The sequence below is a fragment of the Pipra filicauda genome, unplaced genomic scaffold (genome assembly GCF_003945595.2).
Source record: "Pipra filicauda isolate LSUMZ 115617 unplaced genomic scaffold, ASM394559v2 scaffold35_size7292922_pilon, whole genome shotgun sequence".
Lineage (NCBI taxonomy): Eukaryota > Metazoa > Chordata > Aves > Passeriformes > Pipridae > Pipra > Pipra filicauda.
In genome coordinates, this window is record NW_024104487.1 from 4,642,535 (window position 1) to 4,786,713 (window position 144,179).

The 144,179-nt window shown below is 40.2% G+C and overlaps 4 protein-coding genes across 14 annotated transcripts; 2 read left to right on the top strand and 2 right to left on the bottom strand.

The window, feature by feature from the left end:
• Window positions 1-30,368: 30,368 nt before the first annotated feature.
• Window positions 30,369-47,847, top strand: HEXB (hexosaminidase subunit beta). Of its 2 annotated transcripts, XM_027709934.2 has the most exons (14): window positions 30,369-30,718; window positions 30,808-30,965; window positions 34,235-34,300; window positions 34,982-35,028; window positions 35,242-35,352; window positions 37,756-37,857; window positions 39,458-39,587; window positions 41,322-41,502; window positions 42,508-42,594; window positions 43,151-43,223; window positions 43,880-44,054; window positions 44,867-44,957; window positions 45,136-45,240; window positions 47,529-47,847. In XM_027709934.2, exons 1-14 carry the CDS (start codon window positions 30,420-30,422, stop codon window positions 47,590-47,592), a joined length of 1,689 nt encoding a protein of 562 aa, XP_027565735.2. In that variant the 5' UTR covers window positions 30,369-30,419; the 3' UTR covers window positions 47,593-47,847. The 2 variants fall into 2 exon arrangements, with proteins under 2 accessions (XP_027565735.2, XP_039240510.1); XM_039384576.1 differs by lacking the exons at window positions 30,369-30,718; window positions 30,808-30,965; window positions 34,235-34,300; window positions 34,982-35,028; window positions 35,242-35,352 and adding exons at window positions 35,496-36,283; window positions 36,910-37,070.
• On the bottom strand, window positions 47,838-67,173 carry GFM2 (GTP dependent ribosome recycling factor mitochondrial 2). Of its 8 annotated transcripts, none has more exons than XM_027709932.2 (22): window positions 66,876-67,172; window positions 65,733-65,824; window positions 65,374-65,463; window positions 64,750-64,834; window positions 64,359-64,404; window positions 63,338-63,435; window positions 62,181-62,306; window positions 61,706-61,794; window positions 58,794-58,882; window positions 58,488-58,548; window positions 58,230-58,415; window positions 55,837-55,917; window positions 54,941-55,089; window positions 54,285-54,425; window positions 54,103-54,202; window positions 53,340-53,526; window positions 52,076-52,152; window positions 51,456-51,594; window positions 51,121-51,306; window positions 49,641-49,756; window positions 49,195-49,377; window positions 47,838-48,775 (listed from the first exon to the last, which is right to left on the bottom strand). In XM_027709932.2, exons 3-22 carry the CDS (start codon window positions 65,434-65,436, stop codon window positions 48,647-48,649), a joined length of 2,331 nt encoding a protein of 776 aa, XP_027565733.1. In that variant the 5' UTR covers window positions 65,437-65,463; window positions 65,733-65,824; window positions 66,876-67,172; the 3' UTR covers window positions 47,838-48,646. The 8 variants fall into 8 exon arrangements, with proteins under 8 accessions (XP_027565733.1, XP_027565727.1, XP_027565726.1 ...); XM_027709926.2 differs by having other exon boundaries at window positions 65,727-65,824; XM_027709925.2 differs by lacking the exon at window positions 66,876-67,172 and adding an exon at window positions 66,225-66,307 and having other exon boundaries at window positions 65,727-65,824.
• Window positions 66,472-71,628, top strand: NSA2 (NSA2 ribosome biogenesis factor). The gene is made up of 6 exons (XM_027709937.2): window positions 66,472-66,651; window positions 66,898-67,085; window positions 68,120-68,270; window positions 68,600-68,779; window positions 69,809-70,001; window positions 71,353-71,628. Exons 1-6 carry the CDS (start codon window positions 66,649-66,651, stop codon window positions 71,418-71,420), a joined length of 783 nt encoding a protein of 260 aa, XP_027565738.1. The 5' UTR covers window positions 66,472-66,648; the 3' UTR covers window positions 71,421-71,628.
• Window positions 71,629-73,023: 1,395 nt separating this feature from the next.
• Window positions 73,024-112,729, bottom strand: FAM169A (family with sequence similarity 169 member A). 3 transcript variants are annotated; one of them, XM_027709976.2, is made up of 13 exons: window positions 112,489-112,729; window positions 98,266-98,403; window positions 96,791-96,890; window positions 95,664-95,749; window positions 94,076-94,247; window positions 91,917-92,096; window positions 90,414-90,542; window positions 86,836-86,951; window positions 84,719-84,773; window positions 84,212-84,350; window positions 80,928-81,093; window positions 79,883-80,089; window positions 73,024-79,119 (listed from the first exon to the last, which is right to left on the bottom strand). In XM_027709976.2, exons 2-13 carry the CDS (start codon window positions 98,398-98,400, stop codon window positions 78,586-78,588), a joined length of 2,019 nt encoding a protein of 672 aa, XP_027565777.2. In that variant the 5' UTR covers window positions 98,401-98,403; window positions 112,489-112,729; the 3' UTR covers window positions 73,024-78,585. The 3 variants fall into 3 exon arrangements, with proteins under 3 accessions (XP_027565777.2, XP_027565776.2, XP_039240449.1); XM_027709975.2 differs by having other exon boundaries at window positions 86,836-86,954; XM_039384515.1 differs by lacking the exons at window positions 96,791-96,890; window positions 112,489-112,729 and having other exon boundaries at window positions 86,836-86,954; window positions 98,266-98,353.
• Window positions 112,730-144,179: the final 31,450 nt, after the last annotated feature.

The window sequence follows — 144,179 nt, forward strand, 5'->3', positions numbered from 1 at the left end:
GGCTTTTTGGACACTTAAGTGTTTTGCAGGCATACCTATTCAGCTAAAACATCTTCCAGATTACCCCAACAGCACCAGCAACAGTTCTAGGCTGGCAGAGCTGTACCAGTAAAATAATCCATTTACCAGTGCAGGTTATTTCATTTGGGAGATGGAAATACATATTTTGTTTTGTTTTGTTTTGTTAGTATCAGCTGAATCTACACTAGGAGGGTTTGCCAGTACAGCTATCTTGGCAAGCCTTTTAAGTGCAAACAAGCGGTATGTGCCCGCAGCACAGTCTGAGATCTCATTTTTAATGCTATTAAACAGCTGTGTCTTGGGCTTTTCCCTTGTTAGACTCTTTTTAACCACATTATTTTGTTCAACTGCTAAATAAACAGCATGGGGTTAAATGTATTGGTGTAATTTATCTTCTTTCCTTCCTAATTTACACTTTGAATTAATTAATTAGAATGATCTAATTAACAATGTACAATAGCAGTACCAGTGCCAGAGCTCTCCCAGGGGGATGGGGCTGGGAACACCCCTCAGTGACCCACACCTGCGTTTCTTATCATTTGCCTTTGATGGGTTTCTCCAGGCTGGTCTGCAAACAGAGATTTGGATGGATACAGCACAATGTGTTATAATGCTTGTTTAGTACCAGAAATGTACTAAAACTGTTTGGTGGGAGGTCAATATTCAGTATTTCTTAGCAACAACTACACCAGTTTGTCCACTAGTTCTAGGGTGAGAAATCCCTCTTTGCCCTGTTCTCCTTTTCTCACCTCTGTGTGTGTTCATTTTTCAAAAGGGCCAGTCAGGCTGGCCCTTAGATGTCATTCCTTCGTGGCCTGACAGCTCAGACTGAAATACATGCTGCTGTCTAAACCACAGCACTAAGGGGCAAATATTGGTGTATGTGACATGTAACTGCTCCTCTCCAAAATATCAGTGTGATAAATGGTTGTGAGGTGTGAGTCCCTTGTCACTTTTAAAGTATTTGAACACTAGCCCATTTAGAGTCATCATCTTACATAAAAGAGATAGGAAAAGTCAGGCCTCAGTTTCCATTTAAGGGTGAATATGTTTTGCACGAAAGATTTTCAGAAGGGTCAATTTGTCTCTAAATAATGCTATAAATACTCCAGACATTTATATATGTCTGGAGTCAGAAAGATTTTCACTTGAGGCTTCTTGATCCTTAGGAGAAACTCTTGTAAAGCCTGACTATTGCATCTAGTCCAGATTCCACTGTTCCAGCAGTATGTACTTACAAAGAAAAGTAGTATTGAGAAAAAAAGTATGTTTCAGATTGTAAGGAGAAGCCATCTGCTTCTCTTTTGTATGTAATTCCTCTGTCCATCTTACCATTTTCCATTTTGTCTTACCCTCTAATTACTGCCCAAAAAGTCTCTGCTACCTGACATTATTTTTTACCTATTCCATATTGCCTATTCTCCCTCTTAGCAAGAAAAGTGATTCCTGGTCGTGGAAGAGAACGATGATGAACCACTTTTGAGCAGGTTTGATTAGCAAGGGGTCCCAGTTATTACTGATAGGCAAGCCACTTTCCAAAGATTTGTGGATCAGCACACGACTGGGAGTACCACTGCAAAGAGTGAGTGACTGGTGCCATTTCTGCCATCATTTATGGTGACCTTCAGCAAAAGTCTTAGCACGTCATTCATATGTTCGTTGTCAGGAGATTTCAGTTTCCTGTGTATATCTTTGCTGGCTATTTCCGTCCCATAGCAGTGACTCCACACAGGGTCAGTGTTTTGCCTCTATCTCCAGACGGTGCAAGGTCTGAGCCTTGCAGCAGCTTCTCTTCTCTCTTGCTAAGTAGCAGTGGCCCCCAGTGGTGACAGCTAAGCTGGCTTCTTATTTCAGGTTTTACCACTCAGCACTGAAAAGCCTCCATGCTGTAACAGAAAGTTGGCATAAGGACTTCTGTGAGTTTCCCACATCTTCCACTTCTGCGGGGACCATGGGTCAGTTTCTCCTGACCCCCACCCTGAACTGACCAATGCCAATGAGGCTTTGAGACTAGAGCTATGCCTTATATCTTTCATTAAAATGTTTAGTCTTTAAGAAGGAACTAGGTAATTTTAATGAAACAGCATGTCATCTAGGAAGACCCCTAAATGATGGAGACATTTTGCTTGTCTTCATCTTTTATGTTAGTATTAAAAGCAGAAATACAAAAATGTATTCATGCAAACAATTGCATTGTAAGGACAGTTGTGCACATCTAAATAGCTATTCTTACATTCATGGCTAGCATTACACAGTTAAACACAAGGTATTTGAGGACTTTCAATACCTAAGGACTTTTTAAGGACTTTATTGAATGTATTTAAGAGCAAAGATTTCTGACATTAGATGGGAGTATGTAGCCTTTTTGGACGTGCAACACTGAATCACTGAAGTCTGCAAACACAGACATGTATGTCTCAAAAAAAAAATACCCTGGGGACTTGTTTCACTGTTCCACTCACTTAGATGCTATTTTGCCCACAAGTCAGAATGAAACGAGCTTTTCACTTTTTCAGGCCTGCTGAAGAAGTCAAGCCATACACAGACAGATGCCAGAAAAAAAGAAGGCAATGCATAGGGGCTGAAATGCCCTTACTTACTCTGACACATACTTAGCAGAGAGTTTATCAGATTTCTTCAGGTGGATAAGAGCAAACATGAGAGAAAAACTTTCTGCTCCTTCTGTTTTTCAGCACCCAGGAGACCTTGAGTTAATTTGTCCTTACGGATATATATAGAATGATCAGGACCTTAGGTATAAGTCCGGGTTGCTCACCTGTCAAAAGTCTATGTCTCAATGCTACTGTCATTCACTGTACCAAATTAAAAGGAGAGCCAAGAAAGCTCTTCTGGTCATGCTTTCCATTATCATATAGGTAGTGGATTAGTTTTCAAATTACAGGCCTTGAGTGGGAAGTGGTCCACAGAACCAAAAGAACTCTAAACTGTAGATTGTTTCCAATTTAAAAAGGTTGATGATAAGAATACATTAGAAATTTGGAACCTTAACATGGTTTGTTGGAGATCACTGCTTTAAGGAAAAAGAGAGTACAGAATTGTCTGATTTTTATGGGTTTAGGACAGATCCAGACAAGTATTTTAAAGCAAGCTTGTTTGTGTAAGTATGACTTTATTAATTTTCCTGCTCAGCAATTCACCACAAACATCTGGAACAGCATTATTAGTAGTTTTGAGGCCATATAAATTCTGGATGTTCTTAAATAGCATTTTTACAGATACTTCAGATCACTTAAGAAAGGAACACTTTTGAAGGCTCTTGGCAGAAGATGAGAAGGTTAAAACAGACTCAGTTACCTAGTCTTAATCTGTGAAGTTTGATAGTTATGAAGACTAAGTAATCTGATTCCAAACTTATTAACAAAATTAAATGTGTCCTATGGAGTTGGTATTTCTGTGGTTTAGATCAAACTCTTGAACATGTTGCCTACAGCAGGGGTTGTTTCCCAGGCATTATGTGCACAAGTAGCCTCAGTATCCTTATCAGCCTGTGTCTGTTTAATGAGAAGGACTTAAAAGGACACATTTGCTTGTTTTAAAAGACTTGTTTATGTGCTCTCTCAAAGCCTTTATTTGAGACTTTATTCTTCTTGTATACAAAGGAAACCAGTGAATTGGATCCTGCCACAGAGCCCATGTATTATACAAAGGTTTAAAATCCTTCATGGTGTTGGTTTGAATTTTATCTTTTTTTTATGAGCAAGCCTTTGTAGAAGACTAATTCACCGTTGGTGCAGTGTGATGCACTTAGGTCTGCAGGAAAACCTGGTTTTTTAAATGAAAACGAGCTTTTGAGTGAAGAAATGTCACATTTTAATAAAGAAAGCCTTGCAAGTTACACATTCAGCAGTGTGAGGAAACCAGATTTCTTAGGTGAACTGTATTCCAAAAGGGCCTATTACTTCTCTGCCTTAAATGTTAATTTGGATGGTCTAGTTAAGCCCAAGTTAAGTCAAAGGGCTTAAACTTGGAAGAATGTGTAGAGTGGGCAAAGCTTCAGAAGTTTCTTAATACAGTCAATGTGGCATTTACTCTGGTTATTGATTTGTGTCTTCAAAGCTCTGCTTTATTTTAGGCTAATGGAGTTTAATTAGATATTTGATTGCTGCTGAAGGGAGTAGAAAGGAAACTGTTGATCCTTTATTTGAGCTAAACATTTTCTGGCAGCTTTCCCAACCTCCAGGGCATGTCTGAACATGTTTCTACTTTCCTACCTGAAGAAGGAGCTGCTTGGCATGTCAATATATGTATATTTTGGCTTAAAGAAAAGACAGTAGTTTGGAAATACAAAAGACAACTTCTGTCCTTTGTAACAAGTTGGGCGTGTTAAGATGTAAAAGAGGTAATACATTAAATTAGAATTTGAAGTGCATAGTTAGAAGATGGCTGACTGATCATTTGGGCTTTCCTAAAGAAAGCTAAGTTTTTAGTTAACAGGCAATTTCCTTTTTAGAATCTACTTTCATCTGTATTTGAACTTACAATTTTGTTCAAATAGAATAACAAAGCCTGATGACTCATCACATCCAAATAATTGATTGGAAGAATCATCAGATTTTCCTTAAAGGCATAATGCAAATTCAGCTGTGGAAGCAATCCTATCCTGTGATGGCTAAAATAATAGAAGATTCCCACTAGTACATTCTCTAGACATGTTTGAAATTCATTCCTTATTTTGAGAAATTGCACATATCATAAGTATTCTGGATAGAAAAATATTTGGAAAGCTTTGTCATATCACAGTAAACAGATGGGAGGAGAGGCTGGCAGCCTTATGACAGTGGCCCACACACAGCAGTTGTCAAGCAGAGATAGATGGATTTTGTAGTCCAAAAGTAATAGTTCACCAAAATATCTAGGCAGGTATCTCTAAGTGTTCAGTAACTTGTGTGACCTGCCCATACACTCACGGCACAAAGGTACATACATATGCAGAGCCTATGGTATGCACAAGCCCAGCCAGAACTTGTGTCTATACACCTGTACTCACATTTTCTCATCTAGAAACATGAAAATTAAATTTATGGATGACCAACAATGTGAAAATTCATCAGATTTGGAAATTTGACAACAAATATATGTCAAGCAAATTTTACATGTTCGTTGTTCATCTGAAGATTAGAAATATGTGAAAATCTCAATAAACATTAATACAACTGCCAGAATTTCATGCAAATGAAAGCTTCATTCATATGCAAACAGAATGCTAAGATTTGTCTAGAGTATTACCTGAGCTCCTATGACTAGGATACTTTAGAAAAACCCTTCAGCTTCTTTTCTGCCCAAGAACATTTCAAGAAGCTTTTCATCTATTAGGGGTCTTTGAGATGCCATTATATTAAATGGGGAAAAAATCTTAGAGGTATAAAATGTCTTCACAAAAATCTTAAATGATTTCATCAGATGCCATTGATTTTCCCAGATCACTGTCAGATCAAAAGAAAAAAACAGAAATATTTCAAACATGTGAAAAAAATGAAAAAAACCAAACCTAACCAACTTAGAATTCTCCTTTATGATTGACACAGCAGATTTCATTCAGGTTTTATAAAATAAAATTAATTTATGCTGCCTCTCTGAGCAGTGTAGTGAAGATGTGTTCCTTGTGTTATCTGAGAGCAAAACAGTTTTAAGTTTTTAAATAGTATTGACATGTGAACTTCTAAAACATGCATTAGGTAATGTGATGTGGTTTAGCTTTTTCATGCTAATGCATCTCAGTAAACAGACTGTAGAAATGAAAACACATTAAAAACACAGGACTCCCAGCTCATCCAAATGCAAAGCACAAAATTTTATCCATGATCTTTAGATAAATTTAAACAAGGACCAATCTTTAGACTCCTAAATTTTCCCTTTTAGTATAATCTTGTCATGGTTTGAGATAGTCCCAAAATCCAATTCCCTAGCTCCATTCCCCCTCCCACATCTCAACCTAATGTGAGATGGGTTTTTCCAGACAAAACACACCAGACTCAAAGTGGGGAAAAGGGAATATATTACAATGACTGTACAAATAAATACCATATCACATTATACACATGATCACAAACTATCTCTACCATGACATATAGTATTTACAATGGATCAGATCTCTTCTCCCCTCCAAATAAAAGTCCAGGAGGGAAAGAAGGACAGATCCCTTCCAGTCTCTGAACAGCAGCATCTTCTAAGGCAGCAGGTTTCTTCTCATGCATGCAGCAGCTGTGGCTGGCTTTTCTGCCAGCATCCACGAGGGAGGTATCCAAGCCTCTCTCTCGGCCCCATCGCCTCACAACCGAGGGGTCTTCCGTGGGCTTCGTAACCCCAGACAAGGTCGTTTCACCACGTCATATCACGAAGACACAGGGGGGTCTTCGTGACGGTCTGGTATCTCTTGCAGGGCCTCTGTGCCCTGTTTCTCAGGCTGCCACCGTGGCAGCAGTGCAAGGGGGGGGAGCCAAGGTCAACTCCCCCCGCATTCCATCTGGCCGTCCCAGTCCAGCTCTGGGACGCTCTGAGCTTCTTAGCTCCTCTCTCTCTCGTGCTGCATGTCCAAAACTGCTCTCCAAAATAGGAGTCCATGTCCCTCTTCTCCAAGAGGGGTCTCAAGGGAGTTTTGGGGGAGTGTGGTACAGTCTTACCCCCAAGAACTCTGTAACTCTCAGCTGCTGGCTCTCCTTTCCTTGGCTCTCCTTCCAGGAGTCCTTTCTCTGGTGCTGCATGTTGCTTCTGCTGCTCCTTCAGTTCAGGTTCTTATCTCTGGCTCTCTGCCACCGTTTCTCTGGTCAGTGTCGGCTGCTGCTCTGCGCCCATGGAGAAAACATCTCCTGGCATAACTACAGGCACCTAGCCCAGCTTTATGCTGTTCCAGGTGCCTGCAGCCCCCCAGCCAGGGGCTGGGAGGCCCCAGAGGGCCCAAGGGGCTCAGAGCCCCTTCCTCGTGGTTCTACAACATGGCCACCTCTTCTACAACCAAAACTACAACTCTTCTTTTCCGGTCTGGTTGTGGTATGTTTACATTTCTGCAGGAGCGCCCATTGGGCAGAACTTCAAAACTTCCAGGGGTTTCCACCCCTTGGGGTCTACCACTTCTCTTAGCCTCTGGGAAAACAAGGTCCAAACCACTACAACACTAAATGTTTTTATATTTCAACATACCCCAGTATACTCTTGTACGAGAAATAAACTAAAAAAAAAAATCCAGTCCATTGTTTTAAGAAACCAAAAGAAAAAGATACTTTCTTAATTTATTACTTCAACAAGGCTTCTAAGAAGAGGAAATCTCTTCAAACCTTCATTCTTCTCCCACTGTTATAGTTACAGCACCTACTACTGTGGAACAACCATCACTTTCAACTATGTACTTGCTAGGTATAATGATTTAGACACCTCTTTTTAAACTGTGACAGTTGTAAATTGCGGGCTGATGTCTGCAGCCATCTCTCCCCATTTGCCCTGCAATGAGGTGGCAGATACCTGATCCAAGTCAGCACCTGTGCAGGCAGGGCAGGAGAGGCACATCCTCCCTGCCTGAGTAGGACACAAGCACATGGCACCAGGCACGGCAAGAAATTGCCCAAATCTCATGAGAAATTATGTTAAACTCACAGTTTAGGGAGTCCCTTATCACAAACAAACATGAGACATCTGAAAAAGGAACGAGTACATCTTGGCTTCATTGAAGACAATAGACAGATGATTGGAGATGTGGTTTTGTCTCCATAATTATTACGGAGTTAGGCAATTATGTTTAGTGAAACAGACATGCATTTATATTACCGATGCTCACAAATATAAAACAGTCTCCACCCTTCCCTCTTTAAATACATCCCTTCCCCCTCTTTTATTATTACTTATGGTACAATTACTTATTCTTTATAGATAAACACATTCTTAAGGAACTCATGACAGTAATATTTTTTCCTTTCTTGTTTTCTGCATATATTTATTTCTCTTTGCACTTTCTTGTCTTGTTCCATCTTTGCATAGTGCATTCAGGCTGTGTCTTAACAGCATACAGACATCAGCCCATATGTTAACAACATACATTTCTCTTAGCTGCCCTCCTGTCTTAGCAAGCATTGTCCATAAAGGTAAAAGGAGCTGCAGAGAGAGAAGCCTGCCAATTGCACAACCAAAATATACTCAGTCACAGCCTGGTAATGGACTGATTCTGAAAGGATTGCACAGATTTCACCTTGATAAGGTTTTGGTATCACATGCCCTATCTGATCCACTTACTTCAGAAAATCCCATAGCCATGAAAAGATAGGTTGGATCTGTTAATGCCTGCAGTCATAGTTATCCACTCTACCCTGATCTGAACCAACAGATTAACTCTAAGTTTCTGAAGCACATTTTTTCAACATTTTTCATTTAAGACTAAAACCCAGCTCCTGGAAAGTCAATGGGAGTTTACCAGTGAACATCAATGTCTCTGCTATTTTATTCTTTTTCTTCCTAACCAGGAACTGCCAATCATACTGTATTACAGAGTCATTTTATTAGGCATCTAATCATGCTTTGAGTGATGTAGAGACAAGTTACCGTTTGCCTTTGTCAGCAAGAGAATTGGGTGCCTTCAGCAAACCACCAAATTCTCCATATGCTTCTTTTCTTGGAAGACACAACTCTAAACAACTTCAAATCATTTTGACTTCTGAACTGAAAAAACCCCAAAACATTATGCCACCTCGTGTATGTAGTATCTGAAATCCTACTTCCTGACTTTTTTTCCCCTCTTTCAGGACCTAAGTGTTTTCCCATTTCCTTCTAAATAGTAAAGCCCTTAAAATAGATATTGTTAGATTCAAAGTTAGATAATTCTGCACGACTAGAACGAAGCATCAAGGAAACTTAAGATAATATAAAAATTCAAATCTCATTTTTCATCAGAAAATCAACTTGAGCTTTATAAAAATGTGTAGTTATAACTTCAGACACTTTGCCTGGAAGTATGTATTTTTGACTTAGATGTCTTTTTTGAGATTATTCTTCAAAAATAATAAATCTACATATGACAAAACATATGCCTAATGATATTAGCCAATCTTCTTAAAATATTGGCACCTTGGCACAACAGCTCTTGGCAGAACTGAAAGGAGTAGACAGATGGCTTCAACTGTCTTCCTCCCCTTGTTTTTCTTTCTCCAGTTGCAGCTACAGCCAAGGCAGAAAGTCACCTCCTTGCTTCTTTTCATAGTGTTTACATTCAGTAGGGGCCCCCTGGTGGTCTAGTGGTTAGGATGCAGCACTCTCACCGCCACGGCCCAGGGTTCAATTCCCGGTCAGGGAACTCCCCCGGGCAGACGGAGCTCGTCAGCCCTGTAAGGCCATCCATCTAAGAGAAGGTCACTCTAAACAAACCTACGTCCTGAGGACCTCGCTGCCACTGTCCAAGCTCGCTCGGCCCCGGCAGATGAACCTCAGGATTAAAGGGTGGGCTCAGTTCAGCGCACACTGTGTCTCACCTAAAAAATCCACTGCGCAGGCTCGAAGACCTTTCCAAATCTTCGTCCGTGAAGACTGGCCATGAAAACATTCAATAACCCTCAGGGAGGGAAAGCAGAAAAATGGCAGTACATGTGTCCTACTTCAGGAACACAAAATGTGAGTTACACAAAACGTGAGTAACACAAGTCTCCTCCATCCAGGGGTTTGCGTTAAAGTCGTGTCGTGGTTTGGACCTTGTTTTCCCCCAGAGGCTAAGAAAAGTGGTAGACCCCAAGGGGTGGATACCCCTGGAAGTTTTGAAATTCTGCCCAATGGGCGCTCCTGCAAAAATGTCAACATCCCAGAAGCTCACCGGAAGAGATGAGTTGTAGTTTGGTTGTTGAGGAGAGGTGGCCATGTTGTAGAGCCACGAGGAAGGGGCTCTGAGCCCCTCGGGGCCTCTCAGCCCCTGGCTGGGGGGGACTGCAGAGATTTGGAACAGTGTTAGACTGGACTAAGTGTCTGTAGTTAAGCCGGGAGATGTTTTCTCCATGGGCACAGAGCAGCAGCCGGCACTGACCAGAGAAACGGTGGCAGAGAGCCAGGATAGATAAAGACCTGAACCGGAGGAGCAGCAGAAACAACATGCAGCACTGCAGAGAAGACTTCTGGAAAGGGAGAGAGAGAGAGAGAGAGAGAGCCAGCAGCTGAGAGACAGAGTTCTGGGGGTAAGACTGATATCAGATTCCCCCAAAACTCCCTTGAGACCCCTCTTGGAGAAGAGGGACATGGACTCCTATTTTGGAGAGCAGTTTTGGACATGCAGCACCGGAGAGAGAGAGGAGCTGAGAAGCTCAAAAGACGTCCCAGAGCTGGACCGGGACGGCCAAAGGAATGTGGAGGAGGGCTTTGCCCCCCCGCTGCCTGGAGACAGAGCACGGAGCTCTGCAAAAGGGAATTTGAATCCCCTGAGGAAGGGACTTCCACGAAGATGCCCCTGCATTTCATGATATACCTGTGGTGATGCGAGTCTTGTCCCTGCTACGCAGTCCACAGGTGAAGCCTTCGCTTGGACCGAAGGAGAGTCGAGGGGCTTGGAGACCCCGTTGCGTGTATTGAAAAGAGATCCAGCTACAACAACCCAGTTACTGCATGCATGTGGAGAAGACAGACAGATCACTGCCTTAGAAGATGCTGCTGCTTGAGACTGGAAGGGATCTGTCCTTCTTTCCCTCCTGGACTTTTATTTGGAGGAGAGAAGAGATCTGATCCATTGTAAATACTATATGTCATGGTAGAGATAGTTGTGATCGTGTCTATAATGTGATATGGTGTTTATTTGTACAGTCATTGTAATATATTCCCTTTCCCCCACTTTGAGTCTGGTGTGTTTTGTCTGGAAAAACCCATCTCACATTAGGTTGAGATGGGGGAGGGGGCTTAGACTAGGGAATTGGATTTTTGGGGCTATCTCAAACCATGACAGTCGTTTTGCACTGTCAGCATCAGTAGAGGCAGCTCTAAGCACCATGTGCTATTTGACTGCACATTCCCCCTATCTACACAGTTGATTTGAACAAAGATGGCTTTCTAAGCACTCTTCAGCTGATCAAACAAAGCGTTGGAAATGATAATGGTAAAAGGCATTATAGATTAGTATAGTCTATTTTTGATACCATTTATTCACAGCAATACTGTGAAGAGCATTTACACAAAGCATCCAGGTCATATGAATACTAAGGACCAAAAGAAACAGGATCTAAATAACATGATCCAACCACTTCTGACAAATTAAACTGCCAATACACAAGCCTTAGAGCTCACTGAACAAAAGAGATTACTTACAAACTGCCAAAAAAAGAAAGCAACATCTGTTACCAGGGTCTATACAAAGAAAATATTGCTGTTTAACTGCAACTACAACCATTCTGTTCAATTTAAAAGTATTGTCTGGGGTGGGTTTTTTTGTGGGTTTTTTTGTTGGGGTTTTTTGTTGTTTTGGGGTTTTTTTTGTTTTTTTTTGTTTTTTTTTTAATTTGATATTTTGTAAGGTTTTCTTTATCATTTAAAATAAAAGAAAAAAAAAACTTTTCTCCAAAATATTTCATGATACGTTTTGAAATTCTTTTCGACAGGTCTTAGTGTACTGACTGTCTCGTACTGGCCTCATAAGCCACCAGCGTGCCTGTAACAAATGTGGATAGAGCCTTCCCAAATCTTCATTCGCGAAGCCGAGCCATGAACTGAACAGTGTACTGAGCAATACTGACTAGAAAAACCCATTAGTTATATTGTAGTAGTTCTTTGGATCGTAAATCACTGTTTAGACATATTTTTGTTTCAGACTTTCCACAGTCATATCTTTCAGAGCACAACTCTCAGGCTCCATACTATACTTCTAAATGAAGTTGTCATAATTAATTAAATATTCACAGTAAAGATAAGGGACTTGGGGAGGTGTGTGTATCAATACTTACATTGATTATGTATTAAATGATTGATCATTTTATGAATACACAGAAAGTTAAAAATATTTCAAATCCAAAGTCTTTCTTATATACAAAACACTTTTAAATATAAACTCCATAAATTCCACAGAATTTACTTTGCACTTACCCATTAAGTGATTAAATTAATTTTGAGAACTGAGATTCCTCAGCTGAATGAAGTGTATCAGATCATCATCTCTGTTATGGCAAAATCATAGACTATTGGTTGGAAAGGGTCTTTTGAGGTCTGTAGTCCAACCTCTTGCTCAAAGGAGGGTTACTTTTGCAGTTAGGTTGTTTATGGCCCTCTTGAAAATCTGCAGGCAAATTTTGAAAAATCTTCAAGAATGGAGTTATTAACTTCCCTCAACCCATTGATGATCTTGCTTATACCACCCAGGATGCTCTTCACCATCAGTGAGGTCACATTGCTGATAAGGTTCAACCTGCTGTTCACCAAGAGGCCCAGACCTTTTCTGCAAAGCTAGTCTCGTACCAGCCGGTGCCCAGCTTGTACCAACACATAGGGTTTTTCTGCCTCAAGTGCAAGACTTCACACTTGTTGAATTTATTCCTGCTTGTTCCATGCTTGCAAGGTTCCATGGGTTTGTATATGTCCAGCTTATTTAAGTATTCTCTAATTTGATCCTCTTCTGAGCTTTATTAGAATAGAACAGAACAGAATAGAATACACTAGTTCAGTTGGAAGAGACTTACAATGATCATCTACTCCAACTGCCTGACCACTCTGGGGCCAACCAGAAGTCAAAGCATGTTATTAAGAGCATTGTTCAAACACCTCTTAAATGCACCTTTGACAGTCTAGGTGCATTGACGACCTCTCCAGAAAGCCCATTCCAGTATTTGATCACCCTCTCAGCAAAAAAATGCTTCCTAATGTCCAGTTGGACCCTCCCCTGGCACAGCTTTGAATTATTCCCACACATCCTATCACTGGATCCCTGGGAGAAGAGATGGGCATCTTTCTCCCCACTTTCCCTGCTCAGGATGCTGTAGAGAGCAATGAGGACACCCATAAGCTTCCTTTTCTCCAAACCAGACAAGTCCACAGTCCTTACTGGCTCCTTGCAGGACTTGCCTTCCAGCCCTCTAACCAGCCTTGTTGCCCTCCTCCAGGAACATTCAAGGACCTTCACATTCTTCTCTTCTGATTCTACGGTTCCTAAATCATGGGGCCCAGAACTGTACATGGCACTTCAGGAGAGGCTGCACCAATGCAGAATATGGAGGGATAATCAGCTCTTTTGACCAGCTGGCAGAGTTGTGTTTGATGCACCCTAGGTTGCCGTTTGCCCTCCAGGCTGCCAGGGAGCACTGCTGACTCACACTGAGCTGCTGCTGACCAGCACCCCAGATCCCTCTCCACAGGGCTGCTCTCCAGCCACTCCTCTTCCAATTTATACCTGTGTCCAGCCTTACCCTGTCCCAGGTATAGAATCCAGCATTTGTTCTTAAATTTCATGCCATTGATGATTTCCTAATGCTCTAATTAGATCCCTCTGCAAGGCCTCTTGTTCCTCAAGAGAATCAACATCACCTCCCAGTTTAGTATCATCGACAAACTTACTAATGGTGCATTCATCTCCTGCATCCAGGTCACTGACAAAAAGATGGAACAAAACTGGCAGAACCTGGAAAGCTCAGCAGATGATGCTGCTAGTAAAGACTGAAATATATAAAGCATTGGGTACCTCAGCATCCTTCACATCCTTCATTAGTAGATAACTTCCCTGATTCACCACCAGGTTCATGTTTTCCCTGGTCTCCCTTTTGGTGCCAACATACCTGCAGAAGCCCTTCTTGTTGCACTTCACATGCCTGATATATTTCAATAACAGCCAAGCTCTGGTCTTGCTAATTTCATCCCTGCATCCCCAAGTGGTCTTTCTATTCTTGATAGTATATCCCATCTTCCACTTCCCACACACTTCTTTCTTGTGTTTGAGCTCAGTCAGAGGGTCTCTGTTTGACCACACTGGTTTCCTGTGGTGTCTGCTATATGTCTTGCATATTGGGATGATGGCCAATAAAGATGTCAGGCATAAGCAGGTTGAGTCTACTTGAAAACAGGAATGGACAAATTTAAAAAAAAAAAACTGTTCTAGTTTGGACTTTGAAAGCATTCTAATATTTCAGCTTCAAATTATTATTTTTTTCCTAATGAAAGCACTTCATGTTGTCCCTCATATCTGAATTATACATTAAGGCTGAGACACACCAGTGCCTCAGTCTCTCTCTGTCAGGGCTATAGATTATGAGTAAATCAAAATGTGACAGTTTATATGTTACTCTAATGGAAGGGTTGTCAGAAACACTGGATCTTGGACTTGAATGTCAGGCTTCTTTCTCTACACCATGGTTTTCTTTTATCTTCATCAATCTTGTTACAGAATGAAGCATGTATACCCACTCTGCTCATTACAGACTCAAAATTAGAAAAAGAGTTACAATTCCAGTGGGAGTTCTGAAAAGGAGAAGCTTGATGTTGAACCTGAATTCAAAGATACCTGACTGGAGGGATGGATGAAGCATATACATGAAAAAGTAATCTAAGCACAGTATCCGGTGTCTCCTGAAACTTAAGAGTATAGGGATTTAGAAGAACTATAAAAGAAAGAGCTGAAAAAGTTGAGACAGGAAACGATACAAGAATGAATAGAATTTCAACAGAGCTAGACCTGAATTAAGGAAGAAGCCTGGCAATGCTGTAGGGATTGTGAAAGGTCAGTAACACACAAGCAAACTGTAAGAAGGGTAGCAGGTTTAGAAATCAGTTCAGGCTCAAGAATGACTTCAAGATTTCTGTCTTTCACTACTGCAGTAGATAATTAAGCAAATTGCTGCATTAGTTGGGGTCCTCTTACGAAGTTGTTTTTTTTAAATATTTCTCAGATGCCAAAACAGCATCCCTTCAGGCTTTTCCTCCCTTTCAATAGAAGTCAAGAGAAGAAGGGATGCACTAGAAGAATTACAGTGATGTTCTGCTACTGACACCTGTCAAGGCTGGCCTCAGTGCACTTGCTTTAAAACAACCCATACATATTTGGAAATAGACATGGAGAGGATTTGCTTTTTTAGGAGATATTGGAGAGTAAAAAGAAAAAAAACCAACAACTAAAGAAACTGTAAGAGATTGACTATGACAGCTCTTGTACTAATAATAATCATGTAGAAGGACATGGAACAAAATATAGCAAATGCAAAATGTCATGTAAACAAAGCTCAAGGTGCTCAACAGAAATGGGAATGCTAAATGAAAGAAGGGTCCAAGTGCCATTCTTGAAAAAGCAATCATGATTCAGGCTGAAAATAATAAAAACCTTAGACAAATAAAAGGCATGGAGGAGAGAACAGCACAGTTACCTGCTTTTCAGGGTTGTTTGGAAATTAACAATGGCAAAAGCAAGGTGGATGTGATTCAGTGAAATCCCTTTTCCACTCAATAGAAGTTCAGCTCACCTTATTTAAAAATGTCATGGAAGACTGTAAAAATGGAGACTTTGCAGCTGGCTTTTATGCAAAGCTGTTGTCTTAATGAGAAAATGTGAAAGACTGAAGAATAGTCATAAAAGAATAATTATTTCATAGACCTGCAATTCTAACAGAACACAGTTCTAGAAAAGAAATAAACAACTCTTAGATTAAAGGCTTCATAGATGACCTTCACTGGAGGAATAAGTAGAAATTTATCAATTGCCTTTTTCTTTTCCTTCTTTCTCTTTTTTTTTGGAGCCAGCTCACAATAAGTATACAGCTTAATGTCAGCTTAAATTTCATCTACAGTTTTCTGACAGATTCATTTGCTTTTTCAGGTTTATGTCTAACACACTGACAGTTTCTAATCAATAGGAGACAATTCCCTCTGAGAGTTATTAAAATATACCTTGCATTTAAATGCAATAAAAAGCATGACTGAACATGCCTCTGTTCCTCATAATACATAAATACCACATCTGGTCCATAAAAACATGCATTATACGAAGGTTGTATGAATGCCAGATACATATTATTACATGGAACTGTTTTATCCATCTAGCCTAATTTCCAGATGTTTTATTACTTGAAGACAAAAGTATTGTCAAAACTCTTGCTGGAAGTCCATTTATTTCAAGAGGGCAAGGGACAGGAATAGCAAGTTAAGCTACAGCAATTGTTTGAGATACAGTTAATGGCAAATCATGTGACTGAATCATCAGTGCTATCATGTTTAAAGAGATGTACTTAAAATCTAAATTTCAGACTAAAATTTCACATGACTGCATTTTAAATATGCACTTACTTCTTCTTCCAGCAGTAAATGGCACATAATTGTCAATAATATTTACAAAAAACAGAGCAAGCAACTAATGGAAATAAATGGAAACCATTAGTACAAAAGTTGCTGGTAACTGTAACCATACCCAAAAACATATCAAGCAGTTAGTTAAAAATTCTGAAGACATTGAAAACTAATATCCTTTAATTCCTCCAATTTGGAATTGGACTGTGGCATTTTTCTTGTTTGTTTGTTTGTTTGTTTTTCCTCTCTGTAAGGACCAGAAATGTGTTTTAAAATATTATTTGAAATGAAAGTCCCAGTTCTCGAAGGACCACATGACATCTGAAAAACTTGTTTAGGTCCCTCACAAAAGCCAGGTTTCTAGTGCAATAGTAAAAGTATGAGATAAAGGAGGGAATGAAAAGGCATGTAGGTGAGCACATAAAGGAAAGGGAAAGCAGCAGACACTATGTCATAAAAATGGTGTTTCACCAAGATGTCAGAAGAGACAGGATACAGAAGACTTTGAGCAAGATAGAAACGAAGAATTGTAAGAATGGCACTAAAAAATAGGCAGTAACCTCGGAGTTGGACAGTCACCACTAGTTTTCCTTGTGATTAAAGTACATTTCATTAAATGCGGGATTTGGTTTAAGGAAATACAAAATATACAGAGATGTGAGGATTACCAAGTGAAAACACACATTTTTAGGATAATTGGTGTATCAGTGTGACTTTTCTGATTTCATCCCTGAAAAGAAAAAAAAATAAGAAAAAAGCAACAATAGCCTTTTTACTTTACAATCCATTTCAAAATGGCATCATAATGTGATCTCACAACTTTTGTTTCTAAAAAGTAACATTAACCTCAATTCATTCCTCAATCATTTTGAGTCCTGTTTCAAATTACATACTACTTCTCATACCATACCTTCTTTTTCAGTAAATCCAAGCAGGAGCCCAGCCATTTGAAAAAAGCCCAGACATCTCAATGATCAGGTAAAGGGAGGCAGTCCTAATAGTGTCTCAGAAAGACCTGGGGGCTACAATCTAAGGTCTATTGCATGGTTACATGCTTAGTTTGTCTTGCTCTCTTCAAACTTACTAAACACCAACATTTAAAACAGATTTACAATATATCCACTAAAAACCTAGAAAATATTTCCAAATATTTTGAGATACATAATGGCTGGGAGAGTAAAATTAAATGCAGTACTATGAACAGCAAGACCCTGTAACTTGTATTTATCCTGAAACCCAGCATAGACTATAAACATGACCCAAGGCTTAGACAGGATTCAAAACATGGGAAAACATTCATCATTCTGTCCATGAAAAATATGATGGTTGATCCACCATCACTGATAGTTCCTCAGAAGTCAAGTTAAAGTAATCATCAATAACTCAATTATTGAGTCCATCATCAGCAAATTTGCTGATGACACCAAATTGGGAGGGAGTGTCGACCTGCTGGAAGGCAGGAGGGCTCTGCAGAGGGATCTGGATAGACTTGAGAGATGGGCTGATTCCAATGGGATGAAGTTCAATAAAGCCAAGTGCCGGGTCCTGCACTTTGGCCACAACAACCCCCTGCAGCGCTACAGGCTGGGCACAGAGTGGCTGGAAAGCAGCCAGGCAGAAAGGGACCTGGGGGTACTAATTGACAGGAAGCTCAACATGAGCCAACAGTGTGCCCAGGTGGCCAAGAAGGCCAATGGGATCTTGTCCTGTATCAAAAATAGCGTGGCCAGCAGGAGCAGGGAAGTGATCCTTCCCCTGTACTCTGCGTTGGTGAGGCCACACCTTGAGTATTGTGTTCAGTTCTGGGCCCCTCAGTTCAGAAAGGATATTGAGGTGCTGGAGCGGGTCCAGAGAAGAGCAACAAGGCTGGTGAAGGGACTGGAGCATAAGTCCTATGGGGAGAGGCTGAGGGAGCTGGGGTTGTTTAGCCTGGAGAAGAGGAGGCTCAGAGGTGACCTCATCACAGTCTATAACTACCTGAAGGGAAGTTCTAGCCAGGTGGGGGTTGGTCTCTTCTCTCAGGCACTCAGCAATAGGACAAGGGGGCACGGGCTTAAGCTCCGCCAGGGGAAATTTAAGTTGGATATCAGGAGAAAATTCTTTACAGAGAGAGTAATCAGGCATTGGAATGGGCTGCCCAGAGAGGTGGTGGATTCACCATCCCTGGAGATTTTTAAACGCAGATTGGACGTGGCACTGAGTGCCATGATCTAGTAAATGGACTGGATTTGGACCAAGGGTTGGACTCGATGATCTCGGAGGTCTTTTCCAACCCAATCGATTCTATGATTCTATGATTCTATGATTCTATACCCTACTTTGCAGGTTAAGACCTATCCTACTAGAGTCATTAGTTCTCTTCTCTAAAGACAGCTCCAGGGACTGCCTGATTCACTAGGATTTCAGCAGGGCCCTTAGACCAGTCAGAAAACTTGTGTACATGTATAGCCAGCTACAAGGCCAAGACATTTAGAGTTACAGATCTAGTAGCACAGCACAGGAGATTATCCCTGGTAAACATAAACCTGGCTATTCACTTCCCTTGGTGGAAATGAATAGCCAGCTGAATTGTTCCATAATGTGGTTTGTGCCCAAAGCCAGAAGAGTTCCCACATCCCATGTCTAAAGGCTTGTGTATAATGATTGAGAGAGCTGTGACAAGATTAAGGAGGTAATTAATATCTCTCACAGTATGTATCAGCCTAATTGCCAATATATTCTCTCCCCTTTCTCTTAGAAACTCTTTGTTCTCTTATAGCAAACAGAAAGCAATCTGGACCAAAAGATTTTTCTTATACAATGGATTGCTCAAGGAGGACAGAGTACACAGAAATATTCTGTGTACAAACACCACCAAGAAGAGAGAGACAATGCACTTGTGCAGTACTAGAAGAGAAATATCCCATACATTCCCTGCAATGTTTCTGTGTTGGAAACATAAGTGATTTTTTCCCTTTTTGGATCGCACAAAGAAGGCCTGGTTAAATCAGACTCAAGACTCTGCATGACTCCTGCTATTGCAAGTAAAAACAACTCAGCTTCTCTGCACTGCTAAATATCCTGACACCTCTAGGGATCAAATCTGTCACTTAGAATATGTCTATAGTGTATCTAACAGAATGAAATTAAACTTGACTGACTACAGCATTATAAACATATAACAAAGGCAAATTCAAAACAAGAAGCTTGTTACACACATCACAAGACTAACACATTTTTGCTCAAAATTATTTTTTTCCAAAGCTAAGAACATAAAGACTATAAATATTAATATGTTAGGAGGTTATGTTATGTTACGTTAGGAGGTCTCCAAATACTTTACAAAGGAGACACAGCTCTCCAAATGTAACATGCCAGCCAAAACCATGCTAACCAAGTCAGAAACAGAACAATCCCAAACTAAATCAGAACAGCTGCAAATTATATGGAAGGTAGAACTGGCCTCATCCTCAGTCTTTAGAGTAATTCATTCACCTGTGTCCCACTATCAATTTTAATTGAAAGCATCTGCAAGCTCTCACTGCAACATTCTATTCTCCAAGAGAAAGACAAGTGTTGTTAAAAACAAAACAATATCATCAAAGTTTTCCTCTCTCTCAATTTTTTAATATACTGTTACCTATATTATTGTCTAAAATATAAGGTATTCTTCTCACTGTTCTCATAAAGTCCAAGGGAAAAAGGATATACATTTATCTTTGATTTTCTGGTCTAGAAAATGCATCTGCCTTGTATGTGCTCTGGGTCCTGTTTACATACATGCTGTAATCCTAACACATGTTCCTGTTTCATTTTATAAGGAGCAGTGGAAGAGTTTGTATGCACCGACTTCTTTACTGCTTCCTAAAGCATACCTCTTCTGTAATCAAAGTTGGTGTTAAAAATGAAATGAGCCTAAGGAGGCTAATTCATATCTTCTTCCTCCATATTCCCCCATCCTGGATCAAGAAGTCTGTATTTGACACTGCAGAAAAAAAAGGGTTTAGATTATTTTCTCCTTAACAGACTACTCTCTATGCACCTTGTTGCTTTTTGGGATCATAGTCCTGTTTTCAAAAAATGAAAAATCAGTAACAATTTGCCAGCAGTGAACAATACACGAGATCTAATTTGGCAATAAACTAGAACACATTAGTAGCTAGCAACACTATCTGACCTTTTGGACCTACAGATACCAAATAGATCACTGAATCATGGAATGGTTTGGTCTGGAAGGGATCTCAAAGATCATGTAGTTCTAGCCACCCCACCATGGGCAGGGACACCTTCCATCAGACCAGGTTGCTCAAAGCCCCGTCTGACCTGGCCTTGAACACTTCCAGGGATGGAGCATCCACAACATCTCTGGGCAGCCTGTTCCAGTGCCTCACTATCCTCTTCGTGATGGATTTATTTCTAATATCTAATATTATCCTACCCTCTTCCAGCTCACAGCCTTTCCCTCTGGTCCTGTCACTACATACCTTTATAAAATGTCCCTCTCCAGCTCTCTTGCAGGCGCCCTTTAGGTAATGGAAGGTGCTATAAGTTCTCCCAAGAGCCTTCTCTTCTCCAGGCTGAATAACCCCAACTCTCTCAGACTGCCTTCATAGGAGAGGTGTTCCAGCCTTGTGATCATTTCCATGGCCTTCCTCTGGACTAATTCCAACAGGCCCAAGTCTTTTTATATTGGACACCCCAGAGCTGGATGCAGTGCTACAAGTGAGGTCTCACAAGACCAGAGGGACAAAATCACCTCCCTTGACCTGCTGGACATGTTTCTTTTGATGCAGCCCAGGATACAGTTGGCTTTCTGGGCTGCAAGTGCACATTGTTGAGTCACACTGAGCTTCTTATCCATCAACACCTCCAAGTCTTTTGACTCAAAGCTACTCTCAATCCATTCTCTGCCCAGTTTGTTCTTGGGACTGCCCTGACCCAGATGTAGGACCTTCCACTTGACTTCAATGAACTTCATGAGGGTCACATGGGCCCAGCTCTCAAGGCTATCAAGGTTCCTCTGGATGACATCCTTTCCCTCCAGTACGATTGCACAACACAGCTTGGTGTTGTCAGCAACTTGATGAGTGCACTCGATCCTACTGTCCATGTCATCAACAAAGATGTTAAAATAGGGACAGTCACAATACTAACTGAGGAACTCCACACATCACTGCTCTCCACTTGGACATTGAGCCACTGACTACAACTCTTTGAGTTGCAGTGACCATCCAACCAATTCTTTATCCACCGAGTGGTCCACCCATCAAATCCATGTCTCTCCAATTTAGAGACAAGGATGTCATGCAGGATGGTATCATTTATGACAGAAAGCATAACACAGGCATCCTGAACCCTTTAGGAGCATCTTTGCCTTTCACCTTTTGCTAACCCCTTTCTTGCTAGGTGATCTGACTGCCCTTGAGCCAGAACTTGACATATGGGACTTTACCTCAGTGGAAAAACTGGAGCACATGCACCTTTTTATCTTCTTCTCCTCTGCTCTCCCTACAAGACTTACTTCCCTTACAGGACCATATAAATGCAGTGATAGATTCGCTCCATGTCCGAGTCAACTTTACTATACCCTACCTACACCAGCACACCCAGGCACAATGACAGTGAAGCTGTGGGGTCTCTCTGTTCAGCTGCAGCAGAGAGAGGCGCAGCATGGCCAGGTGGCATAGAGCAGCTGAACTTGTTTTAGGGTATCCAAGGTGAACAAACAACAATATCATTAGGGTACTGGACCTAATAACTTCTGTGGTACATACATTTAGGTCATTAATCAGTGCATATCCTTAATTTGAGTGTAGTGTACAATATAGATCTACTGCAGGTGGCAATAAGCTACAGCAACACTGATAAAAGAGTATTGGCAGGAAAGGACTTCTGCACAGAGTAGATTAACACCAACACCAGACGAGGTCACCTTCACCTTTACCTGGCCAAGCTCAAAGGCCCTATGGATGAAACACTCTGGCCCCTCCAGACAGCTTGTTCCAGTGCTGCACTGAAGAAGTTACCAGCTCTTCTAATGCACAGAGCATTGAAGTTCATGAACTTTCTGACAGTCCAATCCTTAAGTTTCTCAAAGTGTCTCTGAAGGTCTACCTGTAGGCCTGTCATCCTCTCTGACTAAATTATACTGTCCACAAATCAGACATCTCATCACAACAGACATAGCATAACCCTCCATAGAGAACTGAAACTTGAAACCACTGTTTGTTTAGTGAAGACTCAGTGCGGTAAAATTAGGAGAAAGAGATGAAAAGTTTTCCAAGGCCCCATCAATGGAATACATCCTAAGTTTAGCATTTTCAGTGACAGCAAGGAAGGAGGCAGAAACAAAACAAGATCTACTCAGGTCATGAGAAATAATAATTTTATTTCCTGCCTCTCTAAACATAGCTGGTTTAACTTTTTTTGCCACTGGAAAATTCTTTTAGTGTCCTTAAAGATGACACAGGATTACCCCTGTGCACTGAAAGCTGTAACAATCGCACAATTTACTATTATCCTGCAATCTGTAGTCAGTAAATTTGAATGTTAACTACACAGAATACAAGTAATCATTAAGTAGGCATCTGATTTGCATGGATTTATTCAGGGATGAAATGCAATAACATTTATTTTGCCATATATGCACAGCATGGCGGAGCTCAGCAAAAACCTAAGTGCATGGAATCCCAGGATGGTTTGTGATCAGCTAACAAAAGACGCAAACGAGACAAGTTGTTCCCATTGCGTTCTGTTACGCCTGTAGTTCCACTTTCAGGGTGAAGCCCCGAGGAACGGGAGACAAACGGTGATTCAGTAAGAACATAGCACCACCTGCTGCCAAAGACGTGGCTTCAGAAGGGGAGAAAAAATTTTGCCATCTTTCCCTGTAATACAGTTAGGTTTAATTAAATTTAAGGAAAAAAAAAAAAAAAGAATGAAAAAAGTACCTCTATATAGACTTCGTCCTCTTTGATTATTAAAGAAGTCTCCAACATATAAAATATACAAGGGTTCTGCACCTCAGATGTTGTGTGCAGACTCCTACTAGATGTTTCTTGGCCATTTCAATTATTCTGTCACATTCATATTCAGTGCTGACAAGGCACTTCTCTAGAAAACACCCTGTTTAGAGCTTTCACACATGGGCAGTTAGTCTAGTGTAAACAAAGGGATAGAGAAGGATCCGTGGGTTTGATGTGTAATTTATTACAATGATGCAACAGATAATGACTAAGATGCTGTGACAGCAATTTAACCTCAAACACAACCTCCATTTGTGTCCATGTGGATCTGCCTTTGGTTCATAATACATTAAAAGGTGCCTTTCTGTACTACTCCTCTTCCTGATTCACTGGCCTGCTAATCTGGATGTTCTCTGCTCTCTTGAGATCTTAGAATTCTGATGTCACCTCAAAAAAAATGCTGCTGTACAGTCAGGCACATTGAGGTTTTGTAGTCAGCTTTTGGTAGCAGAGGGGCTACAGGGGTAGCCCCTGCTAGAAGCTCCTCCCGTATCTAACAGAGTCAATGCCAGCCAGCTCCATGACGGACCCATCGCTGGCCAAGGCTGATTCCATCATTGACAGTGGTAGCACCTCTCGGATAATGTTCTTAAGATGGGGGAAAAAAGTCCCTTGTGCAACTGCAGCCTGAGAAAGAAGTGAGACTATGTGAAAGAAACAGCTCTGCAGACACCAAGGTCAGTAAAGAAAAGTTCCGTGAAGAAGGAGAGGGAGGAGGTGCTCCTGGCACTGGAGTAGAGATTCCCCTGCACCCCATGGTGCAGACAATAAGGCTTTGTAGCCCTTTGTAGTTCCTTTGTAGCCCATGCTGGTCCATGGTGGATCAGATATTCACCTGCACTCTGTGAAGGACTCCATGCTGGAGCAGGTGGATGCCAGAAGGAGGCTGTGACTGTGTGGGAAGCCCATGCTCCTTGCAGGCTCTGTGGACATATGGAGAGGAGCCCACTCTGAAACAAGTGTGCTGTCAGGACTTGTGACCCATGGGGCACCCATGCTGAAGCAGTCCATGAAGGACTGCGCCCCATGGGAGGGACCCACAGTGGAGCAATTTGTGAAGAACTGCAGCCTGTGGAAAGGGCTCACACGGGAGAAGTTAATGGAGGACTGTCTCCTGTAGGAGGGAACTACATTGTAGCAGTGAAAGAGTGTGAGGAGCACTCTTCCTGAGGAAGAAGGAGCGGCACAGACAGATGTTGAACTGACCACAGCCCCTATTCTCTGAGTCCCTGCACTGCTTGGGGGGAACAGGTAGAGAAAATTATGAGTGAAGTTGAGTCCAGAGAGAAGGGAGGGGTGGAGGAAGATGTTTCTAAGATCTGGTTTTATTTCTCATTATCCTACTCTGAGTAGATTGGCAAGAAATAAATTTTTCCCAAAGTCAAGTTTGTTTTCCCCATGACAGTGATTGATGAGTGATCTCTCTCTGTCCCTATCTTGATCCACAAGCCTCTCATCATATATTCATCATAGTCTCTCATCCATCTTCTAGGTATCCCTGCCTGTGGCAGGAACTGGATGATCTTTAAGGTCCCTTCCAACACAAACCATTCTATGATTCTTCAATATTCTTTGTGTTCTGTCCAGCTGAGGAGGGAGTGACAGAGCAGCTTTGGTGGGCCCCTGGCATCAAGTCAGGGTCAACCCACTACACTGAGCTTAGTCCACTTCAGAAGACAGAGCATCTAACAAGCAGGCTCAGTACCTGGTCTATTTGCTATGCTGCCTTATCATATTATCAGTTGGAGCTATGCTGTGATTCTGGATTTTAATTTCCCCAGGAAGTAGCAAAGAGGCAGGATGCCCTGAATAGTTAACATCAGAAAACCTTCAAGGAAATTACTGTTTTGCACTGCTATCATAGCTATCTTGCACAGACAAACCAGTGGTCCAGTCTAGGTCCCCTCTCGCCATATGAGTTGTACTCTCTCTCTATATATACTATGAAGCACTAACATGATTAGAAGTTTTGCACTTAGTAGCACATGCTTCCAGGACTGAGGGAATGCAGTTGAAAGAAGTCAGACAGATAAGGCTGATTATAGTCCATAATTGTGAAGAAGCCTCCCCAGAAGAAAGTCAAGAACAACTGGAGCTATTTTTAAGGACAACTGTATTTGGCTAGAACTACTTGAATGTTTTGGCTGTTGTGGTAAAAGATTTAGTGATCTTCATGGAAGTAGTCCAGAAGTGTAAGAAATTCTCCTTCTGCTTGAATAGTCCTTATTCCTCTGTGCTCAAAATAGTTACTGTTTTGCTAACTACCTTGCTTCTAATCCAGGACAGCTCTACCATGTCATACCTGACAAACTGTGTGGGCAGTGATGGATAGTGGTTTGAGAAAACAGCAGGTAACTAATCAGGCACAAAGGAAATTAGCAGGCACAAATCATTACTCAAAACAGACTGTACAAGAGGCCTCAGCCTTTTTCTCCCTCTGATATCTCCTTGCAATTGCTACAGACCAAAGAACCAGGGTTGATGAAACCAAAGACCCAACAGCAACCTATTTGGGAGTAGCATTTTTCTCTAAGAGTAGGAGACTCCATGAATCTGAAGTCCCCAAACCCAGAGGCAGCACTGCTCCAGACCTTACTTTCATAGAGTTCCCAGACAGCTGTGAAACAAAAAGACAAATTAACAAAAGACCATGAGGGGTTTTATAGCCAGTCAGTAGACTAGAACATTTCTGCATCTGGCATATGCTAGCACTTTCTCCGAACATGTTTTTCACACCTTCTAGGGGTTTAAACACTGAATCCACTACCTGACTCAGTATCAGAATCACTCTGATTTCCTTGTATCCAAACAACATAACAAATACTAAAGCACTAGTCAGCTTCACACAGTGTGAAGCTGGCAGCCACAATTCCCTTTACAAAACAATATGAATGTATTATATATGCTGTGTCCACAGATTAGCTTACACTAATCATGCACCTGGCATGTGTATCCATTCATAAACTGTCCTTTCTATTGTTTGAAACATTTCTAGCCTGTGAGTTTCCTTGAAGTTACATCAGTTAAACATCCTGTTTTGGTTAGTTCTTATCCCTAATTATGTATGTCAACATCAGTACCAACATTCTCAGCGTGTAACTCACACACAGCTCCTGTATAATCTTCCATTTTGAAATTCTCTTCTGCCAACAAACACACTTGAAGTCAGTCCTAAACCCATAATTCAAGCACCCTTTGGTCATATACAGGATTTCTAGGCTGTCTGGGTTTCCAGCCTACTAGATCTAATGGGTACCTGGATACTCCTCATAATTAAAGGATGTCCTTAAAAGTAGATCTGTACAAAGTGACCAGGATGAAAAAGAACATATATCTGGAAAAATCTGGACATACAATCACCATACAGAAGACCATGTATAAGGTAGGTTAAGAATATACACTGCAGCAACTCCGTGCTCAATTTTATTACATATCCAAACTTCAGTGCCTATTAGAAGTTTATTCCATTTCCAAAGTGCAGAATCTTCACAGTCTTTCCCTATAGGAAATTAACGTAAGCAGCTACTTGTAGGATGAAATTATCATCCTACCTTATTAAGTCACAGCACCCCCTTGTGGGCAAGACCTTCAGCTGAGGTACCCTATGCCACTTACTTAGAGAGTAAGCAACTGCATGTAAAGATTCGGTCCCATCTGCAAAAGATATGTACTACTTAAACTTACAAGATATGTTCCACTCAGAACAGGAGACCTTCTTACAACCACGGTGAAAACATTTACTTATAATTTGTCAGTTTCAGTTAACTTAGTAATTTAGCTTAGCTTGGAAATGCAGCAAGTAAAATATCACCTGGTTTCCACATAATGGGAAACTCATACTTCTTGGTAACTGTGATAAACTTCTTTCAAAAATTAATGGATGACTCTTTAAAGTACTCAAAAAATGTTTTCAAGAGACACTGATATGCAATTCCCAGTCTGATCTCAATTCACACTCTAATTTACCAGGTAGTAACATTCCCATTTACCAGACTGCAGTGGCCATAAAATATTAATCAGTTACAGTAAGTCACTGTTTCCTCTCTGCCGCTTTGTTATTTTTCAAATAAGAAGTGGAGTCAACCAGAGAAACTATATCGTATATTTCTTTGCACACCTGGAAACACTGCTGAGAGGTCTCCTGTCACTTTGAAGTGACTGCTGTAGCCATAGAACAATTGGAAGAACTGAGAGCTACAGAACTGGAAGAACTTCCTCCTGTAAAAGTTAGTGCTGTGCAGCCCTGTTCCACCATTTTGGTTAGGGAGGTGAACTTTTGAGATTCCTTAATGTCCAAAACTGCTTTTGTTTTTGTTCTTATTCAACACAGTGTGTGTGTGAAGGAATCTGTACAATTCTGTTGTAGAAGTCAAGCTCAGCTACATTTATAATGTTTTTTTCACTGTAGCATTTTTCTTCCCCCTTTCAGACCTACGAGAAGAAAGGGTTAGTCTGTAACTAAATGAAATTTAACTTTTACCTTAGAGAATGGAAAAGTCATCTCTAACAGAATCAGAGGCGGCACGTTCCTTATCTGAATGACTCATGATTGCACTTCTGTTTTAAAAATTTTCTCTTTACAAGCATAGATAAGAGTACATTCCCATTCCAACACAGTTTACAATCTAGGTAAAAAGTCTACAATAAGGGAGGATCAAAATCCATTCCTCTCAGGAGCACAACATCAAAATTATAGAATAGGCTAGGGATAAAAAGTATGGTAGATTTCCACATCCAAGACTTTGAATTGTTATTGGACCTGTTTTTTTAAAAGATTACGAAGCACAGTGATGTCTTCTTTCATTGTGCTCATGCTGGAAACAATTACAGTCCCAGCTCTGCAGTTTCAACATTCTGCTGTGTTCACTGGAAAACCCACCGAAATCAGCTAGCCTCTGAAGACAACAACTAGAACACTGCAGCCTGCACTCAAATACCCTTTAATGCTATGGTTCCTTGCTTATCCTCTACTTCTTCCCTGTGAGCTTAGAACCAGTCTCTGTATGCAATATAAAACTGGGTTAAATCACAGCACTAAATAGCATCTAAAAATGCCAATGCAAGCTCAGATTGTTTTTGGTTATTAAAGACACTACAGTCAGGTTTCTTTAGAAAATGAGCTGGGCAACACGAACAGTTGAGTCAGTACAGTTGAGGAGACAATCACGCCAGGCAAAGGGAAGGTAAGGTATATGTAACAGGCAATTTGAAGCCTCTGACACCACTTGAATAGCAAAGGGTAAAAATTGCCTCTGAAAGAGCCAGAAAAGAAAGCACTGACATTTGCACATATGTCATAGATGCAGGGGGCAGGAGGGTAGATGTACAGGCATTATGTCCTGTGTGTCTCTTCAATATCATATAATAAGAATTGCTTTTTACTTATAGCATGAGAAGGTTAAATAACGTTCTGGTATGGATCAAACACTTTCCATCAAGCATTGGTCCTCCAATTGCATAAATGGATACAGCAAATGACAAAACCAGGATGTTTTGTGATTCATTCCCTTCAGGAGCAGCTCATAGTCCAAACAGGCCTGGCAAAGCCTCAATCTTCCCCTTATCCTGCTGTTTTTTCCCTCTCTTACCAGTGTGCCATCCCCTCTTTTTTTTTTTTTTTTTTTTTTTTTTTTTTTTTTTTTTTTTTTTTTTTTTTAGACAGGGATGAGATTAGATCAGCTCCCTGGACCCGCTGAGTGTGTCAGATCACAGAAATCTGACTTTGTGACCAGGGAGCAGTTGTGGGGTCATCTGGCAACCATGACTCACCTCCTCATTAACTGCTGTGCAGCCCAGCCCTGCAATAGTTCTCCAGGTGGGTGAGGCACCTGCACCTTCCGGGGAGCCTTCCAGACAGTGGAAAGAGCTGCTCCTCTAAACTTGCAAAGACACAGCCTTAAAGAGGAGGACAAACCCTACTGGAGAAGATAGTGTTTGCTTCTTAGTAATTCCATTGCAAGATGTCTGTGTTCTTTGCAAACAGACATTCGTTATGGAAACTTTTTTTTTAAACTTACTTTATTAAAATTAAGGAGTCTACACCACTAGTGGGAGCATGTGACTACAGAGCTAACATTCCACACAAGGAGGATCTCCAAAGGACAATGGCTGACTCCTCAGTTACTCTGCAGCAGCAGCGTGCAGGTGTCATTGCTGTGGGCTTAACTGGTGCATCAGCTCAGCAATGACACTTCAGTGTTCATATTAACCACTCAATTAGAGGTGGCTTGAAGCCCGAATTCCTCCCCACTGTGACTTCCAGCCTTGAAATGCTTTATTTGCCTTATGAACACTTTACAACAACTTTCTAAAATTTGCATAATTTCCAAGACTGGTGAAAACCCTGTTCTGTTTAGTTAAAGCTTGATACACTTCACCACAACTTGGACTCCTCCTTATTCACAATATTGCTTGTAACGCAATCTGCAGAAAACCTGTGAAAAAGTAATTTCTTCTGAGACTGAAATTGTTTCGTAGCAGTACAAGAGATGCAGTGCTTATTATTATGCTTTTAAACCTGTAATCTGCATCACATCTTTTCCATACAGAAATTAAGCTGGCCTAGCCATGCTCCCTCATTATTCTGCGAAGTGGTTCATATGCAGGACCACGCAGTGCTGCATGACAGAGAATCATGGAATCACAGAATACGAAGAGTTGGAAGGGACCCACTAGGATCATTGAGTCCAAGTCCTGGCCCTGCACAGGACACCCCAAGAGTCACACCATGTGCCTCAGAGCGTTGTCCAAACACTTCTTGAACTCAGACAGGCTTCGTGCTCCATTTCCCCTCGTGAGGATATTGAAGACTCCAACGAGGTCTCCCCTCAGCGTCCTCTTCTCCAGGTTGAACAGACCAAGTGACCTCAGCTGCTCCTCATAAGGCTTCCTCCTCCAGACTCTTCACCCTCCTCATGGCCTCCATGGACGCTCTCCAACAGCTTACTGTCTTTTTTATATGAGAAAACCCGTCAGAGGAGCACTGAGAATCACCTCCCTCCGACGACGTGCCATCACCCCGCCGCGTTCCCCGACGAGGGGGGACCGGACAGGCGGTGCGGCGGGCGGGCTCTAAGGCGCCCGAGCCCGCCCTGACCGACCCCGTCATGGCGGAGGCGGGGCCGGGTTGCCCTGGGAGTGGGACCCGGCGGGCTGAAGGGGCTGCTCCGCGGTATGGGCAGAGCCATGGGGCTCGTAGGGCTGCTGCTGGGGCTCGTCCTGGTGCCCGCCGTGCTGGTGAGCACCAGCCTCCGCCACGGCGCCCCGCGGACCGAGGCCGGGCCGGGGCCGGCGCCGGCCGACTGGGAGCTGGCGGCGGACGCCGTCTCTGAGGACTCGCTGTGGCCGCTGCCGCAGTGGCTCCGCACGTCCCCCCGCCAGCTGCAGCTGGCGCCCGGCCGCTTCCAGCTGGTGCACGGCGCCGGCTCCTCGGCGCGGCCGGGCTGCGGGCTGCTGCAGGACGCCTTCCGCAGGTGAGCGGCGGCGGGGCCGCGGGCCGGGGGGCTGCAGCGGCGGGAGCAGCCGCCTCAGGGCCCCGGCGGCGCCTGTGCTTCCCCGGCAGGTACTACGAGTACATGTTCGGGCATTCCCGGCGGCGGAGGTGGGGCCGAAGGCCGCTGGCTGCCCGAGCGGAGCCCGAGCTGTCTGAGCTGCAGGTGGTGATCGAGGCGCCGGACCCCGGCTGTGACAGCTTCCCGCACCTCGGCTCCAGCGAGGCCTGTGAGTACCCGCACGGCCGCCCACCGCGCTGCTCCTTCCACGGCCCAGGCGGCACCGTTAAGCGCTGGGTTTCCCATCACGTGTCCGGTGTAAAAGTCAGCAGGGTTTTGGTTTTGGGGAACTGGAAAGCACGGGCTCACTGAGGTGGCCAAGAACGTTTTAGAACAGTGGCGACCGGAAGATAATTCCTGCCCTTGATGCTGTGGGAAATCTCAGCTCACAGGGAATCATGAAGCTCATTAGACATGTCGCCTGTGATTTCTGCAGTTTAGCTACCGTACAGGTAGCTGCTACTGTCCTTTCTAGCAAATAGCATTAGGAATCAGAGCTACTAAGCTATGCAATATCCAGTTATGTTTGGTGAGATCTGCGTGTAGTCAAAGAGATCATCCCTTTCAGTACAGGGTGTTGAGTGAAGGCTGTCTTTGTTTACCATATGTACTCCTTAGAAATTACTACATTTGAATTGAAGCTACTTACACTGAGATATGCACATGGTATTTCCTGTTTTTCCAGGAAAAGCAGAAAGTGTGTGTTGAACTTGTTATTTATCTTGCAGTGTTATAAATCTACTTTCTATCAGTAGGTACCAGAAAGGATTTAAAAACATGGTGTTTATATTGGATTTTTCTGTGCTTCTTTAGTTCTGTGGTTAAAGTCCAGACTGGAGAAGTACTTTAAATAAAGAACTAACTACCAGAGAATTTTCTTAACAGAAATAAGGATGAGTGATAGGATTGCTTTTTGTCTGGGCAGGCTAGCACAGGAATCAACATATTCAATTCATCTAGTTCTGTTTTGAGGTAATCTTCTGTACTAGGGAAGGCAGTTGTTTGGTATCCAGGATACAGATCCTTAGAAAAAGATCCTTCTAATCTTAAGTCATACATCAGCAGCAGGATTAATTCCACTTGACTTGTAATAGAATGTACTGATATTAAATGTACTCTATGCTTTTGGCACATATAGCTAAATAGTTTTGTGTGCAAGCTTATAATATATTTCAATGCAAATAAAATATAGCAGCAAAAATACTAATACTTTAGCATTTTTCTGCCACAGTCAGGTTATTGTGCTGCCATATTACTAATTTGAACTTTGAACTGGTTTGTGAACTACAGATTTTTACCAAAGCTGGTTCTTCTGTTCTGTCACACAATCTGTCAGATCATATGATCTTTAGGTTGCATTCTTTAGAACAGGCACAGTTTTTTCCCTCTGCTCTAAGAAATGACTTTCCTGTTAAAAATAGCATGTTTTCCTCATGTGGTAAGCTGAGCTTTCCAGACTTCAGTGAGTTTTTAATTTTCTGGGTTTTTGAAGCTTTTTGAAGGAACAATTCTGAAAAATGGTGGTCACTTGATGGTTTGGATGGTGTGTCTCCTTAGTAGAGATAGTATTTATCAGTCAGTGACTATCCTATAAAAAGAGTATTGAATATGTAATAAAAATGCCTGCCCTTCTCCCTGCTGAGTTCTTACCTGCTTGTATAAAAGGTTCCAAATAGCTTGTTCTGTATTCAGTTAAGGTATGATATCTGTTCAGAAAAAAAAGCCTGCTCTCTTGGAAATAAATCCGTGACAATTGATCACAATTTACCACAGAAAGACTTGCAGTAGTCTTCTAAGTTCTCTTTCTTACCCAAACTTTGCAGTAAGTGCAATCTGTGCTTAGTTTAACATGGAAGACTGAGGTACTTTCTTTGTGTCGCTGAATGGCTTTTTCCTGCCAGTTTAGGTAAATGTTTGAACTGTGTATTATATGACAAAAGATTCTTTGATACATACACAGATCAAATAAATCTTTGTACAGCAGTTCACCCCTTTTTTTTCTCTGCTCTGTCAGATGTGCAATCCTGGTCAGCTTATTATTGCTTTGCTGTTTAAATAATAATATAAATCTATAGATTTATAGAAATAGTGTATTTTTATACATATATATGTACATGGTTAAAAAAAATATTTAAAATATATTTGTTTCTTTACTAAAATTTACTGAATCATCTTAAATGCAAAACCAAAATTATTTTACCTTTTTTTTTCACCAGTACTTTGTTACACAAAGTTAAGGGACGATTGTTATGAAGTCCTTCAGATACCATTCTCCATTTTACTTACCTTACTTCATCTCCCTGCCCCCATACACATGTCCATTAGATGTGGGGTCAGTAGAGTGACCTGGCATCCTATTTGTGCATCAGGCACAGCATCACCAGCCAGTCACTCTGTGTGGTGCAGCCTCACCTTGAATATTGTGCGCAGTTTGGAGTGCCATAATATAAGAAAGATATAAAGCTATTAGAGAGTGTCCAAAGGAGGGCTACAAAGATGGGGAAGAGCCTTGAGGGGAAGCTGTATGAGAAGCAGCTGAGGTCACTTGGTCTGTTCAACCTGGAGAAGAGACTGTGGGAAGGCCTCATCATTGTCTACAGCTTCCTCATGAGGCAGAGGAGGAGCAGGCACTGGTCTTTTCTCTGTGGTGACCAGTGACAGGATCCAATGGAATGGCACAAAGCTGTGTTAGGGCAGGTTCAGGTTGGATATTAGGAAAAGGTTTTTCGTCCAGGTGGTGGTTGGTCACTGGAACAGGCTCCCCAGGGAAGTGGTCACAGCATCTAGCCTGACAGAGTTCAAGAAGCGTTTGGACAATGCTTTCAGGCACGTGGTGTGATTATTGGGGTGTCCTGTGCAGGGCCAGGAGTTGAACGTAATGATCCTAGTGGGTCCCTTCCAATTCAGAATATTCTATGATTCTATGGTCTGATTATTAGCTTTTTTCCTTTGTCATTATACCGTTATGGTTAGTACCTGGCAATATTATATGAAAAGTTATATCTCTAATAAAAATATGTAAGCATAATCTATATGAAAGGAAGGTGAAAGGAGAAGTGAAATTTTTGTGGTTAAGTCTGGCATAGTTACTCAACCCTTATCACCATGCCTTAAAAGCGGAAATGTAATCTGTTATGTTTTAAATCAATTGAGTTAAACTTGGCTGGAATTTTGGCCCATGTACAATATTTTAGCATTGCCATTATTAAGCACCTCACTCGTTTTGTCTTCTTGTTTATTAACTGTTGACTCTCTGAACAGTAGCTCGCATTATATCAGAAAAACAAATGAAAAATAATTGCGCGCTATGACCGTTAAAAACAGTCATTTAAAAAACAAAGGGAGACGTGGCACTTGAAGAATCTCTAACGCCTATTAGCATTGGCCTGTCAACTCATGGTTTCTTGAGGAATAACCTTTTTCTTTTCTTTTCTTTAGATCATTTAACTGTAACTGAGCCTGTGGCTATACTGAAAGCTTATGAGGTATGGGGTGCTTTAAGAGGTAAGTTGCTACTTTTCATATAGAGCTATTTGCTTAGGTCTTACACAAACTTCGTGGCAGACTAAGAACCAGCTGATCACTGAGCTGTGCCCTCATTCAGTATGTCATTGGAAGTAAGCTTGGTCAGGCCAGGAGGATACTCAGATGTTGTTGGTTCGATGCTCCGCATCTCAGATCCAGTGGCGCACCGTAAGTGCACTCTCGCTTGCCTGAAATCAGCCAGGCCAAGCAAACCCTAGGTGCTAAAAAGCTCTCTGATCTATAATGTAAACAGATTATTCTCTGACTGCACCTAATAACTTGACATGCTGAACACATTACCACGAAGATCATAATGCTGAAGTTTCAGTCTGCTGTTCTTACTGCAATGTTACACCAGCAGATGTTACTCTCAGTAACTTTCTTACTATTCAAGGATTAATTTGCTACCGCTGAGCTGTAGTGATAGTATTCAGTATCTGTGTGTAATGGAGAATTTGAATGGTTCTGTCTTCGGAATTTTTAAAACAGTGGTGCTTGAGCAATTAAGGAAACTGTGCTGAAAAGAAGGAAACTCAGCTACAAAGCATTCTTTCTTACTGTGTGAATGCCTGTAAATAGTTGTGGTCCTGTTTTTAACTAAAACTTTTAAGGGCAAGTACTGGGTTGTATTCCACATCCCTTTCTTGGATATTTTTCCAGGTTTGGAAACCTTCAGCCAGTTGGTTCATGAAGATGACTATGGAAGTGTAAGTATTAAGTAAAACCACTGTCCTGATTATAGACAAACAGATTCCTTACTGGATGCTTTTCTAGAAACAGCAGATTTACCCGTTTCATTCAGTAACTTTTCAGTTTGTTAACAGATTTCCTAGAAACATTTTCTGAAAAAAAAATGTATTTCCTGTTTGAAATTATGAATATTAAATGAGAGTTCTGATTTTTAAATTTTGTTCTCATAGTTTCTTGTCAATGAATCTGAAATCAATGACTTCCCAAGATTTGCTCATAGAGGAATCTTACTAGACACTTCAAGGCATTATTTACCATTGAAATCTATTCTTACAAACCTGGTAAGTGGGCAGTTTTGTATCATTATAATGAAGGCTCTTTGTTGTTGTGTTTTGTCCTCTGAAGTAGGTAGCAACTGGAGCTGGTATGAAAGAAAAACCCACCTCCTCTGGCTGACTTCTAAAAGGACAGAGTGAACTTTGTTAAGCAAAGGTCAGAACAGACTGGAGAGGAATCAAGTAGGCAGACACAATGATTAGTGAATCTGTAAAGGGGGCTGGGATTTGTGGTACCTTGGATTCTCCGTATTTTTTGTTGCCCAAGCCAGCTAATGTGTTACTTCTTGGAAGCATATTCTGAGACATCTGACTGTCACCAAGCAATACATAGGAGACCTTGCAAGTTCTAGCTTCAGTGCCAGTGATTTCAGGAAAATTCCCATCTTTTCAGTAGCCGGGCTTTGGTAGTCCTTTTCTTAGGCTACTTAGAGCAAACCAGTGATTAAGTATTGCAGAGCAAGAGAGAAATTTGGAAATGTTCACTGGAAGCTCCTGAAAAGAAAACCTCAGACAAACAAAACAAACAAACAACAACAAAACACAAAACAAATAAAACTTTCTCCAAAAAGCTTATGTAAGCACACTAAGAGTTTTATACTCCCACCTTGATGGAAAGGTAGTGAATTTTTATAAGCATAGCAGCCAAAGCTGTGGGGTTTTCTGTCTTGCACTCCTTTTTTTTTTGTTGTTGAAATCCTTGTAGAAGGGATTATTTAGTGAATTGAAGTGGAGGAACAGGCATTTTCCTGTTTTGTCTGTCTTGCTTCTCCAAAATGAAATAATACTTGAAATTTCCCCTCCGTGTTGCAGAACTTTGCAAAACAGGTTTAAGATGGGCAGGAAGAGTGCAGGTAAAACCAGTCTTCATTTCTGAGGTCATCCTTGAACTATGCTCAGAACTTGTCCAATTTTTACTACTTGTTTTACCTTCAAGGTCAGTGCCTGTTCAACAAGTAGTGCTTGTGTGTAGTGTTTCATTTGCAATGGAGGGTGCTTCTCAAGTAGATACTTGTGCTGTTGTTTGTCGTCTTGTCTAAAAAAGATATCGAAAGAGACTTGCATTTCTACCAGTTTTGTGTTTCTGTAACTGTTGCTGTTCTGTTTTCTTTCCTTAAATTGCATCTGTGTCTCTCCAACACATTACTAGAGCTATCTTTTATGCAATTTGGCTGGTTTAAGAACAAGTGTACTTTTCCTCCCACCTCTGTGCCTGCTTGAATCCAGGGTAATAAAAAGCATCAATAATCTCTTCACTGACATGTGGTAATAAGATGCTTAGGGCAGCAGTTCACATACCTTTCTTATTTGTGTTCAGCTGCTGTACTGTATTTGCAGGAAGGGCATTGTTCTTGAGAGAAGAGTGGCTGAGGTGAAAGTCAGGAGATGTAATTTTCTATGTGGAAGGATGGTATTTGATAGAAATGAACGAAGACGTGGCAATTAAAACTTCTGCAGTGTAATGAAACAGATGAGATAATTTTGGGGAATGGACAAGGTATAAATATCCTTTTGGATTTGGTGGGAGTTCCTGAAGAGATTTTATCACTTCTTTAAACACAGATTGGTGAAAAAAAGAATGGGAGAAATGTGAGAATAATTGTATTGTGGCAAGGGATTAGAAAACAGCTGTGTTGCAATCAGTCATGAACAATGTAGAGAACGCTTATTTGGCCTGCTCACAGCACATGTTTCTACGGACTATCAAGCTAGCATAACTCAGGGTACGTATGTAACCGTCCAACTGGAGTCATAATTCTAAAATAAGTGTGTTAACGTTGATCTTATCTTCAGTTTCAAAAAAAAAGGGAAGTAACGACTGTAATAATTGAACACATAAAGGAAGCACTGTCTTTTGTGGGGAAAAAGCATGGTTTATTTTGTGTGCACTTGAACACAAATTTGAACACAAATTTGAACACTGATTTCTGTCTTCAGAAATCAGTAGCAAGAATGGATGTACTAAATAGGAATTACAGGAAACTCCCTTATGCTGTTAAGTTTTCGAGTCCAAAGTAGTTATAAAAGTATAAACTTTTCTGTAAGCTGAAATATATGATGGTGTATACAGAATTACCCAGAAATGTTCTGAAGTGGAAGAAATGAATGAGTGTTTATAGCAGTTCTTACTACACAGGCGGGTAGAAGAGGGTTAGATCAAGAGCTTGTTGCCAGCAGAGGTGCAAATAGATGGAGAGGAATGAACCAGTAGAGGTGTGTGCTTCTAGGATTCAGTGAAACACACTATGCTTTTTTTGCTTGGTTTGGGGTTTTTTGGTTTGTTTGGTTTTTTTCTTTTTTAGCTGTTGCTTTAGGTATGCAGGATATGCTCAGGCGTGGACTTTTTTTCCATAGGTTTTCTATGAAAGTGAAGTGTTTGACTAAAGTCTTTTGCATAATTTCTTACAGGATGCCATGGCTTTTAACAAGTTCAATGTTTTCCACTGGCATATAGTAGATGACCAGTCATTCCCTTACCAGAGCATTTATTTCCCTGAATTAAGTGATAAGGTGAGTGAACATCATTGGAGTGGGGTGGAAGGGCTGAAATCCAGTACATATTTCATGAATATAAAATGCAGAGTTTACCAATGATTGAGTACATCTGCTTTGGCTTATTGTGAAACAGTACTACATGACCAGTAATCAGCAAGTCCACATTTAGGATTCTACCTGAGTGTCTGTGTGGACTATTTTCAAATCTTCCTTGGTGGATACATGGTATATGGCCTTCCTAACTCTTCTGTGCAGATTTACTTAATGATCCTCAGTGTTTGCAGGACTTCAAACAGTAATGGTATGCAAATAAGTAGTGAACACTGCTTGAATTTCTTATGGTGGGTTTTTTTAACTGTTAGGCTTCCTGCCACTTAGATGTAAGAGAGTTTCTTGCCAGATTTAGGTTTGAAACCACTGCAATAATACTTTTGCCTTGTCTGAGATCTAGTTAACTTTACAAAACACAACATCCCTATAAAGAGGTACGAAAGTGAGAAGTTGTTTTCTAAAACAAATACAATGCAATGTGTCTCTTTATTTCTAGATTCATAGCAGGCTTTGTTAAATTAGTTGAAAGTCATGAGGTTCTTGCTCAGTCATGGTACGGTAGAAACCAAATCAAACATGAATACTTAAGTAGACTAAGTCTAAGTACAAGATTACTGATTCTGTTTTAAAACGCTTGCTGGAATCTGACCCTCATGAAAATTGTGTAGGCAGTGCTTGAGCAGATGCCATGAAGAATTTTATAATTCAAAAATTGTAGATGTTGCACAGTGCAGTCAGATTATTTTTCCTAGTAATGGCTATGGAGTTCTGTCCTATGCTCCACTGACAGCTGGAGAGAGGAAGATGGCTTTTGTCTCAATAGCCTCCTCTTTGAAAATCTTGTTTGCTATTACGTTTTTTGAGTAACTCAGCTGCGGAAACCATTTCTAGAGAAATGAAAGCTTAAGGTGCTACTAGTCACAAAGAGTCATGATGTATTCTTACGTAGTTTGGGTCTTTAGCAAGCATCTGTTTCACCAAACTGTAGCTGTCTGGGTCATTTGTCACATTTTTTGGGTGTGAGAGAGTAGAATAACACTCAAATTCAGTGTCACAAAACAAACACTCCCCGATACTAAATTGGTCTCTATATCAAAACTGAAAAGCAGAGGTGTTGGAAAAAGACACCATTCTTTCTGACTTAGCAGAATTTTTCCATTAGTCTTGCGTGTTATGTAGCAAGAGCCCTGCGTTTCAGAGCTAATGGGAAAAAATAACTTGCCTCTGTACAGAAGAGTTGAAAACTGTATCTTTCAGAAATCTGACAATAGAAACTAGCTTTTCTGTTTTCTTCAGTAACTGTGAACTAAGGAAGAAAGAGTGGTCTTCTCAAGGAGGTCTGTCTCAGTGTTGTGAACTTGTTGGTTTGTTTTTTTGATTGTTTTTTTCTTCTCTCCACTAGTCAGCCAAAAAGTTCCATCAGTGCAGTTGCACATGTGATAAACAAGAAAAGGCTAACTTATAATGTAGACTGTAGAGGAGTTTTACAACACTTTAGTCCAAATTTTGTGAGCTGCTGGTATAGTGTTTTGTAAACTGTCTCTAAATGTGAGTTATTTTACAGGGAGCATACTCCTGTAATCTCATCTATACTCCTGCTGATGTCCGTCTGGTGATTGAGTATGCCCGATTAAGAGGCATTAGAGTTATCCCAGAGTTTGATACCCCAGGACACACGCAGTCTTGGGGAAAAGGTATGTCCAAGAAAGTATTGTTAAGAAAGAAATTGTTAAGAGATTGTGGATTTTTTAAAAAGTAGTCAATAAAGTGCTTTGGAAGGCCCCTGGTAAGAGGTAAGGAAGGGGCAGACTCTGTGATGTCATGACCTTTACCTGTTACAGCATCTAAAATGAATGAAGAAAGTTGACACGTCCTGTGCTGGATGTGTGTGCAAAGGTACAGATCTATTCTGCCTTAGACTTTATGTTGTTGACATCTCCTCACTCAGTACTCAAGTTTAGAATAATAAGGCAGTAGCTAGAAAAAATGAGTTGCTGTCTGGTGTAGAGTAGATATTTCTGCTTTGGGAAGGTTCTTTCAAAGTGATTGATGTTTATCTCTTAGTAAAGTGGTAATCTGCCAGTGTACAAAACACAGCTAAGTTGGATACTTCTTCACTCTCTTACCTTCTTGGTCTCACAGTAATACTTCTCTTGATACAGAATGCTGGTGTTTACATGTACTGAAGGACCAGGAAACCTTGTGCCTTAATTCAATGTGCACTGAATGCAATTTCACTGCAATTAACTTAAGATGGTCTTGGCCAAAAGTAAAGATTTTTTTTAGTGCCTCATAACTTCAGCTTTAGCAACAGAGCAAGTCTTGTATTCGTCCTGTAGGGCTGTGGCTATAATGTTGAAAGATGTCTTAGGCTCTTTCTCAGTAATTCAAAATGAGAAGGAAAGGAACAAGGCAAACCCCAAATTTGCTAAACACACTCTTTCTGAATCCTTTATCTCAAGTGGTCTTTGCGCTTACAGCAAACTATTAAATCACTGGCTTACCTGGCTATATGTGGGGGTTCTACATTCATTTGAAGAGCAAGTTGATCTCCCTTGCCTAAAATCAAGTGTTCTTGATAGTTTCCTGTACAGTTTTTTTTTTTATGCGATACACAGGAGCTAGTCCTGGCTTTGCTTATGAACTTGGGTGGCTATGCTTTGCTTGCATTCAAATTCAGGATATTGGAGAGAAGTCTTAATGCTTGTGAGTAGGGTAGTAGAAGCAATTTAGCACTAGGGCCTCATTTGGGGGAAATGTGCTCAGAGTAGGTAAACACACAGGCAGGAAGGTGCTGCTGCTGCAACTATGGTGTACTAAATAAGCTGGATTTAGGTATCTCCAACCCACATACAATAACTCGTTCCTATTTAGTTATCGTGGCTCATGTTGCTTCAGATATCTTGACTTGAGAACCATTGCGTAGTTTTGATCTCTGTTTAGCCTTCCTTTCTTGTGTAAAGGTAAATTCCTAGGAGAGTGAGGTAGGACATCTACCTTGAGCTATATACCTCACACCTACTTAGATGTTAGCAAAGCAGAGTAATAAAAATAGGAAAGAGGCCTCTGAAGTATACTCATTATGCTTGGCTTTCTTCTAATTGGCTTCCTTCCTAAATCCATTAAAGTTTTTTTTATTCAAATAGTCATCCAAATGCTGTTTTTCAGATATAGTGTTACATGTTACATAAATTAGTGTGTGTTAAATCACAAATCTGAAAGTCCGAGTCCTAATTGCCAGTTAGAGGGTTCTTCAACCTTGTCCAAGTTGTTTTATTTCATTCTACCTCTATTTGATTATACTTGGAATAGGTGAGCACTTAAGTCATGAATATTAACCTTTTTAATATGGGTAACTGCTTCTTCCTGCTAGTAAAGCTAGCATAGCAACATGGAACTGCATGTCCTCTATTAATTGTTTTTACTAGGTCAAAAAGATCTTCTCACTCCTTGTTACGATGGAGGACAGCCAACTGGGTCCTTTGGACCTGTAAATCCTATTTTGAATACAACTTATGACTTCATGACTAAATTCTTCAAAGAGATCAGCAGTGTGTTTCCAGATGCATACATTCATTTGGGAGGAGATGAAGTGGACTTCAGTTGCTGGTATGGTGACAATTCAAAGAACAAATGTCTAGTGCTTCTTAAACCTATCCACATCCATTAATTATGGAACTCAGTTGCATGAGGCAGTTTTCACTGCATGACCAAAAGATCTCCACTCCTATCTCTATAATTATCTACAAGCAGAGCATTTGTGATTCTCAACAAGCAAGAGATGTGCAGAATTTTGCTTTGTCTAGTAGTTTCACAAATGCTCAAGTACTCTGAAGGATTTCTTTATGAAAATTAACCTGGCAGGAAAGAGAACTAATATGATAGAAAAGTACTAGATAAGATAATTAACATTTAAATACTGTATGTTATAGTAGATCTTTCCATTGAGTTCTGCCCTCCAGAAAACACGCTAACACTAAGTAGTACCAAGCTGATTCTTTTGTGTTTGTATTTAAAGTGTGACATGTATTAATAGAGCTCTTAATTTGTTTGTGGATTTTGAATATTTTGGAGTCTCTTTGCTGGAGTAACTGATAGTACAGAATTTGAACATTTTGATGATTCTCTTTAAACATCAAAGATTCTCTTTAAACATCAAATCTGAACACTCAGGACTTGATTTAATTTTTATAGAGAAAGAAAACTTCTGACAAATGCTTTACCACAGAAGTACTGGTTTGCTTCTGTGGTAAAAGCACAAAATTGATGAGTTCCCAGACCTGCTGACAGCCTTCCCACTAAGTCACAGAGATGCCAGGAACCCCAGAGCTCTTAAGAGTTTGAGGCAATCTGCCAGAGACCGCTTCAGAACAGGGACTCCACTAGTTTTACCAGAGAATTAGGACTATTGGCTTTACTTCAAATCAGGATGAAACTGTTCCAAAATATCGAAGTTGTGTTAGCTTGCTGCTTCTGCTCTGTTTTGCATTCCAGGCTATGGCATGCCAAAGGCACCATCTAGTGCTCTGCATAGGTGGAAATGTTTGGGAAATCTGGTTTAAAACATAACAAAAATAATCTTTTCTTTAACTTGTTTCCTTGTTATTATTTAAGGAAATCTAACCCTGAAGTGAAAGAGTTCATGAAGAAGCAAGGTTTTGGCAGTGACTATGCTAAACTGGAATCTTACTATATTCAGAAGTATGTTAGTTTTTTTATTCCTGCTCGGTTTTTCACAGTCACTATCTGAGGGTGGCACTGAGGTGCAGATACTAAAGCTGATGTAATATCTATATTGTTTTCAAAAATCAACACATGGGGGACTACCCACTTTAATACATCAAATGTAAAGTTCATAGGTTTAAAATGTGGGATACATCAAGGATATCTAGGCTAGTTCTACACACACTGTGAATGTATTGGATATCTTAAACTAGATATCTGCAGTAGTGGCAGCACACAGGCTGTGGAGGAAAAGGTTTTGCAGCCATTTATTTGGCTCCTTCTTAAATAACATGGATTTAGTCACTGTGTACAAGTTGCTGATAGTTCTGAACATCAGTTTGTGATGCACACACACACTGTTATACGCATGGACTTCAAGAGCATTGAAGGCCAAAACCAGAACAACATGCTTTTCGTGGTACCCTATGCAGTGATGGGAAATGTCAGATGTGCCTTAGGGTAGAAAATATTGCTACTTCAAGTGCCTGTACTTACTGAAGTTCACAAACCCGATCTTATTTCTAAATTCCAGCATTTTGGACATTGTTTCCTCCTATAACAAAGGACAAATCATCTGGCAAGAAGTGTTTGATCACAAAGCACAGGTAAGATGAGAAAATTAATAAGATACTTTTGTATAACAGCACGATATTGTGGGAGGCTTCCAAAGTAGGCTACTAAGTAGGTCTGTTTATGTTTCTTAAAAGTCAAAGCAAGTCTTCTGACATTAGCAAGTCTCCCCAGGTGTGAGGCCTCCCTTGAAATTACCATTTGTTGACCATGTAAAATAGGTGGGACAGGAACACCAGCATTGAAGTTCTTTCTGAAGGTGAACACAGTTAATATAATATGTTTTAAAGCGTCAGAGTAAAGGGTAGGGAAGTTTCTAGGAGTTTCCTTTTTTTTTTTCCCCCCTCACACAACTGTGTGTCTGATCTAGTAACACCAGATGCTTGGCTTTTAAGAGCTGGTCAGATATGGGGTGCATGAAGGAATCCTCTTAGAGCATTAACTGTCTGTAGTATAACCTAGGCTTCACTCAGAAGTGCTGTGTTTAAAACCAACAAAGAGATAATTAGCTTTAGACTTTGGGGGAGATGACCACAGGTAGCTTCCAAAATGTTCCTCTTCAAAACGAAATAGCCAGTTTTGAAATTCATGATCCTTTTTTCCTGATAACAGCAATTAGGATTGTCATTAATGGCTTTTTTTTGGGGGGGGGGGTGATCGGGGTTGTTTGTTCTGTCTTACCCCCTTTTAGCTGAAACCAGACACTGTAGTTCAAGTGTGGATGGCAAACAGCTATGCTCATGAACTGAGCAGCGTCACTGGAGCTGGGTTCCCCGCTGTCCTGGCTGCACCCTGGTATTTGGACTACATCAGTTATGGGCAAGACTGGAAGAAATACTACCGTGTTGAACCACTTGACTTCCCTGGTTTGTTACTTTTTTTATATGCATGTTCTGTGCATGAAATTTTTTGGTTTATAGTAAGGTGTAAATGGAAAGAATAAGGCTGTTTAGAGGGGTCATTCCATCACTGTGATTATAGTGTAATCAAAGGAATTTAATGTCAACTAGAACTCTGGAAAATTCTTAAATTTAAAAAAAAAAGGGAACTTTGCACTTCTCACAGGGAAAGGTGTTACCTTCCTCAGGATCTGATACTGGTGCTTGTGTGAGACAGAACGATGGACAAGGTGGGCAGGTGCCTCATACTTCAGGTGCGGAGTTGTGCAGAATGGCTGCTGGTAGACATATGTTAGCAAGCTTCTAGAGTGTGAAACTGTTTTATAGAAGACATGTTCTCTCCTTCTGTCTAAAGCTGATACACACATGTTATGCTTTCCATGGGGCTTTTATTTTGTGCAAGGTAGGTCTCAGAGCTGATTAGGAGAAACACCTGACTAAGTGGTTTTTTCAAGGAATGTTCTGCATGTGATAGAATGAACAGTTTCCATCAGGACTGATATCCCTGAGGAATGTCAGGAGGCTGAGGAATGTCTTCAGGGGATAAAAGGTAAAATACTTTCTGAAAGAGAGGAGAAGAGGCTTCTCTGGGCAAACAGCCTGGTGGTTCTCCATTCAGTAACAAGACTACTAAAATGTTAAGTTAGTGCTCAGAATAGTTTTATATGACCAAACAAACAACTGAACATCAATCCTTTCTAAGTATTAGAAAATTAAATTTTTGATATATTCTCATCTTCTGGAAAAATAAAAATTCTGACCTTCTGCTTTGAATTCAGGATCTGAAGAACAGAAGAAACTTTTAATAGGTGGAGAAGCCTGCCTGTGGGGGGAATTTGTGGACGCAACTAACCTGACACCAAGATTATGGTATGAACTGCTTTATCATTAGGTTTTCAAAAGCCAGCTGCAAGGATCTTAATTAATCCAAGAAGACTGTATGATAGTGGTGACAGTGCTCTGTGCTGAACCTGAGCAGCTATAAAAAAATTTTATCTATTCTTGGTTATAGACCACACCTACTCTAAAACTTAGTATACCTTTACAGGCCTCGAGCAAGTGCTGTAGGAGAAAGACTCTGGAGCAGCAGGAATGTGACCGACTTGCAAGATGCCTATAGAAGGCTGAGGAATCATCGCTGCCGCATGCTCCGGTAAGATTTAGTGGCTACAGTGTATCTTGGTTCTCATGTCTTATAACCAGTGGAACAGAAGTACAGACCTAAAGTGCTGACCTGGAAATGAAGGGAAGAGAGAGGGAGTGTGGTTTGTATCCACAGAAGAGGAAGAAAGATGCATTAAGATAGGAGTTCTAGACAGTTTCACAACTAACATTTAGGTTTTCCCAAATGCTGGTGCATAGTTGGACTGCAGCAAGAATGAAACATGCCATTTTATTTCTCTACAAAAGTTTATGACAATTATTGAAAATCTCAACACTATGTGGAAGTATTTCAAGGTAGAAAGAAATCAGCCTTTTAGAGAACAGGATACAAAAGCAGTTATAGTCAGCACTTAAAACTGAAGCACTCTGCTTGTATTCCTGTAGGTGTCTTAAAATGATTATCTCTTTGAATCACTGGCATTTAGCTTACAGTACACACTAGCTCCTTAAGAGCTAGCGAGTGACTGAAGGACTTGTAAGTTTTGATTTGTTGGTTTTATTTCAAGCTGGCTTAAAATAATGCTTAGGAAACTAGCTATGTGTAAATTGTGCTATCTTCCTCCGTCATGAGAAAAATAGATACATTGAGGGAGTTAGCAAATACATGTTAAAAACAAGATTAAAGGGCTTTAAAAACTTATGCCCTATTACTTAACAGGATGGTGCATCTCTTGATGGGGCTTAAGAAAACAAATACAACTGAACAGTGAAGTGAACAGTGGCTGTACCACTAGGATTAGGGTTTTACAGTGAACTAAGCCATGTTAGTCCTGGACCTGGTTAACTCTAGTGCTGCATCTCCATCTTCTTCCTTAACACTGGTACTTGTATTGCTGTATAGGGAGCTGGCTGGCTGATGACAGCTGCTCTCATGGTGCTGGCATGAGAGATGCAGGGGCAGACTAAACACTACTCCCTGTACTTACTGCACATTTTAGCACCAGAAACTAGTTTAAAGAAAAACTGCTTTGCTGCCTTAGGGTGAACTATTCCTGTTAGAAACTGACTACCTTAATAAAAGGACATGTCCTCCTGAAAATTATTCTTTTGATACAGGTTTTGAACAAGAAATACACTAGAGAAACCATCCCCTTTCCAGTGATGAAATGAGCATTCCTTAGAGCTGCAGTTCTGTTGCCTTTCATGTATACACAACCTCCTTAGAATTGTGCAAGCTCAAAGAGATGATTTAATATCAGGCTATTATAGTCTTAGTGTGTGGGAAAAGGATTGTGTTCCTACTTATGTTTTTATATATGGTGTATACATAGACCATGGCAATTGTAGAAGGCCAAGGAGACTTTCCAAGCAGAATGAACAGCTCTGGCTTGCTCTGCAGCTGGTTATGAGGGAGTGAGGGAATGGATGGGTAGCACTTTGTAACAGCTCGGTTGTGGTCACTGGAAGAATAACTCTGCCTATTGAAGGTTGAGGCCACTGCTCTTGAAATAATACAGTGAAAGCAGTAGCTACTATTCAGATCTAAATTCAACTTCCCCTAGGACACAGCAGCCCAAACTGAAATGATAATGGGAGAAAGGAAACAAAAAGGTGGGCATCTATTCTAGAGGCCTAGACACCAGCCCTGTCTTTACTAAGTAGAGTAGGACTTGCTTAGGTGCAGCAATAGTTCAGCTGAGGTAATCCATTATTCAGTTTCTTCCACTGCAGCACTTTTAAACACTAGTAGCAGTAGTATCTAGTCCTTAAATATTCAAGAAGCAGAATTTTGACTACAACTTCTTTAACTCTGAAAATTTTTTTTATACTATCTTACTGTACCATCATAAACTACAAGGGCTTGGTTAGTTTGTTTTTAAAGCCACATGAGAACAGACTAATTTATGATAGTGTAAGCTGGAAGAAATCTTGGCTCCCCCCAAATATGAATGAAAATTACATAATTAGAGCTGCATATGCAGGAAACATGAGGGTTGGGAGCAGGGAGAGTGTGCAAATGTGAATTGATTTATATTTGCATGTTCTTATAACTTCTTTTCAATAAAAGCTGTAAATTTTGCATAACATCAAGACAACTGGGTCCTGAATTTAAGCTTTTCAACATGTTTGCTAATAGCTCGGTAGCTCTGATTGAAACAGAGAACTGAAGTACAATTAGAAGTAGAATAGGGCCCCTTTTCGCTCCCTAGAGACGACATCTGTTATTTCTTGGACATAGTTTTGTTTATAGAATGGAGTGCCAGTATCTCTCTTCCTGCCTATACAAACAGCCAGTTGTTTGATTATAGTCATACACATTCCACTTTATTTTAACAGCCGTGGCATAGCAGCCGAACCGGTGTTTGTTGGATACTGCGCCCATGAAGGGAGACGGCCGTAACTGCTGCAAAGACTTCTCCTCAACAACCTGAAGTGCCTCTGGGGTATGAATATGTATTTGAATCAAGATTTAAAATTTTCACTTTTAAAATAAAATTGTTTGATAACCTTGTTGGAGTAAAAATGGTTGTTTTTAGGGTTTTAGAAACTGGGATTCTTCACTGTGAAATCCTGAAACTTGATACCATAGTTATTAATTTTAATTTCTTTACATTCTAAAGTTGAGAAAATAAAGCTAAGACACCATTTAAATAAAGAGCAAACTATCTTTTTTATTTCAAAGTATTTTATCATTTGCCAGTTTTCTGGGTAACCAGATAATTGCAACTCATAGCAAATCAGGACTATTATAGCTTAATTCACTCATTCCTAAAGGTAAAAAAAAAATCCTCCGTCATCATATTGCAGGGTGGTAGGTAGGGATTACCATCGTGGAAGAACTCTCTCTTTCTTGTATTTTTTTTGCACAGATCTTACTCAATTTGCAGAAGTATCCATTTCACCTACTTGCTAAAGCAAACTCAGGTAGAAGTTACACCCAGTCCTGAACTCTCTTTCATAACTAGTTGCTACCAGTACAAGAAGTAATACTTTAGTTGTACTGTTTAAAGTGCATATTAACCATATACTTTCATTCAGCTGAAAACAAATGATGACACAGACTGCCGAAACTGTAAAGTTATTTCACTGATAGACATAAACTTCACAAACTTTATTTACTAAATTAAGAATCAGTTCTCGTGGCACACTAACATGCACTTAGTCCTCATTTCTGTGAAAAGGATGTGCATCAATTCTCCTTACGGATCTTATCTGTAAGATAAAAATTTGCAAAGCAACACCTTGTGGTTCCATACCTGCTTTGCAATTACAAGGCTGTGCCATTAAAACAGGCTCTTGAACTTTCCCCCGCAGACAATTAAGAGCCCAGTCTGTTCATATGGCTGCTGACTCGTCATTTACCACCACCAGTTGGTCCCAGGTGAACGTACTGGTGTACATATGGAAATATTTAACATGGAGAATAGAAAACACCGTTCTACAGAGTAAAGTGATCACACCAACCCCATCCTCCTCTGAAGAAGTGCACTTTGCTCTTGACTGTTCAGGGCTTGATAACTGGCAAGCTCCAATGTGAAGGTTGCTGAGCCTGATGTTAAAGAACGCAGAACTGTTGAGTAGCCCTGGACAAAATGGAGATGATGTGTCACTCAGTTTAGGATAAAGGGAAGATGAGTTAACACAGAGAGAGAGAGAGTGTCAGAAGTATACTGCAACATACTAGTAAGTTAATTTTTTAACATTATTAAAAGTGCAAAACATGCATGAGTCAATAATAATATTTTTTAAAAACTATTCCCTGTAAAACCTGTTCTAGCAGTACTTACTACTTCTTTGACTTACACTTCAGTATGTGCTGGTTTAACAATCTGAATTGGGCAAAAGAACACTACTAGATTTGTGGGCACTTCCTTTGGACCTTCAATAATTAAAATACAGTAAAAACCCCCATCCATTCTAAACTTATATGTAACAAAAAGTGAAGCCATTTTTTGAAGCATATAAAAAAATTAGTTTTACCATTAGTAAGGTAATCACATACCATCATTTCTGCTAGTGGAACAGCAGCAACCACAACTCTGTTATCTTGACGACTCTGGATTTCCTGAATACTACCTCTCCGCTGTGCAAGATCAGAAAGTGCTGCACTGAGGTGATCTTCACTTACTGTGATTTCTAGGTTCATCACGGGCTCCAGTATTTGTATACCAGCTTTTTTCAAGGCCTGCACAGAAAGGAAGGAAGGGACATTACGTCAATGTATTTTTGGGGGTTTGTTTGTTTGTTTAAAATAAAATTGACGTTATAGGTACTTCTATCGTGAAGCTAACACCGTCTCTCAAATTCTCTACCTTCAAAAGCTGTAGAATTCTCAGCAAGGGCATTACACTGACAGAGCAGATCAAGTACCAGATACGGATACACACAGATTTTCCCAGCAGTATATCATGCTGCTGTATTCTTCAGCAGCTTACAGTTTCAGTGTACCTTTTGCATGCAACGGGAGACACAGGCTGATACCATTGTGTGGGAGGTGTCCGGATGCACTGTCAGTGATTGCACTGTCACATCTATATCCTGAACTGGGAATCCAAGCAGAGGTCCTGGGTGGGCCAGTGTAGAAGAGCAGAAAGAAAAAAGCAGATTTGTTTTTCAGAATATTAAGAGATATGCAAAAAATTTTTCAGGATTGATTTAAAGCTTCTCACTTTCCTCTTTGCTCTCTCCGTCCCTGTCCACCCCTGAAAGAATGTGACTACTGGTTGTCTTCCTCGTTTTGTGATTTTGTCATTATCTAGCTTTGCCAAAAGAGACAAAGGAATACTTTCTTACTCTATCAAAAACATAGATAGTTCTGAGAACAGTAAGTTCCTGAGTGTGCTCATCCATACAACTGTTCCCGAAAATGAAGCTTTTAAAAAATACACTGTAGTATCTAAAACTTGTCTATTGAAACAAGATCTCACTTGAAAAAGTAGTGAAACCTTTTCTTAAACCAGAAGCCAGAGTATTTTCTACATCTTCCTTTTCAACACAGTATGATCACAGCAAAGCCTGATACTAACCCACCACCACAACTCCAGGGTTAACTCAATTCCATAAAGGATTAATGACATCTAGCATCTCAGACAGATTACCTCCCTCCAACCCAGGACTCTCAACCAAACCAAACTGTATTAGACTAGATGTGAGGCCATCTGAGAAAAAACACCTTGCTTTTTTCTTACAGAGAACATGGCCAGATCTTTTTGGGGTTTTAATGGCATCAATTTTAGGCCAGAGACAGCACAATTCTGAAGTGTCTTCAAGGAGCATGAAGAAAAGCACACAGCTAAGAGTCATTCCACAGCCAGAGACGGGAGATGCTTTCCAATTCCACATAGCAACATGGAAAAAACACTTCGTACAGAGTAATTCTCATTTGTCAAGCCACTACCTGTTAATTTTATTGTAAGACAGAGCTCTTTGGCCACACGTAATTAAATACTTCCTATTTTTAGTCAAAAGTCAAGGACACTTTTAGTCCTTGAGAAAGCCCTCACTTTGCAGTTAGGTAAGGCTTTACTGAAAACTCATGGATTTTATCTATTTGCCAAAAATGCATCAGTAACACCAATAGAGTGCGGTGTGTACATGTTGGCCTCTGAAACCATTTCTGTCATGAAGTAAACACCTTCTCTCTTAACAGCAGATTAAACCAGAACTCCAAGCTCACTTTAGAGTGACTGAAATGAAATCAACCTGAAAACCAAACCAAAGGATGCTGACTTCCATTCTTGAAATAGGGAAGAGTGTTCGGCAATTTTTGTAGTTAAGGAAATTTCATAATTTTGCTTTCCATCTTACATGTTAGTATGTACTACTTTTTAGTTTTCAAGCTACCAAGGAGTGTTTCCGTCTAGAAACTTGTTAAATTGCTTCTTATAAAAATATTAGACTAGTATAGCTGTCATAGCACTTCCTTTACCTTGAATGCATGAATTCATGATTCCATTTTCTATAGCTCCTTGGAGTTCTTTGGGTAGTTCTCCAATAACACTCTCAGTATAGTCAATGATGGGTTTTGTCATTGCTCTGTCCCCTGACCTGGGTCTCACCTCTAACTCTGCAGTAACAAAGTGTCGTTTATCTCCTACTGTTTTGTCCAGTATATCTGCAAGGAGGAGGGAAAAAAAGTGAAACAGCCATTTGGAAAAAAAATGCTAATACGTAACATTAATCTGAAAGTTAGTCATATATCATTTAAAGTACATCAAGTTACAAATCCAGAAACAAGATGTTCCTTCCATTTACTCATTTTACCTGTAACTTGGGCAGCACTTAAGATGGTTTCTCGGTATGCTATTTGAAGAGGTCCCAAATAAGTCTCAATTCCATATTCACGTTTGATTCGGTCATGAATGATCTCTATGTGTAGTTCTCCCATGCCACAGAGGATAGTCTGGTGAGAAGACAGTTGAGAGAAAGTGGAAAAACATCCAAAACTCAGAGGTTTTATTACAAATGCTTTAAGCAAAGATTTGCATGCTTTGAACTGTCAAAAACCTTCAATACTTCAAATTCTAAGGACCCTAGAGAGAAAACACTGCTATATAAGTCATCTGACAGTAACACACGTGAAAGTGTAGTCACCACTACTGTGACCGCTAAAAACAGGTAATCTTACATTATCTTAAAGACTATCTAATTCAAACTTTTTTAAATACAGAACTGTCAAAAACATGCAGAGCACAGGGTGACTTCCTCTATTCTGTAAAGCAGAACTGCACAAGGCTCCATTTTAGTTTCACACACTGAACTTTGTATATACAACATTTAGAGAGTCCTTTTTATTCAAGAAAATCTCAATATGCAGATGAACTAACTTGAGAGTTCTAAAACAAAACTTGGTTATAAGGGGAGTAGTAAAAGATTCATCTTACTTGTCCTGTGTCAGGATCTATCTTCACTTTTAAACTTGGATCTTCACGCTGAAGGCAGCTCAATGCATTATCCAAGTCTGTACATAAATATCAAACATTATATGTTTGATATAAAGTGATTCAGTAGTCTGAGAATTACAGAAAGTGCCTAAGTATCACCTTCCTCATAAGGTCAAATCTTAGAGCAAGCAAAAGGACCCTAGAGAAGCACAGATTTTGGCAAACAAAGTCAGGTCAAATTACAAGTAACCTGAAACTTCTGATTTTTTCATACAAATTACCTGCACTACAGAGTGCTTTAATTTAATTATTTAATGTACTATTTTGAGAGTGATATTTTGTGTTTGTATGGAGACAGACTGGAACCTATAAATGATTCGTAAAAGTCAATAAAAAGTATTGATCCTTTTGTACAGATAAGAGAAATTGTCAACTGTTAAATGATTTACTTAAATATGAGTTCAACATGAGAAGTTCAAATGCAAATACAGATACTATTTTTTTTCTGATTCCCCATTATCTTAACTGCTGATGAAAGCAGCTACAGAATGATAAACTAAGAGCTGAGACTGCATTTATCTGCCTTTTTATCTTTGGGGAAAAAAACAAACAAAAGCAAACTAAAACATCCAACCTCCCAAAATCAGTAATATTTTACAACCCAGTTGCTCAGCCTACAGACATGTTGCTCCCATTCTGTGTTATACCTTGCTCCATTCCACTATTTATCCCTCCTCCTCTTCGCTCCCAACCAAGCTCAGCTTTGTTAGAATAAAGATCCAGAGTTTAAAGGGTTATTTCCAAAAAGAGTCAAATAATCAAGTCCTCTGGTACAGACAGTTGGGAAGACAGTAAGATTACAGCTCAGACTGCATGGATGAACCCTAACTAGACACAGAGAAGTCTTGCTAAGTGAAGACATTACACACAGAGTAATAAAACTGCAAATGCCAACTGAAAAAAACCCCCACATTTCAAGGCTATTCGTAGTCATGACATATGTACAGCACATCAGTGTGACTGCAGCAAAACTCAGCATGAGTGCCTCTATCTCCTACTTCTAAATGAAGAACCACTATTCTTCTAGACACAAAAACAAGAAAAGTACTAATACTAGTACTGCTTGATGTAGTAATAGCAAAGGATATCAACAAACATGATCTAAAATACAACATCAGTGCAAAACACCAAAAAGAGCCTTATTAGATCACTGACTGATAAATTTGTGCAAATCATTCATGTCAGCCAGGTGGCTGCATTGTACCTTGTTGTTTGGCCATTGAAGGAGGTTCAATTGTACAGAAGAAGACAGGGTCAGGGACCTCAACACCTGCCAGCAGAAGGCTGTCTACATCACTCACAGACCTCTTCTCCCTGGCATCCTTTCCAGCTCGGCGTGCTGCAGCGACTGCTGAAGCCTTTGATGACACTATGGTATCTCCAGTGGCACTCTATAGATCAGCACCAGTGAGCCACAAGACACAGGAGGGGGAGAGAAGGTGATGTAAAAAAAAACCAACAAAAACCTAAAAAAAATCCCAAAACCCAAATGCATCCCAAAGCTGGTTACATTTTAGAAAACAAATGAGATTCATGCAGCCTGTTTAGGCAATAAAACACTGAATTATTAAACTAATAGAAGCAAGCATGAAACAAATTTATTTCAACTTGAACTGTTACTTTTGGGTAACTTATTTGGAACATCCTTCTCCATCCCCACAGGAGGTCTCTTTGTGGCATTAACATTGTATTTTAAGACTTACAGTATAAATGTATGCTTGAACCCTAATAAAATATACCTTCAGCTTGCAGTCCTTTACAATCAGCACTGCAGCTTCCAGTTCAATTATTGACATTTGTACATTGTGATATTTCATTTTAGGAAGAAGTACATGTAAATGTACTTCAAATAAAGCAAGTTTACATATTGACAATATTATCAAGAACACATCTGAGATACAATACCATAGAAGTAGAAAGCACATTAGTCAAACAGGCTCCCTTACAGAGTCAGTATTTTTTATTACCTGTTTTAACCCAACAGTAAGAGCAATGTTGCCAGGCATCAGTGATGGTATTTCAATGTGCTGATCAGCAAAAGGCAGGAGCAGCCGGCTCATTCTCTCTCTAAAAATTAAATTCTTGTATTACTTGGGACTTCAACAGACATTCCATTTCTACATTAAAACCAGGCCTCTATCTTACTTACGTGCAACTTTTGTTAATATTATATACAGCTGACTGAGGTTTCAGTGAACCTGAGTAAACGCGAACAAAAACCAGTGGTCCACGACATTTATCATGGAGAACTTTAAATGCTAGGGCACACAGGTCATCCTTGTACCACTGTCTGCAAAATAAAAAGAACAAAATGCATACTTGTAGAATTAAGCCACTCAATCTCACAGTTACCTAAACTTCCACTCATTTAAGGAATGATGTGTTTCTTATTGTAATACTAATAGAGGCAGATTTTAAAAATCATAATTTATACCAAAAAAAAATAATCTAAGCAGTTCCAGCTCCAGTAGGACATGTAAGATGTCATGTGATTCAGTCAACACTAAATAGGATCCCTAGACCACATTTTTGTAAAACAAGATTATTCTCAGATAATACAAAGACTCTGAAGTGCTAGTTTGACAATTGAAGATAAATGCATACAATTCCTGTAGTGCTGACCAAAGTAGGTTCAGTACTCAAGTGTATTTTTCTGTCCACACATCCCTAAAGTTATTTAATACCTAAAAAGGGTAAACATTTTTAAAGAATATGAATGCTTTGTTAACATCTTTTATTTTCTCCTTTTATGCTTTCCTATTTATTTTTCCTTTTTCCTGAACCTCCTTTTCTACCTGTACTTACAGAAACTCATATGAACGTTCATTAGGTGCAGGCAAGTACATAGTAATGGCATCCAGTAGTGGCTGCACTCCTTTGTTCTTCAGTGCACTGCCACAGAGTACAGGGACAGCTTTGTGAGCAAGAGTGACTCTCCGGATAGCAGACTGTAACTGCAAAAAAGAAACTATTTTCTGTTAACAAATGAACTACAATTTAGCCTTACATTGCACTCCAGCTATCAGATATTGCTAATTAATCCCCAATAAGTTTAAAAAATATATGTTTGTAAATACATCAGTCATCCAAACTCATTTCGCTGCTTTTAATGAGCTCCAAACCATAAACCCAAATGTTTAGATGCTAAAACAGGAGACACTGGTTTTAAGATTTCTAAACATTTCATACACATCTGCAGCTGTTCTTTTACTAACAGTACCTTTAATTCAGAATTTTGTACCTCAACACTTTCAACATGCAGTGCGTGAATATCCAACCAATTCAAAATGGTTGAAATGCTACTTTTGTTAATAAGAAACAGCAGCTCAGTCACAAAGTGCACTGAGTCTACCTGGAAGTTCCACTCACCTTCCCCTAAGCTCTTTTGCAGCAGTCTAACTTTCAAAACAAAAAACAAACCCACTTTCCTGAACAAACGTACCCCTCTTTTAAAATTGTGCCTAGCATGCCCAAGAATCATAGGGCATTTGTATAAAATTCATACTAAACACAAACACATTCTGCTCTAAATTCACAATACTGTTAATTCACTGCAAAAGCTGGTATGATTTCTTTCTGTTGATAAATCTGCAAAATCATTATCTGCACATGCCAAAGGAATAATCTCCATGTGCCAACCCAGCCCCTTGGAATAACAGCTAGCAAACACCTGTTTATGAAAAATGAAATGTAAAAATTACCTTCTCAGCTGATATTAAGTCAAAATTTTCACTGTGTTCTCCTAGAACCAGTTCAGCAAATTCATCATCCAGATCTGCAACCTTAAAGAGAATAGTTCTTTATTATTTGGCATACAGCAGTTTTACAGACAAGACGCAAATCTTACGTAGGATAGATAGCTAAGGAGAGCAAAAACAAAGCCTTTAAAGACATCAGAGATCAAAAACTCAAACCACAGAAAAATATGTAAATTAAGGCTTCAAGAAAGGATGTGGGAAAAAACATTAAAATACACTTATAAAGCTGCTGTCAGACAAAACATCAGTGGGAGAGAGAAAGCTTGTATTCCTCCTTGAAATGGAAAAAACATCCAGCCATACAGTGACAGCCATGGGGGGTATAAATGACTGTACTTCAAACCTGCAAATATGGCAAGGTCTGAAGTAAGCAGAAGTAACCTTTGCAAGCCAACAGACACTCAGCTGGAAAAAACAGAGAAGCATCAGGACATTTTGACCTTCTTCATGTCAAAGGCTTGTATGTCCAAGAGTATATCTGTGTTTTCAAACTGTACCGCTTTGCTTGACCTGTAACTCAACTACTCTGTAAACCTTGTCTCACATACATCCTTGCACTGTCACAGGCTCCTGCTCCATTTGCAGGAAGGCACTTGCCCCCTCTAACGGCTATGAACCAATTGACCAAATTCTGAAATAAACCCTTGATAAGAAACCCTTGATAAGCAATTAGAAGTCTAATTGGGCTAATAGTTAAAACATTACAGGAACCAGTTTATTTAATTAAGTGAAAGTAAAGTGTGCAAAATGGCTGGTATTCAAAATACTAAATTTGACAGTGTTTCTGATAACGAGTGTTAACAGGATAGAAAGCATTTCAAAAAAGATTTTATGAACACAAGGTTATCTCAATTATCCCACTACTGGTCCACCCCTTCCTCCTTCAGGAAAGGCCCAGAAAACAAAGGGAGGAAAAAACCATCAGTGTTCGTATAAAGCTTTTTATCTGACAATACATTTCTTAAGATAAAAGGCTGAGTAATAATACCCCCATTTAAATCCTGGTAAGTTTGAAAACCAGATTGTGTATGAATTCTACTGAACTCAGAGCAATATAAAACAGATCTCCCTGATTCTGATGTTTCAAAGGAAACTGAAAGCCTACCATCACCTGTTTATGCACTTGCACAATGTTATTCAAAGCTTTATGAAAGGCAGCATTTCCAACAAAACAGATCAATTTATGATTGGATTGAGCTGCCTCTAACACAGTATTTACTGCCATTTTGACCAGCCTGCAAAAACCTATCCACCTTCTAGCTGCCACTCCAGAAGAGTATGGACACCCTTCAGGTATGTAGGTCAGGCCTTGCGTGAATGTACCAAATATCCTTTAGCATCTAAGACTACAAGATACCATATTAGCCAACTGCATGACAAATTTAGTGTCTGCTTTCTTCAGTTCCCTATCTATAAAGCAGGGAGTCTTCCATTTTGTACAGCCAGGGACTCCAACTCTCTATACTCAGCATGTTTTGCCATCACATATTAACATTTCCAATGTGCGTTAAGCAACTTTGACAGATGGAAGTGAAAAAAATCTGCAGTTCAGCAAAGACAAATGCAGAATCTTGCCCCTAAAACAGAACAAATCCAAGCACTGATACAAAGTGGGGATCAACCAGTTAGGACACAGCTCTGCAGAAGTCACCCAGAGGGTCCTGCTGGACCCTATGAGTCAGTAGTGTCACCTTCCAGCATCAAAGGCTAACTGCATACTGGGCTACATCCACAAGAGCATAGCCAGTGGATCAGGGCAAGCAGTTAGTACCGTCTACCCTGCACTTGTGAAGCTGCATCTATAGTTCTGTTTTTAGCTTCCCCAGCACAAAAAGAAACCGACAAAACTGTAGGAAGTTCAGTGGCAAACCACTAACAGGGCTGAAGCAGAGAGATGTATTTGGTCTAACTTGGAGAGGCAAATGCTGTCTCTTAACACTTCAAATGGTGGTGGTGGGCCCACTTCAGGGAAAACAGAGCTAGATTCTTCTCAGAGGTACACAACAGAAGACCAGCATGGCTGCCACAGGTCATACATGGTAAATTCCCACTGGATAAAAAGAAATAGTGATGGTCAAGCACTGGGGCAGGCTGCCTAGAGAGACTGTAATCACCATCCTTATACTTGAAAACTCAACTGCCTAGAGAGACTGTAATCACCATCCTTATACTTGAAAACTCAACTGAACAAGGCCTGAACAATCCCATCTAATGCTGAAGTCAGCCCTGCTTTGAGCAGTTCTCTTAGCCAGAGTCACTTAAGCTACAGAGCCTATTTTTCCTACTGTTCTAAGTAACAGTTTTAAATACATTATGCATTTACTTTAGAACTTTACTTGTTCTATTAAGGTATTTCTGGCATCCTGGACTTCTTGGAACAGGTTTGGATCATCAGCCTCCAGCAGCAGCTTTCGTTCAAAATTTTTTCCATCATCCAAATCAGAAGTAGGTTTCCAAATTATTTTTTCCTTAGTCACGATATCAACCAGTCCTCTGAAGGTCTTGGCTTCCCCAATGGGCAACTGCAAAAACAGCAGAAACTTTAGATAGCTGCAAAAAATTATGAAAGGAGTTCCATTTGAAAGAAAGCTTACCTGTAATAGCAAAGGTTTTGTCTTCAACTTTTGTTTGATGCTCTCAACGGCATACGTAAAACTATATAAAAAACCCAGATACTAAGTTACACAAACTTAATTACATTAGTAAAATACATCTACCACTCCTTATTTACTGCATAAATTACTCCAACAATTACATAAAAAGATGTATTTGCATATGCATTTGCATAGCATATAGTAAGTACTAACATAATTGGGTTGCTCTATGCTTAACAGGAAAACTTTATTAGAGACATTCTCTTACAAGGTTTTTAGCAATGATTAAAATATCTGTCTAAATACCTTGCCCTGCTTTTGTCCATCTTATTTAAAAAGCAAATTCGTGGTATCTGATGTTTGTCTGCTTGTCTCCAGACTGTCAGAGTTTGTGCCTAAAGCAAAAGACAAAATGGAAACATTAGTGCCAGTAGCTGAACTGTGTACTCCCCAATACCACTGAGGTTCTGAGTTCAGAGTACAGAAGGGAACTGTGCCGAGTGTGTTCCAACGATTCCATATGTAGCAGCACAGATGAATTTCACAAGCAGTTTTGTCTCTCAGCTCTTGTCACTTCCCTTCCTTCACTAAGAACATGCAGGAACACGAGCAAGAGAAGACATGGAGAGAAACTAAGTATTATAGAGGACATACATGAATGTGATGGTTTCACTCTAGGCCTTCCTGGAGACCAGCTCGTAACCAGGAAGGAACTAGGAAGGTGATCACGGAAGTATTCCATGCTATTCCTTTACATAACTTGAGGTATAAATAAAGCCAGCAGAAGGGACCTCGCTCTTCCTTTCCGCGAGGTTCGAGAACGGTGGGTCCCTGTCTCGGTCTGACTTATCTGGAGCTGAGGCCTACAGCAACTGCTGTTATCTGCCACGCGTGAGGGGAGAGTGCTGGGCTGTGTCTGGCCATCCTGCTTGTCCAAAGGGAAGTGGTGAGATTTTGCTAGTTCTTTAGTTGGCTGGTTACTGGGTTTTTGGATTGTGTAGACTTGTTTGGTCTTTGCCCTTTTTTTTGTCCTGTTTTGTCCTTTTCCCTTCTCCCTCCCCCTCTTCCCTTTTGGGGAGCTATTTAGGATTTCTGGAGTTGTGGTGTATAATATTTTCATTGTATATATCTATCTCATATGTAAAATATATATATATTTTGCTATAGCTTTGGCTGCTTAAATCGTTTTTTTCTTCCCTCTCTGGGAAGCAGGTCCTTGTTGTCAAGTTTCGGGGACTTGGCGGGAAGCCAGCTCGAAACTTGTACAATGAATAAACCTTTAGAATTTATTGCCAAAGTACTTCAAGCACACACAGGCAAGCATTTCTGTGGCTACACATACAACACTAAAACTACTGTAGTTTTGCTAGTAATTTGTGCACTGCTGAGCCATTTATCATACATATATTTATTTGAAAGTTAAAACAAGTATATATAACAATCACTTAAGATTCCGAAATAGTCCATTCCAATACATAGAATAATGCAAGAATTTGCTACAAAGTTGTCAAAAAAAACACAAGCAAATCTAATTGTTTTGCTCTTGGGGTTGGGGCTGTGTCTCAGTTCAGGTTCACATTTGATGGCGCCTAAATGTTTTCCAACAGCAAGTTAAATAATGTGACTTACAGTGATCAAGAGTTCTCTCATCCCTTATCTGGGAAAAAGGTATGTTCCATGAAAGACAATGATTTTGCATATAACTTTTCTACAGAATTGGACTACTGAAACACTTCATGCCATATAAAGTCTAATTCTACTCTGCCACCACTTTTTCTGCACTACAACCCAAAGGCCATGTTAAAAAGGCCATTGGGCAAGGAGAAATTCTGGCTGAAAATTCCAATTTTCTACGTGAAATCTGAAAATGAGAAATTGACAGACATTCATTTCTTTCCACTTGTGTAGCTAGCCAGAAGCATTCACATCAATCAATGTTTGTAAAAGACAGCCACGAACCAACAAAACCACTCCAATATTTAATGGTAATCCCACTTATTTGCTGCTTGTTACCATAGAAATGTGCACTACAGAACTTAAAATTAAGTGCTCAGCTTCTTGAAGCTGACAAAGCATCAAGAGATATAATAGAGTGCAACATCTCTGTACAGTACTTCAGTCTGATTTAAGTTAACAGACGCTGCAGGAAAATGAATGGGAGTGGCTGGGGGTAAAATTAGAGAAAACTGGGAAGTTATATTCACACTCTTAACAGAAGTTGTAACAGTGTGGAAATCATAGGGGGACATGCAGTTGCCACTCCCTGGATGGGATGTGGTCAGCACACCTGACTTCCCACACACAGTACATGCTAAGGGGAACCAAACAGAGGGTGGAACTGAGCAGAGACACTGAGGCCAGGCTCTGTTGAAATCCTCGCACGAGGAGAACTTAGTGGTGGGGGAAGAAAGATTTCTTACTGTTGAACAAGCAAACGTGACAAGATCACACATATATGCCTCCATCCTAAAAGGTACCTCAGATGTAATATTGACCTCCCCAAGTACAACCACCCCCCACTGTACATGAGGTATGACTAGAATCACTCAACCTCTACTTAAACATAAAAATAGTAATAAACTGAATTAAAAATGGGGAGAAGTTAGGGAAGACTCCATTGTAACTTCTAGGATCAGTCCATGGGCTGAACCTGTCTTCCCCCCATAGAGATGCCTATTGGGTAAGAACCATACTCTAACGTGCACTGAATGGAGCCAGCTTTTGTTAGGGACTAAGCTTGTTAGTACGTAGCTTTGAATACATTTTTGCAGCCAGATACTATCACTGGCAATCTTCGAACCTTAACCCATCACAGTTTTCTGTTATATTAATAAAGAGTGTTATTCCATAAACTGTTAAGTTTGAGTCTTTCAAGGGTGCTAACAGCTGCTGCCAGCAGGTAACATACTGGCCTGTGGAGGCCCAGGATGCTGCTGGTTTGTATCCCTGAATCTTTTCTGAGGCATTGACAGACCAATTAAGGACCCCCCCCCAAGGAGGGGGTCTTTCCACTCGCATGTGACCCTGAACCAGTTAGCTGATCCACCCTCTGATCGAGTGGACTGTTCAGTAATGGGACACTGAAACTGGTCAGGGACAAGGGTCTTTACTTTCCTGGGGCACTGAGACACTAACCAAACAAAGAGGGTTTGAGAAAATCTCTCCCCTTTCATGTGACAGATGCACATACAAAAGAAAAATCTACCCGTTGTTTTTACCTCAACACCAGCTGAAGCATCAAACACTGCTACTGCTCCATCCAGGACTCTTAAGCAACGCTCAACTTCCACTGTGAAGTCCACATGACCTAAAAAAAATCTTCATTTTATACCATCATAATTCAAACAGGCAACATCAACAGGTTATTACAAATTTAAACTATTTTTTTTTAAGTCATGTCAAAACAACTCTTTCTTTACTCGCAGGGAACTACACCCATCAGTCTTTGAAATACACAAGATTGTTACAATGCGATCCTAGAACTGAGTAAAATTTAGTGTGGAAATATCTGAGCTCACCTTACACAAGCTAGATTAGGCATCAGCAAACAATAATTATCCAAAGCTGAACAGAGTTCGGTATAGGCTTTTTTACTGATGCAATTAAACTAACTAAATTTTGCACCGTATTTAAAACTAAGACATTCTACAACACTCCACTTCACCCACTCTCCCTTAGTAATAACAGCAGTACCTGGGGTGTCAATCAGATTGATTCTGTAGTCCTTCCAGTCAAACGTAACTGCAGCAGACTGAATGGTAATACCACGTTCTCGCTCTTGTACCATAAAATCTGTCACCGTGTCTCCATCATCAACGTCTGTAAACAGGAACCAGAATTGGGTAGGTAAACAATTCAAAGTCTGAAACTGTCCTTGAATACAGTTGTCAAGAGAGAGTTGGAAATACTGTCCCTTTTATATATATGTATAAGCTATGAAAATTAGCCTTTTTCAAAACAGTATAAGGTCAGGTAATTTACCCAAGCTCCCCTTCCAAGGAACAAATGGTCTGCAAGTCAAAGACTAGCAATTCCAACAACCTTTTTATTGTTCTTAATCCTAGTAACACCATGAGAATCTTAAAAACTAAAGCAAAGTCAAAAATCATGAACAAACTACAGCTTTAAAAAACCTGGCTGCACTGACTGTGCAGAACACGACTGACATTTAAAAATTTGGTAATCAGAAGATAATTAAGTTAAAGTCAAAGTAAAAACAAACAAACAGAAAACACCAACTAAGAGGTTGGGTTTTGCTTATGGATTTTGTTTTTAATTTTTAATAAAAAGAGAAGTAGTTCCACATTTTTAAACAAGCAAGACACCAAGTTCAAACGTTCCACAAGCTTAACATTTTCTATCACTGTCATACATAGTCAAGAACGGGGAATGAAATTTAAAAGGTCAAAAATCACAGAGGCTGCTGTGACCCTTTCAATCTTGAAAAATTCTGCAAAAGTTCTTGTAGCAAGAAATTTTTTCAGAGCTATGGCTTTCAAAAGAAATGGATACTTTTTCTCAATCTAGTTTCTTTAAAGGTCAAAAGAAAACTGAAGAAACAGCTTTACCAGAAGGGCCAATGAACAACAACTAAACTAAGGAGATCCTCTAATTAAATGTTAAACAAAACATAATGCACTAAAAGAAAAATATGAACCTATGATCTCTCAAAGTGCAACTGCCTTAGAACATAATGGAATGTGCATTTAAAATTCCATTAAACCACAGCACAACTTCGGAACAACTGGCTTCTACATCAGGTATTCCACCAGCAACCTCTAACTGCATTGCATGTTACTGTACATTATTAAATCTCTCAAAGCTACTGAAATACAAAAAGCATTTCTAACCTCCAAGTGTTCTTATGTATCCAGAATAATACAGCATTCTCTCTGTTGTCGTAGTTTTGCCTGCATCAATGTGGGCCATAATGCCAATGTTTCGGATTCTGCATAAAGTGAAAACATCAGGTTTAGTGCAATAATTTTTTTATTCTGTGATATTCTTATTTGCATAAACAATTAATACTTACTGAGAATAACATCTCGGATTAATAACATCTTTCCTCTACTGCATATGGGACACAGTGTACATTCCGATACTGAAAGACGCTAGTATTGAAACAGTGTATTGAACAGTTTTGCAACAGGTTTCCATGCTCCACTTTAGGGAATGCCTCTTCTTGGGCTCATCCTCACCCATCTGCCCTCTCCACAGACAGAAGCACCCTCTCATCCATCCCAGTCCCTGACACCTGATGCCCCAAACAATCCATTGCATATATTTCCTTTATGCTCCAAATACAGCATCCATTGTTCCCGTGATGCTGTCTTTGATTCTGTTCAACTCTTCCTTTCTAAAGTACCTCATCAGCAGCTTCCAGAACTGCTTCACTTTTTCTGTGCAGCACCATTAACATTCACCATTAATGCCAGCTGACCTCACCCTCAGGACAAAAGTAGCCTTCTAAGGGAACTTCACCCCTAGGATATTTCTTTGGCAGCTCAGTCCCCAGTTACCTTGTCCTCGTCTAATGTGGCTGAGTGCTCCCATTAACACAAAGCACACAACAGCAGAGGTCTAGTTGCCAACACACCCCTTCTCCCTTTTTCAACTCCCAACAACACCATGGATTTGGAGCTTCCCTACAAGCCCAGTTTTGGCTATGATGATGTAAACAAGAGACAATTCCAGACCTTTCTGACACCAACAAGTGTTCTATATTGAAATGTCACAAGGGTAAAATTAAACAAGTACTAAATTTAAATTAAACATGCACATGTGACAGGTACAGCAACAACTTATAACTCTTCATCACATCAATTGCCCTGACTACCAGTTACATCCAAACAATAAGCCAGCATGACGTACCTGGATATATCAGGATTAATGACAGAACGCAGAGACTTAACATCTCCTGGAGACAAACAAAATTAAACAATTTTTAAGACTGAACCCAACGTAGAAAATATATTTAAGAAAACTTATAAAAACCTTACTAAAAAAAAAGATTCAGAGGCACAACTCGTGACAATCTGTAATCACTACCATCTCAAATTTCTAAAGATACGTACTTAGTTTTCAATAAATCTCTCTCTCAAAAACAAAAAAAAGAGAGAATCTTTAGAAACAAGAGGAAAAAGCCAACACAGAAAAGTATCATCAGCACAGTAACATCTTACTCTGCAGACGCATGTCTCAGTTCAAGACAACTGTAATGCTGAGGTTCATCTGGACTGATGATTAGATAATTAACTTATACCTGGTGGAGCACTGTAGTTTCTCAGACTGCAGTTTTGCTGTGTCACACTTACAACTCTCATTTTTGTCTTCCTGAAATACACCTGCTTGAAAGAAAAAAGAATTATATAGAATATTTATCATTATAACTAATTATTTAGTTACATTTTTGCCAGTTATACAAAAATAAACTAAAAAAATATATCTATATGAACAGATACCGTTGTTATATATTCATATAAGCTGAAAATACAAGCTATTTGGAAGTAGATGCTTGAAGATGATGCCCACACTGAGGTTTACACCAAGTTCGATCCCAGTAATATTTGGGATGTCTAGTAAAAATCTATTGATATCTATCAAAGTATGTTGCCAATAGCCACATTGTTTTAAATATGTCTAATTATTTTTGTAAATAATACAAATTTAACAATTATAAATGTTAAGTAGTCAAAAAAATTACATAAAAATTATAAATTCATCTTCCCATTCCAATATGAAAGTACCTGTTCTGTTTGGAAGCCAACTTTTAAAGGAAAAGAAAAAAGAAAAAACCACCACCACCACAATCAAAAAAGTTTACTCAGAATAACCCAAGTATTTCCTTTGCTCACAGAGAAAGTACCAAAATTTGGGGAAACTTTACCTTATTGCATAAACTTGATGACTCCAATAAATCCACTGAAACTCTCCTCATAACTTTCCACATTCTGGCTCCACTCTTTGATGCTGTTCCCTGACAAGGTAAGTAAACCACACAAAACATTTATGACGAGAAACAGGTTGGTTGTATCGCTTTGACATAACTCAATCACAAGATTTTACTCTTGTTCCAGTCAAATCAGGTTAACGCTTTGCAAGTTAAATCAGTATCATATCTGTAAAAATAATGTTATTAAGCCTTAACAATGCAGCACAAATACATGCCCATAAACACTAAGTATATTCCTCAGAGAAATTTTTAAACAGTAAAGCAAAATAATGAACATCAGAGCTTACACTAACTCTCAGAGAAGCTCTAGAGCACCGATTACAGATCAGCGAAGTGCAAATAGATTTTCTGGTCTTGAAAGAGAACAGGTTGCAGGGCAAAATATCTATTTAGGGCAGAAACAACAGAAAATATTAAGTATTACGACCTTTTAAGCATCGCCAAAAACCCTGCAACAGAAAGCACAAGTGCAGCAGCTTCCAAAGCAGCCCAAGCTGGCTGCTACTTATTTAAGGAGATGCCAGTGTTCAGCTCCAGTGATTTGATGCTCCGTGGTAGTTTCACAACGAGGGGTAAGAAGCTCTGCGCAGAGGTTCATCTGCACACCCTCATGTTACGAGCCGCACCCTCGTCTCCCGAAGGTGCCGCCGCGCTTCGCTGTCCGGGAGTGCGGGACGGGCGCTGTGTCCTCACACTGCCCGTGACGAGCCCGCGAGAGGAACCCCGCGGCCGAGCCCCGCTGACGCTCCACAAAACGACACCGCCCTGCCCGCCGCCCTACGAACCTCTGGGGCGGTTCTGCGCCGTCCCCGATCACCTCCTGCCCCCGCCGCAGCCTCAGCACGGCCCAGCCCAGGGGTGCGCGACGCACTCGACCCCCGTCTTGGCCTCTGCCCCCACCTGCCCCGCCGCCATGCCGTCGGAAGGCGCCCTCCCTCTACCTTCCCCCGCTACCTCACCGCCTCCAGCGTTCCCCCCTCTCGCCACGACCTGACAGACCAGGCGGCAAAAAGCGCTCCTTCGGCCTCTCCTGCTCCTTTTTTCTCCCTCTCTCGGCCCCGCCGAGCCCGGCGCAAAGCCCTCGGGGAGGGCGAACAGCCTGTCTCTCCGCCTGGAGGAACCAAAGCGCTCTGGGGAGAGTTTCCAGTCGGGGCCTGTTCGCGAGCGGCCCTCCCTTTTCGCCGTTGAGGAGTCCGCGGGGCTGCCGACATGGTAGGGGCCGGGAGCCGGGAACTGGGAACTGGGAGCCGGGGCATGGGATGCGGGACCCAGGATGCTGGACGGGATGCTGGACGGGGACGGCGGGATGCGGGCGGGCCGGGGAGGGTGCGGGTGGCTGGCTGGGCCCCGCAGTGAGAGAACCGCCGTCGGGCCGCGGCCTCCCGGCGCGTGGCAGAGGTGCCCTCCCCGCCCCGCCGGCCCCGGTCCCCTCTTACCGCGCTGCCTCTGTGCCCACAGCCGCAGAACGAGCACATCGAGCTGCACCGCAAGCGCTATGGGTACCGGCTGGACTACCACGAGAGGCGCAGGAAGAAGGAGGGCCGGGAGGCGCACGAGCGGTCCCGCAAGGCCAAGAAGATGATCGGGCTGAAGGCCAAGCTCTACCACAAGCAGCGGCACGCCGAGAAGATACAGATGAAGAAGACGTGAGTGTCCGCCTCCTCTCTGGAGCCGTCCTTTAGTCCTGACGCTTCAGGGATGAGACAGGACGTTATAAAGAGCTAATCGTTACTTGAGTCTCGCGTTGTACACTTAAATAGCACTCAGGCTGCAGGAGGAAAGGGGCTTTGCCACGACGAATACGTTTCGTATTTTGTCTCTTCTCAATGAATGTTAACAATTCCGCCGCTAGAGGCTTTCCTCAAGAGAAGTGTTGCTTAGCAATGACAGCGACTAATGTAATTACGACAAAAAAGTGAATCCATTTACTTAAGACTTTCACATCAACCACTGAGTTAATATGGCAAGAGGCAACAGGGTTTTTTTAATGGTTAGGAGAAAAAAATACAGTAACGTACACAGTTTGAGTAGAGCATGAGGCCTGTCTTCAAGGATAAATTACAGCATCAAGCGTAGACAAACACAAGCATTTTTCTGGAAATTTTATCTGTTGTCCAGAAATTGAAATCAAAATTGTAAATAGTATGCTTCATTGCTAATGAACTTTAATACCTGTCCACCAGGTTGGTTTTGTTGTTTTCAAAGTGTAGACAGTTGTTTTTCTTTGCTACTTGTAAAGATAATGGGTCTATTAGTTTGTGGTCTTTTTTCCCCCCACTTTTACAAACACACATTCCTGACATTTGTAAGCATTGCCATCAAATCTCAGAAGAGGAGTGGCATGTTATTTTTTGTCAGAGAGGAAGTACATCTCTCAATGTATTTGGTTCTTTGCTTTAAGTCATTCAGACATTCCTTAAAAGAGATGCATGTTTTGTATTCCCATCTTGGCAGGAGGTGGCAAGGTTTTATGCACTATGCAGTCTGTCAGTTGTTGGATTAAGTGAAATACTTGTTTACCTTGAAAATTATTTAGGATTATTTCTTATATATAAATATGCAATTTTTTACAAATATCTCTTAAAAGAAAAGTTTGAGCAGGCACAAGCTAAGTTGAAAGGGTATATTTAAAAATAAACCTTTTTTTCCTGCTTCTAATACTGGTTTTCTTTCTTTGCAGCATTAAAATGCATGAGAAGAGAAATACAAAGCAAAAGAGTGATGAAAAAACACCCAAGGGAGCTGTACCAGCATACCTGCTGGACAGAGAGGGCCAGTCCCGGGCTAAGGTTCTCTCTAACATGATCAAACAGAAAAGAAAAGAAAAAGCTGTAAGTAACTGTATCAGAGTTCAGATACCTACAGTTACTTGTGACAACAACCACTTTGTGTTGCTGATTCTCAGTTTTCTTAACAGCCTACAAGCAAAGACTAATTAAAGCCTGAAACCTTTAGTAATTGAGCAGTTTAGGACAATGTGAGCATATGCAATATCTTGATTTTCAAAACTTTAAATGCTAATTAAGTAGCTATGAGTTGTATGACAAGTATGGTCTACCACTATGATTTAGGGAAATTTTATTTTATGCTTTGGCTATCCTCTTTCACTCAGCAATGTGACATGTAAGAGTACTGACCTTTTTGTTTCCCCCTCTTCCAGGGGAAATGGGAGGTTCCTGTGCCAAAGGTCCGTGCACAAGGGGAAACAGAAGTTTTGAAAGTGATTCGTACAGGAAAGAGAAAGAAGAAGGCCTGGAAGAGAATGGTTACAAAAGTTTGTTTTGTTGGAGATGGCTTTACTCGGAAGCCTCCTAAATATGAGCGATTCATTCGACCTATGGTAATATTTTTGAGCCTTAAAGATCATTTAAATAATAATTCTTGAGACTTACTACTTTGTGAGTTTCTGTGGTGAGGGAACTTTCTTGTACGATAATGCATTGAATTACTGCTTACGTAGAACATTCCTATTGCTTTGCTTGCATAAATCTAAAGTTCTGATTGCATGAGGGTGGGGAGGTGCCCCTGCAGTCACAGTCTGTGTCAAAATATCTGCTTTTATTCAGATGATGTCAGGAAGTTAAAACTATGGGATTTCAAATCTTTATCAGAGATACTTTGAATAGCTTTTAATGTTGGAGGCTTCTTTTTCAAGCTGCTACGATCTCTCGGCTGTAGCAGCCAACTGTCTTAGAAGAGTCCAGGACTCCCTCCTGGCTAAAGTAAGCTTGAAGCGCAGTCATGACTGTATGCGAGGGAAGTGCTGTACCTCCAGCCTGACCTTTACTTACACAGCTGCAGGAACAGTGCCTGGGCTCTATCAGCCTGGCAGCACGCAGGAGGAAAAGCTGGACTCAGTGATATAGTGAAGTTTTCAGATGAATACCTGCTCTTGTTCCCTCACAGGAGTCAATAATCACTGTGCAGGCTGCCTGTTGAATTGTATTTCATTACTAGTCTGATGGTATTACACAGAAGCCTTGGGTAGATTTTTATTGACACGGAATGATTTATGGTACTTAATGGTAAAGTACCCTTTACAAAGAGCAAGTCACTAGATAAAAACTGCTATAGAGATGAGTATTTAATATTTTACAATACTTTCTTTATGGAACAGTAGCCATCCAAGGTAACAAGTATTGTTCTTGTGCTATTATTAAAAATTATATCTTGAAAATATGCTTTATCTCGTCATTAATCAGGTTTTTAAATAAGTCTGACATTCTGTAGTAGGTAGATAGCATTCTGTATTCTCATCCAGTCTCTCAGAACATATAAAGCTGAGGACATAATGCTGAAAGTGTTTACTAGATCAAACATGAGAGCTTAAAGCAAGTATTAACTCATTCTAACACTTCTTATGCAACAGGGCTTACGTTTCAAGAAGGCACATGTGACACATCCCGAACTTAAAGCCACTTTTTGCCTACCTATCCTTGGTGTAAAAAAGAATCCATCTTCTCCTTTGTATACGACACTTGGTGTAATTACCAAGGGTACCGTCATTGAGGTTAATGTGAGTGAGCTTGGCCTCGTGACACAAGGGGGCAAAGTTATCTGGGGTAAGTAAGTTTACCTAGTTATACTGCAGAATTACTTTTAAAAGATTTGTCTTCATTGCATCATGTATTGTTAAGACCTTGTCCTATAGTCATTGTTAAATATTAGGTTTGTGCTGTAGCAGAAGCAACTACTACCAGCTATAAAAATACAAACTTCAAGTGTTAATCTTAGGCTTTCCATTCACTTAGATGAAGTTCAGAACAAAGATTCAGCTTGCATGCCTATGTGTCACATTAAGCAATATCACAAGCCTGTAAAGACTAACTGTGTGAACAATCATATTATGTTTTCAGTGGAAGTTGTATAGGAGTATCATAGCCAGATTCTGCACCTGGGATGGGGCAACCCTGGTTTTGAGTACAGACTGGGGAATGAGAGGCTGGAGAGCAGCATTGTGGAAAACAATCTGGAGGTCCTGACTGATGTCAAGTTGAATATGAGTCAGCAGTGCCCTGGCAGCCAGGAGGGCAAACCGTGTCCTGGGTGGCATCAGGGAAAGCATCACCAGCCAGTCGAGGGAGGGGATTGTCCTGCTCTGCTCTGCACTGGGGCGGCCTCACCTTGAATATTGTGTGCAGTTCTGGGCACCACAATATAAGAAAGATACTGAACTCTTAGAGAGTGTCCAAAGGAGGGCAGAGAAGATGGTGAAGGGCCTTGAGGGGAAGCTGTATGAGGAGCAGCTGAGGTTACTTTGTTCGGCCTGGAGGAGACTGAGGGGAGACTCATCACAGTCTACAACTTCCTCATGAGGGCAAGAGGAGGGGCAGGCACTGATCTCTTCTCTGTGGTGACCACTGACAGGACCCGAGGGAACGACATGAAGCTGAGTCAGGAGAGGTTAAGTTGGATATCAGGAAAAGGTTTTTCACCCAGAGGGTCACTGGGCATTGGAACAGGCTACCTGAGGAAGTGATCACAGCACCAAGCTTGTCTGAGTTCAAGAAGTGTTTGGACAATGCTCTCAGACACATGGTGTGATTCTTGAGTCTGTCCTGTGCAGGGCCAGGAGTTGGACTCGATTCTGATGGGTCTGTTCCAAGTCAGCATATTCTGTGATCTTCATAAGATTGATTTCTTTTAATAGAGGGTTTCACTTGGACAGTAGCAAACCTAAGTATTTTTTTTATTCTACTCAGAACTCTTAAATAATCTGTTTATAAAAAACAACCTGAATATAATACTTTGAGAACATAAGTTTATAGCCCAGTAAAAGGTAGATCTAGATTTCAAAATGCATTTGAGTCCCTACTTTTTAGAGACTTGTAGATTGAACTTGCAAACAGAAAAATCTAACCTATGTGATCTACTTCGAGCTTTTGTAGACATTTAATTCTCTTTTCTCCTTAGGGAAATATGCACAAGTAACAAACAATCCGGAAAACGATGGCTGTATTAATGCAGTTCTACTTGTTTAAGTTGGGTTCGATACCAAGCATTGGACGTGGGCTCCTACAAAAGTGTGGAGTTTCAACAAGTTTCCAAGATCTGTAGAACCTTCAACCATTCCAGAACAAGCTGGTGAGGAACTTAAGCCAGAAACAATTGGTCACGTTTTTATATTTATGATGTTTGTTCAGCTGAACATTGTCCAAATAAAGAGATTTAATTTTCATGTTTTGCTCATATGGTTTATGCTCATTCAGTTTATGAGGGCACTCTTACCCTTCAACACTATAAGAAGGAAACTTTCAAATGAAACTGTCAAGATATTTCAGAAGGCAGAATGTGAATAGGTTTGCTTTGGACTTTTTGCATTAACAAAAGTTTAAAGCTACAGGTGGTCACACATGCAATAAGCAGGTTAAATAGCAGATAGAATCAGAGTAGTTAAGGTTGGATGGGACCTCTTGAGACCGTGTAGTGCGAGCCCCTTTTTAAAACAGTCACCTACAGCAGGTGTCAGAGGACAACATACAGTGAGGTTTTGAGTATATCCGAGGATGGAGACTTCACCACCTTCCTGAGCAACCTGAACCAGGATTTGACCACGCTTAGTTTAAACGGTTTTACATTTAAATAGAATTTCCTGCTCAACTGGGCACCACTGAGTCTTGATCCACTTTTATACCATGTGGTGCCTTTCTGCTGCCTCCTCAGGCTGCTCTATGATCTCATTAGGTCTTGGCCTCCATTAGTGGCTCCTGCACAGTTAAGCTCCCCTTGAGCTTACCAGAAACAGTCCATAAACAGGAACTTCTGATGCCTAACCACACAGAGGGATAAGAGATGATCAGCCATACCCAACAGTCTAACCATAACTTACCTGAATCATAGCCAGTGTGGAACAATATTATTACTACCGGACTTCTGAAAAATTCCAGTAATTACTTATGGCCAGGATGAAGAGTGACAGATGACTGAAGCCAGTCATCTTGCAATCCTATAAACAGTGGTCCTAAGTGAGGCCTTCTGAGCTCTCCTGGGCCACAGTGGGCTGACCGTTATCTCCCTGTGGGTGGAAAACCTGTTAGAGCTCACCAGTGTGAGAGTTCGCAATACTCAAGAGGACCACTGCTGTTGCCAAAAGCTGATGAAGGCTGATAGCCTTCCACACTCCTCAAGGCTCAACCCTCACCCCTTGAGAAATGTAAAGACATTCAGTATGAGCATTTCATTGAACTCAAGGGAAATCTTAGCAGGTAAATTTGTATATATATATACGTGCATGTGTATGCATACATATATATATATATATATATATAAGCACACACGTGTGAATGTGAATTGATTTAAACACCCTATATAGCAAGTACAGTGTAACTGTTGCAATGTCAAATCTGTAACTAAGTCACTGTTGAGTAAATCCTATTGAATCACTTTGTAAATGGTTAAATAGTCAACGATTAAGTGCTGCCAAATTCTTAATACATAAACCATTGACCAAGTCTGGAACTAAGACTGGACTCAGTCACACTCCATAAGGAGTTTAGAAAGCTGTGGCATCCCACCCTTAAGGGGAGGGGAGCACCCAAGATTCATAGGTGCTTGTGGTTGAAAGGAACGACAAAAGTCAGAGGGTCCACAAAAGCTTATGAAGTTTTATTGGTAAATTACAGTTAGCACGTTAGTCCCAGATCTAGTATAAGCACACACCAGTGGTTTTGGATAAAGGAAAAGTTGAAAATGGGAAGAGAGAGACACAGAGAGAGAGGTGAATTAGGAAGGGAGGGAGGGATTGCGAGCATTGCTGCAGCTGACTGGGTGTCCACGTCCTGTGGCACATGTGCACCCAGGCTTTGTGGAGCCACGGGGGTAGGTCAGCCATATTCCTGCACCTGCTCTGTACTGTGTTGTGCTTATTCCCAGGAGCCAGAACAAGGACGTTTTTCCTGGAAAAGTGCTGCCCTACCTCGATATGCCATCTCCAGCCACATCCTGTTCTTTCTCACAGTGTGCTATTACCAACAGTCCTTACCTTCTGTGCATATATAGAAGCAACGGAGAGCTCTCTGAACCTCATAACTCAACAGGAGCATCTCCCTTACTCTTTGGCATCTTCAATCTCTGTAAATAATTTCAGATTGATTCTAATTCTATTTTCCTTTGTACGCTTCATCTATCTAGTAAGTAATAGAGCAAATCTCACCAACAAACTTTGTTAAATCATGCTTTTGCAAATTTCTATTAAATCTGCTTTTGTTAATACCTTTGACAGTGATTCTTCAGGCAACCTAAAGAATCATTCATGACATACACCCCCCTCCCCCCCAGGTATCTGTACACAATGTAAGACCTTCCTGAGCTTTCTCTTCTTTAGGCAGAACAATTGCAGCTCTCAGCCTCTTCTATCACAGATGCTCCTCAGTCATGTTTCAGATTTGGAACTCTGGTCAGGAAGTCAAGCTAGCTGCCTGTATACTGTCATCATAACTTCTCTTATATGATCTGATAGAGGCAGTAGTTTGACTATACCACAGAGCCTTCTGTTACAAACTGTTTAATTAATTTAACACATTGCCCTCATCTAGACTTAGTAACTTACTATGATTTTTACTTTGTGTAAATGACAAGTGATTTGAAAATAAGAGAGAGTCACAAGCCAGTAAGTTATTTGCTTGAAGAGAGGGCATTTTGTCAGAACAGATAACCCTCCATTTAAGTTCTTGTTGCTTTACCCTTTACTGGACATTAACAACATGAACAGAATAATTTTCTACAGCTGTCTTGAAAAACTTTACTACATTTTATGTTATAAATATATTTATATACTAAAAAAGTAACACATCTTTCATAAGATTTATAAACACAGTATCACTAGTTTAGAAAACATCTAACACCACATTTGTGAAAATAGATTTAGAAGTATATCCCCTTGGAAATAGTATTTTAGAATAGTCACTTAAAGCAGGGAAGCTTTGACCAATTTGTTGCTATGTGTAAGTCATGTCAATGACACTGTAAATGACCAGTTTGATTACTGACACCTACACATGACTTGTTGGCTCAACAATTACTGCTATTAAGGCATTTTAATGTACTACACTATAGGAGTGCACTACAGCATTTCTAGTTGGTTGTCTATAGCAAACTCCATTAATAACTGCTAAGTTTACATCATCTTGCATAACTGATATAAACAGCAGAATCCACACTGTAACATACAGAAGAGCCTATTCTGCTACTTTAAAAAAAGGTCTGTTGCATAAGCTAATTACAGAAAACCGGTTTAATTGATGAAAGATTTTTCAATTAATAACCTTTGATGTTTTAGAACTCCTTTGTAGTAGACAGATTGTAAAGTAATAGTTCTAGTGAACTGAACCACTTTAAAATGTGCTTCCTGTATAGCAGAAAGGACTCAAATACTAAAAACCAAGCAGAAGTAAAAAAAAAATCACAAAATAATAGTTTAATTACTACTTCAAACATTTCAAAAGCAGCCAAGGCAGTACTAAAAAAAGGAAATATTAACACTAACAAGACTAAAGTACAATACTATGCAATAGTAAGATATCTTTCATAAGATTTATAAACACAGTATCACTAGTTTAGAAAACATCTAACACCACATTTGTGAAAATAAATTAAGAAGTATATCCCCTTGGAAATAGTGTTTTAGAACAGTCACTTAGAGCAGGGAAGCTGAAACTTAGACCTATTTGTTGCGTAAGTCGTGTCAATGACATTGTAAATGATCAATTTGATTACTGAAATCTACACATGAAATGGTACAAAAAAGCAGCAAACCGAGGTCAAACATAATCTAAAATAAGTTAAAGCTCTTTTGAAGTAAGATGTATACATTTTCATGTAAAAGGCTATGGAACAGGAGAACAGCAAACAACAATTCTGCATGAAATTAAAACTGACCAAGAGAGAATGTGCAAGAAGCAGTACAAGACAGACATCTGAACAAATGTTGGATTCAAGTACAAAACCATTTAGCATCTAAGTGCAAGGCTGAAGTCACAAAATGTTCTTTAAGCTCCATTCCTAGCCTAAATAAAGCTCTAAAATAATACTGCTTGCTTTCACTATACCCACTTAGTTCCACAGCATGTTGTAATAACATTTGTTACAAATGTGTATAAAGTTGATGTTTTAATCATTTGTTGCTGGTGCAATAGGATCTTAAAAATTATTTAAGAGTTTGATGGTAATAAGATAGTTAATAGACAAAAAAAAATTTCCAAGCTTAGAAACCACTGCTTTTCCCAAGATAAAGCACCCCAATCAATACAGTAGTCAGACACGTTCCCTTTTATAAATTTAACAGAATGCATAGGTTATTGAACTACTGTTCCAGTGGGACAATCAGTACAGCCATAAAAACAATAAAGTCAGTATTTGATTTTCCTACTCCGTATTTACTGCAGAATGATTGATGCCAAAGAAGTTGTTATAAAATGTGGCCTTTGGTTCAAAGTACTGCTGTGATCACAATTAGAACAGTGTCCATTTTTCAAGACTGTGCTGGTTATCTGAATTTCCAATTGCACCCCAACTACCTACTCTGTATGTAAAAGTCTGGCCATCAGCTATTATCCCAGGTACACCAGATTTACAGAAGTATCCACTCAAGAGTATACTTTAAACATGTGAATTTAAGTTCAGTATTTAAAACTGACTCACTGAAATGAGATCAGAAATTTGACTGTTCTCATTAGAAACCAAGACTGTCTTAATATCATAATGTTGTAATACTTATGGTTTTGGTTTGGGGGGGGTTTTTTTGGTTGTGTTTTTTTTTTTTTCTGTACTCACTATGCAAATATCTAACTGAAATCATTCCAACTTAGCCATGTAAAGTAAAAGCCAGGTGAGTGAAATTACCTTCTCCTGAACAGTTTTCCAACCTCACTGGGAATATAAACAATAAACACAGATATCAAAAATTCACCTAGGAGTAACTGAAATAACTGGAGCTCACTTTTCATAAGGAAAAGAATCCTTAACTTTTTGAAAGTGGATATATTCATATCAATTGAAGGATTCAGCAGATTCATCTTCAGTAAAGCTTGCCCTAAAAATGGAAGATGAATTGCAATATACTGTATACCACTGTTTTTTTAGGCCACCAGTCCTCACAAATCCCAAATTCTTAGCAATGCAAGAGATGTGTTTTCTAGCCACTTCTTTCTTAAAATATAATTAATCTCAGCAGTAAAAGAGAAACCATACAGACGATAACAAAAGTTTTGTCTTATATGCTTTATATAAAAAGTTTCATAAGTTTTAGAAATGCTTAACGTTCACCTGAATATGTTTGCACACAATCAGGAAATATCTTGAATATTTTTCAGTGACGGGGTTCGTAAGGAGTACCTGTGTGTACTTGGCTAAGATATTATAGCTACATGCAATAGTTCAAGAAACTCAAACTTAACTCAGTAATCTCATGCACTCCAAATTTAAAGTTTAGGTTTAAAGTTTAGTTTTAAAACATATTTTTAAATTTTTTTTCTATAAGCTGCTCTTAACAGATTCAAAAGGAGCATGGCATTTCATCAGCTAAAGGAAATAGCATGAATGTATCTTATATTTAAAATATCTTATAAATAGAGTTAAACTCTGTAAGCATAAAAGTCCAAAACCAGATTCTTATATGAGCTTCATAAAAGGATAAAAGTTAAGACAGCACTGCAACTATTCAGGTGAACCTTGAATAGCTGTACCTCTATTTTTGAGACACTGTGAAAGACTAGTTCACTCAGCTTGGAAAAGGCATATAAGCAGGACAAAAAGTGGTGTGTGATTTCCCATTCTTAGAATCATTGTTCTTTTATTTTTGAGGTTTTAACCCATTATTAGAGGAGCTGCATTTACTGGAAAGGAACACATAGCAAACTAAGGAGTAACTTAGGTAAGTGTAACAAGTTAAACATGGTTTGTCAGGAGAACCTCAGAAGGGAAATATGCATGGAAAGTCTGGTTTTATTTCTGTCTGCAAACAGCAGAGTTTGGTTGCTGCTTTTAAGAAAAGTTGTGAACTGGGAAGCTATCATCCTAGGAATTACACTCAGGTTAGAAAAAGAAAGTGGGAATCAGAAATATTTGCAAGCTATCACCTGATCATTCCTAAAGGCATGGAAGTTTGGCAAACAAGCATTTGCTGAAACACCCACTAATAGTCACGCTAATGAATGTCATAACCATCTGAAATGTCAGTGTTCTCAAGAGTCACACATCTGGCAGACACAACATTTTAATAGTTACCCCACAGCACTAGCAAAGTATTTGGAAAAAACAAAGAACCACTTCCATTCAGACCAAAACAAGATCAAAAGTTGTCATATCCTTTTCCTGTAATGCGACAAATAATCAACTATCCACTCAACACATGCAAGTAGTTAGGAAGGCAGTTGAAATGATTCCATATGTAGTCTACACTCCATACACTCTGGAAAAACTTAGGCTTATCAAAATGCTTGCTTTGGAAGCCACAAATTGTTTACGGCATAGGCATCTCAATCTTCACACAAGAAATCCATTACCAGAATCAGCTGTGGCAGATACCGCACTGTGTTTCTACTGACTCAGCTGTTTCAAGTGATTCACATGACAGATAAATGCTTATGTTGTGTTGATCTACTGAGCTACACCTTGTATATTTTGAGACCTAGAATGATGGAATTTCACATTCTTTTAATCTCATATGAGAAAACCTTTGGGAAGGGAACAAGAAGCAAGGAAGGATTTTTCTTGCTCTGCTTCTCTCCACAGTAGAGAACACAAAGTTATTTAAAAAAAAAACAGTATCTGGAGTGATGTCTGGTATCATGGCCATCTATGAGAATTTAAGGGACCTTGACAGGGCCAGGATTTCACACTGCATTTTTCTTCCAAGACCGCCACCTTAAATACACAAACTGTTCCCTTTGATAACATAACTGTATTTCTTCAGCATGTATCCTTTATGAAGGGAGGAGACTGGCTATTTACTTTCTTACTATGAAGGAAGATTGCAATGTCTAGTGGTTAAAAATTAAATCTTGAGAAAAGGTGATGAACCCAAAAGGAAGTCCAACGCAGAATTTTAAACACACATGTCCTGTGCCTGATATGGTTTAGTTACACCCTAATGTTTTACACAAAATAGCTTTCTTATAAATAGATGAATTAACAATCAATATTTCATTTTTAAGCTGGCTTTCCTTTTTTCTTGGGTGGACCTTTATAGCCTTTGGCCTTTCTTCGCAAGTTTCTCCGATCTACAACAGGTACCTCAATTTCTGCTTCCTCAGAGCTGCTGTCAGCAGCCCTCTCTGCCACTGTCTGCGTGTAGTGATCTGTCTGCTCTGTAGACTCTTCTGAGGGCTCTTCCAACTGGTTCTTCTGTCCTTCCTGTCCAGCAGGCTGCTGAAAAGAAACACCCTCAAGTTCAACCACTATCAAAGAGCTCTGACTCAAGGCAACAGGGGCCTCCTGTGAGTTGTGCCCTGTTTCCTCATTTTGAACTTCCAGTGAGGCAGGTAAGTTTTCAGAAAGAGATTCTTCAGCTGCTTCAGTTACCACAGAGTTAGGCAGGCTATTGTCAGAGAGATCCTCCTTTGATGCTGAAGCAGATGCATTTTCAGTGGTGGTCTTTTCAGATTCTTGCTGTTCTCCAATGCCCTCCTTCTCTACTGATGTAACTTCTTCAGTCATCACTTCTGAATCATTTTCATTTAAAACCTGCAGGTTGAGGGAAAGGGTGCCAAAACAACCAAAGGGACAATTAATTGAAGATACAAGAGGCTGAACAACAATTGCCCTTAGCTAGCGACCTCAGAGGACACTTTGGCATTCAGCATTTTTTAATACTACACACACATTCGATAAGTCAGTCCTTTCCTCCTTTTTGAAACAGACTATTTTGTGACTTGCATTTGGTAACCAGAGTTACTCTCCAATTTTCAAATTATTCAAAGGAGTATTCGGGCACAGTAAAAGCATTCTGAAATTAATCCCAGGGGAAAAAAATATTTTAGATAAATACAGTTATTTTTGCTAGCATATAACAATCTGCATTTGCACTATAAACAAAACCCAGTAAAACTTGTGTTCTAGAAAGGTATTTTAGCAGTAATTAATTACTTGTACACCTAATCAGGCAAGAATTGCTAGACAAAATAAGGATGTGGCTTTTCACTCATACCCAACTAATATTTTAGTGAGAAACAGCAGTTTCATTACTGCCAAGGCAAACTGTAGCAAACATATCTTTCTTTTTGGTTATCACATGTATATATGTCCCCATTCTGCATACTGAAACAGAAATAATAGTATATTGTCGTTATGGATTTACATTATCTGGCCTAATAATTGCTTCTCCCGATAATTTCACATCATATTAGGGGCTACTTTCTATCTGTTAACAAAAGAAAAAACCTTAAACCTGCAAGATACATACACTCTAAAGGAAAAATTACTTCACATTTTGTTTCATTTATCTCACCTTTTCTGATACAGTGTCTTCTGAAGATTTTGCTGGAGACTCAAGGATTAATGGAACAAACAGCGTTAAGGGTTCTTTTCCTTGACTCTCAGACTGCAATTTTGACTCGCCACTCGGAACTTCATTTGCTGTTTCCTCTTCAGCCATAAGTGAGGTCTTACCAGTTTCTTCTGCTACCTCACCATTAAGAGGTTCTGATGGAGTTTCCTAAAAAAATAAATGACATTTTTAAGTCAAGATTATGTCCAGCTATTGTTCCCCAGCACTAGTGGGTGTATCCTGTGACCTAAATTTGCAGCTTAATGTGAGAAGCAGATAGCTCAGGTACCTAGAAATGTGTACTAAGAAGGTAGAACTTAATGCATTGTAGCTATCTTAACCAGACTAGTAGCTTGGTGTTGTAACCTGCACTAAATTTCTACATAGCTTACACTGTTAGGAGCCAAGCCAATCAGTTTTTATGCATCTCGCATGCATGCTGAAGTCACCTCTTGAACCCAACATAACATAAGATTGACTTTCTCACCCATGAGTAAGAACATAAAACCTTGGAGGCATTGCTAGGCACAAAGGGTACTCAGAGATTTAAATTCAAGCTATTAACAAGTTGAAGATAAAAGAACAGGCAAGTGTTAAGGGGACGAGTAGAAAGAGCCAAGAGAAGTCATCGAAGCAGACTAGCTATTGGCTTCTTCACATAGACTTTTTTTTTTTTAATTAGTGATACTGGATCAGATCTTGACCTTACTCCATTTCTCTGGAATTTCTGATTAGGAGAAATCAATGAAGAAAATTAGGTTGCTAGATAAGCTAGAAATTCACCTTATTGAAGATTCTATGAACTCTATTGTTCAAAATAGATACAGTGGAATATTCCCTGAAACTAATTCTATATTAGTGTAAGCTTCTCAGATACATTTCTTAATGAAGCATTGGTGCAAAAAATCAAAGAGTTGATAGTCACATGGATCAAGGCAGCAAGGACCATATTTAAAAGAAATTGTAGTTGTATTCCAAACTGTTATTGCTATTACATCCAGCTCACCTCCTTCTCATTCTGTTTCTCAGGGGGTGATATATGTAGCTCCGCTTCTAACACAGACTGGCCTTCGTTTTCAACAATTATTTCCTCATCCTTCTCAACAGTATCCACCTTAGGTACTTCTACCAAGTCTTCAGAGCTTTCAGATGTGTGGGCAAGAAGTTCTGGCCTGCAGCAGGTATTAAAATAAATCTTTTAATCTTTTAGATTAATACATAATTTTAGCGATCTCAGCAGGGAAATTCTTTCATGACCAGTGTATTGGGTTTCTCTGGCCAGGTTTTGGTAGCGGGGGATCTACAGAGGTGGCTTCTGTGATAAGCTGCCAGAAGCTTCCCCCATGTCCAGTAGAGCCAATGCCAAGTGGCTCCAGGACAGATCCACCACTGGCCAAGGCCGAGCCAACCAGGAATGACAGTAACACCTCTGTGATAAGATATTTCAGAAGGGGAAAAGAAGTTATTGTATAGATGAAAATTGCAGCCAGATAAGAGCAGAGTGAGAACATGTGAACAACAAAGCAGACAACAAGGTCAGTGGAGAAGGAGGGGGAGAAGGTGCTATAGGAGCCAGAGTCAAACTTCCCCTGCAGCCCGTGGTGAAACAGCTGTGCTCCTGCAGTCCATGAAGGACAATGGGAATGCAGAAAGCCACCTGGAGCCTGTGGAGGAGCCCATGCTGGAGCAGGTGGATGCCCGAGGGATGCTGTGACCCAGGTTGGAACAGGGTCCTGGCAGGGACCTGCTGACCCATGGAAAAAGGAACCCACACTGGAGCAGGATTTCCTGGTAGAACTTGTGGCCCTGTGAGTGACCCACACTGGAGCAGTCTGTGCCTGAAGGACTGCACCCTATGGAGAAGAGACCTGCGTTGCAGCAGTTTGTGAAGAACTGCTGCCCGTGGGATGGACTCATACTGGAGAAGTTCGTGAAGGACTGTGTCCTGTGGGAAGGACCTCATGTGAGCAGGGGAAGGACTCTTCTCCTTGAGCAGTGGTAGAAACAACCTGTGATGAGCCAACTGTAACACCCATTCCCCATCTCCTATGCCTCTGAGGGAAGGAGGTAGAACTTGGAATGAAGGAGGGGTGAGGGGAGGGTGTTTTTAAGATTATTTTACTTCTCACTCTCCTGCTCTGATCCTGTTAGTAACAAATTTAATTCATGTCCCCACTTTGAATCTATTTTGCCCATGATGGTGATCAGTAAGTGATCTCTCCTGGTCCTTATCTCAGCTCATGAACCCTTTGTTGTATTTTCTCTCCTCTATCCAGTTGCAGAGGGGAGTGAGAGAGTGGCTTTAGTGAGTACCTGGCATTCAGCCAAGGTCAACCCACCACAACCATTTATAAAGTGCAGTATCACATGCTTGCCATAGGAAATGAGAATCAAGATAATCAAGAGAACTAAAGGCATCTAAAAACGGCTAACTCCTCATTAGGAAAAAAAAAACCACATCAATAGGAAAATTGCTTTGGCAATTATAAAATGATAATATCTATCTCACTTCCATTTTATGGGAAAGAAGTCAGAAATTTCTTTAAGTTTATTATTTTAAATTTAGAAAGTAGCAATACATTACATATTTGAAAGCCACAAAGGGGTAAGAAAAGCAGCAGCTGCTTCCACCCCTCTTAGACACACTGTAGAAACGGTTTAAAATCATGGAATTATAAAAGCTAAAGATGAAATGCTGATGCACCTGATGGGCAGTAACACTAACTCAAATATTCAGTTCTCACTTTTGAGATGATAAAGTTTAGATGAACTGAAACTACCACATACAAACAAAGAAAAAAGCGCATGCAATAGATTTGCAGGAGTCTGCTTTGTGATCTCATAGTAAAGGCAGTATTGGGGGGTTTTATGCCCACATGCTAGTCTTGAGATGAGGACACTCCATAGGAAGGTCCCCAGTAGAAGACCCTGTTTCACTTGCTGATGTGCGTGAAAAGAAAGAACCAAGCTGAAATCCCATTCTGTTGTCTTTACGATATCCCTTAGCTCTGCTCAAAACCACCATATTACACATCTTGTTCAAAGGAGCAGCAGCACCTCACTGGCTTAATTTTGCAAGGCCCAAAAATTTTAACAATACTGAATATAAGGCTAATCCTCTCACATAACCAAATATTAGTGGTAACAGGGCAAAGCATTACTCAAGCTGTGGCAGCATTGAACAGTGCCATTTAGCCTCTTTGAACCAACTTAGGGCAGCCCACTGACAATGCAGCACAGCAATACAGCAGAGTAGTTTAAAACCACAGAGTAGTTTAAACACAAAAATAAGGCTGTGTCTAGCTGAAGACTTTGACTTCACGTAAAAAACCCACAACTAATTTTGTTTGAAGAAACCTAATGGAACAAGTTTAAGTGATTTCCTAGAAAATAATCAGGTTGTCTTGAGGTTCTTCAAAAGAGGTTTCCAGGGTTGCAGTGGGTTTCTTTGGAAAAGAATGACAGGGAGAGACACATGGAGCAGGCTGGGGTGGGCAGTGTGCCTGTAAGGGAAGAGGAGGCTATTTATTTACTCAAATAGACACAGTTTTGCTTTCCAGATGGAAGCCAGTGCAAATTAGTACTCCAAGCCCTGTCCTGTAAGAACTGTTAAGGCACACAAGCCACACTACTCTTCAGATCCACATCTGACAATTATTCCACAGGATAACAACTTTAAAACTGGAGATGTTTTTTTTTTCAGGATATAAGATTAGATATAATGGTTTAAAATTTTATATAAACAAAGAGCTTTATCTGAAGAAATACTGTTTCTTATAATCCTTGTTATTAAGTGACAAGCAATAATCAACTCCTAAAATAAACAGTCAGATTTCATTTTACTGCAACATGCCACCATAACAAGAAGTCAGGAAGGGACACCTCTTCAAAGACCGCACACAGCATTGTGGATACAAGTCCAGTTACATTATCACAAGAAACTGTGCTGTATGAATACAGAGATTTTTACCATTGCGCAGACTCAGTTGTAACAGAACAGCCGCAGCCCTCACTGTTTTCTTACTTCTATTTCTAGTTCTATTTCTATACTTCTTATTTCTAGTATCTGCTGAGCTTTCAGAGATATTACACTTTGCTGCAGTCACTCTTTCAGATGATGCCTCACTTTTCTTTTTTACATCAGACTTTACTTTCAGTAATTTTAAAATCAAGTAAGTTAAATAGGAAGTAAGCAGCAGAAATACCAGTAGCACACTCTGAGACACTGATGCAGTTTGTGACTGCCCAAGCAACAAAATAAGAAATCAGTACAATCCAGGCTTCTGGTACCTGCTTTTGGACGCAGGAAGAGCATTTTCATCATCTCCTTTGGAAGTTTCAGATCCAGGTTGCTGTCTATGTTTATTTATACTCTGACGTTTTAATTGACCACTTCGCGTCCAGACAGGAACAGGACTTGTGTAAGGCTCTTAGAAGAAAAACACCAAAAAAAACCCAAAATAAATTAAATTGAACAAATTCAGTTTAAGATCTGCATATAATTTCTCCACCCCCAATAGTTCATTAAAGAAATTGAGTCCAACTAAAACAGCATTTCATTGTGGTACTTTTTTTCTGAATAATACCTTTATCAAGATGCATAACAGTTTTATCTGATTTCCTCTAGAAGGTTTATGAGTTGAGCCTCAGCACCTTAGAGGAAAGCATTTTTATACACTTAGAGGAACGTGTTTTTATACACTTTACAGATCATTATAGGATGATGGAAAGCTGTAAGAGCCTGTAAAACTACTGATCTACATTAACTGCAATACTGATAATGAAGGTTATTTGTACCTTCAGATGTGCTTGCATGGACAGCTGTTGATTCTTTACCTTTTTGCGAGTTAGCCTGTAAAGCAAAAGCAAAGCTAATGTTATTCTAAAATTTTCTGAATTGACTAAAATACCTTCATCTTCCTACCTATGGTTACATCTTTCTAGATCACTATTTCATTGTAATGATCCCATGGAACAGCAGCTACAATAATTCTTAATTTATATCTAAGTGTCTTATCTCTCAACAAATCTTAATTTTTTTAGAATTATCTCTGTGTCATGTATGACTAATTTTTCTGTGTTTTACTTCCGTTCTCCAGCATAGAAGATAAGACTTGAAAATGACCTGTCATTATAAACAATGCTGCCAAGTTTTTTTCTTTAACAATTCTGTTAATCACAAATGTACACATAATTAAATGCTAGAAGTCTTTTAATGTTTGTTCCCCCTTTCTTCATGAACCCAAGGGACTACAATACAGTAGGTGGCAAAATTTAACAGCAAAGTTTTATTTTTATACTAGTATTATATTCTAAAGTTTTATTTTTGTCATGACATGAAACAGAATATAGCAGCCTATGTTAAAAAAAAAAAAAGAGATGTGACAAGAAAAAGAGAAATTAGTGATCAGCAGTAACGCAGGTTACATGCGTAGTCAGCTCAAGAGTCAGAGTTCCCTCTCCCTAGAGCTCTTTTGTCTCTCATTCTTCCACATCATCCCAACACTTGGATTTTTTTTCTGCAAGTTAGCTGAGGATTCAGCACTTAGTGAAGTGGGTACAAGCTGTCCACATTAAAATGTAGTTATGCACATTGCTCTTTCTTAGCTGCTGGAAATAATCTGGAACTGGCAATAATAGCATGCTGGTTCACTTTTCCAGCCTCACTTCCAGTACCACGCAAGAAGGCCAGCAAAAAGTGGACAAGTCTATATTCTGCTATTTGAAATAGTTTCAAGTGAGTTTTAAATACATAAGAATTTGTAAGCTAATAACAAATTATTCTAGCATCAAAACACACAAAATAGGGAGCACTAAGTGAAAGGTGAAAGTGAAAGTTGAGGTATGTTTTTTCATGGTTTGGGGGAAGGTGGGAAGTTTTATTTTCTTTGGTGGTCCATCAGTTTTCAAATCGTTGCAGAACTGCTTATAAATACTGCAGATGTCAACTATAGAGATGCCAGCAATTCTACCAAACTATGAGGATTTGGAGCCAAGAGACAAGGGCTAGTTCTTATGTCACAGCGATAAAAATCATAGGAACTACTATCACTCTGTTATTTTCTCCAAGTATATCCATATAACTCTACAACCAAATCATGCATTTTATTAGATCATTTTGCTGATAGGATTATTATTGGAATCTGACTCTAGAACTCAGAGGTGATGCTTCAGAAACTGTTACGAATGAAATACAGCTTCTGATTATTGAGAGATTGAAAACATCAACACTTTTCTGTCAGTTTTGCTTTGGAAAATATTAATTTTCTCAACTAGGAAAAGGGATATTTGACTTACATTCCAAATCTAACTTTAGATCTTAGTAGCTGAGAGTATTAATTTAGCCATCATTTCCCATTTTTAATTAAAGCATTGACTTCTATGAAAGCATGGTCATGTCACTACTACAGACAGTCCTGAAGCACATCCATGCCCATGGTATTTGGAGCTACAGATTCTTGTCATTCACATTCTGTGTGGTCTCAGAACACATGCAAACCTAACACTTTCCATTGTATTGAACTACGACGTGAATGTGCACCTCTACACATAGCCTTTCTAGACAGTTTAATCTCAGAGACAGTTGAAATAATCTCCTTTACGTAATCTGCTATTAAACAGCTCAAATTACAGACCCTGACAGCTGCAGGCACAGACTTTCTACATTCATGGGGAAACCCCACCTGCCCACACACACATAAAAAAGGTATTTTTAATCCCAGCTTAGTCACTGATGTTACATCAATGGGAAACACTACACCCACACACAAAGTAATAAAAGCATTTGTCTGTTCTATATGTAGTATGGACTTGAGCCAATTCGGTTATAATGAGATGGACAAAAACAATTTCTCACAATTTGTTTTTCAGTAACAACGCAATCAAAAAAAAGAGGTAACAGATTGTGTACCTACATTTAGCTGTGTTTCTAGCTCAGTCCTCTCAGTCCTCTGTCCACTTGCTTCAGATACTGCAGACTGACTAAGCTTATCCTCTGTTTGCAAACTGTTATTTTCCTTCTTTGAGGCCTCTGCTGTAAAGATTTAAAAGAGGAAATGGGGAAACAGAAAAATATAGTACTTTTACATAAAAATTAACCATCTGCCCTGCATTTAGCTGGGGTTTTTCTTCATAGCAGCTGGCACAGTGCTGTGGTTTGAATTTTGCATGAGAATAATGTTGATAATACACCAATGCTTCGGTTGCTGCTAAACGTGGTTACCCTAATTCAAGAACTTTTCAGAACTTTTTCTCATGTTCTCCCAGTGAGCAGGTGCACAAGAAGCTGGAGAGGGGACAAAGCCAGGACACCTGACCTGAACTGGCCAAAAGGATATTTCATACCACAGAATGTCATGCCCAGTATATAAATTGGGAGGGTCTAATTACTGCAACTGGACTGTGCACCAATTCTCTTTCTTGGGTTTTAATTCTCTGGTTTTGTTGTTCATTACAATTATTATTATATCACGCTTATATTTAATTTTATTTCAATTACTGAACTGTTCTTGTCTCAACTCAGATGTTTTATATTTTTTGCAGATGCTCCTTCCCACCCTACTGGTGGGACAAGTAGGCATGGCACTTAGTTGCCTGACAAGCATGAAGAAAGGGTTATCTCTTCATGGAAGACATTTCATGTCACCACGGCAACTGGACCACTACAGAGAGAGAAAGATGGTTTTGCCATAAAACAAAGTAAGGTCAAGGAACCTGCACAGGTGATCCAGTTTTTGGGAACAAAACAGCAAGATGGATGCCATTAGATCGCAACAGATCTGATTAACAAAATAATAGAAATGTATCCACCAACAAGTAAAAAGGAAATGTAAGCTTTCTTAGGCATTGTGCATTTTTGGAGAACACACGTTCTAAATGACAGTCTGATTGTCAGCCCTCTCTATCAAGTGATCCAGAAGAAGAACTATTTTAAATGGGGCCCTGGGCAATGACAAGCCCTTGAACCAACCAAACGGAAAACAGTTCATGCTGTAGCCCTTGGGCCAGCTATGCCAGGGCAAGATATAAAAACTGTGCTCTACTCTACAGCCAGGGAGAATGGTCCTGCCTGGGGCTTCTGAGAGAAAGCATAAGGAGAGACTTGAGGTTGACCCCTAAGTTTTTGGAGTTAGGGACACAGAAGACAGAAAGCCCACCATATTCCAACTGAAGAAGAGACAGTGGCAACATACAAATGGGTTCAAGCTGCTTCAGAAGGGACTGGTACTTAGGCACAGCTCCTCCTGGCACCCTGGTTGCCTATGCTGGGTGGAATGTTTAAAGGAAGGGTCTCCTCTACACACATCATGCAACTGATGCTGCATGGAGTGGGTCAATCAATGATCAAACAATAAGCCCAAATAGGAAACTGCAGTTATCCAAGAATCTTGAAAGTGTTCATGGATTGTCCAGAAAAGATTTCAGAATGTCACCAGAGGAGAAGGTGACACGTACTGAAGAGGCCCCACTGTATATTAAATTGCCAGGAAATAAGAAGCAATATGCCTTGATTATTGATAGATTCTGCCACATTTGTAGGAAAGGATTAGTGATGGAGTCCACTACAACAAGTCACAGAAACTGCTGAAGGAGAAGGTAAATACAGACAGTTTGCAGAGGCGAAGGCAATCCAGCTGATTTGAGTCATTTCTGAATGAGAAAAATGGCCAATACCTTAGCTCTATACTGCCTCATGGGTAGTGCCAAATGCCCTGTGGAGGTGGTTGCAGCAACTAGCAGCAACCGGCAGCACATCTGAGCTGCCACACTGCAGCAAGATAATGCTGTCTAGGTGAACAGCATTGTGGTTGTGAAAGTAGAGGCTCATATACCCAAGAGTCAGGCCACTGAAGAACATCAGAACAATCAGCAGATGCATCAGGCTGCTAAGATTGAAGTGGCTCACATGGATCAGGACTGGCAACATAATTATTTCCAGCTTGGTGGGTCCATGACACCTCAGGTAATCAAGGAAAAGATGCAAATTACAAATGGGCACATGATCCAGGGGCAGACTTGACCATGGACACTACTGCACAGGTTACCCATAAATGTGAAACATGCACTGCAGTTAAACACACTAAGTGATTAAAACCTCTGTAGCACAGAGAATGATGGCTGAAATATAAATATGGAGGGGCTGGGCAAATTGACTATATCACACTTTCCCAAACCAGTCAGGGTAAGTGCTTATAATGGTGGAACCACTAGAAGGGTGAGAACATATCCTCTGCCTCATGCCACCACCTGGAACACTGGGCCTTAAGAAAAAGTCTTATAGTGACAGAGTGCCCCAGAAAGAACAGAATCAGACAGGAGGATTCATTTCCTAAACAACCCCATAGACAACTGGGCCAAAGTCCCATGAGTGGGAATATCACACTCCCTACCATGCACCCACCTTCAGAAAAATGAAATGATACAATGAATTGTTATCAATTTATCCAGGAGAAATGAGTAACAGGACCTTCAAACATCAGGACATACATGTAGCAAAAGACACCTGGTAAGGGGATCTGCCAGTCAGTCTGGCCCTGCTTGATCAAAATTTTACACACTGTAGAAAGGGATAAAGTTCCTGTAGTGCACATAAATAATCTGGGCTATTCCTGTCTCAGGCAAAGGCAAACATATTTGTGGAATTACACAAGGACATGGGTGTACTTGGATGGGTAAGTCCACTGCATACCTCAAGGGAATTTGATTTTGTGTGAGAGTAGCCAATAAATTCTACGATGTTGATTGCTACATAACACTGTATATTGTCTCTTCTATGGTGGTTATATGCCCATCACTGCACTGGGCACCTCACAGCGCCTGTCTTCACCGCTCTGAATTTGGGGATCTGAAACTGATTGCCTTTCAACTGTCATATCAAGGGTATTACAGTAAAAATCAGTCAGATCAATGAAGAATGAACTACAGAAAAACCAGACAAGTGTAGTGGTGATGGAACTGGCTTCAGCATGCAACAATCCAACATGACACACACCATCTTTTCTGCCCTGAAAGACTGTTATGACAGGTGGACCCCAAAATCATGGACTAAATTAACTCAATGGACATTTTATAGGGATGGCCCATAGACTTAAAGGAATGATAGAGGTGTGTGATGTGTATTTATATACCAAAAGATAGGAAAGGTGACGGTGTATTGGAAAGCGTGGAACCTGGGCATGATGTAAATGATACAAAAAATAAGGACTGCATGCTATCCTGCTTTCAGGTCGGATAGAGTTAATTTTCTTCTTAGTAGCTGGTACAGTGCTGTGTTTTAAATTTACTATGAGAATAATGTTGATAAAACACTGTTTTAGTTGTTGCTAAGTAATGTTCACCCTGTGTCAAGGACATAATCTCACAGGTCTCAGGACAAATAAAAATCTTTCTGTTAGTTTCCACAGACAGTGTTCACAGAAGTCACTCTTGTACTTGTAGAGTGTTTGTCCAACTTTTAAAAGTGTCAGAGAATGAAAAAACAAAGTATCCATACCTGCAATTTTGAGATTTTCCTTTTGCACTATAGACATAATAGACTTTCTTTGGAACCAACCTCCTGCTCCCTCCACTTGCCACAAAAGGTTTTTATCTGCAGGGTACTTCTCAAGATACTGCTTACAAGCTGAGCAAACATAAGAAAAACCACTATATTATAGACACTACATACTCAGTTGTGGCTCAGTTTTTAAATTTTATCTGAAATCAAATTATTTTGCAATCTACTGTCATACACATAAACAAATACAGAAAGAACTGCTTAACAAAACAGTTAAGTCTGAAATAAACATAATATTGCTTTACCCTACTGATCCTTCTCAATTTATCCTTTCTTCATGTTTAAATATTTCCATTATTATCTGCAAACAAAGATGGATGGGTTTTTCTTCTTCTCTAGGTACCCACTCGAGAGTTTTGCAACTTCACTGTCACTGTTCCTGCCAATCACAAGACTCAACTCAGGATGGAAGAGTTCTTAAGCACATGATGTAGTCAAGTTATTTTTGTTGCCCCACTTTATTATAGGCACTGGTGAAAAGCACTCTGGGAATGTTAACATGTTACCATTGCATAGTTAACCATCCACTCATTGTTCACTTCTAGAATATTTTCCACTCTGCTCTCCTTCCCCCTCTTTTCTCACTATATGTGTATTAAACATAGAGGTGAAGTTGCATACTTTGTCATTATTCTGTAGCAGTTGCCAGGAAAATTACCACTTTTCACCTATTTCCCTACTGATGCATACTCTCAGCACACAAGATCCTCACTGTATAATTTCTTGACTATGGAAAAGAATTAGTCATCGAATTCTGCTCAAATCATTTTCCTGTTTGAAGCCTAACAAACCAGGTCTTATCAGATCCAGCAACAGACAGTGGTAGTTGGAAAATCAGAAAATTTCCAGTAGTTAAGAAAGCCAGATAAAAATAGGGCAAAAGAAATGTACTTCTTGCCTGAACACAGTCCCAAGACCATAGTTTCCACAATCCATGTCATTTCCTACATGACATAGCTCTCTTAGGTTGCTAATGGAAGAACCATAAGTGTTTTCTTTGTATTTTAGATCTGTGCCTTCTGATACATAAGTTAAAAAATAGCCTAGTATGTCCTTTTGACCAGAAGTTCAGAGAAGGCATGAATTAAATGACCTCATGAGGCTTAGGTGTGTGCAAGAAAAAGACGCTACAAAGAAGATATACATTAGATCACACACAGAAACGCCTCAGCCCATTCTTCAGGCTTGGTGGGGGGAAGATGACAGTGGTAAACTTCACAGTAGCAGAAAGCCAACAGAGTTTGAATAACTTAGTCTCATGCAGAGGATTAAAAATCTAATCAGGAACTACTTCATCTTAAGTAAATCAGGATTTTTAGCCCTCTCTAAAGCACAGAACCTTTAATATAGAACCTGAGGATGAGACCACAAATACTTGAATGACATGACTCACCTGGACATGTGAAGAAACCACAAAGAAGAATAAATTAAAGAGCTCACCTGTATACACAAAGGATGACAGTGGGTATCGTAGGCCAAGAGGCCCTTCAGTAAAGGAATCCACAAAGTCTTCCAACATGATTAGCCCAGAGTCTTTCCCACGATGTTTCTTTCTCACAAACATTGTGTCTAGCACTGTCAGTTTATACTTCTGATGAAAAAATGAGTTACAAACACTTCCTGAAATAATCAAGAGGAAAAAAATATCCATCAGTATGGGTTACATACTGTATGTTGACTGACATGCTGCAGTATGGATTTTAGCATATTCAAATAAAAAGTTTTATAGGTTATAAAAATACAGAATTATTTAATAGTAAGTAGTATAAAGTTATAAAAATAACTTATAACTTTATTAAAAATAAATAATTTTATCATTATTAAATAATTTTTATCATTATTAAAAATAAATAATTTATTGTCTCTTTTGGGCAAGCTTCATAGTGTTGCCAAGATATATCAATAGATTAATACAATAGAAAAAGTCTGTAGTACCAGAGAAGAATAGACAAGACAGAAAGGAAAGGTTCACTTTGAAATCTCACTATACAACTCCATAGGAAAATTGTTCTAAAAAGTGAAGCTGAAAGATGGAGGAGGGAATAGGAGAAAACAAAATTTTTAATTGCACCTTTATGTTGATTACATCATTACTTAGGACAAATCTGAAGACTAATTCAGTTCTTATTTAAAGACTGAAACAATAATTCTGATATTTTAAATGAAGACACAAAAAAAACTAGGAGACTTTACATTGAAATTCTCCCCAAAACAACATATTATCCATAATTTAATAAAGATGGAATAGACTGTCACAACACATAGGTACTCCAGTTAGAGCCTGGAGCTAATAATGCCAAGGGTGTGGGTTTGATTCCTCCATGGGCCATTCACTTAGGAGCTGGACTTAATGAACCTTGTCGGTCCCTTCCAACTCAGAATATGCTGTGATTCCAAGGGTAGCTATGAACTCAGTGGTGATAAAGGGATGGCATACAATGGCATTAAGATAGTCCACTAACTATCCAATCCATTTTCAGGCCCTTTTTCTGTGAATCAACGTGAACTACGCCAAAAAGTTTCCTTCTTCTCTAACAAGGCCAATGAGAAGCATACAGCTTGTCTATACAATATAGTCTTTGGAACCTTGTATTTTTAAGGCCAATGACCCTTATCTCTGGGCCAGGAAGATGATCAGAAAGCTGGAGGACCTTTCCTATGAAGAAAGGTTAAGACAGTTGGGGTTGTTCAGCCTGGAGAAGAGAAGGCTCCAGTGTGACCTATTTGCAGCCTTTCAGTACCTGAATGTGGCCTACAAGAGAGCTGGAGAGGGACTTTCCACGGGAGCTTGTAGTGATAGGACAATGGGTAAGGGCTGTCAGCTGAAGGAGTGTAGGTTTAGATTGGACATTAGGAAGAAATGTGAGGGTGGTGAGGCACTGGAACAGGTTGCCCAAAGAAGTTGTGGATGACCCATACCTGGAAGTGTTCGAGGCCATGCTGGATAAGCCCCTGAGCAACCTGGTCTGGTAGAAAGTGTCCCTGCCATGACAGAGGGGTTGGAACTAAATGGTCTTTAAGGTTCCTTCAAACCCAACACAAGCCATTGTATGATTATCTTCATTTTTCAAGCAAGGAAAACCTGAGCAGAGAGGTTACATTACTTGGGTACCCTCTGGGATACCAGAAGAGCTTCACCTCTTCCTAACTATGGGTTTCCAGAACAATACTCTTCCATGTAGACTACACATTTGAAGAACACAGCACACACTCAAACATGGGTGAAATATTGATAATGTCTAGAAAGAAACGCCTTCAGCTTTTGCTAACTCAAGACAAGTACAGTCCAACCCAACTGTAAATAACTGTTCTACAGAAAAAATGAAAAAGAAAGAAAAAGGCTTTTGGGTATATCAAATTTTTTCATTTTCTAATATGTTTTGTAGAATATGAAGAAATCCAAGAACTTTCTTAAATTGCTAAAGCATATAAGTATTTAAGTTACAGATCTTAACAGCAATCTGACCTCTGACAATTGCAGGAAAACACCAACTCATTAGTCCTGCAAGGCTTGTAAAACCTACATACAATATTCTTCAAATAAGCTCCTTATCTCCACAACTTAAACCCCCAAATCCCACAGTCTTCAAGTGTCCTACCTGCAGGTTTAACAGAATAGAACCCAATAGCCTCTCCTTTTTTCCACATGATCTTAGCATAGTGACTGCTTCCATGACAGAGAAATGGGATCTCATTTTCTTCCATTTCTTGCGTTCGATAGATAATTCGATTCAGAACATAGAGAACAATTCTCTCTCCAACAGACTGCACCTAAGGAAACACAGAAAAACATTTTAGAAGATCGGTCAGATTTGTTAATATCCACACATCAAAGACCTTATTTTTCAAACTTGACAGTTAACACAGCTGCAGATGGAGTCAAAGAAAGCTGTAAGTGCTAAAGCAGGATGACTCTCTGAGGTTCGTTTGAGGGGAAGGAGATGCTCAGAAGACATAGCAATAAGTCAAGTATAAATCATTACCATAGAGGATATTTCATGACTTCAATGTTACTCTTTATGCAATGCATAAAGGCTGAGAGAAGTGCTGGGAGAAGGGGAGTGAAGTGGGAATGTTATGATTTAACTCAATTTTGGACTTAAGAAACATTCACCAAACACAGCAGCAGTACACCAGCCTCAGACCTCCTAGGCTAGCAGGTAATTAAAGTCTTACAAAGGAGACATGATGAGCCTCACAGGGTAGCAGGACTTGGCACACTCAATCACTGCTGACAGAGTGGCAGGCAACAGGACACGATGCAGTGAAAAAACTAGTTACAACAGTTTCTGTGGAATGAAACAAGGAATTCAATATCCTTTTCTCTGACCTGCAGGGTTCCTTTTATATATGAAATTTAAGCTCACCACTATTCTACCCATTGTGAAGGAAGGAGCAATCTTGCTCTCTTCCCAGTGCTCAGTCTCAGCTACCCCACCTGTAAAAGATTCAGCTTTCCTGACTTTATCACCATCTTACCATTAAGAAACACGTGAAAAGCAAGGCTGCAAGCCAAATTCTCTAGTGAAAATACAAAAACGCAAAAATCAAAGATAAGTGTCCAGATTCCCTGGGCAGATATAAATTACAATCCTGTAAAAGTATAGATTCCAATTTTGGAAAAAAACATAACTCCATGCTATGGAGTTATGCTATTGACTCCATGGTGTCAATAATGGTAAAAAAGGTCAATGATGAGCAATAAAGCTGACACCAGGCAACTTACTTTTCCAGACCTCACATATAGCCAGCATGCCTCACCATAGCCTCATGCAAGCCACCAGCTTCAACTTGCTTCTGTAAAACAGGTTCCTGAAGATGTTTTTGGTTTACTAGTCTCCTGACAAGATCAGTAGGTACTGCTACGGTAAAATGCACCACTCTACTAAAATGTTTCAAAACAACCAGATAACAATGTTCTAAAGAGTAAAAAAAAAACTTGTAATGCTGTTAATATCTAAATAATCTACATATGAAGCTGTGGTACAAGAGTCACTCTTGCTCTAGACACTATTTTCACTATCAGGTTCCTTTCCTGATTGTAGTACCTATTCCTTTATTTCCTTTGACTTGCAACAGCCACCTAATTTCTAAATGAAATGAAAACATGTAGTATCTCACACACTAGCTATTTGCCATATCTTGAAGTAGAAGATTAATTGCTAAGTGAACGTTGGAGTGCTTTACCTGATGAAGCCCCTGTCTAGCAGGGACAGATGTTTTCACAATGTCATCAATTGACCACCACTGGTCAGCAAGATACAGGGCTACAGCTTGAAAGAAACAAGGGAAATAAAAAGTTAGTGATTCTTACATTCCAAAAGAAACATAATCACTAAAGCTGTTACATAATCAGGAATAACACTGTAGTAACCAAGTTAAGTATCTTCTAGATGGCACTACATTAATGTAGCTCTTACTATCCTAGCACAACAAATGTGGTGCTATACACCCCACCCATGTGAAATGCTCTTAGTCCAAACCTTTATTGATAACTGAGAATAATAAACCAAAATGCATACGTCGTGCAGCATAATATAAAGGAACTATTTTTCCAGACATAAGCACTGTCCTTCAATACTGTGCTCTAGCACCTCCTCCCACTAAAAATTGAGCCTGCCAAGGGGAGTCTCATTCATACATATATTTTAGGTTGCTAGTGGATTGACACTGAAACTGTGCAAGTTTCAGTGTAATGTACAGGGAGTCAGATGAATGTAAAAAGGCTGGTGGCCACATGAGTAACAGCCAGGAAGAGTGTGATCCATAGGCATTTGTGGCAATCCTATATATGGCATTAAACAGAAAGAGAAGGAAAGGAGGAGGGAGGGAGGGAACACAAAAAACAGTGAGATGTCATCTTAGCCAGACCTGTGCTGGGACCTCAAACTAAAGATAATTTACAGTTGATGCTGATCAATCACGATCAAAAAAGAGCATCTAAATTCATGAGCAAATTAATGGATTCTAAGAATGTTCAATAAATTCCTTTTGGAGAGGTAAAGTGTACATAAAGAGATCAGGAGACACATGTTGTACTACGATCCAGACAAGCGCCACGTTGTTTTGCTACATATCTTCTGAATTCAATGACTCCAGTTCTGCTCTGATTAGTGTGCAAAGTTCTATTATTCGTATATATGAATTCACAACAAAAAATAATAGTATGCGAACAAGAAGACAGTGAACAACAAATGCACAAGTGCCAAAATTATGAGCTACAGTAGCATGGAATGAGCAAGGGCCTGGTTACATGTATTTACCACAAAAAAAGAAGAAACAGCAACACAGAGATAAAAAACTTAAAATGAAACCTGTGAGCGAGTCCCATGGTGCAAACAGCGCAAGAACTTTGTGTGTCTGCTCTTCACCATAAAGAGGAACATAGCCCACAGTTGACAAGCTAATAGGAACCTGAAACAAGAATGTGCAATAATTCAATAGACTCTTGCTAAAACAACCTTAGTAAAATACACAGAGAATGTTTAGTAAGGTAAACAAGATGAATGTTGAAAATCGACTCATTAACAGACAACTGTAAAGGACAAGCACCAGATCCCAGCCCTTACTTCAGATATTTCTTCCTAAAGACAGACTACATTACAAAGAGCTTGACTCTCACACTGTGGCAGATTTAGCTACAGTAATTTGTACTGTTACTTCTCTGTTCTGTCAACAGTTTGCATTTGTGTGCATAACTGAAGTAAGGTGTGCAAGGAGCCAGCATTACATTATTCAACTGTTGCAACTGCGCAAGCTGTCAAAGCCAACAGAAGAATGAAGCAGTCAAGCAGAGTAATAAACTGGCACAGCAAAATTGTTGTTTGTTAACAAGTTCTAAAGCGCTACGGTGGGAAGGCTGGATTCAAAAAGGTTTTGTTCCCTTAAATTGCACACATTTTAGAAATTATGAACTTGGCTGCTTGATTTTCCCCTCACAAACAACATGAAAAGGATAAAATAATCCTTCTTTAAGGAACTGAGTACCTTTCTGGAAATGCATTTTGATATTTAAATTCACATGTTTCCAACATTTAATTAATGCATAAAAAATAGACATTAACAGTGTGGTAAATAAACTTGTTTAACCAATTTAAGAAGATTATTACAGGCTATTGCCACAAATGAGGACATTAATTCAAGCAACTATTTCAACATACAATACCTGCAGAAATGCAGGAAAGTAGTCAAGACTCTGCTTCTGCCAAGGCATCTGCAGCACTGACCTTTAGGTCCCACAGAGAATCCTCTCAGCTTCACATTTCATAAAGGTTATACACTATTGGTTTTACTGGTATTAATTCTAATAGAAACGTTCATCTGGACAGAACCAACACTAACCTATCATGCAAGAAGCACAGAAGTGTCACAGCTAGCCTTTACTAGAGTTAAGTAACAGCAGGGAATATTTCAGATAGAAAAGAATCACTTCTGAAATCAGTGAAACTTACTAATCAGAATCAAAACCAAGCATGAAGTACACTGAAGGACTGAGATACGAAAAGAGTCAATCAGTTTCAATAAATCATGAACTCCTTAGTGATGATGATAGATTTTTTAGACTGCATGAGGAAGTCCTTTTTAGGAAAGGGTTTGAATAATCAGTTGAAGACTTAAGGTTATGGTTTAAGGTTATGGTTTTGGGGTTTCTTTTAAAATACTTAATGCATACAGATCCACTGCCTAGAAGCAGCAGTCAGTCAGTGATACCCAGATTTTTTTTTACGTGATTTTTAAATTTTTTTTTATTATTAAGAACATTGGGACTATAGTATTTGCTGGTTCTTACTTTGCGGTGGTCTGGCAGAGAGAAGAATGTAGGACAGCTTAGCTTCCCCCACCGAAGATCAAAGAGGAAATCCTCTGCTGAGCTCTCCAAGTCCTCATGACTGCAATTGTTCAATATATCCACAGGGAATGACATCCTCTGGAGAAATAAACATTATTAACATAGGTAGTTTGAGACATACAACGTCCATGTAAAAAAGACCGTTGAACACCCATACTCTGCTGTTCACTACAGTCCTCTGTACCCATGACAGAAGGGAGAAATGCTCCAGGCACTTAATTAGGATGGTGACTACAAACAGTCAGTCTCTAAAACAATACCTTAACCAAATCTATGTTCACAGGCAGAAAAGGATGAGATTGGCCTATAGGTCCCCCTAGACCCAGTTGTTGCAGTTTTCCAACATATACAACCCCCCTGTTTGCAGCACAGGCACATGCAGCCTTTAGGTGGTAAACTCAGTTATCTCTCTCCCAGATGATGCTTTTGATATCACAGGTTAAGACACAACTGGGTAGTAAAATATAAAGTAAACCACCTAGAAGACAACAACAGAAGGGATTAATCTATTTTTGAGCCTTTGCATTTAAATCCATCTCTGAAGAAACCAAAGCATTGCTGAGGACTTCTCTCAAAAACTAGCCAATTAGTATGTCTAACAGATGGTTGTTTCCAAAGCATTTTGACTGTGAACAGAAAATGATACAAGCTCATTAAAAACAAGAGCCTGCTACAGACTAAAGAGACACACTTTAAGGAGGTGACAAGGCAAAAACTAAAGTACTGAAGCCAAACCATACTGGCAATAACTCATTGAAAGCTCTTAGATTTAAATTCTCCTTGTCAAAGGAATGTCAAATTAAGACAAACAAGAGCTCCTGGAATCCCCAGTGTACTCTTCAGGTAAGGCTCTCTCAGGTCTACAAAACTATAAACAGAAATAGACCCCTCAGCTGCTTTCAAGCTATGTCACGCACTCTCAAAAGCATGAACTAACAGAAATTCACAAGAACCTGTTCTGGAGGAACACAAGAGTCTTGATCTTGTCCCATAAACCCCTCACAACTCTCAAACACAAAGGTTTTCATATAAGTTGTACAATTCCTAATCTCCACTATGGAGTCTTTTTTTTCTTTAGTTTTATTTTAAATCCTAGTGTGCAGTGATTTTCTTTTCCACTTTCTCTTCAGTCCTCTCTATTTAATCCACCATTCAGTATTTTACTGACACAGGTAAATCAAATGCAAAAGAACTTACTGTGACTCACCCAGCAGCAATTAAAAGTCTGCATTTTAGAAGCTTTTAAACAGCAATAATATACTACTATTCAGTTGCTTGAATAGAAGAGGCCACTCCTTCTACAAAAGTGATTCTTTTTCCTGTTAAAATTGAACAACAAACTTGGACCTGACTTCATGGGCATCTACAACTGCCATCTTTAATGCTGTTGCTGATAAAAACACGAATGTTTTTCATGAATGCTATTGTTCAGATATTACACACATTCCTCACAGCCATTTCCTTTCGAATTCAGGTCATTCCTTCCCCTCAGCTGTTATTTGCATTTTCTCTTGCATTCTCTTGCAGTGTCTCACATTCCTCCTACTATTGCTCACTGCCCGTATGAGATACTTAGCTGCATCTCTTATTTCTCCACCTCTTTCTTCCCACATTTCAGGTGCTGCTCTTGCTAACAGGGCAGAAGCAGGTAAGAGACACCTGACACCAACTCCATTTGCTCCTCCTGTTTGCAAGCAAACTGACTCCAAGAGCCAAAGGTGATGTGTGCGAGCTTTTGAATGCAGCAGCAACGCACAGCAGCCAGAGGAGCTGCTGTCAAGGATGAAATTCATCCACCACTGGTCTCCTCACCTCTAGCAGATATGGTTTACCTGCCCACATTACAGTCCTGAAGCACACCAGCAATACTGTAAGCACAGACTACACTGACATAAGTACATTGCAAGAAAAAGCCATGTAATCTCACACTATTTCTGTAAGAGGATGAGGCTTTAGCACCTGGTTAGCTGCAAGAGTCCAGGTATTCTGCTGTAAAGGAATACAGATCCGTCAAAACCACAAAACTTAATTTTCTGTATGCTCATGGAAAGGGGAAACCCCTCTCCATTATTAAAGAAATACCTAAGTGCTTGGATAACTGATAATAACAAACAAATTGAGCTGAAATTTCATTACTACATGACAAACAGACAAACAAGCTGCAAACTCTAACCCTCTAGGTAATAATTCTTGACATTTTTTAAGAACAAAATGATGCAGGACTAGAGCATGTAATAAGAAATTCAGTAGATTATCTGAGTTCCAACCACTACACCACTATGAAAATAAAAGCAGCAACCATATGTCTGCTTATAAGTAAAAAAGACAACCCCTCCTTTTTTTTGCTAATTAATAGATAAATTAAATTACCCTCAAAACCATTCACAGACCTTCTTTCTGTTTAGCTGTTTGGTTACCTTATTCCACATAGCACACTTCAATTTTATTCACTCCCAACTCAGTTATGGTAGTCACTTTCAACTTTTTTTACAGCATTTACAGATAACATACTATGCAGAAGAAAACAGTACAGAGCAGTCTTCAAGACTGAACCAAATAAAACCTACTCAGCGCCTCTCATACAATTTGTACCATGCAGCAGATCAGACATGCAATTACAAGCTCTCATATACTTGCATGATGTACTTCCTCTCAGTGTTGACGAGATTAGAAATAGTTCACTACATTCCTGAAGAAATCAATAACTGTTCACAAAGTTGTACAGTTGTATTAAAAGCTTTAAACTAGTGATGAAAGAAGAACATTCTGTGCCAATCTACAGCAAAGCACAGGGTAGTAGTTCAACAGTCCAAAATGCAAACATCTTAATTCTGAAATGCAAAATAAGAGACTAAACACAAATGAAATGTCTTCCAACAGTAATGAAGGTCCCTCACAATGGATATGTCCCTCACAAAACTGAAGTTTGTTTGTCAGTGTTTCAAACAAAGTAAAAATACAAACGGCTCCACATCTTGACAGTCTCAAGTAAAACAGGATAGAGACAAAGGAGAAAACAGCTTTTCAGGTTTCCTTGACAAAAGCATTAACACATTTTTTGCTGCAGAGGAAGCAAGAACATTGCAGGTCTCTGCTATGCAGTCCCTCATGCCCCTCTTTGTTGCTCTAAGCCTCCACGCATTGCACAACTACAGCTGTCAGGTCAAGTCCTTGTCACATGTGCGACCATGCTCTGCTCACCGGGTACCGCTCCAGTTTGCTGCCAAACAGCCAGGTAGACCAAGCACATACAATGCAGTCTTAAACAATCAAACCCATCATGACCATTTGTACAAAAAAGCACATTAGAAGTGTGTGTTTAGAGGGGAGAGAAGAAAATATTATTTTTTAAATGAGACAACACTTTTCATTTTTCAAGTAAAAGAAAATAAATCTTACACTCTTTAAAACCATATCATTTCACACAATAGTATCAAAAATTTTGTGCAATAAACTCATATGAGCCATATTTGCTTTAATGCAGAATCGTATGCCTTTCTCCCTTGTCAACATGATGCAAGCTACTAAACAAGAAATGGCATGTCCTTCTTTAGGAACAACTGCAGCACCAGAGGTTAACAGATCAAGTCAGGAAACATATTTAACAGGATGAGTGAAGTCATTCCTGTGCAACACAGGCAGTTCTTTATTCACAAAACCTTTATTACTACAAGTTTTAAGGTTAAAAAAAAATCAAACATAGAATAAGTGGGTAATATTGCAAATGGGTTTCATTATAAGTTACATCTACAACCCCTATTTCATCTTTGAAGTGCGTGAAGGAGAGATGCACAGTACATGCAACTTCCAGCTCATATGTGGATTTCAGCAGGAATCTAGAGATCTATCTATCCCCTTGCAGTCCCTCAATAATGAGTATCACAAAACAGCAGAAAGGTAAGAAGTCAAAAGCTATACTATTTCTTACAGTATGTCAGAGGGCTTAAATACAGCTTAAAACTGGTTTGAGGTGGCTTTATCTCAGGGGAAGTGAAGTTTAAGTGGTTAGGCTGACAGCCAAGGATTTTAGAGGAATCAGGATGAATTTCCAGCTGTAGCACAGACTTAATGTGAGCACAGACATGTTACCTGATCTGCTTGAATACCTCATCTACAAACACAAATAATCATTACCTCAGAGAGTAATATGAGAAATACTTTACTGAGATCATGAGATACTTGAACAAAAATTTTATCGAAACTTGACAAGTATTGGAATAGACAGTTATTTACACAGCACAACTTAACTGCATATCTCATTTTCTTAAAAAAAAAAATAAAACACAAACAATCCTCCAAAGTCTTTTCAATATAAAATAATATTTGGGACAAATAATTATGCAGGCAAACAATCATCAGATTTAACTTTGTGTTTAACAATAAATAATTATAATTTAATTTGCTGGTATGGGTTGTTTTTCTCTTTTTAATTATGATTTCTGCTTTAGAGAAGAGACAACAGGGTGCAGAACAGGGTGCTAAACCAGGACAACCATGCATTTCTTATGAATCATCAACACCTTAAAACAAGTTCTCTCTTAAAAATATAATCCATGATCCTAGCATATCTCCCAGACTCATAGCTGAAAGCTACACCTGTGGTAGCATTGTGGGAAAAGACAAATAACAAATTAAACATAGATCTCCATATATACACCAGTTCCAGAGAAAGCCAAACCAGGACTGAGAAGTCTCAAGCCACGCTCCAGGCCCAGACTGATGAGGCACAAAACCAGCAATCACCTTGATCCGAGCACCAGGAGCATCCTTTCCATCTTGCTGTGATTGTTTCCCACCTTGCAACATCCAATTGCTGGTTTGGTGAAAGCTGTGAAACTACGTAGGAGATGGAAGAAAATTTAAATTTTTTTAAAAGTAGTATTTTCAGTCTTCTGACTTCAACCACAAAAAAAAAAAAACAAACACATCTGCTACTTCTAAAACTGTTAAAGCTCTCCAAGAACTAATTCTATTAACAGACAAATTACATAAACGTTTCTCTGCTTTTACTACCAGCTGTTACATATACAAAGCATTTTCATTTTATTTCTTCTTGCTTCAACATCCAATAATTTAAATTGAGAGGGGTTGTTTTTAAATGTAGCTTTTTCCTGTTTCTATAAAAATACAGTCTGAAGTATTTAAATAAGTGAGAAGGTAGTTTATCATTTTCTAATATAAAATAAGTAAATTTAAAACCTATGCTAAGATAATTAATAATTTAAATATTTATACAGAGAGAATGCGCTTAATTTATCATGATTCTTGTAAGTTGAAATAGATGGAGAAAACCTGTCCCACAATCAACAATTTTGACTACTGTTGTGACAAAGTTTTTATGTTTTACAAATATCCCCATCTCTTAAAACTATTAATTTTAGTTTGTAATGTAATGTACATTTACCGCAGGAAGAGGAAGACATTTTAGGAAAGAGAAGTTGTTTAAATTTTAAACAACAGAGTGTACATTTGAATTTCTTGAAAACCATACCAGCTTGAAGAAGCAACAATAATACACTATTTGATTCCACACTGAATAGACAACTCAAACGCAAAAAACTACTTAATAAGAGGTAGATTTTCTTGGGTATAATTCAAAAAGCTTGGGTTTGTATAGTCCGAGTTGGTCTTCAAATCATTATCTGCACCCTAGCTCTAAGACATAAAAATGCTATTTCCCTGCAGTATGACTTTTGTTCACATTTTCCAAGCATAGGCACATCAGCCTGAAACACAAGTTCTTGCCAACTCAGATAAATTTGCTCTGGTTTAGGTTTTATTTTTTTCCTAAAAGGAAAAATAAGTATGTTTGTTTATTTGTTTGTATTGGTTTTGTTTAAAGTAACACAAACCCCAAACAACAGGGTTTATAACCTACAAAATCACAAATAGAAAGTTCTTAAGGAAACACAGGGCAGTAGTCTAGAAATTGCTGTCAACATCAACCAAGATCTCTGGATTAATATGTCAACCACATTACCCATAATCTGCTTGAAGCAGCTTACGCAACTCTGGTTTTCTATCAGACACACAAATCAGAGCTGTTGATTTGAATGCAAATAAACAAACAAAAATAGCCAATCCTTTCCATTCATTAATTAGTCACCACAGTGTAACTTTAATTTACATGTATAGAACAGAATTATGAAATCAACATATAGGATCCAACTTCCCAGCAAGAATTATGGTCAAAAGTTCTAAATAACGGGTTTGAACACCCTCTTGTCCAATGAAACATGAACAAAGACGGAAAAAGAAAGAGTCCACCACATTATAAAAAAAAGTATTTGCACATGATTTCTTTCAATTAAAAAAAAAATTGAAAAAAGTATATGAATTTCATTAAAATAAAACAGTCTTAAAAGATTATCTAAAAGTTCACTCTATAATTAAATCCATCAAGAATGTTCTAACATGTAATAAAAAAATAACATTTGGTAGTTCTAAAAGACTAAACTGCAACTAAAATGTGCTAATATAAAACAAGAGTTGATAATAGAGCGCAAAAGAGGGGGTTTAATCAAGTTGTAGATAGATTTGCAGAAAAAATTAACTCTGTTAACAATTACAAAATTATATTCCTTTAATGAAAACAGGACAGAAAACTTATCAATTACCAAGACTGAGGTGGCAGGGTAGTATTAAAAGATATGCAACTTCACTCTCAAACCCACCTCAGGTAGGTAAGGTTCTTATGCGTATGTCAGTTAGGTACCTGTGTAACACCACTGGCATTTTGCTTAAGTAATTAAAATTAGATATTTAAATAGCCCGTTTAATCAAAGACTAAGTTCTTACGTATACCAACTACTAACCTGTAGACACATTTTTCTACTGCCTCACATTTTAATGAGATTATCATCTGGTTTCTTGAAGAGCACATCCTTCAGTAGGAAGTTTTGGAAACTAACATGCACAAGTGTTTCCTACAATGAAAGCATGCCAGAGATATATTAAATCAAAATTCTCAGACTGCTCAAAATAACCCCAACTAATAAATCTGAAAAAATAGTTTTCTTAAAGAAACCTTTCAGCTTCTCAGATTCAAGGTGAATATATGCACACACAAAATGAAAACCATTCCAGTTGTGTTTGAAAATAATTAACATGTAAAAGACAGAAAGATATAGCTAAGTGGGATAATTACTTTCTGGATCTGCCTCTCTCTGACATATATCTGACCTTTCAGTACTCTGCACTCACTCTTCTTTCTAATCTCTGATTTTCCTCTATCTTCCCTTCACTACACATGGCAAACTTGTCTAGGGGTTAAGAAAATAATACCAAACCCCACACTGATACGCCTAATGACCCACTTTTCCTCTCTGGTCACTACTCTTTCCCCTTTCCACACCTCAGCAATTTAGAGTGGTTGGTGTACAGTTCTATAGCTCCATCTTCAGTTCCCTGCAATTTTGCTCCTGCAGTTTAAACCCCACACCATCTGCTCCTAAAGATCTTAATGACCTTCTATAGCTCCGCACTTATAGCCCACACACAGCCACCCTCCTCAGGTGGCTGATGGGCTGCCTGGGACGCACACAGACATATCGCTCTTACCCCGCTCATCTTCCACAGCTTCCATAGGTTTGCTTCCTGCTTCTCCAGGCATCTAACAAGGGAATATTTTGCAGCTTTATTTGCTGCTTGCTATGAGAAGATCATCTCCTACTCCCACTTGGCACCTGTGTTTCTTGGCAACTTATTCCCTTCTCAATCCTTCACACTTTCCTCTAACATTATCCCTCTGGTTTGCAAGGGCCATCTTATAAATACATCTAGGGATTTCAGAGATAAGAACAAAAAGAAAAGCTTCTTCTTTCACCATAATTAAAAAAAAAATCCACTGAATCTGGGTAGACAGCTGGGCGATTACCAAACTTAACATAACTAACCTAACACCACAGTGAGACTGCAATTGCAGTAACCCTATGTACGCATTTGCATCTATTTTTAAAACGCTTGGTTGTGCTGTTCTATCCCCTATCCCTACAACTGGACGTCAAAGCTGCATCGATTAGATTAGCCAAGCACAGATACATGCTAGCAGCCTAATGAGTTACTTCTCATCAGCCAAAAAACAGTAACTCTCCCCATGGCCACTTCAAGAATATTCAACACGCAAATCCAAGGAATGGTGACCATGGCTACTAGCAACGAGAAGCAGGTGATTAAGCTTTGCAATCATACTCTCCATACCCAAGGAATTACTGAAACAGTTGTCTGAGCTGCAACTATGCCACATGAAGTCTCTGGATGTCATGGCTTTCATCACAGGAGCTGTAGGAAATTCAGTAGTTAAGTAGTATCCCATCTTTTTTAAATTATCTGTAAGTGGTTTTGCTGGGTTTGCCCGCTTTTTAGTGTCATTTGCAGCAGGAGACCTACAACTAAGAAAGCAGCAACTAACTTGATTTTGTAGATGATTCAAATGAAAATGCAGAAAGGGGGATAGAAATTAATGAGATCTTTCTAGAAGTAGGAGTAAGAGAAGCAGGGAACAAAAATAAACAAGGCTGCAGCAAAAGATCCCTGTCAGCCAACCATAAAACTTTCTTGCAAACCAGCAAGCACACAGAATTGAGATGTTTCAGTCTGACCATATGACCCTATACCTCATTTACAACAGTTTGAGGATCAGAATCCTGAAAAAGGCAGTACAGTAAGCATAACACATTTAGAGCAGTGAGAATTGAAACCTCACCATAGATTAAGAATTGCAATTTTTTCCATACAGGGAATAGGCAGCTATCTCCAAATTCTTGATCCAATTCCAGTATCTTGAAGATACTACAATTATTTTCAGAAGATGACAGATGGCTAAAAAGACAGTGTTTAGTACGAGCTTCTGAATTTTACCTGCTATTTGTGCTCAGTGTTCTACAGTAGCAAATCCTTTCAGCTGCTTGACATAATAAATGATGAATTACAACAGAATATAAACTTCTCAGACAATGTAGTTTATGGACTTACCAAAATAGTGTGGGATCAAAGAACTTCAAAAGAGCTAGGGACACTGATAACTAGAAGGAATTTTGCCTCGCCTTCCTCAAAGGAAATGTAAGGTGAAAGTCATATCACAAGAATATACCACAAATCACAAACAACGTTCAAAGGAAGTAATCAGGCTTTTAGGCAACATGCTTGGGCCGCAAACAGGATAAGGAGTCATTACCGAGACTCTGTCTGAGCCCAGTCATTTTATGATGAGACATTTCAAGTTGCCATCCTAGGTGACACATCATTCTCACTAATACAGTATAGGTGTAAACAGTTCTATATGTCTATAGCAAACAGCATCAGTACTTCCTCACCTTTACAAAGGCCACACAAACAGACCACTCTTGTCTAGCTCACAGTTTTACTCAGCAGTGCTCATCCCATCTTCAGAAGGATGGAAAAAAGGCATATATAAACTAAAACTATAAAACTAGAACTAAACTCAATCCTCTGAAAAACAAGCACATAACACAACTTCAAACCTAGTATCAATATGACTGAGAAGCTAGGCAAGAGTCAGGCATCTCGTAAGCTGCTCCAGCTGGTAAAAAATAAAGGTAGCAAGGTCCGGTATTTCTTGTTTGTGTACAAGTCCTGTTCCCAAAAGAAAGGGAGAATAAAACATCAAAAGGAGTATTTCATTGCTCAGAATCTGAATCAAGAATTTCTTCAGACATCAACTGGCTTATGTCCCTCTTCCCCAAAATGAATCTCTTCTTCCCACTGTTCCTACTTGCTGTCATCCAAATCAAGATTTTCCAAAATCCCTAGCAGACAGAGCTCATTCCTGAGCAGCTCTGTGTTTACCTTTTTTCTCAGCAATCTCGTAACTGCGGATAGTTAAGTTTTGTTTACCACAGTTGTCTGGGTATAGCCACTGCTGGTTTTGTTCAACTTACCACAGCTGTATGATAAAAAAAATCCACTAACATGCATTCACTAGGTATCAATAAACATGTTACTACAGGATTGAAGTTCTGTGTCTGAGAATTTTAGCAAAAATATCTCTAATAGCAGAAAGGAATTCACACACAACCTCCTCCCTGGTGTCATCCTATGCTTATCTCAGTCAACAAACATCCCTACATTCCAAGAACTTACACAGTTCTGTCAATACACTGCATTTCCCCTGCTTCTCACTGCAACATGTCTGTAAATTTCGAACTTCTAAGCTACACCTCCTAGTGCCTAGGCTATCCTGTTACAGGTGTACTTGATTTTTTGAGAAAACAAACAAACAAACAAACAAAATGCTTGAAAAGTTTCAATAACCTCTCTTCACTAGAAATGCAGACATTACTTGATTATTAGGGGTGGGTTTGGAACAATATAAGTAAGCTAATCAGACCTCTGAACATACCACCATATTGTACTTTGCTTAAAGAAAAAAAAAAGAACAGTATTACCACTACTAACTGATTATACTAATCCTAAATCAATGTTCAGCTTAACACTTAGTTGACAGGAATCAGTGTATTACCTCCTGCTCCTTCAAAAAAACTCCTTTAAACACACTTCAAAATTTAACACCTAGTGTATTAGAAGTATGAAGTCATTTAGGGTGAATGCAGCATTTCATACCTTTCGAACTTCATCAATACTTGGTGCTTGGGAAAGGTAGGTGTAGGAGCAGGCTCGCAAACACTGCTATGTCACAACTTCTGAACAGGGTGTATTCTTCTTATACTGCCTCAGGGGCTACTGATTTGACAGAGACCACACCTTTACTGATTATTCTTCCTCTTCAGTGATCCAGAGAATTAAAGCAACCTATTTAACCACCCTTTAACCACCCCTATTTAACCACATGTTTCAATGAAGCCTAGAAGAAAGGGTAACAGTGAATTCAATTCATCCTGGTCCATAAACAATTTTTAACCATAAGCAAAAGCAAGAGATGCTGACCCTGTGAATATGGAGGTACCCTATCCTACAGCATTATAACATAAGATATTAATTTACTACAAAACAAAGTATAGGACCAAGAAAGGAACAACTCAGATTTGAAAACAAATCAAAAATGCTGCTTTGAATAGGCTGTACAACACACAGTTCAGTACACAATTCAGACAAACAGATTTTCCTAGATTTTCAATTCAATTAATCATTTAGTACATACAGATATATAATTTAAAACAATAGTAGATTTTCCAGGTAACTTTGAAAACAAAGAAACAGATATGTTAGTCCTGACAACTCTCACTAATTTTTGTGACGTTTTAGGGAAGATTTGAAAGCTCATCACTCTTTTGGGACAGGACTCCTTTACATATTTTAGCAAGCTACTTAAAGGCTTCTTCGCAATATCAGGCTCAGTGGAGAACACTGACTAAATTTAAAATGATTTAATAAATACATGCTGTCACATCCAATTGTTCAGAAAAAAAAAATTCAGCAAAAGCAGACAAAACTCCAAGAATGCCAGAGAATTGCTATCAAGTCACTGCATGATGCCATTTTGGTCATATTTAAAGCAATGCAGTAGACCCATTAGAGCAGGCTTTTCCACTCAGACTTGCTTAATGCACACTGCAACAGCTAGAAGCATAAGTCTGAGAGGAAGGTTGAATTCTGATACAATTATTTTGTTTTTAAACCCCATTTCTACTGTAAGAAAAAGGTTTTTTGTTTTTCAACAGTTTACAAAATGATTACCCAAGGGACATATACTGATGAAAGCAGTTCCAACGAAAAGCGTACACCTCTACCACAGCTGCCCCAAACTTTCACAGGCCAAGGGATGACTGTAGTTTTCTGGAATGTATAGTTGATACAATGTCATGGCCAAAATACAACTCTGAGAATAGCGAGTAAGGTATTTCTGTGAGGAAATGAGAAGCTAGTAACTTGCACAGAATAAGTATTTAAGGAATGGCAATGTGAAAATAAGTGTAAGTAATATTCAGCGCTAATATTACTATTTGAATTTGAAATTCAGAAACGTAATTTGTAACACCTTTAAATGATCACCACTACATGATGTTCATTGATTGGTACAAAATAAGAGATTGATACTAATTCTAAGAAATTAAAATGTAAGAAATGTAAAGCAAATGAATACCACCAAATCTCATGTTCTTCTTTTAATGATTTTGTCTCAAACATGAAAATAAAAGCATTAGTAAGTGTCAGCCTTAATACTGAAGTGAAATTCCTCTGGTTTTCACTGGCAAAGATTCTGCAGTGGACTAGGTATGCAAATACAACTATTTAAGCCAAACTGTGCTGACAGAATGTATGGATAAGAAGAGTTTTAATATAATTTTGAGTTGTATTATCTTTACAACACTAATAGACAATAAAAAAAAAGAAAAAAACACACACATAGACATATAAAACCCCATAGTTTTGATCATTAAAGCAAAAAGAGATATTATCTACCTTAATGTGCATACTGAAGAAATTAAGAGTATTTTCCAAGTCATTTCTCAGAGTAATGCTCCTGTGTAAAGGGACTAGTTATGAAACACTCCAAAAAGATTTGGTACTGTGTGGCTGGATCACGTATTGTTGGAGAGAGTAAATTATAAAAGCACAGTAGAATCCCATCTTAATTACTCATCTTGCACAACAGTAAAGAAAGACACTGTAAAACATCTGATTCCACACGAAGATGATGATACATAAGATCAGACTGGGGAAAGGGGAACAGGGAAATAACTTAAAAACCTGCTGCTATATCAGAGTCCTCAGCAGTTCATAAAACAGTGTTGAAATTGAGATGCTCGTAGACAATACCTGAATTTAAACCCTGATCATATATAACACTCTCTGCCCTAATGTTTTCCCCCTATGAAAACGGTGCGAAAATGTCTTCTCACTAGCCTCCATTAAGACAAAAAGCAAGATATTCTTCAGTAAATTAAGCAGAGGACAATTAAACAGTGTGTTTAAGGAAACAGAGAGAAGATACACTGAGTTCCTACAGGAAGAGTTTGATGGAAAAGGAAGACCATGATCACTCTGACCTGCAGCAGTTTTTTAAAGAACATCCAGTGAGGCATCACCGATTTTATTATACTGATCACTCTGCCACAATGCTTATTCCCCATAAAAACTTGTGGACTATAATATAAAGCTATGACCAATGGTGCAGCCCAACACATAAAATTAGTATGTGCACTTATGCAGAAAGAGAAAAAAGTTCCCTCCTCTCTCCTGCATGGACATACACCAAAAGGCAAGTTTCAGCTGGACAGTGTCTCTATACCACAGGCTAGTTTTCCAAATTTCTGGTAATTAATAACGGAAAACTCCTCAGCTCAGAAGAGCTTACAGATTATTCTTTCATGGTTTTCTCTGAACAGAACATTAATAAATATAAAAATTTGGTGAGATAATATATTCTGTTTTCCATTAATGCTAGTAAAACCTTTTGCTCTAGCTCTTAGCGTAACCCACTTTCTCAGGCTGCATTTAGCACTCCATAAGCAGGATAGGAATGCACCATCAATGGGTATCTTAGGGAAGATTCTTTATCCATGTTTTAAGCAGAATGAATCAACCCTACCTCAAAATATAATTCAAAAAGACCCACAGATCACATGTAAGAAAACAGAAGGGGGGTGTGTGGCTGTGCGTGTCCACATGTATTTGTGCACACACACACACACACACATACAGAGCCATCTTTGTGGGAAATAGCTACTGTAGCATTACAATTATTATGTTAAAGGTATATGGATGTATAATAGATCCTACACGTTATAATACGTAAATTTCAAAGCCATAATAGAAGACCCCACAAAAGATGGTTGGTCCTGGCCATCGTGGAGTGGCCTGGGCCAGAACTCACACCAAGCTCGGCATGGTGTAAGCCCCGCGGAGGCCGGGCGGCACAGCCATCTCCGCCCGTGGCCTGCGGCGCGGCCCTGCCCGGGATGCAATGGCAGCGGAGGGTAGTGGGGGCCGGGCACTGCCCCGCGGCGGGAGCGCGGTGCCCCCGGGGGGCGGCGGCGGGGATGCCGCGGGGATGCGGACGCGGCTGCTACGGCCACCCGGCACCTGCCGCGGCGAGGGGCCGCGGGGCAGCGGCTGCACGGGCCCACCCACCCACCTCCCGCTGCGCCCCCTCCCTCTCAGCCGCTTGGCCGGGCCCGGCTGGGCTGCGCCGGGATGCGGGACGCCCAGGCAGGTTACCCCCGGCACCCTGCCGCGCTTTACCTCAGCCAGCCCGTCAGTCGGCGGCGGCGGGCGAGGGCGCAAGGATCGATGGAGATGGAGGCGGAGGCGCAGGTAGAACCGGAGGCGGCCGGGTTCCCTGGCAGTGTTCACGGCGAACCTCTGCGCACCTCCAGCTTCGCCTGGTCCTGCTGCCCGGCGACTGATATCATCTCCCGCGGCGGCCTCCCCGCCCCTCACCGCTGACGCATTCCCGCTGATACGCCCGGAGCCGCCGCTCGCTCCGCGCCGCCCGCCATGGCGGCTACGGGGACCTGCATTGCCCTCCCCGCCCACACGGCGCGAGGTGTGGTACCTGCTACCCGGCAGGCAGGGGGGTGGTATCTGCACCACCGCCCCCGCCACTACGGTACATAACAATCTGTGCCATCGCTCACCACAGCGGCAGCCCTGGGACCTTCTTTGTAGCCAGCCTCCGTGGGGGAGGTGGTACCACACCACCGCTCACCGCCGTGGTGGCGCCTGTCCTGTGGTCCTGGCACACAGAGGTAGCCCAGAGCTGCCTCAGAGGTCTGTGGTAGTCGCAAGGAGAAAGGAGCAAGGCCACACGTAGTCTCTTGGTGCTGGGCAGCTCACCATGAGGCCAGGGATGAAACATGCCAGGAATGGTGGCCTCATGGATCCAGTCAGCAGGGGTTGCCTCCCCATCTCTAACAGATGCCCACACCAGGGGCCAGCCTAGCTCTCACCACTGCTCAAGTTTGCCAAAATGGGGTGCTGATTGAACTCAAGTGGTGGCAGAAGTCCTTTACCAAAGGAAAATATTCATCCTTGTTCCCTAGCACCACCCACCACTGGCCACAGCGCCTGAGTGTCCACCTCCAGAAAGACCTGCGTGCCAGGGAGCTGACGAACACCAAAATAAAAAAAAAGTTTCTGTGAGAGGAAAGCATTTGCTCTTGACTCTGGCTATAAAGTGTACCCTTGTCTTATAGAGATGATCCTTTGCTCTGAACTGGGGAAAGGAGTAGGTGCGCAGCCATGGTGGCATCTGTTGAACAAAGAAGGCTGGGCACAAATTGGGATCACAGCCCAATATGGGGGGCAGGAGCCATTCCATGGGCTTCTCAGCGTTATGTACCAAAGACAGCTTTGGTTCCTCTGGGACCAGAGGAACAGGTATTCGGTGCATTAAAAATTATTATGTGCATGTCCAAATGTATTGGGTTTGTGTGTCAAGGTTTTACTAGTGGGGAGGCAATAGGGGTGACTTCTCTGAGAACCCACCAGAAACTTTGCCCATGTCTGACACAGATGATGCCAAATGACTCCAAGACAGACCCGCAACTGGCCAAGGCCATCAGCAACTGTGGTGGCACCTCTGGAGTAATATATTTAAGAAGGGGGAAAACAACTTGCACACCTGCTGCCCAAGAGTGGAGTGAAAACATGTGAGAGAAAAAACTCTGTAGACATCAAGGTCAGTGAAGAAGGAGGAGGAGGAGGCGCTCCAGGCTCTAGAGCAGAGATTCCCCTGCAGCCCATGGAGGTCCATGGTGGAGTAGAGATCCACCCGCAGCCTGTTTAGGATCTCACATTGAGAGCAGGTGGATATGCCCACAAGAGGCTGTGACCCTGTGCAAAGCCTGTGTTGGAGCAGGCTGCTGTCAGGACCTGTGGAGAGAGAAGCCCAAACTGAAGCAGGTTTGCTGGCAGGACTTGTGATCCCCTGGGGCACCCATGCTGGAGCAGTTTGTGAAGAACTGCAGTCTGTGGGAAGGACTTACATTGGAGAAATTCAGTGTTTTCCTTGGAAGGCCCCCATGCTGGAGCAGGAGAGGAGTCCTCCCCCTAAGGGGGAAGCAGCAGCAGAGACAACTTGTGATGAAGTAACCACCATGCCTATTCCCTGTCTCCCTGCCCTGCTCAGACAGAGAAAGTAGAGAAAATTGTGAGGGAAGTTGAGCCTGGGATGAAGGAAGGAGTGGAGAGATGAAGTGTTTCTAAGATTTGGGTTATTTCCCATTATCCTACTGTGGTTGGATTGATGAGAAATTAAATTAATTTTCCCCAAGTTGAGTCTATTTTGCCCCTGACAGTAATTGTTCAGTGATCTCTCCCTGTCCTTATCTCGATCCATGAGCCTTTTGTTATATTCTCTCTCCCCTGTCTAGCTGAGGAGGGGAGTGACAGAGTGGCTTTGGTGGACAGCTGGCATCCAGCCAAGGTCAACCCACCACACAAAATAATGTAACTTTGCTGAAACAGATTGTAAGAGGGAGTTTGGGAGACAGCATCAATAGAACTTTTTTAAATCAGTGATCACCTTAAAACTCCTTTTATGACAAGCTTTGACAAAGTTCTCTTGGCTAGAGAAAAAGGGCCAAGGTTTACACTCCCTTAATTTTTTTCTCCTAATTAGAGTAATACTGATTGTATTTTGCACTTGCATTTCAAAAAAAGACTTTTTTTTTTTTTAACGTAGTGTTATATAGTGGAAATTGTTCTGCAATACATAGTAGTAGAAAATAGGACATCTTAATGGAGCAAGATTGCAAATTAAACCTGTCAGGAAATTCTTAAAGTAAGTACCTCCACTTCCTGTATTTTTTGCTTTCACAGAAAGGGAAGAACGTAGAAATCTGTGGTGGTTTTCTACCTTCATTGTTGCTGACAGTTTCATGGAATAACCAAACACCTTTGGTGAAAAACTTTTTGACCATGGTTATTTACTAGCCATTTTAAAGGAGATAAGGAGACCTGGACATGCACAATGTAATTTCATAAAAGTATTTCCTTTTTAGGTGCTTGGGATATGGATGTGCTATTAAAATCCTCATCATAAAATCTTTTAGAAGAGGAAATCATGGCTGGGCTTCGCGAACGAAGATTTGGGAAGGGCTCTACCCACGTTTGTTACAAGTGCGCTGGTGGCTAAAAAGGCCAATATGAGACAGGCACGTCCAGTTGCAAAAGGCACAGCAGAAGGGCTCCTTAGGTGGTATATTCTAAGAAGAGGAAATAAAAAGACAAATAAGATCTTAAGGAAGAAAAATAAATTCAGACAGAAATCCTCCAATAAGTTACTGCCTTTGCAGGTTATCTTCAGTATTGTTTAAAAATAGATTTGCATTTAAATTTATTTTTTTAACTGTTATTACTTCTTTCACGCCATCTCTTATGTCCAGAAGAATCTCCATATGAACCCTGCAAATAATATGTACTTTCTGCTGTTGAGAGGTTTACAGAGATTTTGACAAAAGATTCTTAGTCAAGACTAGTGCTTTTTCTGGTAATCGCGCTGCAGGTTCGTGTATCCACTTCTTCTCTCCTGCATCATCCTTACATTGCCAATTTTTAGAAGCATATTCAACTTTACTACTATGACTACTGACACCAATAACATTAAATATGTGCAGTGGGGGATCTTACAGATTAGATTACATAGAGCTAGGATGATCCCCTAATATATGTGCAGTGGATCATACACACACACACAGTCCCACCTGCCTCAAGGAGTCTTTGGCTCTCTTTCAGCATTTTGGGTTGCCATGGTAATTTTTACCTTAAAGAACATATCCCATTACACTCATGGTAGTGTACAGAAATAGGTGATGCTCCCACAACTAAATACTTTTGTCAAACCTTTGCATTAAAGACAGAATGTAAAAGTAGAAGGTCTGGCATCTTACCCTGTATTTTCACATCTTTCGTCTGTGATGTCTTAGCACAATTGATACTTCCTAAGAAATATCAGATTGGAAGAGACCCTACTAAATTGTCTGGCACATCTTGCTATCAGATGTTTTTCTAGACCAATTTTTCTTAAATCTCTAGTGAGGGAGATGCCTGCAGACTGCCTAGGTGGACTTCGAGATTAAAGCTTTTTCTAGTAAAAATGACGAAAAGGAAATGTAACAAGTTCTCATTGTGTCATAGTCATTAATACTATCTGCTAAATGACGAGCACACTATGTAGCATACTAAATACAAGTGTCCTATGTAGCTACAAGATACACATCCAAACATGCTTTCAGCACAGGTCCTGGGACTTGTACTCCAAACATGTTTGAGTGACGTATGTGCTTAGAAACATGGAATAATAGAATGGTTTGGGTTGGAAGGGAGCTTTAAAGATCACCTCATCCAGCCCCCCTGCATTAAGCTGGGACATCTTCCACTAGACCAGATTGCTCAGAGCTCTGTCCAACTTGACTTGAACACTTTTGAAGATAGGGCATCCATAACTTCTCTAGGCAACCTGTTCCAGTGTCTCACTGCCCTCACAGCAAAAAAAATTCATAGAAATATACTTATTATTAGATGTTACAGCTAATGATTGTGGGACTTGCACTAGAGAAAATCAAGAATTTAACAGGCAAAATACTGGGTCAGACATGGGTCTGACAAGTAAAGAACTGGTGGCAGATGCTGCTGAGTAGCTCTGATGGCTACACACCTGTTGAAAAGCACAGGTAGGGCCAGCAAGATTTGGCAGTCAGGGAGTTAGTTCTTTATTGCTAATGATTCAGGAGTGCCTAAGCCATGTAAAAAAAAAGGGACAACCCTGCTCTTTGCAAGGTTTACATAACAGACCGAAGCATGACAAACCAAGCACACAAAGCACACAAAATCAGTCACTGACAGTCTCACTGTATTTCTTTCTTTTCATCCATAGACAAGGGCAATCTTTGGGATGTTTTTAAATTATGTGTAAAGAAAGAACTGTTTAAAGAAAGAAACATGCATCTTGAAATTCCTTTTACTGACAGGTTCTTTTACAGCACATCAAGCATGTGGGCTCCATCTATCCTCCAGCTTTCTCTTATCTAACCTTGCCCATCACTCCCCACAACATGGACAAATGCAGAATTGACATCCTTTGCATAGGCATGTTCACTCCGTTAGAAGTGATGACATCTTGTGATCTCTATTGATGAGATATTTCCATCCATGTGACTTATTAGCAAAAGTCCGTATGATGTACTGTGGTGGGTTGATCTTGGCTGCTGCCATATGCTCAACAAGGAGCTCTATCACTCCTCCTCATCATATGTACAGGGTAGAGAGAATATGATGAAACACTCATTGGTTGAGATAAGGACAGGGAGAGATCACTCACCAATCACTGTCACAGGCAAAACAGGCTCAACTTAGGAATTTAATGTAGTTTATTGCCAAACAGATCAGAGTAGGATAATTAGAAATAAGAACAAATCTTAAAAACAGCTTTCCCCTGCCCTCCCTTTCTTTCCAGGCTCAAGTTCGCTCCTAATTTCTCTACCTTTACCCCCAGGGTGGCACAGGGGGACACGGAATGGGAGTCATTGCAGTCAGTCCATCATGCATTGTCTCTGCTGCTTCTTCCTCCTCACACTCTTCCCCTGCTCCAGCTTGGAGTCCCACACACAGGAGACAGTCCTCCACAAACTTCTCCAATGAGTCCTTCCCATGGGCTGCAGTTCTTCACAAACTGCTCCAACATGTTCTGTCATAGGGTCCTCTGCAGGCTGCAAGTCTATGTGTGCTGCATCTTGGACCTCCATAGACTGCAGAGACGCAGCCTGCTTCACCATGGTCTTCACCATGGGCTGCAGGGGAATCTTTGCTCTCTCACCTGGAGCAAAGCACCTCCTCCCTCTCTTTCTTCACTATCCTCAATGTCTGCAGAGTTTCTGACATTTTCTCACTTCTCTCTCTCTCACCCTTCCTTAAGTACATTATCACAGAGGCACTACCACCACTGATGGTTAGCTCAGCTTTGTCCATTGGTACGTACATCTTGGAGCCAGCTAGAACTGGTGCTGTTAGACATGAGGGGAACTTCTGGCAGTTTCTCATAGAAACAGACCCCTGCTACCAAATCCTTGCCACGCAAACCCAATAGAATCACACACAAAAGTGTTTGTCTTTCTCTTCTTATATTCCTATAGTAGGGCTAGAAACATCTCCATTCCATGGTCAGCTTATTCCATCTACAAAAGGATTTTTCTCTCTCATCGGAAGTTTATTGCATATCCAATGCATGCAATAGAAATAACAGTTCCTAAGCTAGCACCTTCTTTTCAATTTCCAATTTGGTAGTCTGAAATTTCCCTTTTCCCTCCAAGTACTGTACGAGTTTTGCTTTCCAACTCTAACCTTATTTGGCCTAGTCCCTACTGTCTCAAGGGCTCCATGTTCTGTCTTCTGGTATGAAAACATTTTTGAGTGGTCATAATTAGTTTTATCAAGAGGTGAAATTTCTGGAGCATTTTTATATTATTCCATAAACTTTTGTCTGCATCTTGTATTTCTTGACAAAAGCTTCTTACTCCCCAAGTACATAATGGGCATTTATACATAAATCAAAAGTATCCTAAATGAGCCAATTAGAAAGCTTTCTTATGTAAAAAAAAAAAAAGAAAAAAAAAAAAGGAAGGTGAGAATAAAATCTGGACAATTCTTCCTTACCTTATGTTAAGGAGTCATACCATACATATGGAGATTTTCTGACCTCACACAAGTGAAACTGCATTGTAAACCACCTACACAGACTTCCTCTTGTACACTGATGTTGTAGTCAGATGTGTGGTTGCCTCACAGCAGACATGCTAATAATCCCAGATGTGTGGTTGCCACACAGGTCAGCTCTATTATTTATTGCAAGAGGGCACTAGTAATGCGGAGACCTCTAAGTGGTTTCAGAGAAGGTGCCATGTAGAATTGCTGATGTAGAAAGTTCTCTAAGGGGGCTCAACCATTACAGAGGAACCAAAGAGAAGACACTTCACAATGCTTTTAAAACACGTTTACCATCCTAAGACTGGCAAATTTTTTTTTTCTCAAACATTTAGGTTCATTAGTTTTTCATCCTCCACATCTCCCAGTATTAGAACTGCCTGCAGTCAGCAGCCTGGCCTCTGCAGGATGCGTATGCCCTATCTCCCTGTACAAAGCTCTTATTATGCAGTTAATTTGAAACCTGGCCTTGTGGCCCCATGACTCACTGCTCCTTCTGGCTGCAAGACTTATGACCCCTCACAGCTTTCCTAATGTGCAATGAAATACAGCAGCAGTCCCATCTGCTCTGTACAGCACAAAGTCAACCAGGCAATTCAGCACTCAGTCTTTGGGAGTTAGAGAGGCCCTGTGCAGGGCACACATGAGAAGAAGGAGGGAAAAGACACGAAATGAAAAATTTGCCGCTAAAGTACAATGAAAAACTTAAATCAAATTTGCAATACATTGTTTAAATGTTGAAGGGCAGAAAGAGTTAATGTAAGCAAGCACAACTTATCTCAATATGTGGAAACAAGAGCAAGTTAGTCTGAAAAAATTCTTTGTGTGGATTTAATTAATAATTGGTAACTACCCATGAGAATACCTTCACCCACTTACGAGTATAAGGTAATTGCAAGGGGCTTACCCCTTTCATAAAAACAAGAAAATAAAAAACCTACTGTGCTTTTACCCTAACTTCTGACAGAAAAACACAGTTTCCTTGGACTTAAAATGATTTTTTCAATAAAAGCCAAAGTAGCTCTCTATGGCTCCCTTCAAATCCTTTCTTAATGCATAGTTTTGTCTGTGGTAGCTGCAAACATTTGATAGCAGATGGGAGGCAGACAACTCATAGGCTTGAACTACTCCTTGTCAGACTGGTCACTATTGTGTCCCCGTTGCCTCATCTTTTTTCTGTCAGCCTATAAACCCTGATAATTCCTTTCCTATCATAAGACTGTCAATTCTTTGAACAGAAACCAGCCTCTGGTCATAGATAAGACCCACATATGACAAGATTAGCATTTTATGGTAGAGAAGAAAACGGAAGGATGGCCTTTGTCCCAAAATACCACATACAAATTACCACAGACAAATGGTAACCCTGAAGCCAGGACTTCATCCCATAGCTTCAATACAACCAGAAGAATCACAGGTTGTTGTGCAAGTGACAGGAATGTGCCCTATATTGTGCTTTTGCAGGTAAAAATATCTCATAACCGTATCTTTTCACTTGTGTAATACCATGATTTTTAACATGGATAAGTGTGTGTGTATGGGTTTGCGACTTGTTGTTTTTAAACAATTGTTTCATCCTCAGATATCTATGTCTATTTATCAGTATAAAACACAAATTTGGTTACTTCTTGGCATTTCCATGACTTCACCTACTGGACAGTCACTTTTTTAGAAAAAAAAAAATCTTTTCTTTCCTTTTACTCCCCAAATTCACAGGATAAATTGCTTTTAAAATTCCTTGCAGCTCTCCCTCTATACCTCATTTTTCTATATGTTCAGTCCCCCGTTGCTGCAGAGGGTATGTCCGTGCATCCTGATGCACAGGACAGTGATGGCATTGGCACTGCCGTGTGCCTGTGCCTACACTCTCACACTGCAGAGGAAATGTCCATGTGAGAAAAGCAGCTTCTGCTGTGTGTTGCTGAAGTGAATGCATACAAATTTCAAGTCTTAGTTCTTGCGGTCACTGTCAACTAGCATTCTGTGTGAGGAAGAGGAGAGTGGACCTGTTGGAGATATGGTGTGAAGAACTTTTAAAGTTGTGTCTGGGAAATGGGGGAATCTTCCTAGGCAGCACTCTGAAGAGGAAGCACTTAGATGATGACAGGTAAGAAACACTGTTTTGCAGAAGGGAAAGTCCCAGTGAAAGCCAGAAAATCACCCATGGGCCTGAAGAAACCCACTGCAGCACTAATAATGGAGTGGTAAAGTGACAAAGATAAGAATTTAAGATCTCTGTGGGAGTGTAAGAGGGACAGAAAGGCTCTCTGACAACATGGTAATAATTTTTACATCTTTTTTTTCGTCTTCATCTTATAGCAGCAAGCCTTCTCTCAGAAACATGGGACTAGAACGACCCTGAGTCCCTCCATTTGTACTGAGGGAGGACTGACCCTAGGCACAATTCTGACAGATAGCTATCTAAACATGCTCTTTTAACCTCTAGTGAAGTAGAATCCACAAAATCAATCTTGAAGTGTAAAAAAAATCCCAGCTTTCTAACCAAACTCCGCGTCTACGTAAGTCAATTATTTTTTTGTCCCTTGTCATTGTGTCCATGAACATGATTCATCGCAGTCCCATACAGCCTAAGAGAACATTTTTATATGAACTACTTTACCTTTTTGGGTTTTTTCTTTGCTAGCCAACCCATTCATGATCAAGGATTATGTTTCTGATCCTCTTTTCACCCTTTATTGTTCTCTCAAGACTGCAACTTGACACAATACTTTCAAGCACAGTACACCAAACTGGAAAAAATACAAAACCTGCGAACTCTATGTCTCAGTTAGAAGAGACTGGAATGTTTGCTAAAGAGGATGAGGTATGAGACAGACCAAACTCCTCTCTCTCAGCAATTGTAAATTCAAAAATTAAGGGGCTTTAATCGAGGAAGTGTGGAAAAAAAGAAGAAATAACAACCCTTTATTAAAAGATATATGTATATTGGCAAGAACAGTAACAGAACATAAAAACAACTAAACAATAGTCCTGTGCCCAGAAGTTCCCTTCAAACAAAAGAAAAACTCTGATACTTCTCTGTCTCTAGCGCAGTTCTAATCCCGGCCGGCAGGGGGCGCTGTTGGATCGCCGGAGGAGCAGAGCTGCCGTGCTCGGTGTTGGCCTGCAGGGGGCGCTGTCGGGCTCTGGCGGTCACCGCGCGGGAAGGGGGTCTGGGGGTGGTCTCGGGTCGCGGGAGAAGCCGAAAGGAAAACGGAGACCCTTCCCCTAATGGAAGAAAGGGGGAAAGGAAAACAGTTCACCCCCACGAAACTCACTGTTGTCCTCAGATGACGGTGTCCCAAGACTCCTCCTTTCTTCTCCCGGTGAGCACAAAAACTCTCCGATGAGAATGCAGCAGGTCTGGGCCGGAGACAAAGACAGCCTGCCTCCAAGTTGAGGCCAGCAGTCAGGGCTGACCAGGGCGGGAAGCCAGAAAGACCAGTCTCCAGGCCTCCTCTCCAAAAGCACCCACGCAAGACCCCCCGTCTCTGTCTCAGAGCGAGAGCTCAGCAAAAGCTGACCTGTCCTGTGTGAGGGTGGCCAGCAACTCCCCCCGTGAGCCGGGCCAGCTACCAAAATCCCAAACTCCTTCCCCCCCTCACTCCAGCCTTCAGTGGGCCATTAGCTAGGAATGCGGCCTTGCTGGCTACACCCTTTGTAAAGCTAATTGACTCCCTTCCCCCTTCCCTATTCGAACTCCGTTCTTCCCACAGCGGAGCAGGGGAAGAAAAATTCCACTCCTGGATTTGTAACCTATAACACTGTAAAACTAAGACTCTACGAGGGCAAGTAGACCAAAATAACTACCCCAGTCATCAGTACTTCCATTAATGCATCCTAGAAAACTGAAGAAAGACAGATCCTCACAGGATACAAAGAAAGACTTCTCCAATGATGAAGACGGTCAAGTTTGTAACAGGTTGAACAGAAGCTCTGCAGTCTCCATGCATAGAAGATTTCATGGTAAGATTTGATAAGGCCCAGAGCAACCTGGTATTATCTCCTAGGTGACCTTGATTCCAGCAGAAAGTTGGAATAGAGATCTCCTGAAGTTCAACCTGAATTACCTGGTGGTCCTGGGAAAAGAATTTCTTCCTTGTCAGAAATGTACCATTGCTGACCCATATTCAATTTGCAATGTGCTAAATACTCAGGTCCTTTCTAAGGACTGCTCTGTGCCCTATTAGTCCCTATGTTACTGGTGTGCATTTGATTTCCCCTTCACAAATGCAGTGCCTGTTTCTCTTATCATCACTCCCAAAGAGCTTCTCTCTGACATTTCCTAAGTTTTCTGATGTTTGCTTTTTCTGAGGTCCACTGATCACTCTGTTGGTGCTACATCTTCATCTTGCAAGAATCGCTCATGAGTTTTTAAGGGCTTTCTCCCTCAGTGCAGAGCAACTGGTTTTGGCACTATGTTATTGTGACAAGCAAGCCACATTACTTACAAGTCTTTTGTAAGATCATTTAGTGGGTCTGGAAGGCTCTGAAGCACAGTGGAGGGATACTTCAGCCTGAGGTGCCTTGTGGAGTTTCCTGAGAAGCAGTCTTCACAGACAGGTAGGAGCTGTGGGTTCAGTGATCCAGTCTTGAAGGTGACGCTTGAATTCCGGTCTCAAATTTATCTTTATGTTCCATTCTTTTCAAATTACACACATCCTCCAACATTTACAAATACAGTCTGAGATTTTTAACCTGCAAAATCAAACATTCAAGAGGATAAGCAAATGTAAAAGTAGAATGAAATGAAAAGAAACTGTTAGGTAAGTGATGCTGATCCACACTGCAGCAAGAAAATGTTCTGCTTTGAAACAACTGTGATCAGGAAGCCCTAAACCTCAATTTGTCTACAGACAAAGGAATTAAAGTTTTTTCCTTAAAACAAGGATAATCTTCAGTGATATTTGTTTTTGTTCTGTAGTCAACATTCATAACAAGCCAAACAAATCAACTTCTTTTTTGATGACTAGAAGCAAGTACAGATTTACTATCTGTGTTTAACATTCCGCTTCTTCAGAGTGAATACTTTTAAGAAATTAAGTACTTGTGCATGTTCCTGCAGGACCAGGAGCTATATTTTATGTTATACTCTTTGTAAAAATGATAGCTATGTTACCAAGATAGAAAAGTAATGATTATTCAGCAAGATTCTATTTTTGTTGAAAAATGTTATTTTTTTCATATTTCTCAATTTGATATTAATTCATACTATAAATTACAAAATAGACAAAATACTTCAGTGAAAGATATTACCCGTATAAATTCCAAACAGGAGCCAAAGCAAGAAGGAGTTGCTGTTGAATGTTTTCATAGTAGCTGGCATGTGTCTCTGTTTTGGATTTGTGCTGAAAACAGTGTTGATAACAACAGGGATATTTTGGTTATTGCTGGGCAATGCTTGCACAGTATCAAGGCCTTTCTGCTTCTCCCACCAATCTGCCAGCAAGGAGGCTAGAGGTGCACAAAAAGTTGGGAGGGGACACAGCCAGGACAGTTGAGCCCAGCTAAGCATATGGATCATGCTCAGTATATGAAGCTGGGGGAAGGAGAATGAAGGGGGGACCTTCGGAATGATGGCATTTGTTTTCCCAAGTCACCATAATGTGAGGTGGAGCCTTGCTTTCCTGGGAATGGCTGAAAATCTGCCTGCCCTTGGGAAGCAGTGAAGGAATTCCTTGCTTTGATTTGTTTGTACGTGCCGCTTTTGCGTCTGCTAAACTGTCTTTATCTGCATCCATGAGTTCTCTCACTTGTACCCTTCTGATTTTCCCACATTCCGCTGGCAGAGTGGGTGGAGGAGGAGAGTGGCAAGTGAGTGAGTGGCTGTGTCAGGCTGAGCTGCCTGACAGGGATAAATCATGACCTATGACAGAGATACCAGGAAGAGCATTTGGAGACTATTTGAGACTTAATGAGGGATGCTTAAAGGAGAAAGCAAGGGATCAAGTTTTGGGGAAGAACAAGGATGGGAAATAGAAGGATAAGAGAATCACAGAATCACAGATTATGCTAAGTTGGAAAAGACCTACAAGGATCATTGAGTCCAACCCTCAGCCCTGCACAAGACCATCACCAGGAGTCACACCGTGTGCCTGAGGGTATCATCCAAACATTTCTTAAAATGTCAGGTTTGCTGCTGTGACCACTTTCCTGGGGAGCCTGTTCCAGCACCCAACCACCCTCTGGGTGAAGAACATTTTTCTAATATCGAACCTAAACCTCCCCTGACACAACTTCAGGCCATTCCCTTGGGTCCTGTCACTAGTCCCCTGTCTCAGTTTAATGAGACTGAAAGTGTTTTGCTGAGGAGGGTGAGTTATGAGGTAGACCAAACTCCTCTCTCTCAGCAATTGTAAATCCAAAATTAAGAGGCTCCCATCGAAGAAGTATGGAAAAAAGAAAATAACAACCCTTTACTAAAGGATATATATGTATTGGCAAAAACAGAAAAAGAACACAAAAACAACTAAACAATAATCCTGTACCCAAAAGTCCCCTTCAAAAAGGAAACAGTCTGATACTTCTCTGTCCTCTAGTGCAATTGTAATCCCGGTTGGCAGGAGCGCTGTTGGATCACTGGAGGAGCAGAGCCTGCAGTGCCCTGTGTTGGTCGGCAGGGGGCGCTGTTGGGCTCTGGCCGTCGCCATGTGGGGGCCCCGGATCGCAGCAGAAGCCGACAGTGGAGATTTTCCCCCCACACCAAGGAGGAGAAGGGGAAAAGGGGAAAGAAGGGCAGTCTCTTTCCCACTAAATTCACTCTGTCTGCGGCTGGCTGTGGCCAGGACTCCCCTCTTTCGTCCTCCCAGAGAGGCACAAACTCTCTGATGAAATCTGAGCAGATTCAGGCTGGAGACAGAGCAGCGCATAGGCAAACCAAGGCTGGAGAGCAGCCAGACGACCAGGTCGAGAGCAAAATGGCCTCAGAGTTTTTCCAACACACACACCCCTTGCCTCCATTAAGGCAAAAAGTGAAGTGCCCCTTTCCAAGGAGAGGAGGGGAGAAAAACTCCTCTCCCACCCCCCAGACACCCCCCAGCCTTAGAGAGGGCCATCAGCCTGGAATGTAGTTCATCAGCCTGGAATGTAGTTCCTCCAGCCAGCTCCTTTGTGTAGGTCAATCATCCAAGGCAAAAAACTGTCCTCCCCATTCAACATCCCTCCCCTACATTGCAGCAGGGGAAAGAAAATTCTCATTTGTTTTTTTAGAACAAGTAAACCCTTAACATCCCCACAGAGAAGAGATCAGTGCCTGCCCCTCCTCTTCCCCTCATAAGGAAGTTGTCATCTGCAATGAGGTCTCCCCTCAGTCTCCTCTTCTCCAGGCTGAACACATCAGGTGACCTCAGCTACTCCTTTCCTCTCAAGGCATGGTGACCTTTAAACATGGTTTTTTGCTGTTTGGCATGTTTCTCTGGCCATGCCATATGCCTGGTTACGACAGTCAGGTGATGTTCTGTCTTCTCACTAAAATCCATTTCTAAACCATTTCCTGGGTGAGGGACTGTCTATTCTGCAGGCACATATGGGTATGGCTATCTGAGTTCCAGCAGCTGAAGCAGGGACCATATTGTCACAGTGGCCTGGCCATCCATGGTGCCAGAGACTGGCATGAGTGCAGGTGTGTAAGCAAGTGTATGAGCACTAGTAAAGATCATGCTGGACTAGGTGGCAAGCAGGAGTGTCATGGGAGCTGGAGGCACATGCATCTCTGAGTGAGATGGCTACTGAAGGCATTGGGGGTCCAGGCCAAAAAGTGAGTGCTGTGGTCAACTTGATGCCTTAAGCCCCTAATTTTTTTTTACTTTTCTAATATTGGTAAGCCTTATAAGTTTTATAAGTAGATTTTAAAAGCAGCAACCCTCCCTCCTTTGTCCATTGTCCCTTTCCCTTTCCCTCTAGCACCCTTGTTTACACATTCCTTAACTCTCTTACCCCCGAATCCAGTAGATTTTTGGCAGAACAGCATATTAGGGCCTAAACCACAGAACACGGTCAAAAACTGGGTGACTATGTACCCTTTGTGCTCTGATGAAGATGAAGATGGGATGAACAGAGGGTCCCGAAATGCACCCCAGACCCATTTTCAGGGGGTGGACCAGAGTAAAGGCCACAGGGTGGACACATCTGGGATTGGATGGATGGTATTATAAAATGTAACATCTCAGGCACGGCCTGGGCGTGCGTCGTGTAACATCTTAGCCTTGGCATAATAAACCCTTTCTTATCTCACCCCTAATTAACTGCTCCGGAGATTTTTTCAGCACCTAACTCCCACGGCAACAAACTGAAAGACTCATTTCCATCTGTATATATGTGTGTCTGTGTGAGACAACTGGAAACAAGAGGATCCAGGTGACACTTGGGGATCCAGTGTGCTCATGTCCATAAGTAAGGCTGCAGGCACTGGGGGCTTGTGTGCAGAGGTGTTAGCAACTGTGTGAACTAGGGATCCAGGGCCAGTTAGTGAGGCTATCAGTCAGTTATTAGAGTAATCCATATTTTGTTTAAACATATAGATATGTTTCCCACCAGCTGACTTTCATCCTAATGAACCAGAAAAGGGAACAGTACAAGGCCATTGGTGCAGCTTGTAGTTTGTGTGAGTGGTGCATTTTTTTGTCTGAGTTCATCAATGTGGCCAGCTATGTGCATATGTATATGTACATGTGTATTGTATATGTGTGTCTGTGTCTATTATCATATGAGCACAATCTCATTGCAAACAAAGGGTTTTTGCTTTGTTTATCAGAAAATCTTACCCCAGCCTCAAACTGCTGTGACGGGGAGAGAAGAGAGTTTGGCATCTGGTTCCAATTTAGAAAAACAAGGATCCCAAATATGGAATTTTTAATGGGGAAAAATAATTCCTCATCTCCTGTATCTCTCAGAGTCTCTGGCAAGTCCAGAAAGTGTAAACAAATTACTAGAAATTTTGCACTAGTATATACTTTTAAGGCTGTATTTGAAATCAAAAGGAATTGCCACAGATTGAACTGAGCCAACAATCCCACAGTGCAGTTATAAAGTGCTGGTATCTGCATATCTGATAATTTCAAAAAGCCCGGGATGACCTGAGGAGAATATCCTCATTTTACCTCAATCAGTTATGCTGCAATTGAAATGTTGTTGTCCCAGTTCCGCTGCAATTAAGACTCTGCTCATTAGTCCCAGTGAAAATTTCTTCTCTTACAACACTGCTTGTGTACTATAATAGATGAGGAACAGACTGCTCTGATATTGTATTCCTGTTTAATGGGGAGCAATACATGGATTTTGGGATGCCCAAAATCCTCCTGGTGCTGTTGGAGTTGGAGGATCAGGCCACTATCAACACAAGCAGCAGTTTAGGACCAGAAGTGTCTAATGTCCTGTCCAGCTGAAACTGTGGAGCAGAATTTAAACAGGCAGAATCAGCTATCCAGACTGGTATTAGAGTAGACCAGTAAAAAAAACCAGCCTTTTTTTTTATTATGTTTTCCCAAGGAAGGTCTGGAAGCATCTAAAAAGCTTTTGTAAAGGTTGTCAAAAAAAGTTTAACTTTGATTCTGCTGTAGACTTAGGATTTTTATGAGGACATTTTAGGTTTCTGATGTACCACACAGATTTTACAATGAATTCAGGCATAATACACAGTAGTTAAATATTTTAGTTTACCATTTAATTCTGCATCTGGAGCTCATCTGAAAGTCACAGTGGGCTGTCTAAAGAGACTTACTCAAGAAGACAATTGTAACTTTCTTAACTAAAGTATGTTACAAAAAAGATCTCTGCAACCTGATAATTGATAAGTTCTGTTATAAGCTTTACTTGGAAGGTTCAATGTGGACCAAAACTAATCCTCAAATTCAAAAGTGGAAGGTAAATATTAATACAAAGTATTGTTCTTGCTTAAGTCCATGTCCAAATACAATCCTCTAAAGTAGTCCATATCATGCGTATTGACACTTTATTTATGATTCACATTTATTTGTTATTGAACATAATAGTAAAGTTGTTTTTAACATTACAAATTGAGATCTAAACCTAGGCTTTCAAATACTTGTGAATAAATCTGACATAATGCCTTCACATAGTTTTTGTTTATTTCAGTTCTCCACTGATAATTCCTGACTTAGTTGAGCTAACAAGAAATTCCCAGAACTCCAGGATACAGCAATGCCTGCAGTGTGATAAAATTGCATGAAAGCAGGGGAATTTCCTGAAGCACAGCTCGCTGGTTCCCCCTCTTCAAAACAAGAGCAGATCCACGCAAGTTTATTCACCTTCAGGCTGGGGCTCACACTGTGCCCTCTAGCCAGAGCTCAAGGTCTGTCTTTCCCAGCTGACTCCTGTAGTGACCATCACCAAAGCAGTTTGGCTGGTAGAGAGGAAAGATCCTGAAATGTAAATCTGACCAGTTTGACAACTGCAATTGTTAATAATGTCTTGAAAAGGTAACAGTGGTTCATTATGGCCATCCGTACCAAAACCAAAATAAAACCACAGTGAATTGTGAAAGCCCTCCAGGGTTATATAGATCCTGGTACATAGGTAATGATGTAGGGAGGGAGAGAGAAATTAAAATTGACACAAAAAGGAGAAAATTACTTTTTCATATTTCTCTGCTCATTTCTTCTTCCCATTCCAGCAGGTGCTGTGGGTACAGGCCTGTTCAACTCCTGTTTCTCACTTGTCAGCCTTGTGGCTTCAAGGTCTGTGGCAGCCATCATGCCGGAAGCACAGTTCCAGTGTATCTGGCCGGGTGTGTGTTACATAGTACCTTCCTCCAGAACTGCCTCAAGAGACAGCAAATCTGGGCTGTTTGCATCTGATGCTGAGGGGATAATGTTTGCACTGGTCTGAAGAGCAATCACCCTCCACCTCACTCCATTGCCTGGAGACAGGAGGGAGCTAAGGGAGTGATCTTGTCTATGTATTTGTTCACTTAGATAAACTACTTTTGCTTAGTGCCTACAAGAAGGAGGTAGCTGCAACCTTCATTCTGCTCTTCTCCCTGCTTCTCCCATTTCAGAGCAAGCTAGGCATACATACCTTGCAATAGAATTCCTGAAGCCAGGGGCCTCAACAGTCAGAATCACTAATCGCACTCTCTTGCTTGCTTATCTTCTAGGAAATTATACTGTACTTTTCTCCATGTGCCATCACTCACACTGAAAGACCCCTTGAGAAGAGACAGTATCAGTGGTTGCTAATGAAAAATGATGGAAGAGGTTACCAAAAAAAGGCAACACATAATAGCATTCAATTATCTCCTTGAAGATCTTGATGGACACTGATGGAACCAGTGGACCCATTTCAGGTTTCTCTAAGCCTGACATGGACACACTGCCATCAGGGTGCTTAGGCAGGAGAATGACAAATGCATCATGGGAAGACACGCAGAACAGACACTGTCAGAGGGACCATTTTGTCATCTGGGTGCTAGGGCACAGAGGCCACATGGGTCACTTTCTGCTATTTAACTGCAGCCAGGCAGCCACTACAATTTTTCTTTTTTTTTCTAATAAATATATTTATATACTTAGTAACAATACATCTAGCCACCTTAAGAAAGAGCACTAATTTCTAGAAAGTCTTTGGACATAGCAATTAGATATGTTTCCTTTAAAATATTTCTGTTCACCTGCTCAGTGAAACTGAGCTCCATTATCTTATCCTGTACTGAAAGCTGTCTGAAGTCCATGTTCAACCCACTATGCATCTGTATATTGTAAAGTGTGGCAAATTATTTTCCATCACCAGTGAAACGTGAAGGGTTGTTTTATTAGGCAATCTATTCTTCATTCTGTAAGCCATGGTTTATTAGCAGAAGCAAGTGTAGCATATATGACTGACAGCAGTGAAAGTATTAGTTGAAATCAGATTGATCCTGAGTTTAGTTCTAACCAGATTTAACAAAGGCAGACAGTTTAGGCTGGAATTGTGGAGAAAAAAATAAAAGGGTGACACTAATTGGAGTGTTAAATCAAACTACTTCCCCTGTAGCAAACCATTTTACTGCTAGGAAAATTACTCTTTAGTAGCGAGCAAAGTGTGCATTTAGTAGCTATCAATTAAGGTGATATAAATACAAAAGTCAGAATTCAACACTTGGCAAGACCAGTATAGCCAAATCTAGATTTTAATAGTAAAAATCTCCATAATGCCAAGTTTAGCATTTCTAATTGCATTATTCAAATTATCCCTGCAGAATTAATAATTAACTGGTCATCAGCTAATTTTTAGGAGGTTTGTATGTGTTTGATTGATCATTTATATATGATAACTTACTGATGTGGCAAAGATTGCCAAAGGTTTAATCTAAAATCATGTGACTATCTAGTCATTATCTATTTGCATGTCTGTTCTGTGGTTATTTAAGAAAAAACTCTAATTGTGGATCACCATAACTGGTCCACTCTGGCCTCCAATCGGGAGGTCTGGAGACACACCATCTATAACGCTGCTGATGCCTTTGAGAAAGCACGCAGGGTCACTCTCAAGGAGAAAAGACAACGCAGAAAGAATCGTGTCTTGCAGAATTTACCACCTAAGGAGTCTTTCTGCTGTGCCTTTTGCAACCGGACGTGCCTGTCTCGTATTGGCCTTTTTAGCCACCAGCGCACTTGTGTCAAATGTAGGTAGAGACCTTTCCCTAATCTTCGTTCATGAAGCCTATCCATGATGATGATGATTTAAGAAAAAACTCTTACTGTGGTACAAGATGGGCATGTTCATTTAGCAGTTTGAGTAGACAGAGAAAACACATATTATGGCTATACTTATGTCAAGGAATATTTCATTAACATCCTAAATCTGTTCCTAATGGGAAACAGCTTCCAGGTTACTTTCAGCTAAGACTACAAAATACATGAAGACATACTCTCTTGTTCCTTATTAGATATTTTTTAGAAATTTTTATAATTAATACTCTTAAGCTTTATCTTATATTAAATGTAAGCTGCTAAGGGAGGAAATGCGTCTCCAGACGTGGGGCGTTTCAGTAGTGCAGTGCATGGATTATGGGACTGTGCTAGGCTGCGACACAGCACACATAAGGAAGCAGTAAGGGAGTAAATATTCTGCTATACTGAAACAGGGATCTCTGTGGGATTCCACCAACTGTTATTAGGGTTGCTTGACACTGGTTGGCCACCAGGTACCCATGGAAGACAATCTATTACTCCCTGTCCTCAAATGGACAGGGCAAGAAAATACAACAAAATGTTCCTGGGTCAAGATGAGGACAAGGAGAGATTACCATCATGGGCAAAACAGATATGACTTGGGAAAAATTAGTTTAATTTATTACCAGTCAAATCAGAATATGATAATGAGAAAGGAGAACAAAAGTTAAAACACCTTCACCCACACATCCTTCTTCCCAGGCTCAACTTCACACCCAATTTCTCCACCTTCTCCCCCCAAGCAGGGCAAGGAGACAGGGAAGAGAGGCTGTGGTCAGGCCATCACACACTGTCTCTGTCGTTCATTTTTCCTCATGCTCTTCCCCTGCACCTGTGTGGGGTCCCACCCACAGAAGACCTACAGGATCCTGTTCAATGCAAGTCCCATGGACTGCAATTCTTAAAGAACTGCTCCAGCATGGGTCCCTTCCACAGGATGCAGTACTTCAGGAACAGACTGCTCCGGCACGGATCCCTCATGGGATTACAAATCCTGCCAGCAAATGTGCTCCAGTGTGGGCTTCTCTCTCCAGGGACAACAGGTACTCCCAGGAGCCTCCTCAAACTTAGGCTCTCTACAGGATCCCTGCCTTCTTCAGAAACATCCACTTGCTCCAGTGTCCTCCATGGGCTGCAGGTGGATATATGCTACCCCATGGACCTCCATGGGCTGCAGAGGAACAACCTGCCTCACCGTGGTCTTCTCCATGGACTACAGGGGAATCTCTGTTCTGGCACCAGGAGCACCTCCTCACTTCTTCTAACCTTGGTGTCTTGGAGAGCTTTTTCTCTCACATATTCTCACACCTATCTCTGTCTGGAGTCGCTGTTGCCCAGTAAAGTTTTACCCCTTCATGGATATGTCATCCCAGAGGTGCTACCACCGTTGCTGATGGGCTCTGCCGTGGCTGGTGGCAGGTCCATCTTGGAGCTGGTTGGCACAGGCTCTGTTGGACATGGGGGAAGCTTCTGGCAGCTTCTCCCAGAAGTCATCCCTTCAGCCCCCTGTTATCAAGTCTTGCCTTGCAAAACCAGTACGCATAGATTTTTCTTTTATTTTCTTTATCACATTGAGAAAAATCATGTTTCAGATGAAGGCTTTAGAGAAAATGTAAAATTAGTTTAGCTTGGATTACTACCCCAAGGGGTTTCAGTTGGCCTTCTGAGGCACACTGACTTGTCCTTGTGGTGAACATGGTGTCCCCACAACTAAAAAAACTTCCCTATGCATGGGTCATTTTTGGTTCAAAATTAAAATGGGATACACTAGAAAAAAACGTACCTGGGTGTTCAGTTATTTGCTACAGCAGTAATTTGGTAGCAGTTTTAATAGTATTGGTTTAAATGACAGTAGTTTTAAGAAAAAAAGTGCATTCAGACAACTTAGAAAAGGCAAGCCCGATGAGGCATTTCCAGAAGATGGTGCTATTCTCAAGCCTTTTGCTGCCTCTCAAGGAACAGTCAGAGGATTGCCTGTCTTTCTCTACTAAGTTCCAGTTTTGTATGATTTGTAATTAAAATAATCATCAATTTGATTGGGTTCCTGAATTGCAAGACTGCATGTTGAAAGGTCCACACTGCTGAACTCCCCTGCGGAGATATTGTGTGCCATCAGCCTTCAGAAGTCCCCTGCTTCTGGCACCCATGTGGAGGGAATCAGTCTCCACAAGAAAGGGAGTCCTAAGGGAATGAGCTTCCGGATTTGGGTTTTTTTTCTCTTTGTTTTTGTTTTTTTGGTCTTTTGGTTGTTTGGTTGGTGGGGTTTTTTTTGTTTGTTTAGGTTTTTTGGGGGGGTTGTTTGAGGGTTTGTTTGAGGGTTTTGTTGGGGTTTTTTTTGTCTGTTTTGTTTTTTGGTTTTGGTTTTGTTTGCTTTTCTTCTCCAGAATCAAACCCTTGTGTTTTACTGTAAACAAGAAATTTAAGCCCAGGTCTGTAACACAAGTGGAACACTCAGTCTCAGAGCTTAAAAACTATAACCACTCACCTATGCAGAGAACTCCCTACTCAGGTCTCAGTTCAGTTCCCCAAAAAAACGCCCATGGGAATTAATGCCTTTCAGCTGGAACACATAACAGGCAGCATGCTGGGAAGGGAATTGATGAAAATAGCCTTAAAAGGTGAAGCCATGCAAAAAAGTGCCTCTCAAAATCTTGTCCGCATTAAGCCTTCAACACTTACACTGTGCTATAGGTCTCTCCTGTGCCCCCAATACAGCTCCTGAGACCAGGACGCACTCCCTTTCAATGGCAAATGGCTACTGCTCAGATGAGTTACAGAAGACTCAGCTCCTCTTCTCACTTTTGCTTGAGAATACTAAACCACACTCAAAAAAGTGTCCTAGACACCTACTACTGTCTGTTTTTCAGAAGAAAAGCTGTTTTTGTATTTAGTTATAAGTTGAGCAACAGTTGTGACAGAGGCTAAAACTAAAGGTTATGGAAATCAACTGGAAATTAGAGACTCAGTTACCAAAACTGCACAGATAGGCTTTGGAGCATGGGCACCCATTTCCAGAGAAGATCTCAAACCACTTAGCAGTAGTCTCATGCCTGTTCTCAACCTACATCACTCTACATCTTGTTTATTTTTTGCTAGCACCATAGCTTCACATGGAGACCTACATCATTTTCCATGGCTTGTCCTTCAAATCAATGAATCTGTGTCTTGGTGGTTAAAGCAAATCTACCAGGCACATATGGGAAGTCAGACCAAGCCTCCCACCTTAAGCCATGGAGAAGATAAAGGTCTTGCCTTCACTCATTGCTCCTGCAAGAACCTGCAGAGGCCAATGTAACAGGTTTCTGGGCACATATAAGAAATGGGCCTTAAAAAGGCTGGGTGAGGAAAGAGTAGGTTTATAAATCCTGACAGGCTTAGGCTTCAGCTGCAAGATGATCCATGCAGCAGTAGGAACCAAGAGCCTCTAAATGTGCTTTGGAGAAATCCTTCAGGCATCAAAGGAATTTCACTGTCAAAATCCAAGACTCTGGCAGTAGACAAGAGGACAGTTAGACTTTGGATGGCACTGTCTAAACCTTCTGATCTCTCTGAGACTTTGTCTTTCAGCTGTAAAAAGGAAAGTATCATTTACCTTAGGGTTGCAAAACGTGCTTGAATAATGTACCAATCCTAACAAAGTCACTGAACTGCCCAAGTAAATGGAGTGGCAGAACTGGATCCAAATTCTGGGTTTGGTGGGGAACAGAGCCCCAGGAGGTTCATTTGCCAGCAGCATTCAAGTTCTGAAGGATGAACTGTATGTCGTCTCACCTGAAGATGAAAAGTCATAATCATTAGTTTTGCTTAAAGAAAATGATAAATTTTAACTTCACAACTATAAAACACCAACAGATTTTTTTTTTTTTTAACAAAAAGTCTGAGAGATTTAATTCATTATTATATTTAAAATAGGTTAAATCACCATTTTTGGCTCAGGAGATTTCACCAGACCCAAGCTTTAACTTCTGAAATATGCACAGATAGTTCATGGACGTTCAGTGCCTCATGGCTGAGCATTTTTGGAGTAAAGAAACACACAGTCTGGTGTTCTCGTGGTCACTTTTTTGTTACATACATTAAATTTTTTTGCTGCTGCTTCTTTTGAATGTGTAAGGGACATTCTTGGCTTCTGTTCCCGTAATTATAAAAACACAGAGAAGAGTTAAACAGGTTTTAGTTAAGATGTGTTGTAATTTGTCTTTCTTGGTAGACAAACCCTTCTCAACTGCTTTTAGCACTAGTTTGGAAAAACTTCTTTGTTCTGGGAGAATATTTAAGCATACACTTCAGTTTTAAATTATATTTGAGGCCTGTTGGAGTTGTGGTCAAATACTTCCCTGATGATTTCAGTTAAAGAATTGGGGTGTTTAGCAGGATTCTATTTTACTTACCAAGAGAGTCTTGTCTGCAAAAAACCTGCCTTATCTGCAACAAGAAGCTATAAACAGTGAATTAGTGACTCAGTGGTATCTTAGACCAGGAAGCTGCTCTGAATTACATTTTTCAGCTTTTGGAGTATTACATTAAGCTCTGAAAATGAGTCACTGGGGATACAAGAGTGGATCATAAAAATCCGTCATGAATATATTAGCTGCATTGGGTTTTAGTGTTATAAAAGAATAGTTTCCCTAGTCCGTTGAAGACTTATTGAAAAAAAAAGAATACAGAAGCATACGTTATTCTGTTCCATTGCTCCTTACACTGTTTATGGATGTGCAAACAAAGAAAGAGATTGTTTGGTGTAATGTGTTCCATATGCTTAAATTCATCCACATAGTTGCTGCATTGACTTAAAAATAAGGACTGCATTTGGCTGTGTATTAACAACAGAGGAGTGGATAAGTGAGCAAACCTTTTGGGGTTTTTTTCTGTGCTGGTATGGGGAAATCAAAGTACAAGTAAGTTTGATGTTTATTATTGATGTTGCTAGCAGATAGAAAACATTATAACCACCCTGCGTGAAGTTCATTTAGGGTACTAAGAAGTAATAAAAAATATTAACTAGTGCCTCTACCAAAGAAGCTCTGCAAAAATGGAAATTGCATGAAAAAAAAATTGCAGCAGACTCTGTTAAATATTATATGTAACATTCATATGCAAGCATTACAGCTCCAGTATTGCAATGCACCTCCACAAACTTCTCAATTTGCTCTGCACCTGGACACTGTGGAGGTACTGGAAAGACACAGTGACTGCCCAAATTATGGCCCCCATCTCTTCCCTCCTGACTGGGAATTTTCTGCCAGTTTGCACTGATTTATATATTAGTCTAGCAGTTGAATAGGGCTTTTATTAAAATAAGGATATCCATTGACATGGGAGATCTTGAGACACCTCCTCTTTATGCCAGGTACTATCCTTTTGGCTAGAATATCTTTGTGAAATTGGCCCTGTTTTCACTGAAGATTCATAGAGTTTCAGGTGCAACTTGTATTGATCTTCAATATAATTAAGTTCCTTTGAAAATTCCAGCTAATACTTTTCCATTGATAGGGGAAATAGTTTGATGAGCTACAGATTTGCATACAAGAAAATAGATACAAAAAAGCTCCATTCAAGAAATCCACTATTCCTGTAACACAACTGAAAGCTGAATAATTGGGCACCTGAATTAAACCAGAGCATCCACACTGCTCAAAAATCCCTGTATTTTTAATTGTTGGTCTTTATTATCCTGACAGCATCCTGTTTATTAGCTTCCTAGGTCTCGGTTTGCACACAGAGACTCAAAACCAAACCCAGAAATTCTGACTAGCTAAATAACAAAATATAACGTAAATGGAAAATTTTCATTTAGAAGGGACCAGTAAGAGTCATCTAGTCCAATGTCTGCTCAAAGCATCTCTAAACAGATCATGCTGTGCAAAGCATTTTTAAGTTCTTAATATCTCCAAGGATGGAGACTAAAACCTCTTTTGCCAACCTGTTACTGCACTTGACCATCCTTGTGGTGAAAAGAATTTCCTGTACCTAACTTGTGTCCATTGCTTCTTGTTTCATCACTGTGTACCTCCAAGAAAAATCTTTCTCCCCTGTAGTATCCCACTGGGCAGCTGAAGAGAGAAAAAGATGTCCTCTTTGCCTGCTCTTTTTTCACACTAAACAGGCCTAAGTGTCTCACCCCTTCCTCATATGTCATGCTTCTCATGCTCCAAGCGAATAGGTAAAAACTGCAAAACTGTTTTCCTTTTCTATCTTTGCTCTGTTTGCTCCCTCTGCTGTGCTGCCAGCCAGATTCTTCACATGCCTTCACATACCAAACACCTTTCTGCCTTTCTACCGATAGTCTCTCATTCCCCAAAGCATATCCTACTCTAACCAAAGCAGTTAAGGAGAAAAACAGCACTCTCCTAAGATGGTCAGCATTTGAATGCATTGTGATGCAAGGAGGCAAAGGCTTGGTGAAAAGCAACAAATATCATCAGGCTTGCATTGAAATGCTGAGGTTTGGCAACACTGACTGTACTTGAAGCTTCTCAGAGCAGAGTTCACAAGGGGCGCATACTGCTGACTCCAAGCTCCATAAGCTTAATACAGAATGTTGCCATAACAGACTATTTCTCCCATCAGCTGAAGCTCCAATGCACCATATATCAAGTCATGTAAACAGTCATTCCATGACTGGAGGAATTGTAGCAGAGGATTGTGGATGCTCTCTGGAGGCCAGAACCCCTGATACATGCATGAGGACCCTCAAAAGATGCTTATACAGGGTAGAAGTATCAAAAAAGTCTTTAAGCAGGGGAGTATTCTTTATCCTTGTAATGAACTGATGGAGATAAAGCTTGCTGAGACCCTATGCTCTTCTTGGATCTATTCATTCTATAGAATCTTAAAGAAAGACTTGGTCAGTCTACATGGGCAGTTTGAAATGAGTTTTAATGCATGAATCAAATTTCAACAACCATTTCTATTCTGCAGTTATGTTACAAAATTCACCCATTATCCACATCTCTAGCCTGCAGAAGCCAGGCAGAGTCTTGCTTTCACTGGAACCAGTAATATCACACAAGGGTCACTCATAAAGCTCCTTTTAATCTTATCTCATGAAGTTATTACACTCTTCATGCTGCATGTCAGGCAATGCTGCCATCTGTTCAGCTTCGCTGGTGCAAAAATGGCTTGAAACCAGAAAGTGATTGGGTCTGAGTGCACAAGATCAGCTTGACACCAGGCTGCAGAGGAGAGGGAATTTCTCTGTGCGGCTTCAGCCCTCTCAGAACATTGTCTGTTGTATCTTACTCACTTAAGAAGCTAAGCAGGCTCAGTACAGTGTCAAAATATCACTACATATTTTCTTCAATAAAAATGAAATCTGCTTCTCTAGCTGCTTCTATGTTTCATTGCTTTCATATTTTACTGCAAGTCTGAGTGAAAGGACACCACACAGTCTCTGACACATTCCTGCAAAGTTAAAGCTACACAGCTGCAAATGCTCATAGGACTTTTATTAGGTGGTCAGTTCTTACGGTGGAAAAAATTTTTAACTGAGTTTTTTAAGTTTGTGTGCTTTCTCTGGTGTAAATCAAACCAAAAGCAAGTTTATAATTTCTGATAGGATGACAGAAATCCTAATGAACGCACTGAGCTCAGAAAACAAACTAGCCACTAGGGGACACCAGAAAACCTACTATTATGACATACAATAAATACATTCAGCTGTAAGGCAACTAAGATGTCAAAACCAAATATATTGTGGTATCTGTCTGGGCTAAGATACATTTGAGTTTTCACCAGGATTCGCCAAATTTAGTTAGTTGAGTGGTATAACCAAGAATTGATTAAGATACTGCAATAAATACGCAATAATGAATGTTACAAATCTTTGAAAAATAACTTGCAGGTATAACTGTTCTTGATTTTATCAGAGACAAAATTGTCACAAAACACTCAACATAATGAGACAAATTATTGTAAATAATTAGTGTAAATTAAATTAGTGTGTAAATCCCTGGACATGGGAGCTGGGGTTCAATTTGCTGAAAATCAGTGAACAGTATCCAGACAGAGTGAAATAATTTAGTAGCTTTAAACGGAATAGTCTGAAGATGTTTTTGGACAAAAGGGCTTTTAGAAGAATCATTGTTCTAAACTATTCAGTTGTCTCATACTGGTTTTAGTAGAATACAGAGGAGGTCATAATATCCTGATAAAAATTTCCAGCAAGTTAGCTGATTCTGTGTTCAGAACTGAGATGTGTTTTTCTCTACCAGAGCAGAAAACCTAAAAAGGTCACACATGCTAATAAAGGCAACTTAAAAAGACATGACACAAGTGTTGTCAGTGGATGGTGTTATGCTCTGAGCTCTCATTCTCCAGCTAATGCAAACCTCTCTGTCCACTGTTGCCCAGGTCCCTTCCTCCAAAAATGGCATTGGTCCAGGGCTGTCCAAGGCTCTTTCCAAAAAAATGCTTTGACCACTGTTCACATTAATTGATGAAATGTTTCATTTCTCTGTAATGAATGTTCAAACAATGAAGCCTTTGCTAATGCATTTTGCAAATGCATACTAAGATCAATGCCAAGACAGCACCACAAGCATAGTCTGAAACCAACGGATGATAAATAATCTATTGCTGCCCCGGTTATCAGATATTGGCTTGCAATCTAATAGCTTTTACAGTTTCCCATTAGACTTGCTGGCCATCTATTTAGTCCCTGTGAAGAGATACTGTGCAGAACAAAGGAAGAGGGATGGTCTGGTCTGGACAGCTTCTCTTGCATCAAGGAAATTTAGCTGCTCACTCTGACCAGGGGGCCCTTGATGAATGGTACAGTGGAGGACACCCACAGGCAGCATTCAAACATGTCAGTAAACAAAGTAAATAAACACAAATCTCTGTTGCCCATCAACAGGTTCAAGACTAAAAGCCTATCTGGTCTCTCCTAGTCACAAGAAGAATGGCTTAAACAAAAGTGTGGTATAAAACAATATGAAAAAGAATATTTAAGTGTGTATTGTGGTCTAGGGGCCCTCAGCCTTTGGTATTGCAAGTGCTCCCACACAAATGAGGAGGTTCCACATAGTTGTCCCACCTGGGGCTTTAATTAGGACACCACTAAATGGCCACTTTTGCCATCAGTTTAAACTAATGACACTGCAAAAATTTTTAGAAAATCCTAAGGCACTCTGCCTTTCTGTGCAGAGTGCATGCTAATATGTAATCTAAATGAAATCTTAATTTTTACATGAAATATGTTAAAAAAGGTTACTTTTTCTTATAATTGTAGTTGTACGGTATGAACTTCATCTTACAAGACAGACAGTAACAAGTAGGGAATCTCTGCTGAAATCCTGATATGACATTGTGATTCTAAAGACATTTTTGAAGACAGGGAATTGGCAGGTGCAAGAAATGCAGCTCAGATATTATGGCATCAACTTGTTGGAACAAGTCCAGAGGAGGCCACCAAGCTGATTAGAGGGATGGAGCACCTCTCCTGTGAAGACTGAGAGAATTGGTATTGTTTAGCCTGGAGAAGAGAAGGCCTTTGGGTGACTTAATTGTGGCCTTTCAGTATCTGAAGGGAGCCTACAAGAAAGATGGAGAGGGAGAACTTTTTAAAAGAGCACAAAGTGACAGGACAAGGGGGAGTGGTTTCAAACTGAAAAAGAGTGGGTTTAGATTAGATATTAGGAAAGAAATTCAGTACTGTTAGGGTGGTGAGGCACTGGCACAGGTTGCCCAAAGCAGTGGTGGGTGACCCATCCCTGGGGGTGTTCAAGGCCATGTTGGATGGAGCTCTGAACAGCCTGGTCTAGTGAAAGGTGTTCCTGTCCACGGCAGAGAGGCTGGAACTAGATGATCTTTAAGGTCTCCTCCAATCCAAACCATCCTATGATTCTATGGTTTTCCTGGCCATCTCCCTTGCTCCAATTTCAGCAGCTCCCCAGCAATTTGTTATCTATAAATCCCCCACACCTGTGTGAGAGCTGCTATTGCTGAAAATCATCATTACGTATAATACAAATCTTTTCTCAGTGAAATGTTTGATCTTGAAAGCGAAACTTAGGTGCTACAGCAATTGATCTTTAATGTTTTCATAGAGGCACAAGGTGATACCAAAAAACAGGGGCAGAGAATGATCTAGAAACGCTGAATGCATACGCCAGTACTTTTTGGTGTTTTTTTTTTTTTCCTAGTGTAGAGATATTGGTAGGCTCTCCAAGTGTATAAAAAGCACATGGAAAAATATTGCCAAAAGATTACTTGGGTTTATACTGTTTCTGAATAAAAGAAATTGTACAGGGAAGACTTTTATTGTCCCAATGTCATCCATGCAACTTGCTTTCACTGGAATAAACATGCCTAAATATAAAGTAAAATAATTCCCCTAGCCAATATTTCAGTCTAGTCAAAATCTGGACTTTTTGGGTATAGTTCCACACAAAGGGAGGATGTTCCTAAATTCCCTTGTGCTTTTGAAAACCTCCACATCATATAGTCTGTTTGCCCCAGTGGACCCTTAACGTTCTCTTCTAACTCTAGTCTGAACTTATATGCCAATTTCATCTGACATTTAAAAGACACAGAGTTCTATGAAGTTTTTACACATTTATGCAAAAATAACAGAAAAGGAAAAAACACTGGTTAATTGGTCATCTATGTAGGTACTGTCTGCTTGTGCAGCAGTTTTGAAATTAGCTATAGACAAACCAGAAAGGGACATGAGAAAAAAAATGAAGGAGTGTCAGCAGGGTGCAGTGGGAAGTGGGGAAGAAACTGAAGATGGTCTTCAAGGAATTGAAGGTGCTGGGGATAGTGAGGTCTATGAGCATGAGAAGGACCGACACTGCCCTGGAAGTAGGATAGTGGGGTGGGAGACAAACTGGAGAGGAAAAGGGACAAAAATCTGGAGGAGACCCATCCTCTCTAATTCTTCTCTTGTGAAATCCCTTTATAGGTATAAAGTACAGCTATTAGAAAAGTTGTTAGGCTGCCCTCGGAGATACTAACTGACTTTCCAAGATTCTTAGAGATATTTGGACAGCTGGAGATACAAACATATTAGTTTCAACTATATTAAAAAAACCCAACTGCGCTATTTTTAAGTTATTTTGTTTGATCCCTACCAAGGCCACAGAAATTACCATTGTTTATGCCTCAGATGCAGATTGATGGAAGAGAATATTATTTCTTTGTTTTGTATTATTTCTTTGTTTTATCATTTCTTTGTTTGCATGTCCTCCCAGCTGCTACAATGTGCAGCAATATCAGATGCCGTGAGATCTGACACTCCAGAAAATAGGCACAGGAAGAAGATTTCCTGGCTCTGAGGATAATAGGCAGCTTTGGTTCACTATATTTGGAAGAGACAATGGGAATTTAGATGTGGAGGCTGCAAGAGAAGCACCAACACAAGAAGTTCTTCTCTTGGTCCACAAAATATAACCCTACAGACATAGTCAGCAACTAGATATACACCATATACACATGGGAGGGGGATACAAGGAGGGTGTGAGAGACATCTAAAGGAAGTCAGTGGACTGTATATATGCACTGAGGTATTAGGAGGTAAGGGGTATATATGTAGAAGGAGGAATGGAGGCAGTGGGATGAAAAGGGAATCAGAGGCATTAGGAAATCCTGGCTGTGCTTCTTTTACAGAACATGAGACCTAAGACTCTCCTGGAAATTAAGGCAATGATGAACATGTTGGGACATTGGCAGCATTCTTTGTGGTTTTTTTCAGATATTTATGCTTTCCTCTAAGACAAGAAAACGCCTGGAAGACAAACCCTAGAGGAAATCACCAATGCTTGACTAACTTTCTGCATCTGAACACTACTAAATTTTGAACTGCTCAGGATTAATTTACCTTTTGCTGTGAACATCATGATCTATAGTTGAGATGCTCTAAAAAGTTCCTAGCAACCGTCTTGTTTGATCAATGAAGCATCATTCTTTTGTTATGGTGCTTAAGACCTTATTGTTCATGCTGTGAGTTAACCATTAAGCCTTGGTCTTAAAGAGTCAATAAAGAGAATGACCTTTTTTTGTGGTAAAAGCCTCAATCTTAAATATAATAATTCTACAAGGAAAAGCCTCAATCTTAAATATAATGATTCTACAAATAAATTTCATCCTATCTAAACTTTCTTTCAAGTTAACATTGCAGTTACCTATTTCATTTATCAACTATTTCTTTATGATAAATATAGTATGAATGATACTAGAAAAGCACTTAAAGTGTTGGAAAAATGCTTATATTTTTAAGTGGAATATCTCAGGAGATTTTGTCATATGAAGAGAGTGTAAAGCCCAGATATGCTTTCCTTTAGGCTTTGATTTCAGAAGGAAATAGACAGAAAATCTCTCCCATGAACATAGGCACAACCTACTAGATACAGTCAACCATATCACAGTAGTTCACGCACTCCTAACTTTTCCATACTTTCTTCTGCATCTGCTTCCAAAATCTAATTTGAAATTTCTTGTCTTCTCATCTAATGCTTGAAAGGCACCCAAAGTCTCAACAGAGCAATTCTTTAAACAAATTCATCTTTGTCTTTTACCTTCACAGCAAAACTTACGTCAGGAGACCGTATCAGGGAAACTTTT

What these genes read in the sequence shown, in the direction of transcription:
- HEXB (XM_027709934.2), top strand. Translation starts at nt 30,420, where the DNA reads ATGGGCAGAGCCATGGGGCTCGTAGGGCTGCTGCTGGGGCTCGTCCTG. An exon ending in GGTATGGGGTGCTTTAAGAG is followed by an intron (nt 34,301 to 34,981) that starts GTAAGTTGCTAC and finishes ATATTTTTCCAG; the next exon opens with GTTTGGAAACCTTCAGCCAG. An exon ending in CACGCAGTCTTGGGGAAAAG is followed by an intron (nt 39,588 to 41,321) that starts GTATGTCCAAGA and finishes TGTTTTTACTAG; the next exon opens with GTCAAAAAGATCTTCTCACT.
- NSA2 (XM_027709937.2), top strand. An exon ending in AAGATACAGATGAAGAAGAC is followed by an intron (nt 67,086 to 68,119) that starts GTGAGTGTCCGC and finishes CTTTCTTTGCAG; the next exon opens with CATTAAAATGCATGAGAAGA. An exon ending in AGAAAAGAAAAGAAAAAGCT is followed by an intron (nt 68,271 to 68,599) that starts GTAAGTAACTGT and finishes CCCCTCTTCCAG; the next exon opens with GGGAAATGGGAGGTTCCTGT.
- GFM2 (XM_039384572.1), bottom strand. Translation starts at nt 66,914, where the DNA reads ATGTGCTCGTTCTGCGGCTGTGGGCACAGAGGCAGCGCG. An exon ending in GAACGTTCATATGAGTTTCT is followed by an intron (nt 54,426 to 54,940) that starts GTAAGTACAGGT and finishes TTTATTTTGCAG; the next exon opens with ACAGTGGTACAAGGATGACC. An exon ending in AATATTAACAAAAGTTGCAC is followed by an intron (nt 54,203 to 54,284) that starts GTAAGTAAGATA and finishes TTTAATTTTTAG; the next exon opens with AGAGAGAATGAGCCGGCTGC.
- FAM169A (XM_027709975.2), bottom strand. Translation starts at nt 98,400, where the DNA reads ATGTCATTCCCTGTGGATATATTGAACAATTGCAGTCATGAGGACTTG. An exon ending in CTAGACAGGGGCTTCATCAG is followed by an intron (nt 94,248 to 95,663) that starts GTAAAGCACTCC and finishes GTGTTTCCTTAG; the next exon opens with GTGCAGTCTGTTGGAGAGAG. An exon ending in CTATTCTGTTAAACCTGCAG is followed by an intron (nt 92,097 to 94,075) that starts GTAGGACACTTG and finishes TGATTATTTCAG; the next exon opens with GAAGTGTTTGTAACTCATTT.